The 144,179-nt window shown below is 33.7% G+C and overlaps 7 protein-coding genes across 8 annotated transcripts in view; 4 read left to right on the top strand and 3 right to left on the bottom strand.

Annotated features, from left to right (window-relative positions):
* The window catches only part of LOC134245180 (exportin-6-like), a 13,396-nt gene extending 3,480 nt beyond the window's left edge, over nt 1–9,916 (top strand). The window contains exons 3-24 of the mRNA XM_062727438.1: nt 708–820; nt 1,101–1,298; nt 1,660–1,819; nt 1,945–2,091; nt 2,332–2,764; nt 2,863–2,989; nt 3,116–3,225; nt 3,576–3,684; nt 3,924–4,016; nt 4,237–4,466; nt 4,952–5,044; nt 5,134–5,284; nt 5,624–5,770; nt 6,026–6,215; nt 6,571–6,726; nt 6,835–6,949; nt 7,159–7,218; nt 7,306–7,417; nt 7,972–8,145; nt 8,646–8,744; nt 9,205–9,435; nt 9,621–9,916. Of these exons, the coding sequence (XP_062583422.1) occupies nt 708–820; nt 1,101–1,298; nt 1,660–1,819; nt 1,945–2,091; nt 2,332–2,764; nt 2,863–2,989; nt 3,116–3,225; nt 3,576–3,684; nt 3,924–4,016; nt 4,237–4,466; nt 4,952–5,044; nt 5,134–5,284; nt 5,624–5,770; nt 6,026–6,215; nt 6,571–6,726; nt 6,835–6,949; nt 7,159–7,218; nt 7,306–7,417; nt 7,972–8,145; nt 8,646–8,744; nt 9,205–9,435; nt 9,621–9,722 (3,350 nt within the window). The 3' untranslated portion in view covers nt 9,723–9,916. The remainder of the gene's footprint in view (nt 1–707; nt 821–1,100; nt 1,299–1,659; nt 1,820–1,944; nt 2,092–2,331; nt 2,765–2,862; nt 2,990–3,115; nt 3,226–3,575; nt 3,685–3,923; nt 4,017–4,236; nt 4,467–4,951; nt 5,045–5,133; nt 5,285–5,623; nt 5,771–6,025; nt 6,216–6,570; nt 6,727–6,834; nt 6,950–7,158; nt 7,219–7,305; nt 7,418–7,971; nt 8,146–8,645; nt 8,745–9,204; nt 9,436–9,620) is intronic.
* A 10,123-nt stretch (nt 9,917–20,039) lies between these two features.
* LOC134245166 (uncharacterized) lies at nt 20,040–37,963 on the bottom strand. Of its 2 annotated transcripts, none has more exons than XM_062727424.1 (2): nt 37,683–37,963; nt 20,040–20,807 (listed from the first exon to the last, which is right to left on the bottom strand). In XM_062727424.1, exons 1-2 carry the CDS (start codon nt 37,695–37,697, stop codon nt 20,208–20,210), a joined length of 615 nt encoding a protein of 204 aa, XP_062583408.1. In that variant the 5' UTR covers nt 37,698–37,963; the 3' UTR covers nt 20,040–20,207. The 2 variants fall into 2 exon arrangements, with proteins under 2 accessions (XP_062583408.1, XP_062583407.1); XM_062727423.1 differs by lacking the exon at nt 37,683–37,963 and adding an exon at nt 22,350–22,617 and having other exon boundaries at nt 20,041–20,807.
* A 9,771-nt stretch (nt 37,964–47,734) lies between these two features.
* On the top strand, nt 47,735–50,465 carry LOC134245179 (beta-1,3-galactosyltransferase 5-like). The gene is made up of 2 exons (XM_062727437.1): nt 47,735–47,949; nt 48,608–50,465. The coding sequence occupies exon 2, from the start codon at nt 48,626–48,628 to the stop codon at nt 49,877–49,879; it is 1,254 nt and encodes a 417-aa protein (XP_062583421.1). The 5' UTR covers nt 47,735–47,949; nt 48,608–48,625; the 3' UTR covers nt 49,880–50,465.
* Nucleotides 50,466–53,650: 3,185 nt separating this feature from the next.
* On the top strand, nt 53,651–64,010 carry LOC134245177 (cell division cycle protein 20 homolog). Its single transcript, XM_062727435.1, has 10 exons — nt 53,651–53,751; nt 54,239–54,589; nt 54,989–55,252; nt 55,530–55,661; nt 55,877–56,073; nt 56,319–56,413; nt 61,205–61,439; nt 61,674–61,799; nt 62,688–62,805; nt 62,937–64,010. Exons 2-10 carry the CDS (start codon nt 54,367–54,369, stop codon nt 63,119–63,121), a joined length of 1,575 nt encoding a protein of 524 aa, XP_062583419.1. The 5' UTR covers nt 53,651–53,751; nt 54,239–54,366; the 3' UTR covers nt 63,122–64,010.
* On the bottom strand, nt 63,938–73,953 carry LOC134245178 (trafficking protein particle complex subunit 5-like). The gene is made up of 7 exons (XM_062727436.1): nt 73,872–73,953; nt 70,964–71,052; nt 69,420–69,546; nt 69,029–69,086; nt 66,194–66,253; nt 64,313–64,377; nt 63,938–64,227 (listed from the first exon to the last, which is right to left on the bottom strand). Exons 1-7 carry the CDS (start codon nt 73,938–73,940, stop codon nt 64,138–64,140), a joined length of 558 nt encoding a protein of 185 aa, XP_062583420.1. The 5' UTR covers nt 73,941–73,953; the 3' UTR covers nt 63,938–64,137.
* A 3,311-nt stretch (nt 73,954–77,264) lies between these two features.
* Nucleotides 77,265–109,572, top strand: LOC134245162 (A disintegrin and metalloproteinase with thrombospondin motifs 6-like). Its single transcript, XM_062727419.1, has 24 exons — nt 77,265–77,376; nt 78,510–78,874; nt 81,331–81,481; nt 84,497–84,714; nt 84,859–84,942; nt 85,290–85,417; nt 85,642–85,685; nt 91,244–91,349; nt 91,776–91,925; nt 95,643–95,784; nt 96,040–96,150; nt 96,912–97,057; nt 97,338–97,401; nt 97,537–97,639; nt 97,884–98,017; nt 99,538–99,661; nt 99,752–99,832; nt 99,947–100,110; nt 100,409–100,541; nt 100,662–100,791; nt 101,106–101,310; nt 101,520–101,696; nt 102,029–102,182; nt 108,236–109,572. Exons 1-24 carry the CDS (start codon nt 77,265–77,267, stop codon nt 108,355–108,357), a joined length of 3,348 nt encoding a protein of 1,115 aa, XP_062583403.1. The 3' UTR covers nt 108,358–109,572.
* Nucleotides 109,573–109,953: 381 nt separating this feature from the next.
* LOC134245176 (FRAS1-related extracellular matrix protein 1-like) lies at nt 109,954–139,570 on the bottom strand. The gene is made up of 11 exons (XM_062727434.1): nt 138,622–139,570; nt 133,695–134,055; nt 117,250–119,471; nt 114,542–117,142; nt 114,173–114,375; nt 113,921–114,070; nt 113,525–113,634; nt 112,778–113,071; nt 112,398–112,560; nt 111,898–112,071; nt 109,954–111,364 (listed from the first exon to the last, which is right to left on the bottom strand). Exons 2-11 carry the CDS (start codon nt 133,908–133,910, stop codon nt 111,057–111,059), a joined length of 6,441 nt encoding a protein of 2,146 aa, XP_062583418.1. The 5' UTR covers nt 133,911–134,055; nt 138,622–139,570; the 3' UTR covers nt 109,954–111,056.
* Between the last annotated feature and the right edge of the window lie 4,609 nt (nt 139,571–144,179).

Raw genomic sequence — 144,179 nt, 5'->3', positions numbered from 1 at the left:
GTCACGAAAATCAAAGATCTAGGGTCAAACTAAAATTTTACTACTCGATATCATGAATACCCAGTTCTGAATTTGACAGACAACAAATTTGATACACTAACAGTGGTAAGATATAGATGACCCCTATTAATTTTGAGGTCATAGATCAAAGATGAATTTAGGGATTACTCACTGTACACCAGCTATTATTCACATCATCTTTAATTTTTAAGAAATCAATAATCCATGACGATTAATTTTTGCAGTTGAGGAAATATTTTCTTAAAATACAAAGCCAAATAGATGGTTCACAGTGATTAATTTTTGCGAGGTCAAGTAGGTCATGAAACTCAAGGATGTTTCTGGCACAAAAATAAAAGTTGGTTTACAGTGGTTAACTGGACATTAGAAGATACTGACCACTTAGTATCTTTACAAACCTTTTCTTGACAACCCATATTGATTTTGAAGTCATGATATCAAAGTTCAAGGGTAGAACTGGACAAAGGAAGATATTGTCCTCTGAATATCTTGAGAATTCTTTATTTGACATACATCGAGCTTGGTACGCACTTAAATAAGGAAAGTGTGACCCCTCTTGATTATGAAGTAACATTGGGCAAGAGTCAAATGATACAGACACATGAAAGATGATAATGTCAGCTCAGTTTCTTGAAGAGAGTTTTCTTTACAGGCATGTTTACAGTTTAATCTTTAATTTGTTGTAGAGGAAATTCTAAATAATTTCACACAAACCAGAGATGCCTGGCAGCATTGTTTATATTACCTGGCAAACACTCAGAATGAGTACGTCATGATGTTCTGTATGACAGCAATAGAGGTAGGTTCAACCTAATGGCAAAATTTAAAAAAGAAGAAAAAAATACTCTTAAGGATGTACAACACACCTACCCCCAAAAATTCAAATTTTCGTTATCAACCTAATGGCAAAATTTAAAAAAGAAGAAAAAAATACTCTTAATTCTTATTTGCAGCTTAGTAAAACTCATTTTAGAGCCTACTTAAAACAAATATCAAATAAAATTTTATTGAAGCTCACAATACTTATTGTTTAATTGGAGGAAGGAAATTATAATGTGGTCATTGCTTCCCTTTTATAGAGTTTGATCAATAAACAGTGGGTCAGCTTCAATGGTCAGCACAAGTTAGAAATCCGCTCGACCTTAAACCACTTCCTGCTGGACCACCACAACAGGGTTCCGACGTACATCAGGAACAAACTAGTCAAACTGGTGGTGGACATCGGCAGAATAGACTGGCCTCACTTCTATCCAGACTTCTTCTCCAGTATTCTACAGGTAGATGCAAACTGAGGTCTTAATGTTGATGTACATGATATGTCTTAATGTTGATGTGCATAATTTTTTTTACCTCTAAGTTTATAGCTTTTTGCCCAATGCTCATTTCTTTCTTTTTTTGAAATTGATTTTGATATTGCATTGCTTATGTTTGCAGAAAATTTGTTCCTTACAGCATCTACATCTTAGATACTTAAAAATGACACTGGATTTTATAGAATCTCTCCAATCAGCAGCCCACTGCATGTATTCTGCCTGTAATATCATTATTTACCTTACTGATGAAGCTGTATGAATCAGCTGCATCCTTCAAATAAGCAGGTCATTAATTATGAACTAACCTATGCTTTTCTATATACAGCTTGCTCAGCAGCCAGAGACTGCAGTTCTAGGGCTGATTCTCCTGCACACAGCCTCAGAGGAGCTGGCTTCACCAAGGGAAGATCTCAGCATGGCCAGAAAAGAAGAACTGCATCGTCTTTTGCTTGAACAAGTCCCAACAATTCTCAGCTTGATCAACAGTATGCTTCTATAACTGCTTATTAATTCTCAAAACAGTTAAAAGTTGCATATTAAAATAGTGTGTAACTTAATAGGCTGTGTATATTTTTTTTCATTTTTCTTAAACAATTTTTTTCTTCTTCAGATATTCTGGAATCAGTGCTAGAGAAGCATCGACACTTGGTGGCGGCCACACCACCACCCTCCCCCACCTCGGGAGAAGATGGATCCACCCGTCGGCGGTCCTCATCAGTCATGTTGTTTAGTTCTCCCCTGGAATCTAATGACACTGGTCAGTGTAATGGAAAGACACAATAATAAAAAAAGAAAATTTTAGAGAGATATTAGTTTTAATCAGTATTTTGGTCTACTTTGTAAATATTAAGATATTGAATTGATGTTAAGTGCATGATGTAGTTTTTTATTCTTTATCTCTTACACAAGGTGCCTTGTTTTATGTTGGTCAAATCATATATACACAAATCGGAGTTTAATTTTAATACTTTAGAGGCACTTTTTTTTCTTTGAGCAGGTAATGTGCTCAGCAACATGTTTAAATCCCCCAGCAGTCGGATTCCCCTGGAAGCATTACCTCCCTTGGACGTTGAATCCCAGAATCTCTGTAGTCTAGCTTTGAAATGTTTAGCTCAATACTTCAGTTGGATTCCTCTATCATCAATGATTACACCATCCTTATTAAGTACTGTATTTCATTTTGCTGGATTTGGATGTGAGGTGCGGAAATCCAGTTCAAATGTCAGTGCAAACTTCAGCACTAATACGTATGTTTTAGGAAATCTAGCCATGAACTGTATCAATGAACTGCTATCCAAAAATTGTGTTCCTGTAGAATTTGAAGACTATCTCCTTCAAATGTTTCAACAGACATTTTACCTGCTTCAAAAAATGACCAAAGAAAGTAGAACAAATTCAACAGGAAATAGGTTGTCAGAAATAGACGAAAGGTATGTTAAGTTGATATTTAAAAACATATTTTGTATTACAGTGTATAATATTTAAGTCATATAAATGCTATCATTCATCTACATGTATTTTTTTACAGCTATGTGGAAAAGTTTACTGACTTTCTAAAATTGTTTGTTGGTATCCATTTAAAGAGATTTGAGTCAAATCCACATTTCCCGGTGCTAGAATTCTTGGCTCTGTTGTTAAAGTATACTTTCAGACAGGTATTGTTTAAATTTTTGTCAAAAGCCTCTCTCAGAGCGGTTTGAAATTTTATTTTGAGGTCATTATAGACCATTGGTTTAAAAGAAAAGATCTGTCATTTAATTTGATTCTTCATATATAAACAGCCCACAAATGAGGGATTTTATAACTGTCTGGATACGTGGAACACATTCCTGGATTATCTGGATGACAAATTAAAAGAGAGATCCACGGACAGCTCAGCCATTGTTACAAGGTACTGTTAATCACTTTATATTTGTGAGAATTTTATTTTCGCATAATTACGTGAGACAAGGTACTCACGTAAATTTTATTCTTGTTTATATTAGTATTTCTTTAGATTATATAGAGCAATAAGCACAATTTCGTGAAAATTTTGTGGCGTTTATGAAGAGTTAATGAGTTAATGACTATCTTGCGAAAATAAAGTGTCGTGAAAATCGAGTGATCTACAGTAAATAAGACACAGAAGCTCTACAATGTAAAACTTATTTCTTACAGATAGCTTGGATATACCAGTACTTTGTTGTAATTCAATAATGAGTGAATTTATTGGAGAGTGTTTTTGGTTTATTGATGTTACAGGTACCAAGAAGCCCTCTTATCCCTGGTGTCAAACATGCTACATAAACTACAGTTCCGATATAACCAGTCACAACTGGAGGAACTAGACGATGAAGTTCTAGATGATGATGTAAGTTTTTTTTATAATTATTGATTAAATGTTCTTATTTAACTTTGTGATTTTATGCTGTAGAAGAAATTATAGTGGAAAACTATCAAAAGTTATTGTTATCATTGATACTTTAATAATTCACTCTATATTAAGACTCTGGAGGAACAATCTTTGTCATCAATTTTATCAGGCACATTGGTACACATGTACTTAAATATCAAACTTAATATAATAGCTGAGGCTTTTTTTCCCAACAGAATGAAACAGAGTGGCAGAGTTTCTTGTGTCAGAGTTTAGAAATTGTTGCCAAAGTAGCAGAAATCTACACAGCAGAGACATTCAGAATATTGGTATGTGTGAATCATATTTCCTTCTGTATTACATGTATTGATAAAAATCATTTTAGTATTCCAGTAAATTATAATTTTTTGCTCTCCTTATTTTTAATTGAAAATTTGCCTCTCTTTTGATTCTATACAGATTTCAATGCAAAATATATTAGAAATATATTTACCTTGTTAAAATGCTGGTTAGTTTAGTTATTTTGTAAATTTATTATTTTTTCTTTAGTATGAACCATTTCGTGAGCATCTAGATATTTATCTTGGTCTCGATCAGTTTGTGAGGAATAATGCACAAGGCAGACATCTAACAATAACAGCAGAAAATGAATGTCGAAAACTTCACTGCTCTCTACGAGATCTATCCTCACTGCTGCAAGCTCTGGGAAGATTGGCTGAACATTTTATAGGAGAAAAATTCTTAGAGCGATTCAATGATGGCACAATGCTCTTAGAAAGGTAAAAAAAAAATGCTATTGCTGCTGTACGACAAAACAAAAGTAAATGGTATGGTTATTAATATCAGGATCAGCTTTACACTATACTATAACTCTATTATTCTTAGTTAAATGCTGTTGTCAATAAAGTAGGCAATATCATCTGCAAATAACAAAGCACCACAGTCGATAATATATAGATTAAGAAAGCCTGATTTTAACTACATTCCCCATTTTTAAGGAGTAAGAATTCCCTATATTAAGCACAAAATAGGGAAAAACCAACCATACACACAAAAAAGCAAAAACAGACAAAAGCAAGGTTTTAAAGTGGGTCAGTCTGGTTACTTGGAAAACTACATGATGTTTTTGATCTAAATTGAACTTTTTTGGTTTAAACCGTATGTCAGGAGATGTACACTTTAAGACATAAAATTCAAAACCTGGATGCTACAATTTAAAATGTTTACAAAATTAAATGAGCAGTTTTTTCTTTAATTTTTGTAGATTAGTGAATACAGTTGTTTATGGCTCCAAGTCACAGCTGTTCAGTGTTACATCAACAATACAGAATGTTCTTCATACAGATTTTGTTGGAGTGTAAGTAAAAATGCACCAATCAGATTCAATAAAACCAGTATTGAAAAGTTTTTTGAAAATTTTTACTATAACTGCTTGGTTATTTACAGACACGCCCAGGCCATTGCGTCAGTGAAGGCCTTTGCTCATTGGTTGTGCCAGTTTTACAGTGAAACACAGAAAGTCAACTTGGACAGGGATAAATTTGTATCTTTGATATCCACGCTTCTGGATTCTATTGTTCCAATGTTCTCAAAAGAGGTAAAGTTGAGGATATCAATGAAATAAAAAAAAATATTTTGTTGCATTTAGCTAGTACAGTAGTCTTGCTATTAAAACAAAGAAAATAACTACAGAAATGATTCTTTAATACAGAAGCAAATAATTCTTATCATTCATTCTTTGGGAGGCCAAAGTATTTAATAAGGATTCAGTGAAATTGATGGCAAAGCTTGTTTGTAATAATTACTGTATCCATGATTCTGTTCTCTAAAACTAAAAAAAATCTTAAGATCAGGTTCACTTTTCAAAGTATGAGGACAAAGAGAAGTCTTTAATATCTGTAGAATTTTCTCTACTGCATTGTTTGATTTATGTTAGATACCAGAGAAGATAGTTCATTCCAGTGCTCACTTATTACTGTCCATCACCACGACTGTCCGGCCAAAGTTCCTCTTACACCTGTCCAGTACACAGACTCTGTGTAAACGTGCTAGTCAAGGAGCTTATGACGGACTCACTGTTGAAGTATGCACATGTACACAATGATTGGGATGTAAACAATAGATAGCAAATATTTCTTTCTAAAAAAGAAAAATACAATGTATAAGTGTGTTTTTAGATTCCATTAGCTTAAGTGAGTTCTGATGATCAAATTTTGTCTAATTTTTCCAAATTTTTTAAAGAATTTATTTGATTAAAATTTAAATGAAAACCAACTTTCCTTCAAAAAAGAGATAAAAATTATATATCTGTAAATTCCTTTCATCTGGTTTCTTCCAGGTGCAGTTGTTGGTGTACCGAGCCTTGTCACACAGTCTGATCCTCCCCTGGCCAATCGAGAGTGACGCTGACCAGAACTGGGCCAGTAGAGCTGCAGATCACCAGGCCTTCGTTAGACAGCTGGCCAGACATTTCCTACAGCTTAAAGATACCAGGGCCCTCACAGCAAACAAAGGCTTGCAGGAAGAAGGTGTGGTATTTCAAAAATACATTGTAAATTCTAGTTTGCCAGGTACCATAGTAAATGGTTAAAAATTTAAAGTCATCTAAAGAAGAGAAGGACCAAAAGTTGTCCAATAATCAATCATCCCATGCTGAGTAGATTCAAGTTTATTCAAATCAAAGTACATATTAGGTTAATTCAATGAACTGATAGTTGACAAAGTTGACTTGTAGTTTCTGGGGAATCCAGTGTAAATTTGTTAATAAAGGTAATCCAAGGAAACATGATGATTCTATATTATGATGTCAAAAGTTGGCTGTAGGTTAAATTGCATGTGCATGTACTTGTATAAATGAAATTTGAAATTTAGCCCTACTTTCAGGTAAATCTGTGATAAAGAGGACCTTGCAGATCTTTGAGGATTGGATTGAGAATGTTGCTGGGGAGGTTGTGAAAAGTAAACAGATCTGTTACCAGTCGTTACAGGGGGTTATAGATGTGGCTCTCTCTGTGTTCCCCATCTATCTACACCAACCAGGTGAGAATTACCTGCCAAAAATTCACAGGTCAAAGGTCGTTATTTTTATGTAGATTATTTCATCTTGTTTGATGTCTCATATAATTTTTTTTTCTTATTTATAATTAGATGTGGTAGACTCCTTAATGAGCTTCTTCTTATCCTTGTTCCAAGGACTTAGGGTTCAGATGGGTGTGGTCTTTGCAGAACAAACTATACAGACGTTTATGACCCTCTTTACACAGTATGTGTCCATATCATATCCAAATATATTGTAAGATAATTAAAAGCTAGTTAATATTATCACATCTTCTATTCAGAGATATTTTGTTTAGTGTGTATTTATGTATTTTTGAATGCATAGCATCTTTATTTAACATGTAATTTTATTTGAACGTTTCTTGTTGATGCACTTTACTTAAGGTCATCTTGAATTTTGAAAAAATCTTTCAGAGAGCAGATAGCAGAAAGTATCTGTCACGAAAGCACTGCTGCCCACAGAGTTGTAGAGAAGTAAGAACATATTTTTGTGTTGAAGTTTATAATCTCTAAAAAACTAATCACAGGATGAGGTCTTACATAAGAATTCTTGTTTTGCAGGTTTCTTAAGATTTTAGAACTTATTGTACAAGAGCCTGGGTCAGCTTTCAAAGCATTCTTACCAAATGTGATATCTATATGTATGGATCAGATTTATCCAATAATAGCACAGGTAAACTATCTGTTTAATGGGAGAAAAAAGGGGATAAAATTTGTAATACCCCCAAATGTTTTATATTCAGAGGAATCACAATACTTTTGCTCATGTCTTTTCGAAGTCAACATTTGTAATACATATACATGTAATTTTTAGGTGTCATTGTATCTTTGTCAACAATGTCATGTTTCATTGTTGCTGTCCAAGTTAAATTTCAAAATTTGACTCTCAAAAATAGGCAATTTTGGTTCATTTATTTTTGCATATTTTTTTCAAGTAATACGAGTTTATCGTATAAGTAGAATTTTTAGCAAGGATTTAATTTTGGCATTATTAGCGAGGGTGCCGAGTCGCTAAAATTGAATATAGCTAAAAATTAATGGCAATTTATTTGTTATGACTTCTTTAACATTCATTTCAAAATTGCTAAAATAACATCTTGCTAAAAATAAATTACCAGTTTTTCAGGGCAAATCGCTAAAATTGCATCTCGCTAAAATTTCCACTTATATGGTATTTTATTCTATAGAAAATTCCATTGATATATATATTTACATTTCTTATTATAGCGTCCATCACCTGACATTAAAATTAGTCTGTATAGATTAGTCCATGAGTTAATGATGAACAACTGGAGATATTTCTTCAAGGGAAGTGTACTGAAGACATTGAATGTACAGCACACTCCTCAGAATGGAAACGGAGAGATTCAGAATGCACAGGAGTTTACTGCCATTATGCAGGTGAAGGAATTACAGGGCTTCTTCTTTTTCTGTAGATTTTGGTGAGATGATATGTGTTCTTAAAATAGTGGGCTTCATATTTTAGAGGCTTTGGCACAGACAATGATGCACTAATTCATGAATATTGCTAAGAAATTGTTTACAAATACGATAAACAGCACGGACATGTGTAGCGCTAATTTATGATTACGCCAACAGCTCCATATCCATTGATTGAGCTAAATTTTGAATACACGTACAGTATTTGACATTTAGTTTGTTTTTAGGACGTGCACATTTTAAAATAATTTTTGCAGATGATGAGCTGATTCTTATGGTCTACATTAATGAGATAGAAATCAAGTTTGAATTTCTTACATGTGTAATTCAGTTTTCTTGATTTTTATATGAAATCACAGCCTTTTTAGTTTTTACGGGGAACAAGCTTGCACTTGTTAGCAGGGGACTTTGATTACATGCAGTACTCTCAATTTTTTTTAAATGTCAATTTCAATTTTCAGTCATATGGCCAGTCATTCCTACAACCAGACCTTGCTGTCTTTAAACAGAATTTGGAATCTTTAGAAACTCTCAACACAAAATGGAAACTCTACCACAAAGTAAGTGTGTGAAAGTGTGTGAAAGAAAAATCTGTTTTGAAATAATATTAGTATATATTCACATTTTTTTTACAGTTGTTTTCTAAATAAACACCTTGCAGCACATTTTACTTTTGATTTACTGTTTAAGAAAAGCAATCACAAATATAACCTCTGGAATGTAAAGTAGGAAAAGAATCTTTAAAATGGCATAAAATTTTGGGTGTGTGTGTGTGAATTGGTATTTTAAATAACAGTTATACTTGAAAATGAAACTGTTGCACTGATGTGTGTTTTAATTTTCATGAATATTCACAAAATAGTTATTAAAACACTACTTATTCAGTTCATACAGATTATTTGTGTGTTTTACATTTTCATGAATATTCACAAAAAAGTTATTAAAACACAAAATAGTTATTAAAACACTACTTATTCAGTTCATATAGATTATTTAAGCAGCTAATTGCTCTCTTTTCAGCCAATATTCAGAGAAGGAATGCTTCTACAGTTTTTACATGTTCTTATGCAAGTGTTGGTGCAAAAATCCCACGATTTACTCCATGAGGAGATAGTTGTGACTGTGTACAATATGGCTTCCGTAGACTTTGAACGCTTCTATGCCGAATTTTTACCCCAATTTCTGTCCTCCTGTGAAGGATTGGATGCCAACCAAAAACGTATACTAGTGACCAATTTCAAAGCAGAGAAGGTAAGTAGTGTTACACTATTATTTTAGTAATATTCTTGTGAACAACATTATTTTTTGGGGGGGGGGGAAGCATGCAATCACAAAGTTTAGTACTTTACTGCATGTATTTTAAATAAAAATTATTACAGCAACAGTTTATAATAATTGTATAAATTAAATTAATTTAGAACATTTGTTTGTTCCAGGATTTGCCGTCCTTTACTCAGAGTGTTCATCGGTTTGTGAATGACTTGAGATATTACCGACTCGTTAACAGCAGTCTCCCTGCAGGGTCCGTGACATTCTGATTGTGCTGTAGATCTTGTTTGGACCACAGGCCTTGAGTTTTTACCAGTGAATAAGTCAATGAAAAAAAATTTATTTATAAACAGAAAGTGTTTTGATTGTGAAAGGACATTGCATCCTATAATTCAAAACCAGCCATCAAAAGAATGGTAAAAGATTGAGGATATTTTGAAGAATAAAGATGTTATGTTATTTATTCTTTGTGTTTTTAAAACATTTCTTATAGTATAAAATTTAAATATTATGAAAGAAAAACTAAATTTTATGAGAGATATGAAGAAAATTGCCATAGGTGATATTGACTAAGCAAAGGTTGCTAAATTTGAAAACTTTTAAAGCAAAAAGTAGCACTTAAGGACTGTTTTGAATTAGCTGAAGAAAATTCATTTCTTATTTCAAGGTACACCCCTGCACTTGTGGATATGTGGTCAATACCATGAAAAACATGGTCATCAAAAATCTTTACTCATTGATAAAAATGTTGGTATGATTAAGTAACTAATGATCCTTTTACCATTTAAACTGAAATTTTAGACTCATACTCAAGGCTGGCACAGTTTGGTTTTTAGGTCACATGAGTAAACTCAGACAACCTATTGCTATGCGTTTTCGTCTGTCGTGTGTTAACATTTGAACATTTTCAGTTCTTTTCTGCAGCCGCTCAACCAATTTCAACGAATTCTGGCATAAAGTATCTATGGGTGAAGGGGAACAAAATTATGAATTTCATGGTCCCTGCTCCCTTAGGGCTTGAGGGATGGGGCCAAAACCACTAAAATTAATACAATATTTAAAAATATTCTTCTTTACTCCTGGACATCAAGCAGTGAAACTGTTGGCATGATTGTAATCAACATTGAGTTCTCTACCAAAATTGTGAAATTCAAGGCCCCAGAGTCGGGGGTTCTATTACTAGGGCGGGGCTAAATAGATTATATAGTGAAAATGCATTAATTCTTTGAAAGTCTTCTTCTCTGCTCCTAGGTATCAAATAGACTAACTAGGTACATAGTTATGATGAGCAAGAGTGCCTCTTTCAAAATTGTGAATTTTATGGCCCCAGGATCAGGGTTTCTGGTGTTAGGGCAGGGCTCTGTTGATTATATACTGTAGTTAAAATGCATTAATTCTTTGAAAATCTTCTTCTCTGCTCATGGACATTAAATAACTAATTAAGTACATAGTTATGATGAGCAAGAATGCCTCATTCAAAATTGTGAATTTTATGGCCCCAGGATCAGGGTTTCTGGAGTTAGGGTGGGGCTCTATTGATTATATAGTGAAAATTCATTGTTTCTTTGATAGGCTTCTTCTCTGCTCCTATAGGTATTAAATAGACTAACCAAGTGCATAGTTATGACGGGCAAGAATGCCTCTTTTAAAATTGTGAATTTTATGGCTTTACGGTCAGGGTTTCTGGTGTTAGGACGGGGCTCTATTGATTATATAGTGAAAATGCATTAATTTTGGGATTTAATGTTGTCATTTATTAACGAGGGTGGCGAGATTGCTAAAATTGAATATCGCTAAAAATCTTTCGTGTTTTTTAAAAGTTGTGATAGTTTCGTTAGTGAGCATTTCAAAATCGATAATATCCTCGCTAAAAGTAAAATACCAAATTTTAAAGACAAATCGCTAAATTTGCGTCTCGCTAAAATTTCCACTTATACGGTAAGCAAATGAACTACCTGTTTAGTTATGATGAGCAATGACCCTTCTTCCAGAATTGTGAATTTCAAGACCCAAGGGTCAGGGGTACCATAGAGGGGGCTCTACTTATATACTGAAAATGAATTAATCAGGGGCGGATCCAGGAATTGAAGTTAGGGGGGCGCAAGATTTAGGCAGGGGATCTGGGGGCTGCCTTGAGGCCCCCCAGTGGGTCCAGGGTGAACCCCTGGTGGGGGCACAGGGGGGCGAAGCCCCCGGAAGCTTATGGATTCTAGAGGTTTTGTACGGTAAAAATGAGGTCTACCGAGTAGACATTTTAAACATTTTCTCGACAAAACTGTTTTATGCTAACTATTACAATTTTAGGGGGGCGGGTGCGCCCCCCCCCCTCAATCCGCCACTGTTAATTGTTTGAAATCTGCTCTTTGGTGTTAATCAAACAATAATTTGATAAGCAAGGATGCCTTTTAAAAAGTTGTGCAATGTGTGGACCAAGGGTCAGGGGTTTATGTGTGGTAGGGGCACTACTGGTTATTGCTGAATATTACTGATTAGTTGAAATGCATTTTTGTTCCCCTACCCTGCCTATGTGTATTATTAAAGTAACCAAACTATGCAATTGCTTAAAGTATAGTTATGATGAGCAATGGTCCCTCTTTCAAAATTGTGAATGCCATAGTATCTAGCTTAAAACATGACCCAAATTCAATCACTGGAAAGTTGTTGCATGATGACTAGGTGACCTATAAGGCCCATGGGCCTCTTGTTTTGAAAATACATTATATTTTAGAAAATTTTATTTGTATCTAAACATTAAGGCTATGATTACACAATACCAAAACTGCAAAATATATCCTCCCAGCAATGGCATAAGTTGGTCATTTATTTAAATAAATAAAGCATAATACGGAATTTTTTTATGACAAGAAATTTATTCAAATGAATATAAAAATGATAAACTGTTTGCACTCCTAGCTTGTGGGGCCATAAAACTTGGACAGATCACTTTTGATTCTCAGCTTCACTTTTGCACTTAATATTCCTTTTGCAGTTAAATTGTGTTTAATCATGAGAATTGTCGTATCCATTTGTAGAACGTCTAATAAAGTCGCATTTTGCTGAAGGAATTCCAACCGATCAAATTTTGCGAAATTGGGGTCACATTTCCTTATTCTGTCTATTAGATAATTCCCCTTTATGCTGAAAAAAAGAAAACTTCTTATGTTATTGACACAATGCCATGAAACATAAGGATTAAAAATAAAAACGGGGGTAATTTTAGCCTCCTTAAAATAGGAACATTTCCTGTAACTCTCTGCCACAAATGTCGGTCAAAGTAGTTTTTAGGGTACTTAAGTTACAAACGAAGTGCGTAGTCATGTCCATTGGAATATCGGCGAAAAAAGAGCGACGATATGATGTAATTTTATTCTTCTTTCAATTTCTCATAAGTGAGTAAACACTCTTCTATAGACCCCTACACCAAAGAAGAAACATTTCTGTTTATATGTACAAAAAAAGCATAATACGGAATTTTTTTTATGACAAGAAATTTATTCAAATGAATATAAAAATGATAAACTGTTTGCACTCCTAGCTTGTGGGGCCATAAAACTTGGACAGATCACTTTTGATTCTCAGCTTCACTTTTGCACTTAATATTCCTTTTGCAGGTCCATTGGAATATAGGCGAAAAAAGAGCGACGATATGATGTAATTTTATTCTTCTTTCAATTTCTCATAAGTGAGTAAACACTCTTCTATAGACCCCTACACCAAAGACGAAACATTCCTGTTTATATGTACAAAATATATTTCATATACATGAATATAGTAGATCGGGGGGGGGGGGTATCGATTTTTAAGTAAAGGTTGATTTACTGATTTATATACATGTTTTCATTAAGTACATGAACGCTTATAATTTTTTTTTAAAATCAAGATTGAATTTCATTGACTGATGTTAATAGTTTTAAATACTGCAGTATGTATATATATTGAATTCTCCAGAAAGTACCCCAGTGTTTGAGGTATTAGTTTACACATCTTATAGTAATCCAAGTATTCAAGAATCCAGATATTGTATTAAGCAAAAAGTTCAACACACTACAGGCATTCGCAGAATTCATAATCTCTGAAGAATACTATCATAATCATAGTTATACTGTTTGACAGTTGAGAATACTTGATTTAGAAAAGGTTCTCACAACCCAGTTCAGTCGAAAAAACAATCTTGAGAATTCATCATAATCTTCAGAGGATTCAAGATCTTCTCCTTTCTTAAAATGTTTATCGTGAGAAATCAATGTACACGATATTGAAATTATCGCGAGAAATCAATGTACACGAATAACACGAAATCCAAACAAATTTATACAGATTTTTTTTTTAGTGTAACGGCGCCAAAATGGATGGTAAGCAATGGTTAAATTAACTGATTAAGGCGAAAGCGCGAAGGCGAAAATGCAAAGAGCGATTCTTTATATATCTTTCCTAGCTTCACCCTCATATTCTCGCCTCGCACTTCGCTGTTGTATCTCCGCACTTTCGCTCTGTCTTCTTTGCAATTTCGCACTTTTGCAGTTTCAAAAGCGAAATTGTGCAGATGCGAGTATATGCCAATGGAAACCATAGTTCAAATAATCTGGGAATCGGTAGCCTGGCTTATATAGTTTTGGGGGAGAAAATGAATGTATTCAACTTAATGAATGAACGAATTACGACATCGAATTGTCTTTAGGTAGGATTCTTCTCTGGTTTCTGACTAGATGAAACATTCAAAGTATATTTGCTGTATTATATATTTAGGTATAAGGGATTTAAAAGACCATATTTTTCTTTCCTCATCACAATTATACAACTTTGAATAGAAGTGGTAAACTGCGTTTGAAAACTAGCGGGGACTATATTTTTTGCGGAATGGTGGCGTATGAAAATATCTTCTTTTCTGCCTCTCAAAATTATGAATTAAGGGGGCCGACTATAGTTTCCATTGCGCAATATTTCGCGCATCATAGTAAAACGAAGGATATTTACTGTTTTAATGCAACTTTTTTCGCTTAATTATTAAAATTAAACAAAATTAAGAAATTATAGGTATAAAAATGTAATTACAATTTGATATAACTGATTTTTAACCGATTTTGCATTTGATAGGTAGGTTGATGTCGTTGCAGTGTGTTTTTGACGTTATGATAATCTGTAGCTCTTAAAGAAAGGGGTAATAAAAATATTATTAAAGAAAAAGTAAAAAACAGCGCTCTTGAAATTTAAAACATAGAAATTTAAGAATATCTCCAATATTTTTATTATGTTTTCATGTAAATCCATTGTGTACGTCATATTTTGTAATACTCTATAAAAATAGTAAAATTTGCTTATTTTTTGCATTTTGAGATGCCCCCTCTGGTAACCAGACGGTAGAATTTTGTGTTTCTTACAGATATTGTATAATATAGTATTACTCATCAAATATTATAGTTTGAACAAAATGTCTATTTTATAGTATTTTTATAATTTGCTTTAAAGTGCTAAAAATTGGCATTTTTCTATATAATCCTATAGTAAATGTAAGACGGTCCCTCAAAAATACCTGGACGGTAGATTTCCCCCAAACTTTGCATGAACACTGAAGTTAATGTAAGTTATATATGGTATAAAAATGAAGAGTTTCGCTATTGTAGTTTTCACACAATAAAACTATAGTCGGCCCCCTTAAATTATAATTTTTACACAACCGAAGACTTGGAGAATTTTTTCAAATGTAAGTTGAATTAATAATAAGGGACTAAACTTTCAAAATATATCAAATAAATATGATTTTTTAAACAAAATAGAACTATGTTAACTTTTTAACGCTTCCTATCAAAGTGCAGATTTGAGCCAAAAATCCATTAAAAGTATTTTTTCTCTCTTAGTAAACGATCAAAACTTTTTGATTTTGTATCATTCTGTACATTTATAAGACTACTTTATTATATGTGAAAATAAGAAAAAGTTAAAAATAGGAAGGATATGTAAATAGCTAATATATCCTAAAAAATTAAGAAAAACAGAGAAAATTCGGATTAGCCAATATCCAGTGTAGTTAAATTATTTATGTTTATTTGGTAATATCATGCTATAGACCCAATATAGTAATATCTTTTTATGCAAAAAGAACAATCTTTAAACTTTTGAAATAGTAGTAGGCATCACATGATTGGCAATAACAGTATTTTTTTTATTCTTAATGTCAAGGAAAAAGATAATGACCTTGACCTAACCCTGCCTCTAGATAAAACAGTCAATTTAATCTCACTGATACTATCACTTACTGATATTGTCTTCTTGGTTCTGTGAAAATTTCACTAATTTTTAAATGATACAAGAAATATGAGAAGAATCCTACCTTAAATAGAAATTGGTTACCTGAGCGACCCAGATGACCTAATAACGAATCATTTGTGAATATTTTATATTGCCGTCAAATCAGATAAAAACGTGGTTTCCTTAATCATAAATCGGCAAATATCAAATCAGGTTTAATTCTCATATCAGACAGACAAGGGCAGTCTAAGGTTTTAATATATTCTTAAATCAAACTTATTTTTTAAATCGAAATAAATTTCAAATGCTGAAAAGCCCAATTTATGAAAATCTAGGGATAAATAAGTTGTAATTATATACTTCAGAATGTCATCAGCATACTACAATCTGATTTAAATCGAGATATTGTTAAAAGCTGAGAGAGACTGCTTTATGCACAGTCAACTATGCAGGTACTGTTTTGTCCTGAACTTCTATATCATTCAATGCTAAGTGTCCTAGCTACATGTTGACACAACGTAAATAGTTTATTACAGGTACCTGCTGAGATATGTCATATCTGCAGGTGCGACTGGATCCTAAATTCGATATATCTGTTGCTCCTACATGTACATAATGTTTGCGGGGTAGAACATGAAATGTAAATCAATCCAAACGGCTGGCACCTGGTGAGACGTTAACCAATTATTATTGCTTTTCATAAAATCTAAAAACTTTATCAAAGGCCGATCTTCTCAGTAGGGTTAACTACTTCCACGCTGGAATAGAGCAGCCGCCATGACTTAATTACAGTCTAAGACTCTTCTTACGTTCTGAATTAGAATATACATGTACCTGGACTTTCAGACTATAGATTGCAATCAACTTAATATGTGTATGATACTTAATTGATTTAAACTATCTCTTAAGAAGTTTAGCTCACCTGGACTTTGGTTTGTATATGCATGTAATTTATGTCTTCAGTTTATTGGTAATGAGTCTGCTGAAGGTCGGAAATGGCACAAAAGTCGCCAATAAAGTCACACACGCACACGCCCAGCCTCACACACACATATGGTGAATGAAATTCATTACTTCATGCAAATTTTAAATACTTTTCTTAAAATTAAATACAGGATAAATGACTGCATATGAATTAAAAGAAATAAATCTGATATCCTCCAAACTAGATCGACACATTTGAATTATATCTTGCAAGTTAGCTTAGTATTTCACTTAACAAGTGATATTACATATTTCAAGATTTGTCAACTTGCACTTAGTTTACTTTATCACGAAAAGTCTTGGTAACCCATCTCGGCTTGATGTTACAATACTATCTCGACAAGTGTTAATTGTATTGACCCCAAAACAGTGTGATACCGATAACTTATAGTCAAGATAGCCATAAATAGCTTTATTCAAATAATGACACTTTTGCAAGTGTTTGTTCATTACATACAGAAATGCTCTTTTTTACAAAAAAGGTAAAACAAAGGCTCAGAAGTATTGGGTCGTTGGGGTCAAAGGTTATAAATAAGGCTTTCTTTCTTTAAGGTCAAGGTCAAACGACGCGATGCACATCAATATATATTTTTCCCTAAAATTGTTCGATTGGAGGATTGCAACTGTAAGTTTTAAGTTTCCAAACCTTTTCCTAAACAAAAAAGTTGAGGTGCTTATTCCACAGACATTTATGGATGATTCCAATGGATGACATTTCTAAAGTACAGTCCAGTCATATTGGAAAATTTATATAACCTGGATTGCTAAAATAACATTTTCGGACATTTTGAAAACAATTGAGAAATCAACATCGCCATTTGTTTGTATATATTACAAAGAAATACAAAACAAATTCTATGAAAATTTTATCAACTCACCGGTCTTTAAATTACAAACAATTACAATCATCTCTTTAATTAATATATTTTAAAATGATAGATCTAATACACTTTGTTTTTCCTAGATACATCAGGTATCATTCCTAATGTATCTGTAAAAAGCCATTTTTTGTTTGATAAACGTATAAAGAATCCGGTAGAAACGAGATTTTTTCCCTTTATCTTTTTTTTTTTCTTGATTTTTCATTTTTTTTAAACAACTCTTAAGAACAGTCACTTGCTATCTCCCACCTTGTCTACACATTGCAAGACTAGTCGCCAGAATTATCTCAACAGCCACATAAATTTGAGCCAGCCAACTCAAGTCAATAAAAGTGACAATCTCAACTGCTAGAGTCTTTTCAAAGGTTTAATTAATTAACCTTTACTGCCATCAACATCTACATTTTTTTCAAGGTGTTTCAGGATTTCTGTATTAGACTAAAAGTCTTGGCGAGATAAAGATTTGTACACTGACCAAAAGCTTCATATGGGTTCTAGACAACTATTCGCTGTCAGACCAAATGCTATATACCGTAGATTTCAGGTGAGTTGGCGATATATTCACATATGTACACTGACCAAAAGCCCAGATATATTTATAGAAATAACTGTATATGGGTATGGCGTCTTGGCATGATACCTCGTTTACTTGACCAAAATCTTATTGTATTGAAGATTCAATGTCAGTTTGATCCAAACGACTGTGAACGATTTTAAAAAAATTAAATTAAAGGTAATAATTAAGAGGCCCATAGGCCACATCGCTCACCTTAGCAACTTTGGCTATGTTTTTCTTAAGCAGATACTCCCCTTGTAATACCTATTGTGACCCTAACCTACCAAAAGGGTCAAGATTTGACATTTTAGAATCTACACTACCCCAGGATGCTTCCACATAAGTTTTACCTTTTCTAGCCCAGTTGTTCTTAAGAAGAAGAATTTTAAATGCACGATTTTCCCTATTTATTTCAATGTAAAACTTGGATTCTCTATTGCAGCCCCACCCTACCCCTGGGGGTTCTGATTTAAATGATTTAGAATGTACACTACTCCAGGATGTTTTCATATACGTTTCAGCTTTTCTGGCCCAGTGGTTCTTGATAAGAAGATGTTTTATGACCTCACCCTATTTTTGTCTTTTCTTGATTATCTCCCCTTGCAAGGAATCTTAGCCCTTCATTTTTAGCCGGGCTTATTGCTCAAAGAGCAATTGCCGGCTTATGTGATCCTGTTCAAGGCAGGATGTTGACCCCATAGTCGCCATTTTAAAGTTACGTGCAAAAATATAGTTCTTACTTTCAACCGCTTTTGAGATAATACAAACGCTAAATAAAGCAACAAAAATAAAACGAAGTTATATATATATAAACATTAGTAGTAATGACTTTGAAAACTTCTAAGTCAAAGAACATAGTTCATTAGCGTAAGGATTTTTGATAATCAGTGTTACCGTAGTTCTCTACACATACGAGGTAAAGCAGGAGAGGGAACCAGACTGGCCTGTTTGTTTACATTCAGCTGCTCCAGATTAATTCTGATTCTGACAAAATCGGACCGTGGTATTAGGGAAAAACTCACTGTCAGTGTCCATTTATATTGATAGTTTTAAAATAATTTTTTCATCAGAATATAAACGTGATTCATGTAAGAAATCCATTTTTACAATTTAAAGTCCCTTCACCCATGGATGCGCTGTACCAAGTGTGGTTAAAACTGGCCCAGTGGTTCTTGAGAAGAAGTTGAAAATGTGAAAAGTTTACAGACAGACAGAAACACAGAGTGACAGACATACAGACAACATGTGATCCGAAAAGCTCACTTGAGCTTTCAGCTCAGATGAGCCAAAAACTGTACAAGTCTGAGCAATATTGAGTGAAAAACTTCATCTAACCCCTTTAGATATGTATTTTAAAATGCAATGGCCTCCTGAAGCAAATGTTATTTTTTTAGTGACACCATATGTGCAAAGAAGCAAAATATTATATCTCGTCCATTAGGCTGATTTAATGTATTAAATAATTATTGAAATAATTAAATTATGAATTGTTTGAAAGTTTTTATATTCAATAGAAAAATATTAAAATAGTCTTTAAAATATTTTTGACATACACGTCAATTTTTATTAGCGTACGATGAAAAGAAAGGGCTGCCCCCCCCCCCTTTTCCCCAACATTACCTTTACTATTGAAAATGTTCATTGAAAGGTTAGTTGCCCCCCCCCCCCCATTTTTTACCACATTAAAGTGATATCAAGGAAATGTAGTATTGTATGCAAGAAAAAATGGAAGTGAAAGAAAGTTGGCATTGAAACAAATTGGCCTCACCCCCCCCCCCCCCCTCTTTTGCTTGTCAACTTTTACAGGCAAGTAAAGAAATAATTCTCTGGCTGCCCCCCCCCCCTTTTCAAAAACGATGCTACGTGCCTGATTCTTTATATAAAATATGTTGCATTAAAGCCATCAACTACTTCAAAGTTTACTCATTATAATACTGAAAATGTAAAAATATATATATTTATATCAAAAACAACTTTAACAGGCAACACACGAATAAACTGTATATAAAATCCAAAAACAACAAGTTTAAAATCTTGAGGTATTTGTTTGAGACAAAACTCCTTAATTAATGCTTTGATTTAGCTGCTCATCCCCAGTCTTTAGTATGTGTCAATCTACACGTACAGGCCACCGGGTATTGTTCATAGACTACTGTATACACTTTATTTCTTCTTCTTCCTCTTCGTTTTCGTTTCCCTCGTCTTCTGCGGTCTTTTTCGGGTTTCTCAGGTTTACACTCTCTAAGAACCTGACGATACATCATCACTTCTTGACACACTCCGTCAGGATGCAATTTTAACGTATTATCGTAATGTTTCGTGATACAATTATCACAGTTACACTTGACTTGAGCTATGGATCGAGGTATTCTATACTTATCGTAGTTTATCTGAACATGATGGGGACAACTTTCCGTGCTCCGTCCGTCATTTGGAGGAGTCAGAGAACAGGTCTTATCGCCATAGAGATAATGAACTTTAGTATCCGTTAAGTTTTCACACTTGCTACAGTTGTCAGGGATGTTTATACCGGGTATCATGTAGAAAGACGTGTCCAGATTTTCATTACAAGATCCTAGAATAGTCATCTTTCTTCGATATCCTTTAACTTTTGCTCTGATTGGGTCGGAGCATTGAGACATGGAAAGATCCACAAACACAGTACCGAGAATTAATAGCGGTGGAATCTAAAATAAAAAAATAAAAATAAAACTTTGTATCATTTAAAAACATGGGAAAATAGTAACGTTTTACTGTAATAATAACGCTACGAAAGCCCAATGAGCTCATTTTCATAGGTAAAAAAAATACAAATTTTTGGCGTTATAACGCGAAACTTTCGCGAATAAACGCGTAACTTTCGCGAATTAACGCGAAACTTTCACGATATAACGCGTAACTTTCGCGAATTAACGCGTAACTTTCGCGAATAAACGCGTAACTTTCGCTTTCGCGTCTGATTAGTCATCAGAATATTAATTTTATTTTAAAACCTTACTATTGAATTAATAAAATGAATTTTACTTTCTTGTACATGTTTTTCAATTGTTAAATTCTTTAGGCTGATTATTTCTTAATGAAAATCTCCACTTGACATTTTTTTCTAGCTGTTTTTTAATCAGTAACATTTACTAAAACTTTACCACTAGTAAATTAAGCAATCAATCATTTTGGAATGACAACGTGGTGCAACCTCAAAATAGGATATCGAATTTCCACAGTGAATCCAACGGAGACAGATGAAAATCTGCTATCCAATTTTCACAAATGCGGTGGGACACAATTGAAAAATTTACCTCATTTTGTCAATTTTCTGAGATCTTCATCTCTATAAAATAAGATTATTTCAAATTCTCTAGAGATTGCATAAAAAAACCGGAAAGGGGTGATTTTCCCCGAAATTAATAATCTTGAAGTTTAACTTTTGGACATTCGCATAAACTTTGAATTGTTTGAACAACGTTGAGAAAGACAAATTGTGACGGTAAAGATGGATTCAATAGCAAGAAAGCTTAAAATTTAACTTGACTGTGATAGTCCAAGATTAAAATAGCCTTTTGCTTATCATTGTAATGAATAAAATTGATGACAAAATCAGAACAACGTTGAGACTAAAGCAAATGTCTGGTTAAACAGCAAAGGTCTCGCGTTATAACGCGAAAGTTTCGCGTTTATTCGCGAAAGTTTCGTGTTTATTCGCTAAAGTTTCGCGTTATAACTTTATATTTTTCTTTCTTTCCTACGAAAATGAGCTCATTGGGCTTTCCTATAACGCCATCTCCTTTTTGCAATTCTCAAAAAAAAAAAAAAAAAAAAAAAATCCGAGTGGCATACATTTTTGCCGCTTAAGCTGATTATGAACAGAAATATGTCTTCCACATGGAATTGAACTGAGTGAACTGAGAGGTCACAAGATAAGATAAAATGCGTGACAGGCTGAGTCGAAATATTGATGAATTTAATAAATGCACAAGTTTCTCAAGTTAAAAAAAAATATTTAAAAAATAAGATAATCTAAGAATTTTCAGGGGAAAATATAAAATCTGAAAATAAAGCGATTAGAATTCGATATACTTTTCTTTTTTTTTTCAATTAAAAAAAGTCTTCTGGGGTAAGAAAAATTGCAATGCTACAAAATCGATTTTCGAGGCATCTTTACAGAATATGTCAGTTATGAGATTTAAATGTTTTGCATGATTTATTAAGTATGAGCATATTCAAAAACTTACGTATGCATTTATCATCTCTTTGCCATGTGATATTTCCAAGGCTATAATTTCAAGAGAATAAAAACACTTTTAGATATTTTCCTATGTAATTCTCACATTTCCTCATTGTTTTTGTTTCACAGATTAATAATGCAGATTTCGGACCTGAACTAATGCGGCGGTTTCCCATACTGGTGCGGTAATATTCCAGGTATAGTGATTTTAACTTCCTGGTATAGAACTCTATTTTCTCAATGGAAAAAAATTTCAACAACAGAGTCATTCATACCCGACCTAAAGTGCGCATTTATTATGCAGGTAATTCACAAGGTGCTATATTACTTAGGAATCTTCGTTATTTTTTCCCACTTTACTGTTATTACTTCTAGTCTGGATTTTGAGCCTAATTGGTTTCTAAATTTCTAGCTCACCTGAGCCAATTAAGGTATATAGGTCAATTTATCAACCCGACTTTTATCAAAGGGAGTTAATCAAGAAGCCAAGGAATCGTTATCATAGGCGTTGTGATGAATTCCATCTCTGAATAGTAACAAATAATTTTACCGTATGATCATTTTTTAAGGATCAGATGAGTCTATGATTTTTTTACGAACTCATAAAAATGAATCGTCATCATTTTATGTTACCTAGAAATGGACGTGTTTTTAATTAAAAGGTGACCCCTGTTCCTGCGCAGATCACTCGTGTAAATACGATGTATCTCCATTGTAATTTTTGACTAGGTATGGATGAAAGCAAGATTAAAGGTGTATAATAATATTGCAGATACATATTATTATATTAAAAAAAGCTACTTTATAAATGTGTCCGCCAAATATCTTGTTTGATGACATTTTTAAGTACCTACGTAAACTGCAATGTGCCCCGACTCTCACTGAAACTGCGTCCCACGGGCCTGTTAAGTATTAGAGGATGGGTTACTTGCACACATGGACCGGATCAAGTGTGGTCCCCCGCACATCTTTTTCAGTTTTTTAACTGATACAACGTGAGGTCACTAATTTTCGTGGAACATTTATTTTCAAACTTTGAAGAGACCCAGGAACTCCTGTCAAGCATGAAAAGTAAAATATATTTAGAACAACTCAGTCCTTGTTCATTCATGAGACACTCGAGCCCATAAATCTTTTCCTCAAACCACGAACATTTGATCCCACCAAAATTCATGATTTCAGAGTTGTAAAGACGGTGACAAATCAAAAACCTAAGGCACCAATCTCACATTTAGGAAACTATTGGAAATGTTCATTGAAAGGCTGGTTGCCCCCCCCCCCCCCACTTTATAGTACACTAAGTTAATATCATGGAAAATGTAGTATAAAAAGCAGGAAAATTGGTACCGGAAGAAGTTGGCATTGAAAAAAGCCCCCCCCCCCCCCCCCCCCCGAAATAAAATTTTCGAGTTTGGGCAATTTCCCTTTTTTTTGCTTGTCAATTTTTTTCAGGTAACTTTTTCTTGTAAGTCAAAAAATTTTTTTCTCTGGGCTGCCCCCCTTTCAAAAACGATGCTACGTGGCTGAAACACCCCTACCCTACCCTACTTTTCTGGAAAATTTTCGACAATTGCGCTGCGTGACTTGGAAAATTTGATTTCATCGCTGCAAAATCGAAAATAAGTTATTTTATAAGACCTTTTAAATTGGAATTTTAGTTATAAATACAATACACATACATTATTTTCTTTTGAAATCTCTAAGAGTTCAAGAACAAGACGCGCAGCGAGCTTCGTAGTCCACAACCTTGCTTGAATATCTTACCACAATAATTTCAATTTTACATATAGAGCACACTTATCATGCAACACTTTTCAGCGATTGCGTTTGAATCCCATTTTCTCCACGTCTTTTACAATTCTTTCTGACTGATTTAAAACCCAATCTGGAGACTGAATGTTTAACCCATTCATGGAGAAAATATGATTATCAAGTCTCAATAATTGACCCATTTTTCGACCGAGGGTATATATCTTAAAAAGGAAAATAAATTTTTATGCAACTGTAAATTGAACATATTAAACAATGGGAGGAAATGATCTGCAAGATTATCACAGACATCGGAAATATATCAAACATGGCACAAATGTAGATTTGATAAAATTCGTCATCGTTTTCAATTGTAATTTCCAGCAAAGAAGACTGAGTACGTAATACATACGTAGGTTGTTTTCCCCGTTATACTTGAAGAACAAGAGAGAACTACAGAGCTAAACTACGGTCTATATACTGGCAAGTAAACCCTTTAATGAAATGTATTGCAACGTTTTTGTGTTCAAAATCCTATCTATTCAGATGGACAACAATGGTACATTTGTTTTTTACAGTTCTTGTTAGCCGAAGATGAACCTAGGTGCACAGCGGGTGTATACACATAAGTTGATAAACAATCCTTAACTTTTTCCAAATTTGTGCGATAAATCTGAAAACAATGATTGATAAAACACTTTTTGATATTCAACTTAAAAAACAAGATAGGCGAGGTTTTCCTGTGATTTAAGATTGTATAAAGCTTGTTAAATATCATGTTTTATTTAAAAACTTTTCACTCAGACAACAAGGACGGATTAATAATTTTACGAGTTAGGGCCTGTATAGGTGTACAAAGGAGTAAAATATTTTAAAATAAATAGCTAAATTAAATTCAGTTGAAACATAAGGAGATAACGAACAGTATTCAAGATCAAAACATAAAACAATACAAAATAGGAGCAGAGCAAACACGGACCTCCAAAACATTGGAGGTGGGATCAGGTGCCATGGAGGAGTGAGCATCCCCTGCCGACCAGTCACACCCGCCGTGAGATAACTACTTCTGATGGGTTACCAATTATTAAAGTATCGATCTTTTTCAAATATTTATTGTAAGAGTTTGTTTTTTGGAAAAATCCGTTGTTTAAGTTTAGGGACTAGGAAGAGTTCATTTTTGGGAATGGTCTGTTTTTCAAAGTTTAAGGATCAGGAAGAGTTTATTTTCTGGAATAGTCCTGGGTCATAGTTTAGGGACTAGGAAGAGTTTATTTTCTGGAATAGTTGGTCATTTTCTGGAATAGTCCGTTGTTCAATGCTAAGGGACTAGGAGGAGTTTATTTTTCTGGAATAGTTGGTTATTTTCTGGAATAGTCCGTTGTTCAAAGTTAAGAAACTAGGAGGAGTTTATTTTTCAGGAAAAGGCCGTTGCTTAAAGAAGATATTATTTTCGGGATAGTCCTGGGAGATGGGAAGGCTGGGGATGGTGAGTCTCAATTCAAGCTGCCAAAGGAAACATCAAAGTTTTGTTGTCCGGAACATCAGAATCCAGTATTAAACCTAGTTCACAAGCACACACTTTCCGAAGTTCTACTTGTAGTATATGTTTTTTTTTGTTGATATACTTGCAGTCAAAACATGACCTTTACTGCATCGGAGATATGCAAGATAATCTATTTATGAACATGTTTTCTTCTCTCTAAATTAAATGCACAAATTCGTCTTATCGTTAATATTTTCACGTAAATCTTACTGCCTTTGTCACACCTTGGTGCAAGGTCTGCAAAATTCAAATGATAAAATGAAATTTTAAAAAGGCTATATTTCAGTTCATTATTAAATATTTCCTTCAAAACAACTACTGTAAAATCAAATTAAAATGGAAAGTGTATGAACAGCGATAATCTAGAAAAAAAAATCCTTTTCCTGAATGTACGCGGTATTCGTCACAACCTGCACGATATTCAAACGGCGGAAAGTGGAGTGCGACTATAGGCCTGATAAGATCTTAATGCATTCAATGAAAGATTATCATTCAATGATAGATTATCATGAATAAACTATAATTGTTCGAACGTGTGATCTTATCAAGCATTTCATGCAATTGTTTAAATAGAGTTGTAGGGTTTAAATCCCATGATAGTTCACTTTGAACTCACCTGTGTCACACTTAAAATAAAACTTGTTTCACCTGAGTTTTGTTTGCTTTATATTAACATGTACAATAAGACTTTTACCGTATAGGGGCAGGCCTATAATTGAAAACAAAGCTACTGATTCTAAAATGATCCACATTTGGAATGGGAAAACTTAACAAAGGAATTCAACAGTATGGAAATATCCTTAAAATTTGTCACCCAATAATATTCCGTCCAAAAATATTTTTCAAAAATTCTGCGGGGTGCTGCCTGGCCAATGAAATTACTTGTGATCACATATAGTTCAATTCATGAACAAACCAGGTTTAGGGTTTTCTATCTCAGAGAATTTTTTAAAAGGCGAATGTTTGGTAAAATTACGACAAAAACAATTTTACTCGTAAAATACTTCCATTCAGTAAGTCTCGTTTTTTATATTTGTTTATGAGCGAAAAAATTCCAAGACTTTATGACATTTAATAACTGAAATGCAGTTCTTATTCATCCCTAGCAGGTGCCCGATTCTGTGTTTATAACGTACGTTGGTGTTGTTTAACATTGCGTCAGCTTTGAATCGTATCGGAAACTCAAACATCTCTGTGTACTATAAGCAGTCTGTGCGTTTTTTTTTTCTTTTTAACATTGAATTTATCATATCTATTTATCATTTTGAAAATCAAGAAACACATTTGCAGAGATTCCAAAACATGCTAATTTGTCATGGTCTAATTCTTGCGTCAATTAAACTGTTTTGCAATTTTCTGATTTTTTAGCTCACCTGACCTTATGGATAAAGTGGGCTTGTCTGATCATTAGTCAGTCGTCTGAGTGTTGACAGCTGTCTTTCTAACACTTTCGGCATTTTTTCTATATATCCAGGGATCCACTTTGATCGAAATAATGAACAGAGCACCTTTGGTCAATTTAACACAGGTTTATCCAAATTAAGAGCCATGACTCTTTTTAAGAGAAAGATAAATCGAGGAATTCGAGAAAGACTATAGTGGAATCAGTCCCAGGAACCACAGAACCACAAAAGTTGAAACTTTCGTGAAAGTTTTTATTTATGGATACAAATTTGTTTAAGGTTTCGTCAAAGGTCAACATGTCTAATAAATTATTATTACAATAGCTCCAAAACTATGTGTGGTATAAAGTCAAAATGTTTACAGTTTATAAATATATCATTGATTCATAGATAGAAAGTATCACTTGATAGCAAATATTTTAAAAAAGATATTTTTTGAGAAAAATTGTATCAGAAAATGTGCATATTTAAGAAAAATGCACCTGCTTAATTCTGTCCTTTTTATAAAAAACAATCATTGCAGAAGTAATATATGTTTATCATTGAAGGGCAAGTTGGACGTGAATGGTCTCTGAAAGGTTGTTATTGAAAGCATGACATGTATGAAGACAAGACCCCTATAGAACCCGCCATTTGTAATGTATACTTTCACTTTCAAGTCTTAACATTTGAACAAAATAAACAAGGGAAACAACTTTCCAGAGGCTATATCCAAGTCCAACTTGCCCTTCATTGATAAACATATTTTGTTTCTGCAATAATAGTTTTCACTAAGAGCACGGAATTAAATAAATTTTTGGACATATTGACCTTTGACGAAACCTTAACTCAAAGCCACGATTGTAGTATGGGACATTTATTGGGGATCAAATTATAACAAATACATGGCAAAGATTTTCTCAGTATACCAGGAACATGTTTAAGTAATATTTTAAAAAAGCCTCAAGGACTAATGCAGATTTGGTCAGGGTGAAATCACAATACATGATCAAGTTGGCAGAGTTTGAAGTTGATCATGTTTCATTATGTCAGCATCTACAAATAGTTACACTTGTTTCAGACCATCCATCGAAATATGTCAGATTGACAAGACTTATAGAAATCAAGGCGTATTTGGTATTCTAAATAAAAAGTAACAATGTTTTATCTATGTGTACCAAATTTCTTGAGATTCAATATAACCCGCTTTGAACACAGGCACTTGGGGACTAGACACACCTTTAATTTTTTTTTTTTTTTTTTTTGAAATTTGAGGTCGGCACACCTTTTCCCTAATTTTCTGTACTACATGATGTACACAATTTATCTCTGTCTCTGTAAGCGTTTTTCATATATCCTTTTTGACTTGGGGTAAAGAAAAAAGCTCCATATGTTTGTGATCATCCTTCATTGTGTAAATTTATATGACCAAAGAGGTCAAGTCTTCAATTGATAAAAGAAATACGACAAACCTTGATTAATTGATGGGAAAGACTGCAATATTGCGAATTAAAAGAGTTCTTCATCTAAAATGGGTTCGCAAAAACACATAAAGAGAGTATCCAATCTATAGGTAGCAGCGATGTCAATAATGCCTCTATAACCTTATCCTTATTCGATTTTATAACACTTATTTAATTATTTATCACTGGCTGGTTTAATGAAAATATTGTATAAAGTCTTTATTCAGTGTACTCTTTTTGTTTCTAATAGCAAGGTGTAACAATAATTCATTAAATGAAAACATGCTTTTCATTTTTTCTTAGATTCACACTTCTACTATGTCAAATCATTCAATAAAAAACATATCCCAAACAATGTACTTGAAAATGCTTAAGATACTCAGAAAGAAGACATGTTTGCTGCACCTATAAATCTGTTGAAATGTCCACAAGTGGAAACCTACTAACATGCACGGATTAAGAGCGGTGGCAAAAAAAATGAAAGCAATTGATTTTGTCCTTAAATTTATTTTTATTTATATTTTACCATTATAAGACATTTAAGTTTGAGTTCAACACTTCAAAATACACTAGACAAGACTGATTACAAAGATATACGTACTATATTCATTTAAAATGAAAACAAAAAGATTACAACCTCTTCATTTATCAAACATCTTTTTGAGAGCAGACCGCCCCCCCCCCCTCCCCCCAATCTGTTGATTGCATGTTTAATCAAAATAAAGCAGGTTAATTTGTACGGATTCATATACAAGATCAAGGTGTAAATTGAGCTTCTTCAATTACACATGATAATTCTAAGGAAAGTTTAGGTTTAATAATATCCATTGTATTGTTATCCTATACCGTGCGTCGTCCTTTTTTCTCTTATTACTGTTTCATAGGGTTTAATGTGTCCTTCACAAATTGTAATTTTTCTAATATGTACAAGTCAGCACTGCTTCATCCACGAAATTATAACCCTAGGAACCAAGTTTTTAAACCTCAACCACCGAAATCTGATCCCCACGAAAACATGTGATTTTACAGTACATGTATATTTTAAACATAATTCAATTCAGCTTTTGGAATTATCAATATGATGATGGTATCGTGTTCATGTGAATAATATTCTGCATTTTCATTTCCATCTTCTGATAAAAAGAAAGTTTTCCAATAAAAATTGGTTCACAGAGAATCTCATGCATCATATGCAGTAATCCAGTCAACTCTTGGAATTTGATTGTTGTGTCCACGTTTTCTGAATTTCCATTGACAGAAGGGATTCGAAAGCGACATATTTCTACCAAAAATGGTTTTAAGAATTCCTCTTACATTTTACGCAGTAGAAAGATCATCTTTTGAAATAATCGTTTGATTAGTGGCATTCTATATTGGGTCATAATGTTTCGTGAGTTTTCATTTTCTCCCTTCGTGATAAAACCTCATTTTTCTACAAAAAAAAACAGTATATTCTCAAGTACAACTGTAACAATTTGCACAGTAGTAAAATATTTTTGTGAGTATTTGAAAGATATGTTTATATTTAGCAATACAAGTAGTAATTGTTAAGTATTGTCAATTTTCGATATTTTGTATTTTGGGGAAATATAATGGTACAATACATGTATTTGTCAAGTATCATTTTATTTTTTGCGTTTAGCATTTTTCCTCTTTGGGCATATTTTGCAAAGTAAATTGGTGGTTATTGTATAAGCTCTTATTTTTCTTAGGAAAAAAAATAAAATGAAATTTATAAAAAAGGATCTAGATGGCTAAATTTCAGTTCACTGTTAAATATCTCCTTCAAAATAACTACTGTAATATTCAGTCAAAATGGAACGTGTATGAACAGAGGCAATTTAGAGGAAAAAAAATTCTGAATGGACGCGGTATATTCGTCATGACCAGCACGACATTCAGTGAAAGTGCGATTTTTAGTTTGATAAGATCTACATGCATTCAATGATAGATAATCATGAATAAACTATAATTGTTTGAATGTATGATCTTATCAAGCATTTTATGCAAGTGTTTATAGTTGTAGCTGGTACGGTCACCGGGAGCACATTAATACTTCCATATAAGGCATTTTGTTGGACATTCCTTTGTTAAAAAATATTTAGTTCCAATTTTATAGGAACAATTCGGGTTAGGGTTTCTCTATCCCAGAGACTTTTAGGGACAATGCTAAACAAAACAATTAAACTCTGAAAACTATTTTTGCGTATCTTATTAACGAATGTCTTATTTCTTAATGAGCGAAAGAAATTCCAAGATTTCATGATAAAATAACTGAATAACTGACATACATGTATTTATTTTTTATCCCGAACAGGTGCCCAATTCTGTGTATATAATGTACGTTGATGTTGTTTAACATTATGTCAGTTTTGAATCTTATCCAAAACTCAAACATCTCTGTGTACTAACAGCAGATTTTTTTCTTTCTACATTGGGTGTTTATTCATATCTATTTATCATTTTAAAAATCAACAAACACACTTGTAGTGATTCCAAAAAATGTCAATTTGTCATGGTCTAATTCTTACGTCAGTTAAACTCTTTAGCAGTTTTCTGATTTTTTAGCTCACCTGACCCTATGACTATTTAAATTGAATACATACAATTATATTTGTATGTAGTAGACCATATGTATATATGTTTTTATTTCGGCAATTTTACAAAATGTTGTATTAGGAGAGAGGACTATCTAAGTAACTGAACTTGTGTCCTATCCTTTTGACTTTGTTCAATAAAATATGTTCAATTCAATTCAATTTAAAGTGGGCTTGTCTGACCAATTGCCTGTTGTCTGACTGTTAACAGCTGTATTTTTAACACTTTCGGCTTTTTCCTTCAGATTCAAGGATCCACTTTAATCCAAATAATAACAGAGCATCGTTGGTCAATTTATAACAAGTTATTTTTAAATTAAATCAAGAGGCACAACCTTTTTCGAGAGGAAAAATAAATCGAGGAGAACAAAGAAAAATGTTGGTGTCAGTTTTAGACGGATCTTCTTCCCGAAACTACAGGACCACAAAAGTTCCCGACCATCCATCGAAATATGTAAGGTTGATTGATTGATTGTATATTGTTTAACGCCCCTCTCGAGAAAATTCACTCATATGGAGACGCCACTACTTGCCGGTGGAGAGCTGCAAATTTTGTCCTGTACTCGGCACTTAGGGCCATTGTGCAGGGAGAGATCTTTTTCGGGCCAGCACCTCTACGACACGGGACCTCGGTTTATACGGTCTCATCCGAAGGACCGGTCTCCACGTCCCACAGTGGGATTCGAACCCGCGACGTAAGGATCAACTCTTTACTTCGCGACTCTAGAGCAGACGCCCTAACCACTGCGTCACGCGGGTGATTGTCAGGTTGAAAAAACTTGTAGAAGGCGTGGTATTTTAAATGACGAAAGACAATGTTTCATTTATGTGCACTGAATTTCTGGAGCTTCAGTATAACCCGCTTTGAACACAAGTACTTAGGGAATGGACCCACCCCTTTTAATTTTTTTTAAATCTGAGATCCACAAAGCTTTTCCCTATTTTTATATTCCAATATACATTAATTTATCTCTGTCTGTATAAGCTGTTACAATATATCGTTTTGGACTGATACAAAAAAGCCTCTAAGTATCTGTGATCACTTTTTTGAAATGATCTAGTTCTATACCTCCAACGTGTAAAATTCATAATATTTAAGAGGTTAAGTTTTCAATTGATGATAAAAGAAAACGTCATTTGATTTATTGACGGGAAAGATTGCAATATTGCGAATTTAGAAGTGTTATTCATCTAAAATGTGTTCGCCAAAACACAAGACGCTATCCAATCTACACGTAGCAGTGATGTCAAAAATACCTCTCTTACCTTATCCTTATTCGATTTTATAACACTTATCTACTGAGTAATTATCACGATTTAATGAAAATATTACCAGTATATCATGTCTTTACTCAGTTTACTTTTTATGTTTCCAATAGCAAGGTATAGCAATAATTCATTATTAAAACACATATATTTTCATCTTTTCTTAGAATCCAGTTAATTTCTCCCATGTCAACTGATATCAGAAACACAAAGCCCAAACAATGTACTTGAAAAAGCTTAAGGTACTCAGAAAGAAGACATGTTTGCGGCACTAAATTCTGTTGAAATACTGACAAAACTCCATCATCAAGTTGAAATCTACTAACACGGATTAACAGCGATGGCAAAAGGATGAAAGCAATTGGTTTTGTCCTTAAATTCATTTTGTATTGATAATGTAGCTTTATGAGACATTTAAATTTAAGTTCAATCGTACTGTCCTTAAAACACTTCAAAACCCACCAGACAACACCGATTACAAAGAGATGCATGTTCACTTAAAATGAAAAGAAAAGGATTAGAGGATTAGAGCTATCGAACGTCTTTTTGAGGCCAGAACCCCCCTCCCCCTTCCCCCCATGTCAGTTGATAGCATATTCATTATAAATAAAGCATGTTATTTTTTTTACGAATTTGTATACTACTAGTAAATCAAGTTGTTCATTGAGGTTCTAAAATTACACCTGTTTATTCTAAAGAAAATTTGGGTATATTGACTATATTTTTATCCTATACCGTAAATCGATCTTTTTTTCTCATTATTTTGCAATAAAAACTGATTTTCATCGAGTTTAATGTGTCCTTCACAAATTTTAAATTTTGTAATTTTAAACAACTCAGGACTGCTTCATCTAAAACATGAAAACCCAATGTAACTAAGATTTTTCTTCCATCTCAACCACCAGAATCTGACTCCCATGAAAATATGTGATTTTACAGTTATATTTTAAGCATAAATCAGTCCAGCTTTTGGAATGTGATTATGATGTCTTGTTCATGTGCAATAATCATCTTTATTTTATCAAAATCTTCTAGTAAAAAAAATCAATAAAAATATGGTTCACAGAACTTCATTTACATTTTATGGAATAGTCAAATCAACTCTTGGAATTTGATTGTTGTGCTCACATTTTCGGAATTTTCATTGACAGAAGGGTTTCGAAAGCGACATATTTCTTCCCAAAAATGCTTTTAAGAATTCCTCTTACATTTACGAAGTAGAAAGATCAATATTTTGAAATAAGTCTAAAGGTATCCCATATTGGGTCATGATATTACATGAATTTTCATTTTCTCCCTTCGTGATAAAACCTAATTAACAAAACAAAAACAAAAAAAAACAAAAAAAATTGTAACACGTACAACTGTTACGTTTTGCACAGTAGCTAAAATATTTCTGTGAGTCAGTTGTGACCTAGTTCGATAACAAAGTCAGTTTCTTTAAGTACCATAAACTGGTCTAAATAATTGTCCTAGTTTTTAAAAGAATTTTTTTCCGAAAATGCAAGCCTCATAATGTTCCCAAGGTATTGGTTTGGATAACTATTCAATAGATTTAATAGATAAAGTCTTGCTACCTATTAAATAGATCTTAATTTATTGGTATACATTTTTTCATTTTCCTCTTCAAGAGTCAATCTGCGACAAGGCCCGAAATCGAGAATAGTTTTTAATATTCAAATGCTGAAGAATATCTTTAACGGCACTAAAAGTGTAGTTCCTATGCCGATAAATGGTGGGAGACTGATGGACAAACATGGAATACCCCCCACCCTAATCTCTCCCACTTTTAGGTAGAAAATGACAAAATGTAAATACTTTTAAAGAAACAACATACTATACGACATGGCTTTGATTTAAGACAAGTGCAATAACAAATCCTGAAAGCAATCATGATTTTGACCTTTTAGAGGTTCTCAAGTGCAATTAAAAAGGATATTTATTGCATGTGATGTAATTTATTTAAGCAAGTACCTAAACTGTAACACAGAAAATAGGTTAAACAAATACTGCAAACACAATTCTCAGACTTTCCTTTTTTCATACCCCCTGAATCAAAGATTCAGGTGCATGTTTTGTCTGATCGTCTTTTTATCTGTTAATTTAAATTAAAGAATAATAACTTTTTAAAGATATGCGTAATACACTGTCAAAAAAATAAACAAATACAAGTTATAAAAATGAAGTTTACTGTGTTATAAGAGATCGACAGTATGAGAATGAAAACAAGATCGAGGACCATTGGAACCGTTTCAGAAGACCCTGGGTGTTACCTAGAATAGATCAGAAGACTCTGATGATAAAGACAGTATTAAAAGGAGTGAAGCAAGGAACGAAAGAGTGGACTTAATTTTCCAGATAAGTGACAAGGTTCAAGTTTTGGGAGCAGGTTCATTCAAAAATAATTATATGTCGTACCATGACCAAACTAGCTTGTATAATACATACTGTGCAACAATATATTCAAGAAGTGGTGTGAATCAGATGTGGATACTCAAAAATTCCAAAGAACTCTTGGACAGTTTGAAATCACAAGATTTTACCAAAATCAACAGCTTAAAAACTTACGATTTTCAACTTTATACACAACCATCCCCCACGATAAATTAAAGTCCAGGCTTTTTTATATCATTGACAGCTGTTTCAATAAAAATGGAACTCGTAAATTTTCTTACCTGGTCATTAATTATTTGCAAAATTATTTTGTTAAAACACATTCTGATTGCACACACAAGTACTTTGAAGTTTACATCAAAAAGATGCTTGAGTTTTTGGTTGACAATATCTATGTGGTTTTTGGAGACCAGGTCTTCCAACAATCTATTGGAATTCCAATGGGTACCAATTGGGCTCCGTTATTAGCAGACCTATTTTGTATTCATATGAAGCAGAATTTGTGCACAATCTTATGCGTGAAAAGAAGAAAACACTTGCTGTGGCCTTCAACTCTACATTTAGATATATCGATGCCGTATTGTCAATTAACAATGGTTATTTCCACTCCCATGTTGATACGATATATCCCGGTGAACTTGAAATAAAAGATACCACAGAATCTGACACATCTGTTTCATACTTGGATATTTTACTTGAAAAAGACGTTAATGGTAATCTAACAACCAAGCTCTATCATAAACGGTATGACTTTAACTTTTCTTTCGTCAACTTCCCTTACTTTTTCATCACCTGCATACGGCGTTTATAATCTCAGTTGATTCGATACGCAAGAGCATACTCTACGTATGAATAGTTTCCTAAACGGGGTATATTACTGACAAACAAGTTGATGAAACAAGAATAGCAGCAATCTCGTTTAAAGGCATCATTTTGTAAGTTCGATACAATGACCTTGTCAGCAAATACAATTTATCATTGAGTCAAATGCTGACTGAAGTTTTTCATACTCATTGTTAGTCCATTATTCACACCTGAATTGACGACAGATTTTCCCGTTATTTCTCGACAAAGAGCACACGGCGGGTGTGACCGGTCAGCAGGGGATGCTCACTCCATGCCGTTCATGGCACCTGATCCCACCTCCGATATTTTTCAGGTCCGTGTTTGCTCTGCTCCTATTTTGTATTGTTTTATGGACTTTGATACTGAATGCTGTTCGCTTTCTCCATATCCTTCATCTTAGGATGCACACTTCTGGACTTAATTTGGATGCTGGATTTGACCTTTATTTTCCAGATGAATGACAGATTGACGTTTTAGGCGTATGTCCATTAGCTAGAAACTATAGAGTGCTATTGAACCAAACTTGTATGGATGATGCATCAAAGGATGAACAATTTTAAACCTTTCTGGATGAGTGGCTTGTTTCAAGTTTTAGAATAAATCCATTCCCAAGTAACTGCAAGTCTTATCAGATCAAAATTACATCTATTGCATCTTGGAATGTACACTACTAAATTATTATTTTAGTGTGGGACTTTGCTATAAAGACAAAAGTTCTGTAATCTCTGATTATCTAAGTTTTGATAAAATTATATCCATTTATATTTTTCCCGATAGGGGACTAAAACTGTTTATCAAATAATACTCTCAGAATGCTTAAAATATGTGATATTTGATTTGAGCCTCTCAGAAGGCGTTCACGGAACAAAAGTTCCGTGTTGAACCCACCCCCCTCCCCCACCCCCCGTCTTACAATATTTTCTATGAAATGGAAATTTTTCACGTATACAAAGATAATTCCTTTGTATTTGTCGAAAAATAAAGTAGGAGTCCTTGAATATATTGCTTCAAACACGGGGATAGATAAAATCATCATACAGGTTACCGATATAATGAATGTTTGCAAATATCGCAATACTCCCTTAGATACTTGTAGTTTTGCTTCATGTGTACCAATAAAAAGGAAAACTACCTTTAAGCTAGTTTGTTTGGCAGGTTAATTGGGCAATATACAGGTAATTAATTACAATTGCATCACCTTCTATATTTGTACAGCTCTTATTTAAACCACACATGAATATAAGGGTCTGGTAATTTTGAAGTTAACACACTTATTTCATATCATTTGTACACAAACTTAATCTTAATTCCATTTTAAGCATGTCAATTAAAATGCAGCCAACTCGAAGTTGATATTACCTCTCGGAGAAGCAAACAAACTGTATTGATTTAAAAGTACAGTAAAAGAAGTCAGACATAAGAACACCCATGAAATGTCAGAACTGTTTTGTTTGAGAGAGCAGTTTATACCAAATAAACCTAGCATTATTACATCATAAAATGAGGACGATGGTGGAAACACTAAGATTGTTAAATTGCAGATTTTGTTATTTACTTTCTGGAATTAAAACATTTTGACCGATATTTTAAAAAGATATTTCAAGTTGCACAAATGTTAAGATTAAAGCAATATGAGCTGCATTTTTGAGAACTTTATTTTGCTGGTAAAATGTGTTATTATGATTAATTTTTAAGTAATTTAAACCCATATGATCAATAAGACCAAAATAAAGTTTAAAAATGGTTCAGAAGAAATATTTCTGTACGATGGAATATACAGTATTATATATGAAACAATTACTAGTATTGTACAAGACGACAATAATGCAATTTTGCTTCAATCAAAGCTCATAAAAAGATTTTTTTCCCATCGCAAATATGAACAACAGAAGTTCATAAATGTTCTATTTTTCTGTCATTGAAATAGTTAATTACAAATTTGCAACAAAAATTTCCGATGTCAAGCATGCAGCTCATATTGCTTTAAATTGAAGAGAAACATATATAAATTTAAGGAAAGGAAAAACAACCACTGTTCCATATGTATGATATTTGCATGGCAGCGTGTGAATTAAGCAATTTTTTTTTAATCCGTCTTACCTTCAAGTACTGCATTATTCTATTTGGAGGCTGCAATCTGGAGTATTTGGTCAGCAATCAATCGCTTGAAATCTTTCCTTTCTTCGGGACCATGAGCACACTTTTCTCTCTCCAGACAAATATAATACATATTGCGTAACATATCTTTGGTTTTCCCATACATAGCGGATATTACCCTGATAACCAAATTCTTGACCCTGCATAAAATGTGTTTGTTTCATTAAAAACGCAATAGATGACACGGTTTAATTTTTCTGACTTTGTGAAATATTTATGAATAAAATTTGCTGACAAGTAAACGCGCCAAAAATTATGATTCCGTTTACAACGACACTGTAGGGTTGTCGTTGCTCCTAGGTTAGCCCGAGTACCACTTCACCTGTGCCTATATATGATTACCGGATACCTGTTCTCGAGTTACCAGAGCATACCTCTCCGATGACCTAGCTTCTGCAGCACGATCTAAAATGAAGGTGACCTACAATTTAACTTCCGGGTAGCTTAAGGACAATATTACTAGATTAAAAAAAAAAGAAAAGAAATGTATATCGTATAGAGGTGAAAGTTTTAAGTTAATTACATGTCACTTGGTATCTTCCCCCAGGAAATATATTCAAACACTACCAAGACTTTATGACTAAAATGTGGGGAAGTATGCAATCAAAGCATTAAATTACTTTATTTGATATAATGCTTGAGTTTATTACAAACTAATACTTCGTAGTTTCTGGAAGAATACACTGTAGTGTTATCAAATATCTTGAACGTACAGTTTGTATTAGTATATCCATGCATCTTGATATAAACATACATGTATATATATGTGCTCCCTCTCTGGTTGTTTCTAAATTTAAAACATTGATTCTTCTTATCTCTGGTTCTGACTAGATGAAGTATTCAAAGTACATGTATATTTGCTTATATGTCTTAAAGTATATATTTAGGTGTAAGAGATTTAAAAGACCATATTTTTCTTTCCTCATCACAATTGTACAACTTTGAATAGAAATGGTAAACCGCGTTTGAAAACTAGCAGGGACTAGATTTTTGGCGGAATGGTGGCATATGAAAATATCTTCTTTTCTGTCTCTCAAAATTATTATAGAACAATAAATCTAGTAATAATTTTTACATAATCAAAGACTTGAAGAAATCTTCAAATGCAAGTTGAATTAATGATAAGGGACTAAATTTCCTAAATATATCAAATAAATATGATTTTTCAAACAAACTAGAACTATCGTACTGTGTACAAATTTGAGCCAAAAAATCCGTAAAAAGTATTTTTTTTTCTTATTAAACGATCAAAACTTTTTGTTTTTGTATCATTTTGTATCTTTATGTGACAACTTTTCCACATGTGAAAATGAGAAAAAATTAAATATAGGAAGCATATAAAAATAACTTGTATATCCTAAAAATTTAAGAAAAGTAGAGAAAATATTCATTTTAGTTAAATTATTTATGTCAGTTTTGTAATATCATCTTATAGGCCCTTAATGGTAGTATCTTTTTATGCAAAAAGAAAAACATTCAATCTTTTGATATATAAGTAGGGATCGCATAGTTGGTAACAATAATAGTTTATTGTTACATGTAATGTTCAGGAAAAAGGTAATGACCTTGACCTGACTTTGCCTCTGATATGAAACAGTCATTTTTCATCTCACCGATACCATCACTTAGTTATATTGTCTTCTTGATTCTGTAAAAATTTCATTAACTTTTAAATACAAGAAATTTGAGAAGAATCCTTCCTTAAAAATCTTAATAAATAAAAACATATCTGACAAGTGTTACTTATTCAAATTACATCTAATTGTGAAATATATGGAGATAACAAACAATATTCAAGCTCAAAAGTCCATAAAACAATACAAAATAGGATCAGAGCAAATATGGACCTCCTAAAATTCAAAGGTAGGATCAGGTGACATGAAGGAGTGAGCATCCCCTGCCGACCGGTCACACCTGTCGTGTGCTCCTTGTCATGATCGGAAAATAACGGAAAAATCCTTTGTTAATTCAGTGTGTAAATAATGAACTAAAAATTAGTATGAAAAACATCAGTCAGCATTAAAAAAATTTACTCTATGATAAATTGTATTTGCTGACAAGGTCATTGTATCGATCATAAAACTTACGAAATTATTACTTTAAACATGACCGCTAATTTTCTTGTTTCATCAACTTGTTTGTGAGTAAACTACCTCATTTTAGAAATTGTACATACGCAGAGCATGCTCTTGCGTATCGAATCAATTGAAAGACATAAACTCCGTTTGGAGGTGATGAAGGTCTATTGCTGCATAATTTAAGTAGGGCAAGTTGACGATTAAAATTCTGCTTCATATGAATACAAAAATAGATCTGCTAATAACGGGCCCGGGGCGCAATTGGTTCCCTTGGAAATTCCAAAAGATCGTTGGAAGACCTTGTCTCCAAAAACCATATAGATATTGTCAATCAGATATACAATAGATATTGTAATTTATTTGTTTGACAATCATTATATTCTTTGTATATATTACAAAGAAAAAGATTTACAATTGAAGTTGGAAGAACACACAACCCTTTGGTATGTATAATACAATAAAATATGTGAAAAATATAATCGAACACCGTTGAAACTCTTTATTAAGTAATATATGGAGGTCCTCAACAAGTTTAAATGTTGTTTTCCTCCTTCGATTCACGTGAAGATATATTAGGACTAGGACAAAGCGACAGCATGTTCTCAATATTTATCATAGGAAAGAGGAAAAATCTATAAAGAGGGTTATAAAACTTTTTAAAATAAGAGTGACACCAGGATAAATTCAGATTTAGTCATGGTTATAATGATTCTTCTGGTAGAAAAATGTATGGAATATCAAAAGTAAACGTTGCAATGTTCCACCTTTTCAAATTGCATTGAATAACTTTCTAACTGTATTGTATTTTTTTTATTTGTACGATGGTGGATCCTATTTTGACATTTGACCTAATTTTCCTTTAGATATATGCATTCCTTTAAAAAAATTCAAATATACACGATCTTAGTGCCTTCCATCTCCGCGCATCAAGAATGTGTCACATTGTTTTGACATGTTTTTTTTTCGACACTTCTTTGAAATCGAATGAAATTTTAAGCAAAAATAAAAATAGATAGAATATTTGAATGTGATATTTTCGTTGATGAAATTTGGAGATAACAAACAGTATTCAAACTCAGAAGTCCACTCAAACAATACCAATCAGACGCAGAGCAAACATGATTCTGTAAAACATCTGAGATGGGATCAGGTGCCATGGAGGAATGAGCAATCTCTGCCGACCGGTCACACCCGCTGTGTGCTTCATTTCATGATTGTGAAAACGGAAAAAATTTAGAGACAATTGGCAGTGGGTCAATAATGGACAACAATAAGTATGAAAAACATCAGTCAGCAATTGACCTTATAATAGATTGTATTTGCTGACAAGGTCATTGTGTCGACCATAGAACTTGCAAAATGGTGACTTTAAAGGAAACTGTTGATAAACTTGTATCATCATCTTCTTTACCAGTAGTTTGCGTTGTTTTAGAAATTGTTCGTATATAGAGCATCTCTTGCATATTGAATGAACAGAGAGACATAAGCCAGGTACGCTGGCAATAAGGGTATTCTGCTACATAATTGAGGTAGACGATTGAAAAGCTGGTCTTCACATTTATCATAAAATCCTGTTGTTACGTTACCATTAACGTCTATTTTCAAGTTAAATGTCCAGATATATGAAACAGGTGTGTCAGACTCTGTGGTATCTTTAATTTTAAGCTCACTAGGATATATATCGAGTCCATCTATGAATGGATGTAACTGGTTTTAATTGATAACACGGATACATCAAATACGCACATGTATCTATTTCTTAGAATGGCAGTAAATATCCAAAACATTTTGATTTGGTAGAAAAAAAGAAAAGAAAAGATAGAGTACAAAACCTACCTTTCATTGTTCAGGCGTTAAGAAATGTTAATATGCCCTAATTTTTCATTTGGACTACATTTTATCTTTAATCATTGCAAGGTTCATGTCCGTCTCTTAAGAGGTTGAGAATTTTATGATTTAAATCAACAAATTTCAGAATAAATTACATCGCCTTTTTAACTCTTTTGACAATTTTAAGAGTTTTAAGATGTTAATGTAACTACAATTTGCTTGGAACACAAAGGAAATGAACTGACATCCGTCTTTATTTATTGCCTCGACGCCATCGCTAATCCCACCATATTTCTGTCTTTTTCTTCCCTCTTTCGAATTTCGTGTACAAAATTCTACTTTGATTGTCCTCGTGTCTGTTTATTACATAAATTACGTGTAGGGCATTGAAAATGAAAGAATAAATGGATGCGTTTGAGACCAGTACATGTATACTTTGGCATAAAACACGTTTGCAATGAAAAATTCCTAGTACTATTTAATAAATAAGAAAACATCCCCTAAACTGTCAGCGAGTACTGGACTGGTAGTAAATAAAGAATAAAAAAGCATTATGAGGCCAAAATAAACATACCTTTGTTTCCCCTAACGCGACCGACCCAACTAAAACGCGCCGACTGAAAAGATTTTTTAAATAATATGATTCAAAAATTTTTTTTTATTGTCAACCAAGTTTTATAAAATACAATTTCATCAAAATCAGTTTTTAATTTTTTATCAGAACGGCCGACATTGTTCTACTGTGATTTTTACGAAAGCCGGATAGGCTCATTTCTGAGAAGATAAAAAAAAATTTAACTCGTTATAACGAGTTACTTATCTCGTTTTAACGAGTTAGTATCTCGTTATAACGAGTTAGTATCTCGTTATAACGAGTTAATTATCTCGTTATAACGAGTTAGTTTTCTCGTTATAACGAGTTAGTATCACGTTATAACGACTTAATTATCTCGTTATAACGAGTTAGTTTTCTCGTTATAACGAGTTAGTATCTCGTTATAACGAGTTAGTTATCTCGTTATAACGAGTTAATTATCTCGTTATAACGAGTTAGTTATCTCGTTATAACGAGTTAGTTATCTCGTTATAACGATTTAGTTATCTCGTTATAACGAATTAATTATCTCGTTATAACGAGTTAATATCTCGTTGTAACGACTTAGTTATCACGTTATAACGACTTAGTTATCTCGTTATAACGAGTTAATTTTTCTCGTTATAACGAGTTGATTTTCTCGTAATAACGAGTTAAACACTGGTCTAAAGTTGATATATCTAAATGATAGGAAGTATAGCATGTAAAACCGAGTCGATCAAGGTTGTTTAATAAAGTGTGTATGATAAAGATTTTGTTGAAAAACAGCAAACTAGTTTTTTTTTTTTTTTTTCGAGGGGTTGTTCCTTTGATTGTAGTTCGTTTATGTATAAACGATGCAGTTGATTTGTATTGTTTACTTAAAAGACCGAAGACAAATACATGTATACGGAAACTTATGACTGCCTCGTGATATTGTGTTGGCGGTACCCCTAGAATTTTACGCCCATGACCTAACTGCTGATGTCTCCATATCCCCCTTCTTCAAAACAATTTTGTGTATATAATATATGTTGCATTAATGCCTGCGTTAGGTTGCTATCATAATGTATTAATTTAGGTTCTTAGACATTGATTAGAAAGAGAGAGATATTTAAAAAATAGTGTCTTTTATCGGAGAAAGTTGTCATAGATAAACTGCCAAACTTTGAAGCAAGTACATTTGGCAATATATATATTTTTTAATATTATGTCCTTTGACACGTTCACGAACAAATGTGTAAATGTTTTCAAATAAAGATTGCTATACTTATCAAACTGTGATTATTGACAGCCAGATAGTTCAGAATTAATATTATTCAAATCATATCGCAAATTAAATTTGCAACTTTATATCAATTTTAAAGTTACGTACGACTGATAATTATCAATTAAACTTCAATGGCATTAAAACTACATCCATTTTTAATTCCTATACTGCTATTAAATTTGGAAATAAAGAGAAAACTTATCATTTCGTTATAACGAGATAATTATCTCGTTATAACGAGATAACTAATTCGTTATAACGAGTTAATTAACTCGTTATAACGAGATAACTAAGTCGTTATAACGAGATAATTAACTCGTTATAACGAGATAATTAACTCGTTATAACGAGATAACTAACTCGTTATAACGAGTTAATTAACTCGTTATAACGAGATAACTAAGTCGTTATAACGAGATAATTAACTCGTTATAACGAGATAACTAAGTCGTTATATCGAGATAATTAACTCGTTATAACGAGATAACTAACTCGTTATAACGAGATAACTAAGTCGTTATAACGAATTAACTAACTCGTTATAACGAGTTAAAACTCGTTATAACGAGATTAAATCGTTATAACGAGATAAAACTAAGTATATATTTACTCGTTATAACGAGATACTAACTCGTTATAACGAGATACTAACTCGTTATAACGAGATAACTGACTCGTTATAACGAGATTACTTACTCGTTATAACGAATTAAATTTTTTTTTTCTTTTCAAAAATGAGCCTATCCGGCTTTCGTAGATTTTCAAGCATTTGTTGGAAACAAAATAGCGTCCAGATGTGATTATAGAGAAGTAGTTCTTTATAAAACAATGGCGATGTCTCAGTCTTATGCCTTTAGCTAACTAGAATTCTTCACTCTTGAAACAATTTGATAATAAAATTTACCAGGGACCTATATACCTATATATAGTATATAGGTCCCTGAATTTACCATGACTAATTAAGATCATTTGATAATAAAATTTACCATGACTAATTAAGATCATTTGATAATAAAATTTACCATGACTAATTAAGATCAGTTCGGGGGTGTCTTGGCGTCTCCATGTGAGTGAATAAATTTTCAAAAAGGACGGTAAACAACGAACAAACAAATCTGTCTGTTGAACTTCAGGTACGTAATACATGGAAAGGCCAGCCTCATGAGCAGATGAGGGGCTCACCTAATGAACACATCATTCAATTTCAATGCATTTTATTTCATTTGAGTTTTGATCTAATAAACAATTGATCTGTGTTCCTATGTTAACTATATGCCATTATGTAATCATAGGAGTTGTGATAACTATGTGTGCATATTCATCCTGAGAAATATAATTCAGTTGTACTTTTTCATGCCTTCATTTACGGGTTAAACTTCGTGACTATGACATCGTTTTATATAGCATTTTAATCATTTGTAGATTCGGTTTGGTTCATTTAAATATTGTTTAAATACTCTTTCCAAATAGTTTTGAAATAATAATTCAGCTTCCTGAGACGTCCAGTGTCATTTTCTTTAATTAGGCCCTTAAAGATTGGTTTTTTCTTTGCTTTTAATCCCTTTGAGATTTGTTGGGACGACTTTTCAGCATTTCCCCATTACTCCAAAATTTAAACGTAGTACGCACATTTTTGCCATTAAGCAGGGCCAAAATAAAAAATACGTTTGTTTCCCCTAACGCGACCGATAAATCGCACCGACTGAAAAGATTTTTTAAATAAGATGATTCAAAAAAAATTTTTATTGCCAACCAAGTTTTATAAAATATAATTTCATCAAAACCAGTTTTTATCAGAGCGGCCGACAATGTTCTACTGTGATTTTCAAGCATTTGATGGCAACAAAATAGCGCCCATATATGATTACAGAGAAGTAGTTCTTAATACCGGTAGAACAACGGCAATGTCTCAATCTTATGCTTTTAGCTAACTAGAATTCTTCACTCTTGAAAGAATTTGATAATAAAATTTACCATGACTAATTACGAGTGTTTCGGAGGTGTCTTGGCGTCATCATGTGAGTGAATAAATTTTCGAAATTTCGAAAGGGACGGTAAACAACGAACAAACAAATCTGTCTATTGAATTTCAGGTACTCAGTACGTAATACACGAAAAGGCCAGCCTCATGAGCCCACCTAGTGAACACATCATTCAGTTTCACTGCATTTTATTTGAGTTTTGATCTAATAAACAATTTATTTATGTTCCTATGTTAACTATATGCCATTATGTAATCATAGGAGTTGTGATAACTATGTGTGCATATTCATCCTGATAAATATAATTCAGTTGCACTTTTTCAAGCTTTATTTACGGGTTAAACTTCATGACTATCATATGACATTGTTTTATATAGCATTTTTATCATTTGTAGATTCGGTTTGGTTCATTTAAATATTGTTGAAATACTCTTTCCAAATAGTTTTGAAATCATAATTCAGCTTCCTGGGACGTCCAGTGTATTTTTCTTTAATAAGGTCCTTGCAGAATGGTTGTTTCTTTGCTTTTAATCCCTTCGAGATTTGTTGGGACGACATTTGAACATTTCCCCATTGCTCCAAATTTAGACGTACTACGCACTTTTTTGCCATGAAGCAGTGGGGATCATTTTTGAGCCAGCATCTTCTGCGACACTGGACATATGATTTTATGGTCCCTCGTGAAGGACGGTTTTCAACGTTCCTCATTGGTATTTGAACCTGCGACTTAAAATTAGCCACTTACGTCTTAACTCCAAAGCAAAATGTTCTAGAACTACTACAAATCTCATGGCTCTCAAAAAGGTACATTGGCTGTCTATAAGCCCTGGAGGCTGATTGAAGGTTTGAAAAAAATATACTCGGATGTCCAGTCTTTGCGTATTTGAGAATCTTGTCTTTTTTATTCGATTTATACATGTATAATGTACTCTGGCGTGAGATATTTCACAAGTTCATCTAAATTACAGTTGTGAATTAATTAATCATGAATTTTGCTTTTAAACGGCATATGTATGATACTTAGCATTTTGTTAACAAATCACTTTCTTTTGTACTTTTCTTATTTATAAATGTAATTTTCCATCAAATTTTAGAATGTATCAGTTTTCAAAGCTGCTGTCAGAAAATAAAATTGTTTACCTACCTACCGACCCAACTTGAGAATTTAGGGTCGGGTTAGGGGAAACAAAGATATTTTTAATTCCGGCCCAGTGGGATCTTTATGAGCCAGCATCTTCTGCGACACTGGACAAGTTTTTATGGTCCCTTTTGAAGGACCGTTCTCAACGTTCCTCATTGGTATTTAAACCTGCGACTTAAAAATAGCTACTTACGTCTAATGCTCTAGAACCACTGTAAATCTCATGACCCTCAAAAAAGTACACTGACTGTCTATAAGCACTGGAGGATGATTGAAGGTTTGAAAAAATATACTCGGATGTCCAGTCTTTGCGTATTTGAGAATCTTGTCTTTTGTCATTCGATTTATATAAACGTTCTCTGGCGTGAGATATTTCACAAGTTCATCTAAATTACAGTTGTGAATTATGCTTTAAACGGCATATGTATGATACTTAGCATTTTCTTTACAGATCACTCTTTCGTACTTTTCTTATTTATAAATGTAATTTTCCATTGAATTTTAGAATGCATTTTCAAAGCTGCTGTACTACTAGTAACCATTTTTGACACAGGTAATACACTTGTCGAATATGTACGTCCTGTCATCGAGATCATTCCAAATTTAATGCGAATGCTATATTTTTTAATTAGGTCAAATCTCAAGAGTAAAGGCCATGGGGGTTTAATATAATCGCACATTCCAAATATTTCGGAAACATCTGTTACAGTTAATGCACATGACAAAAGTGAGTGTTCTATCTTCTCTCATTCAAGACATATAACAAAATGTGCCCGCGCTCGTTTGCTGTTTTATTTTAAATCTTTTGTGTGTTTCACAGGATGATGGTGTTATGCATTGCAAATGATTAAATGAACCATGAAACAAGAACCACAAACTGTATTGCCATACAAGTATAAAAGTAGTGGTGTTAGTACATGTGCTATATATCTATTATCAAGAGCTGAGATTGACATGTAAACCTTTGAAAGTAATCCGAATATCATGCAGATATAAGATCTGTGCTTTTATGGATTAGTTTATGGCTGCGAGCATAGTTACTAATCTTAAGGGGAAATCTGATAACAGGAAATTTTATTTTGCACCGAAAAAATATGTTCATATTTTACATAAAATAATTATATTGAGAGAAATTTCTGCTCTAGATTAAAACTTCCTGCTTCTAACAGCATTTAACATTCGAAAAAGACATACTGCTGCTGGATCAATATGAACCGCTGCCTCCCCCAATGTCTAAACGAAAGTTGTCTTTAATTGAAGTAAGTCAAGGCAAAGTCTCCTTCTCCTGATCGACGCTGAATCGGTTTTACTCACTAGGAAAATTGCTGAATAAGGGTACGTACAAATAACATTGTATTTATTAATTCTTTTAAACATGTCTAGCATAGTGCCTAATATGTTCGGTAAATTGTCAATGTATACATGTATGTATGGATAATATGATATTTTAATAAAATATTAATATATGATCTTCATACATATTATCTTTATATCGACCACTTTTGTGAGTTACAGAACTAGTATTTTTCTCACGTTAAGTGGCTTAATTTCTTTCACATAAAGTGCATTCAAAACTTTCAATGCATTAATGATGAATAAATATTTAATTGGTATGCTTTACTTAAAATCCATTTGGCATGTTTGAACGGCCCTTGCTAGTGACTAACAATTAAAGAAAATCGAAATTCGAACTTTTTTTATCCATGTGTGTCTGTACAACAATCCTTCCTGTGTTGAAATGAAATCAATTTTTTAAAGTAAAAAAAATCAAATGAACAAATAAATAAAATGTAACATACATGTAGATCGATCTAATTTTAGCCGTCGGAACCACGTTTCAATCCATATTTTAATAGTCTTTAGAGAGGATATCTTCCAGGAAACTTTGAACAACTAACATGTACAAATTGATATGGTATTGGCATTGGCTTATAAGCTGAAAACTCTCTTTGGTCTCTCATGAAATAACTATATTTTCCTGTTTGATTTTTAGATTGCTGTTTTGTTGAGAATGCCATCATGTGTCCGATTTCTGGCAAGGCGAAGAATCAGAAATTGCTATCACAGTCCATATCTCCTTTTTACTATACCACTGTTCTTCTGGATTTTCTTTTGTCAGCAAAGGGCACCTGTTATTACAGTTTTTGCTCATATTTCCATCAGAGAGACAGAAAATATCTATAAATATTCATATTCCAACAACTTTCCACGGAAGGGCTGCCCCCTTTCTTCCAATTCTAGTTATTTACAAAATAATAACTTAAAGGACAATAGTGGCTATGCTTTAAATGGTGTTTTATTCCCATGTGCACCACCACTGAACATTTCTAATATTCGAAAGAAGAAGCTGGCTTTTATGTCTCTGCTTTATCCTCTAGAACTGGATGTTGTACAAGTGGTAAAATCACAACTCGAGGGCAAGAAAATCGTCAACGAACCCATCAATAGACATGATTTTAACTATATTCACAAAGGACAAAATATATGCACAGAATCCAACATCTTCTTCATTTTAGTTGTAAAATCTAGAGTCGAGAATTTCTCAAACCGGCACGTCATTAGGAAGACTTGGGGCAATATTAGCAATTACGAAGCTGTCAAAATTGTATTTCTTCTTGGTTTTAACCAAAGTGTGCAAACAGAAGTCGATAGCGAGGCTTTGAAATATGGAGATGTTGTACAGGAAGATTTTTTGGACAATTACTCGAACAACACATTAAAAACTATTATGGGGCTAAATTGGGTTTCCCAACACTGTCCAAATGCCAAGTTAAGCTTTTACGTAGATGATGATGTTTTCCTTATCGTAAATAATTTAAGAAAATTCAGGAAGTCTCGGAACCAAGGTCCTGATATGATGTTAGGTAAGCTTCTGTCTCATTCTGTACCGTACCGGGACAATACGTCTAAATGGTTTGTGTCGTGGGAGGACTATCCATTTGACAAGTATCCTAAGTATCTTGCCGGGTACGCCTATCTCATGTCTGCAGATCTTGTAAAGAAATTTGCTCTAGCTGTACCTTACATCCAACCTATTTCAATCGATGACACCTATCTTGGTATTGTAGCAGAAAAACTGAAAATTGTGCGTAAAAACCAGCCTGGTTTCATCATGAAGAAACCTGGACTAGTGTCAAACGATGCTGTAACGATGAATTTTCGAAATACGTTAGCGTATCATCAAATATCGTCTCCTGAGTCCATGTTACAGACATGGATAGCATATTGTAAAGAAACTAAATTCTGTTCACCGAAGCTTGATTGACGGGATGCTCGTGCAATATTATCAGGATAAAGTCTCCGTGTCCGGGAAGGAAATACGCCTGATCTTTGTTGGATAAACTACTTGAAACTGATTTGTTTGATTAAACGCCACTCTTTTATTCCATGGCTCTGTACAATAATGCTGTAAAAGTATTATCATAATGTACAAATATACAATAACGGACACATGGAAAGCAATAGGTAAAATAAAGCATTTTAAGCCCCTGAAGAAGTAAGTTTTTAAGCTGTGTTTGACAATATCAATCGATTTTGATTGCTATAAATTAATAATATACAGGGGCAGTTCATTCCACAATTTTGGTCCAATGGTGCTAAAACTTCTATTGCTGAAACTTTTCCTTATATTAAATGAGACTATATGAATAACAGTTTTCGGAACTTCGAGAAGTTTGAATGTCAGAATTTTGAATGATATTGTATATCTAATCGGTATCAAAATGGAGATTTTGAACTGTCAAATTTCCTCAAATTTAACATTAATTTAGCACTCATATTTGGAATTCTTTGTCTTTTATTAATTTTGCATCGTGTTGTACAAAATAAAATAACAATTGCAATGGTCTAAATGTGAAATAACTAGTGATAAAACCACTATTTTCGTAGCTTCCTTTATTTTATTTTATCCACCTCCCAACCCTTTAAAGTTGTCTATACAGGCAATAAACTCGCTTGAAGTGAATTTACAACAATCTAATAAATAATTTAAATCAGGCGAGTTTATCAATTGTTGAGACAACTATAAAGGATTGGGAGGTGGATAAAATATACATATTGGCTACAGAATGTGTCTAGAATTAGGAAGTGAAAGGTGGTTGATGGACCGGTGCTGGAAAGTGGAGAAATTCTCCCCAAAAATGCGCAAAAAATCTTGCGCCGTAAATTGCACATTTTTTGTATTACGGGATCTGCAGCGTTATGTTCAAATACTCATATATAAAACCGTAACGTTGCAGAACTGCAGCTTTGGCGTCGGAAGCTAATTGAAAGTGGGGGGGCCTAAGTGTAAGACAATTTTTTTTTAACTTCAAAAATACCTGACAATAATTTATTAGATTGTTGTAAATTCACTTCAAGCGAGTTTTTGCCTGTAGAGAAACTTTAAAGGGTTGGGAGGTGGATAAAATAAAATAAAGGAAGCTACGAAAATACCTGACAAGCAAAGAAAGTTATATGCATTGTCCAACACGAAAATCCTATTTCCTGTGTGTGTTTGGGTTTTGGGGGGGATGAGGTTCGAACTTCTTTCAGTACGAATTTTTTTTTCCAAAACACCACCACTTTCCCTATTTTTAACCTATATTGCAACGTGTCTGTGGAAAGGGGGGGGGGGCTTATGGCAACGCACTTTGAAAATTGGGACAAATTCAACGCACTTTGAAAATTCTTGAAAATTCTTTTCAAAGTGCGTTAAATTTGGGACACACTCAACGAACTTTGAAAAAATATTTCAAAGTGCGTTAAGAGTGTACATTTTTACCAATATGGGGACATATAACACCTTTGGAAAACACTTGTGTGTCTACCAGGCTCTTTTCCCGGTACCTGCTACACCCAAATATATGTATTTGCATTACCGGTATAACGTGTGGTATATTGGATGCGTATCATTGCCGCTACATTTTCAACATTTTCATTACCGCTACGTACATAGTCATTATCGCTACAAAAAACCTTACATTACCGCTACATAAAAAAGTATACATTACCGCTACATTGCTTCTGTCGTTAGCCAGCCACATATGCGTGTACAGTACAACCTATAAATGCATAAGACCCGTTCCCCTGCTCACCACGGGGAGATGAAAGTAGGACTTTGAGCAGGATGGATTTTTTTATTATTACAATCAATTTTATTTCATAAAACACAACAAAATTAAAATCAAGCACTGTTCAGAGATAAAATTCTAAGTTTTGTCAAATGTTTTTTACAATATCGCTAAAGCATTTGCTTGACATATTGTTTTTTTTTCTGAATTTATAACCATCGATAAGTAAGCCGGCATTCCCTCGATTTGTATAAACTTCTCAATTGTGGTCATAATGTTTAGATGACGCTAAATAATTAAATTTCGATTGTAGAGTTATTTATATAAATATACTCATGGTGATTAGATAGTGAGTGAATTCTGCTGATTAGAACTCATATACCGAACCATACCTGGCTAAATCGATATGTACCGGTAATGAGTTGTTTTTGGCTGACTCAATATGTAGCGGTTATGAGTTGATTTTGGCAAGAAAAATGTAGCGGTAATGATCGGTCGAAAATCTGAAAAAATGTAGCGGTAATGAGTTGAAATTTTTGGCAATGTAGCGGTAATGTTGACCTCCCGGTATATTGTGTGCGTTGTTACAACGCACTTTGAAATTTTTTTTCAAAGTGCGTTAATATCGACCATATTAACGCACTTTGAAATAAAAATTATGGCTTGGTCAATATTCCTGCAAATCTTAGGTATGATAAATAATTGAACCTGTTTGATAACTCTTCGATGATGAGGTCACTTCAGGATATGAAAGTGAGCGATTTTGATTTGTCCATACTTTGAAAATTCTTTCTCTCTTAAATGTTTTACTGTACTTAATTTTTTTCCATTTTGAATGCATTATAAATGTAAACTAAAATTTATTGAAAGTTTTCAACGTTATACCAGTTATGCAAATACATATAATTGGGTGTAGCATATGCATCGGTACCGGGAAGAGGGCCTTAGACACACAAATGTTTTGCAAAGATATATAGGCATTGAAAACTGGGGCTTACCTTTAGGGGGTCCACTTTCAATTTGCTACCGACGGCTATGTACAATGTATAAGAAAATAAAGTTGGACTGAGAGACCTTCTACTCGTTTTCTCCTTGTTCCCAATGAGGATAAATGAGTACGTGTAAATTAAAACGTTTTTCGAAAGATATAACTAATACAAATTAGTTCTCTCAATTACTAAAATCTGAGTCTAGAATCTTTTTGTTTTGAAGATATTTTTTCAAAGTGCGTTAAATGTCCCCATGGTAAAAATGTTTATGTACACGCTTAACGCGCACTTTGAAATATGTTTTTAAAGTGCGTTGAGTGTGTCCCAAATTTAACGCACTTTGAAAAATTTTTTCAAAGTGCGTTGCCACAGTGCGTTCAAGTGGAAAGTGATTTCCTGTTACGTAGTTGATGTATACTTCACAGTTGTACAAACAAAGGATTCATGTTTACTATAGTCTTATCAATGCAAAAAAATGATAAAATGACACTTGTAAAAAAAAAATTCAATGAGCGGGAGGGGGGGGGGGGAGAGTGGTTTCCGACCCCCACCCCCCCCTGAATCCGCCACTGGTTTGTTTTTGCTCAATTAAAAACAGGAAAGAAAAGATTAATGAAAACCATAATGATTGTATACATAACATATAAAGCAATTCTAACTTAATTATGTAAACTACTAAAATGTATCTTTTTAAAAAAATTATCAAGATTTTGTTACACATTTCATTGTATCAAATTAGCCATCTGATAATTATTTTACTTGAATTTTAACACTCAATAAATATTTGGAATACAGTTCCATGATATGTTGGTCTTGTAATTAATAGCGGACTAAAATATGACCGAACTAGCTAGTGAGTTCCGGATTATAAAACCCAACCAATCAAAATGAATATGACATGATATGTTTGTTATGGGAACAATGAACCAATCAAATGTTCATAACTTTTCATGATTAGCCAATCACCCAGCGGCAAACTTGAATTATCAAGCAATCCAAAATCCTGTCGAGACTTGTCTTGTTGCTATTTTTGACATTTTCTTTACTGACAGATGTATATTCAACCAGCCAAATACGTTATATGAGAAAGGATAAAGGTAAGTTTCAAACTTTTTCTTTAATAATAGTGATCTTTTTTATTTTAATCACAAACAGCCCACATTTTGGGTGCTGTAACGAACGTTTGCTTTAGCGTGGTTAGTAAGGCCACAGGCCCTGTGACAGGGGCATGTCACGAAATATTTACCTTCTTTTAGTATAGTTACCCCTACTATAAAAATACACTGTATTTTTATAGTAGGGGTATCTATATTAAAAGAAGACATGCCCCTGTGGTTAGGCTAATCTACTGTTTGATCAATTTCAGGTTAATAGTATCCTATCCTTATTTCAATTTAAGAAATGGGATATTAATCGGCTATTTTTAACCTATGTTTAGTTTCCTACATTGATTTGAATAATTGCTGCAAATTGTGGTGTTGCTGATTTGCTGGATAAAGCAAGTTTAGCAACTGAATTGAAGAATGTATGATATATTAGTAATTTAGTATAATTATTTTAAGCACATAACATTTTTTTGCGTAGAGTGTACCTCAAAAGAATACATCAGTTCCTGTGTCACTGGGAAAACAATATGTTGACATGATTCCTAAACCAAATCCAAAGATCAACAAAGGGTAAAGAGGAGAGGGCTGTGTCTACACTGAAGCAACATGTCACATTTTAACTTTGAGAATGAACTGAACAGTGTCTTAAGGATGGATGGACCCATAACAAAAGGACCCAGTATGAGGTTTGAGAGGAAGACAGATTGTAATCAGTCTGTGAACAGCTCGCTCAACATCAGCACAACAGCGAAAACTCCCATGAAGAATCTCAACCGATCCACCAATAATCCAAAGACACCATCTAATGCAAAAACACCAAAATCTTCAAGTAATTTTATTTTTATTTCTTAATGATTTATAGGGCTGCAGTTTTTGAGTTAAGTATTTTTTTCTTGATAAAACATGCTTGTATACAGTAAAACACTTTAAACGCCAACATGCTTATAACGAATTGTCTGATGCTTACAGCAAAGGGATTTCATTCCCTTTAGCTATAAAATGTATGGTAACTTAACAGATATACAGAGATGGACATAAACATCTGTTGGTGTCCCTGGTACTTCATTCTAAGCCTTTTTAACAATGCAGCTTTTCAGCTCAAAGATTGCCATTTACATGTATTTGACATATTGCATGTTAACTTAAAGCAAATTCAATTTGGATGGATGGCTGTATTGTAGAACCTTAATATCTGATATAGTGTATAAAGTTACAATTCTATTCACAGGTAAAGCAAGGACACCTGGAGGATCCAAAGCTCCCAAAACTCCCAGTGGTGGAGACAGATTTATACCAAATCGCAGTGCTACCCAATTTGAATTGGGACACTTTAAATTAACTTCAGACAGTGTTAGTGCAAGTGAAGCAGACAATCTGTTGAGCCCTTCACAGAAGGAGTATCAGAAAATAATGAGTGAAAACCTGAATGGAGCAGACATCTCTAACAACAAAATCATATCATATAAAACTAAGGCTCCAGGTGCACCAGAAGGTAACTTGTCATTTTTTGAAAAGAGGGAGGAAAAATAAAGTTGTAGTAGAAATGCTTATTTTGATACTAAGAAAAAAAAGTAGTTTCATAAATGAAAACACTCTCTTTTACTTAGAACATGTATTTATGATCATGATTTACTTCTGATTAAATTTTTAACAAAACAAAAATACTGAATACCAGGGTTATCATGCCACTCAAGGTTATTATTGTCTTTCAATTTGCCCCATTTTAAATTCGCCCCCCAAATATTAATCACAAATAAAATATGTTACAGGATATCACAACAACCTTCGAGTCCTGTATAGTTCATGCAAAACACCTGCTGGTTCCATGAAGAAAACCATGCGTCATATTCCTCAAGTGCCAGAGCGCATCCTTGATGCTCCAGACATCCTTGATGATTATTGTAAGTACAAAGAACAATATTCACCCTTGAATCTTATGGTGATTATTGGCCTAATCTGGTAAAACAATGATTGCAGTGTATTTATAAATAGGTATATGATTAACATGATTAAAAAAAAAAAAGTCCTGTTTAAAAGAATGAAGTTCAACTCAGGTATGGGAAAGTTTGTATGCTTGCATCCCCTTATAACTGTAAAGTTGTGTACTTGTTTGTAGACCTGAACCTGCTGGACTGGTCATGTAACAATCTCCTGGCTGTGTGTTTGGGGGGGAGTGTGTACCTCTGGAATGCGGCCACAGGAGAGATTGACCAGCTGTTACAGATGGAGAGCTCGGACCAGTATGTAGGAGCTGTGTCCTGGATCAAGGAAGGAAACTACCTGGCTGTTGGAACCAGCAATGGGGAAGTGCAAGTGAGTGAATGTTAGGGAACCAGGAGGACTAGGGTATGTCTGAAGGGATAAACAAAGAACTCTTAATCCATAAGTTAGGTGCAAAAGGTATCCTATAATGCTAGAGTCGTAGTCATTTTACTGTTTATACATTTGTGATTGTTAGGTATGTACAATTGAATACATGTATTTTTAAGGAAAAAAAATCTCCAGATTAAATTAATATTACTCATTTTAAAAAAGAAAATAATTCACAATTTTCTCAGTTGTGGGATGTGGCAGCAAAGAAAAGGCTACGCAACATGGCAGGCCATGCCAACAGAGTTGGAGCTCTGTCATGGAATTCCTATATTCTGAGCAGGTATGCTTAAAGTCATGCGAGTTGTGCATACAGTCATATTGACTTATGAGCAATTTCAATTTGTATGCACACTTTGTTTCATTTGAAATGTAGTGCATATCACCTTATTTTGCATTAAATAATCTTATTGAGATGACAAAGAAAGAGTATGAAATTTATATAAACCTGGTAATTTTTAGCTCTACTGGTCTCTGACCAGAAGAGCTTATGCAATAGTAATGCGTCCGGCGTCCGTCCGTCTGTCTGTCTAACCGTCTGTCTGTAAACAATTTTTCAAAACGCTACTCCTCCTACAATTTTAGTCTGATTTCAATATTACTTGGCACACAAGTAGACTACACTAGGATACATAGAATAGTGCATCGGTTTTTATATGCCCGTCTTAAGACGGGACGTATTATGTTATAGGCTTCATGTCCGTCCGTCCGTCTGAAAGTTTCGTGTCCGGCTCATAACTTGAATACTATTAGACCTAGGATTATCAAACTTTGACAGTTGATACTTCTTGGGTAGACGGTGTGTCGCGCACAAAAAGTAGGTCGCTGTGACCTTTAATAAAGATGCTATGGCCAAATATGGAAAAATCCTGTCCGGCTCATAACTAGAAAACTATTAGACCTGAGCTGTGTGTTATACATCTAAGGTAGAAGTGTGTCGCGGCCTATTTCAAGGTCACTGTGACCTTAAATTTAAGTGAATTTTTTAAAAAAACCAGTCTTTAAAATTTTAAATTTCATAATCCTAAAAAATGTAAAAATATAGTTGTATCCTCATTTAAAAATGTTAAATCAAGTAAAAACTTATTTTTTCATTATATACTTTACAGCAATCTGTAACAAATGTTAATGTTTTGAGAGGAATTCAGTTTGTCCCGTGGGCATAATTATCAAACACTGGTCAAGAAGAATTTTGATAGCAGAAATTCGCATGTCAAATTAGAGAGAATTAATGAGTTTATTGTCAGGAGCAAACTGGTAGTGCAGATCTCTTATAATGCAGCTTTTATCTTTATCTTTAATCTCTTGGGAAAAAGAAATGGCCTCATAGTAAGTTAATTAAGAATTCTTGATGGCTAGTTCAGAAAAAGATCTTTCAATTGGTGTATTGTAATTGAAACAAATTGATGCTTTAAAATACAGTGTATAATAAAAACTAAATTAATATTGAAATATAATTAAAACTAAGCCTTATTAAAAAATGTTAAATTAAGTAAAAACTTATTTTTTTCATCATTATAATATACTTTTACAGCAAACTGTAGCAAATGTTAATGTTTTGAGAGGAATTCATTTGTTACATGGGCATAATTATCAAGCACTGGTCCAGAATTTTGATAGCAGAAATTGCATGTCAAATTAGAGAGAAATTAATGAGTTTATTGTCAGGAGTTAACTGGTTGTCTAAAGAGCATCTCTGTTAATTCAGCTGTTATCTCTTGGGACACAAATGGCCTCATAGTTGCTTGTGTTAATTAAGAGTTCATGGCAATAGCCCAGATAAAGATCTTTCAATTAGTGTAATGTAATTAAAACAAATTGATGTTTTAGTGTATGATTGAAAACTAAATTAGTATTGTATAATATAATTAAAATTAATTATACATGTGTTCATTGAAAAAAAATTACATTTCAATTTTTATATATTTGCAACAAATTGCAGTCATGTCTCACTTAGAATTTTATAGTCTTCATAATGTATTTTTGATTTTTTTGTTAGACTGTAGCATTTCCATTATTCCAGAAAATTATGCAATTAACAATTTAAAGCTGCAGATGGATATTTGTTAAGTTCTAACATAGCCAGTTTAGAATTATATGATGTGTTATTTGTTATAATTAATCCCTACACTGTAAGTCTCTTAGAGATGTATGATGATGTATATATGTACAATATTTTAAACATGATAAGAAATTGAAATTAGATCATTGAAATCTGTGTCAATCTGTTAATCAAGGTTATCTGATTTTTTTGCACCTTTACCAATTTATGATTATTGAACAATATATTTGACGGGCGTATCATGCTGTGGCGGGGCACTTTATTAATTTCGATGAAGGGTGTTGCCATGGTTACTAAAAATAGAATTCTCTGTGAAATTCCTTAAAAATGCTACTCCTTCTACAGTTTTGGTCTGATTTCAGTATAACTTGGCACACAAGTAGAATACACTAAGATACATAGAATAGTGCATCGGTTTTTAATTTCGATGAACGGTGTTGCCATGGTTACTAAAAATAGAATTTTCTGTGAAATTCATTTAAAACGCTACTCCTTCTACAGTTTTGGTCTGATTTCAATATAACTTAGCACACAAGTAGACTACACTAAGATACATAGAACAGTGCATCAATTTTTGATTTCGGTGAACGGTGTTGCCATGGTTACTAAAAATAGAATTCTCTGTGAAATTCATTTAAAACGCTACTCCTTCTACAGTTTTGGTCTGATTTCAATATAACTTAGCACACAAGTAGACTACACTAAGATACATAGAACAGTGCATCAATTTTTGATTTCGGTGAACGGTGTTGCCATGGTTACTAAAAATAGAATTCTCTGTGAAATTCTTTTAAAACGCTACTCCTTCTACAGTTTTGGTCTGATTTCAATATAACTTGGCACACAAGTAGACTACACTAAGATACATAGAACAGTGCATCAATTTTTGATTTCGGTGAACGGTGTTGCCATGGTTACTAAAAATAGAATTTTCTGTGAAATTCCTTTAAAACACTACTCCTTCTACAGTTTTGGTCTGATTTCAATATAACTTGGCACACAAGTAGACTACACTAAGATACATAGAATAGTGCATTGGTTTTTAATTTCGATGAACGGTGTTGCCATGGTTACTAAAAATAGAATTTTCTGTGAAATTTCTTTAAAACGCTACTCCTTCTACAGTTTTGGTCTGATTTCAATATAACTTAGCACACAAGTAGACTACACTAAGATACATAGAACAGTGAATCAATTTTTGATTTCGGTGAACGGTGTTGCCATGGTTACTAAAAATAGAATTCTCTGTGAAATTCCTTAAAAACGCTACTCCTTCTACAGTTTTGGTCTGATTTCAATATAACTTGGCACACAAGTAGACTACACTAAGATACATAGAACAGTGCATCAATTTTCGATTTCGGTGAACGGTGTTGCCATGGTTACTAAAAATAGAATTCTCTATGAAATTCCTTTATAACACTACTCCTTCTACAATTTTGTTCTGATTTCAACATAACTTGGCACACAAGTAGACTACACTAAGATACATAGAATAGTGCATCGGTTTTTTAATTTCGATGAACGGTGTTGCCATGGTTACTAAAACACTTAAATTCCTTTAAAACACTACTCCTTCTACAGTTTTGGTCTGATTTCAATATAACTTGGCACACAAGTAGACTACACTAAGATACATAGAATAGTGCATTGGTTTTTAATTTCGATGAACGGTGTTGCCATGGTTACTAAAAATAGAATTTTCTGTGAAATTCCTTTAAAACGCTACTCCTTCTACAGTTTTGGTCTGATTTCAATATAACTTAGCACACAAGTAGACTACACTAAGATACATAGAATAGAGCATCAGTTTTTAATTTCGATGAATGGTGTTACCATGGTTACTAAAAATAGAATTTGTGAAATTCCTTTAAAACGCTACTCCTTTTACAGTTTTAGTTTGATTTCAAAATAAGTTGGCACACAAGTACCGGGTAGACTACACAAAGATACATAAAATAGTGCAATGGTTTTTGATAAGTACAAACCAGTAGAGCTACAGTCTCGACAGAGACTTCTGGTTAAGTATTAAGCAACTGATATTTTATTTGAAATGTTGTCTATTATTAATTAAGGTAAGTCACTCCTGAAATTTCTTATATCAAGGATTTTTTGAGAAGTATATTTTGGATAAGTACTCATAAAGTGTAACTCAAAATCGCAGTGAAAATAGGGGGTCAGTGTGCATCCTACTGATCTACGGTACACTTAAGTTGACCTTTTTGCACTTAAATTTCATCTCTTTGGTTAATTACTTTAACCCTTATTATATTTGTACAGATGTAAGCATGGCGATAAATATAATCTTATTTTACGTAAAATAGTTTGAATAATATTTATCATTAAACAAATCTTGCAAATTAATGCGTGTAAATTATTGAAACCTTTTTGCACTAAAAAATAACATATCTGGGGTCTTGAAAAATTTAATAGGCAATAAAAAATTTTCTTATATCAAACTTTTTACGACTTGAGTGCTGATCAGTCACAAGTATCGAGTAGTTTAAAATAATGAAAGAAAAAGGTGGGGTCAGTGATGCTAATTTTGAAATATTAGTCAAAATATGTGATTTTCAGGCAAAAAATGGTGTAAATTTGACCTTGACTTCTTTAATATATTTTTATTTTTTGGAAAAGTTTGTTGAGGGAAGATATAAAACTTAGTCTAAAAATATAAATTCAGACCTATATTAAATATTTTTAGCAATATCAAAACGGAAAATATTCTCCGTTTAAAAGTATGTGAGGCTAAATTTCCATTACATTAAATTTTATAAATGTGCAGATTTGCAGAATTTTCTGCTAAATATCCTTCCACCAAAAGAAATAGTCCCTCATAGATCTTGCTTCTTTGTAGATTTTTGAGCAGTTTTTTCATTGAATGTTAAAAAATTTACATTGTTAAATTTAAATATGTTATAAAAATTGAAATTTAATAAGTAGTTTTGAAGTAAAAGCTTCTGCGTGAACTTTTCTAAAAAACTGACGAGTGACTTACCTTAAAAATTGTAGTGGTTCACGGAGTGGAGCCATTCACCATCATGATGTGAGGGTGGCAGATCACCATGTAGGCACACTGCTGGGCCACACCCAGGAGCTATGTGGCCTGAAGTGGTCCCCTGATGGGAAGTTCCTTGCCAGTGGAGGGAATGATAACCTCCTAAACATTTGGGGGGCCCAGCAGGGTAGTCCTCTCACTGACTCATCACCCATGTTTACATTTTCACAACATCAGGCTGCAGTCAAGGTGAGTTTACAGTGACCTTATTTGTGTGATTTTGCTGAAACAGGAAATGTTTTAATTTTTTAAGATTTCTGCTCATGTTTTTAATTTAAAAAAAAAAAATTCTCTAGAATTCCATAGCTCTAGATTGGTTGCAAATTTTCTGTCAATTGATTTTCTAAAACACTTAATTTGCAGTTGATACTAAAATGACTCCAGAATGAATCCTCCTAAATATTTACATGTATTTATTTGTAGGCCTTGGCTTGGTGTCCCTGGCAGCCCCATCTATTGGCCAGTGGAGGTGGCACTGCAGATAGACATATCCGATTCTGGAACTGTAGCACAGGGACGTGTGTAGACAGTGTAGACACAAAGTCACAGGTAAGCAAAAACTAATATATATAAAAGGAACTGGGTAAGCACAGGAACATTTGTAGACACAAAGTCACAGGTAAGTAACAAGTATATAAACAAGGAACTGTACATGTATATGCACAGAGACGTTTGTAGACAATAAGTCACAAGGAAGCAACAACTATATATATTATTGTAGCAACAGAACATCTGTAAGCACAAAATCACAAGTAAGCAACAAGTAATACATGTATATACAAGGAACTGTATTAGCACAGGAACATTTGTAGACATAAGTCACAAAGAAGCAACAACTAAATATTATTGTAGCAACAGAACATGTGTTGGCACAAAATCACAAGTAAGCAACATGTAATATATACAAGGAACTGTACAAGCACAGGAACATTTGTAGACAGTGTAGACACATCCGTAATGTTTAATCAGATTGAAGACTCCTGGGTGTCCATGTCAGAGAATAAAAATAAAAATTGACAAAAACTGATGTGCAATTTTAGGCTATTTGTCCTCGGGCAAGTGGCTGTGACAAATATTCTAGCACTAAAGTGAATGAACACTTTAGTAAAATTTGTTGAGAAAAACTTTAATTCTGTGTTGAACAGTTACTAGTAGCCATGATATCATGTCAGTGAACAGTCTTAATCAATTTTAACAGTTCCACTTTAGTAATCATGCAAACAATTTTTAACAGTTTTATAAGAACCATTACATATGGGTATAACACATGAAATTGTGGTTGTAAAAATTATCCATACACCAACTTGTTCCTTCTCTTCACAAATATTTTAAATCATAATTGAAAAAAAGGTTTTTGTGAGATAAGACTTTAGATCTTTTCATATTAAATTTTTATATATCTTTTATACTTTTACTCAATAATTCAATTTTTTACAGGTGTGTGCTCTGCTGTGGTCAAAAAATTACAAAGAGTTGATATCTAGTCATGGCTTCGCTCTGAATCAGCTCACCATCTGGAAATATCCTACAATGACCAAAGTATCCGAGTTATCAGGTAACTCATCATTTTCTTCCCAAGAAAAGGCAAATTTCATTTATGATTACACACTCTGACATCTTCAGAAAATTAATTTTAACATTGGACAATTTCCCATATAAATGACAACTGTTTGTTAATACATCTAGGTCACACGGCTCGCGTTTTACACATGGCTATGTCACCTGACGGACAGACAGTGGTATCTGCTGGAGCCGACGAAACGCTCAGAATCTGGAAGTGTTTCACACTCGATGAACAGAAGAAAGCAGCGCAGAAATCCGCTGTCAGCAAGGACAAAAAGAGTGTGTTCTCCATGACATCCATAAGGTAGCTACGACCCCGGACAAAGAGAAAGGGGGGGGGGGAGGTCGAGAAGGAAGGGATCCCTATGTAGTATCAAAGATCTAACATTGTGTTCAGTATGATACTGTTTTTTGCAATATACATATACATGTATAAATGATATTACTATTCAAGTTTATTCAACTCCGAAACTTTTATTGAACGAAAATTTGTGAAAATTTCATTGCTACCCTGGCAACATACATATATAATCATGACTGATATTGAATAGTTCTTCCATCAATTAACATTTCTACAGTTATCATGACCCATTTATCTTATTCCTTGGGTAAATCTTTTATGAATATGTAAATTGATACTGTTGTGTAGACAGAAGTTATGGCAGATTTCTTTGTTAAATAACATATTTATTTCATGAGAGGGAAAGGGTGTGTGACACAATAAGAAAGGTTTCTTTCTTGTGAAATATATATTTATTTAACAAAGAAACTTTTATTGAATTGTTATTACATTTCATTGTCAATTTTACGTATTTTCAGTGTTCTTTGAATCCAAATCATGTTTCTATTTTAAACTGAGAAAACTGTGTATTTTTATCTTTGTTTTAACTATTTAAGAATTCTTCCTTTCATTTGACTTTGACATGTTTAATATATAACACTGAATGTGTTATTTCCTGAATTGTTTATTTTTGTCTAAGTTAACTTAATTATGGTATCTGTCATTAAGGTATCTCACGTGTGTCTTTTTCTTGCCTCTTGGAAGCCGCCATTGTTCACCTTCCATTTGGCATACTTGGCTGCACGTTTGTCTATTAGAAAGGTTGTTAAAATATTTTACAAAGTTAGATAAACTGTATTTATTGTAATTAAATACTAGCTTTGTTAATTTTGAACAATAAAGTTTAAAAACATTCATTCAGTCTTGTATTCATCTTAATAGCTCCAATGCCATGAGAAGACGATTGTTCACTGCAGAATTGTTTCAAAACACTTCCAGCTGTCTGCACAATAAATCACAAAACTTACACGTTTCATTCCAATTCTACACCATTTTATCCCTGGCTATAACAGTTTCATCGAATTCTATCATAAATGTTGTCCCTTTATGCCAGTGAGCTGTAACTTTGGCAGGCTAAAATAAAGAATACAAAATATATGTTATTCAAGTCAAAGAACCAAGAGAGAAATAAAATTGTTAATATCATAGAAATGCTTACAAAGTTTGCTCCATTGAGTACAGCCTCTATTATACCAGCAGTAAATGCCGCACAATTCAGTTTACCTGTAAAATGAAAACATTGGTTAATATGAAACTTACCCCAATGAATGTCATCTATCAGTTAGGCAAATTCACTATTTGTGTATACCCAGATCAATATCTAGACAAGTTTCATTTCAGCAGAATATATTCAGAATATATTCAACTCATACACAAGTATGAGGCTAGCTGCAGAACTAACTCTCTGATTAAGAAAATTCATACAGAAAACCAGAAAGCTACAGAACCAAGCATTGTTAAAACTTTAAGCTTTGATATGCGAAGGCATTTTTTATCGGATCGATAGATCCAGGGCGTATATTGTTTTTGTCCTATCTGTCTGTCTGTCTGTTTGTTTGTCTGGTTGGTTGTTTGTCTCGAAATTTAACCTTCACCATAACTTTTGAACCATGAAAGATAGAGACTTCATATTTGGTATGCATAATCCACTAATTAACTTCTTACAAATGACACCAAGGTCAATGACCTTATGACCTTTACTGTGGCCTATATGCTAAAAATAGCTTTTTTTCTGCCAACTTTAACCTTCGCCATAACTTTTGAACCATGAAAGATAGAGACATCATATTTGGTATTCATACTTCACTAATCAGGTTCTTCCAAACGACACCAAGATCAATGACCTTGTGACCTTGACTGTGACCTATATGCTAAAAATAGCTTTTTTGACCCCTCACTTTAACTTTTGAACCATGAGAGATTGAGATTTCATATTTGGTAAGCATACTCCACTAATCAAGCTCTTTCAAAATGACACCAAGGTCAATGACCTTGTGACCTTGTTTGTATCTCACTTTAGGCATACTTACTTGTTTTTAATTTAAGAAATAACATTTTTACTAAAAAGTAAAATGTATTTTGGAAAATACCTGTTTAGTTAATAAATCCTATTGATTATATTTAAGTGAGTTTCCTATTCCTCTCATATTACCTTTCAATCAGATTGCTGCTGTATAACAACTAGCAAGAACAAAATACAACTAGCATATTCAAAATGTATAAAGTTAACGTTCAGAATCTTTAAAGGATGAAACATAAGTACATGAAGTTTTATAAATTGTGTAAATCGGTAGTCATCTTTAAATGCATTACTCTTCTCTGAAGTAGGGCTGTCACGGTTCCAAAAATTTTCGGGTCGGGTCGGTTCTGAATTTTTTAGGTTCGGTTTCGGGTTTTTCGGTTCGGGTAGGTAATGGCATAAAAGCTCATGATTTGTATTATTTTCAACAACAAAGAGAAAATTTTCATTTAATCTTAGAAATAGAAACATTGTAACTAGTTTAAAGTTTCCTGAGTAGAAAACAATTGTACCAAATTATTTAAATCACCTTATAATGGCAATGTACTAACAAATCTCTCGTTTTTGACGCCATTTTTATGGTAAAACCTACTCTACTATACAAATGGGAACCGAACCGAATTTCGTAAAAATGGAACCGTACCTGACCCGAATTAAATGTTCCGCGGTTCCGGGTCATTTTGGGTACCCGTGACAGCCCTAGTCTGAAGCATTATACTATTAATGAAGCTAGTATGAAACAAACTGTTCGATTGTCAACTGTCATCAAAATTATGGTCATAGACATGTATTGAAATATATTAACCCTTTGAAAATTTCTTACTCATGGACATCTGGCATAAATGACACTTCCTTTTTCAAAATTGAAAAATCTTTGAATTTTGGAGCCTAACAATGATCATATTGTCTGCCAATCAAATCTTTATCCCAAGTCAGGACAGGGCAAACAAAAAAGTGGTCATGTTCTTTTCAAGCAAAATACATGTACAATGTTAATGGAGTAAGCTTAAACTTGCCTACCTTTGTCTTTAGGGACAGATATATATTTGTTGACTAGGTGTTCTGTTTCTATAATATAATCTGTGGTATTATAAGGAAATTATTCTTAGACTGCATATTCAAGTATATTTTCTGTGTACATGATCAACATGCCACAGGTTTATTAACAACAGACAATTTTATAACCTGAATTTATTACCGGTAGTTATTTTTCAAGAAGTACATACTTGCAATATGTCTGACTGATCATCAATCAACATGATGCTAATTATAACTAGTCATCTGCCATCCTCAATGCAACTTCAATGACTTAAATTTTCAAAAATTATTACGTCATTCGATTATTTTCCAGAAAAAAGAGCTTGGGACTTTAAATTCCTGTTCATGCATTTAAACATTTTTTGTTTTCAAAGCATTCAACAATAGTAGAGGGAAAGAAGCTGAAAATCAGTTTTTATGGATGAGGTAATGTCACCATTCTTTCAGTTGATAATGATTGAACTATACATGTTTGACTGTACAAGGAATTTTGGGACAACCCTCGTAAGAGGTATTTCAAGGATATTTATTTTAGCTTGGCATTATTAGCTCAGCAACAGCACATTTAAAAATGGATTTAAAAATGCTTGGTTTCTAGAAATTACACTAAAAAATAACAGTTGATGCTTCCTGCTACTTTCAATGGGAGAAAAAAATTAACGCTGAAGCAATGAGAAAACTCTAATAATTATTACAATGGAGCACAGTTACCTGATGTTACTTATAAGCTGAAACATAGGTAATCAGAGATTACAGAGCTCACCTCAACGAATGTTGTCTTTAAGTAAGGCAAAGTCACACAATTAACCAACAAAAAGTATACATTCCAAAAATGAAAATATCTTTAAAAGCAATTTTGATCTGATACTTTGAAATAGACCTACATAAAAAATTTAAACTACTTGTTGCTTCATGAAATGTGATGAAAATCCAGCATCTGAAAAATTTGAGAGTTTTCATCTCTTGATGCAGCATTTGTGCAAGTTTGGTTTATACAATGTTATATAAGCCTTATAGTTTTTGGTAATAGACTGCAACCATAACTTTTACCTTGTCTATTATCTGAAAAATGTATGTCCAATTCAGCATGCAAGTCCATTAGTGTGCATCCTTAGATGTATCATCCATGCAAGTTTGCTCATTATAGACTCAAAGTTTATTGGAAATGAAACATGCATCAAAACTAACATTTTCACTCATCCACAAAAAGTAGGTCAGATTCAGCATCCGAAGCAAGCCTGGAAGTATGCGTCCTTAGATGTATCATCTGTGCAAGACTGGTCATTAAAGAACTCATAGTTCCTTGGAAATGAAACCTGCACCAAAAACTTTTAACTATTCACTCAACAGGAAAAATAGGGCAGATTCAGCAACAGAAGCAAGCCAGGTAGAGTGCATCCTTAGTTGTATCATCCATGCAAGTTTGGTCAACATAGGGCTTAAAGTTACTTGCAAATGAAACCTGCACCAAAAACATTAACCTGTTCGCTCAACTGGAAAATGTAGGTCAGATTCAGCATCAAACAAGCCCGGTAGTATGCATCCTTAGATGTATCATCCATGCAAGTTTGGTCAACATAGGGCTTATAGTTACTTGGAAATGAAACCTGCACCAAAAACTTTAACCTGTTCACTCAACTGGAAAATGTAGGTCAGATTCAGCATCCGAAGCAAGCCCGGTATATGCATCCTTATGTATCATCCATGCAAGTTTGGTCAACATAGGGCTTATAGTTACTTGGAAATGAAACCTGCACCAAAAACTTTAACCTGTTCACTCAAAAAATGTAGGTCAGATTCAGCATCCGAAGCAAGCCCGGTATTGCATCCTAAAAAATCATCCATGCAAGTTTGGTCAACATAGGGCTTATAGTTACTTTCAAATGAACCTACACCAAAAACTTTAACCTGTTCACTCAACTGCAAAATGTAGGTCAGTATCAGCATCCGAAGAATTTTAGATGTATCATCCATGCAAGTTTGGTCAACATAGGGCTTATAGTTACTTGGAAATGAAACCTGCACCAAAAACTTTAACCTGTTCACTCAAAGGAAAATGTATAAATTTCCGAAGCAAGCCCGGTAGTATGCATCCTTAGATGTATCATACATGCAAGTTTGGTCAACATAGGCCTTATAGTTACTTGGAAATGAAACCTACACCGAAAACTTTAACCTGTTCACTCAACCTGAAAATGTAGGTCAGATTCTGCATCCGAAGCAAGCCCGGTAAATTTTTAGATGTATCATCCATGCAAGTTTGGTCAACATAGGGCTTATAGTTACTTTTTGAAACCCACACCAAAAACTGCACCAAAAATGTTAACCTGCTCCAAAAACATTAACCTGGTAATTCCTTTGCTGAAATTGCAGCATCTGAAACTTTGTCTGGTACAATAAAACACACTAAAACCATCTTCCATGCATATCTAATCAATATAGGACACAGAAGTAATTAAAAAGAAAACTGCTCCAAAAAACTTAACCTTAACCTGTTGAGATGGTCTAAGGTTGAGGTGAGCTAAAAATCTATCGAAGCTATCAGCAAAGAAAATTATAAATTTGTATTATTTAGCTCTTCTTGATAAAATTCTGTCATTTTTCATGAACTGATCTTTTTCTTCTATTACTGTATGGAGTAAAAGCAAAAATTTTTAATTTATTTCCAAACAGCCCTTCTATATAGATTTATTCATTTTTAAAGGTATGAAGAGAGTTATCTAAGGTTGAAATGATCTAAGGTTGAAATGATCTAAGGTTGAGATGATCTAAGGTTGAAATGATCTAAGGTTGAGATGGTCTAAGCTAAAAGGATACAAGTTTTCTCGTCATCATTGGAATGCTCTAATCTGTCTGCTTCCTTTCCAAACAAAGTCTACAAAAAATAAACCACATCATTTTTATTGCATTTTGTTAAACCATATGATTGCCAACCATTTGCATGAATATGAATTTATAAGACACCTTTATTTTTAATTTCATTTGTAGACATAGCTCACAATTGTTCATCTAAAGAGATAAGTGTTTTTAATTCTAGGTATTTAAAAATCAACCATGGATAAAATCCCTGACTCAGCAGAAAATTTAAATCTGCACCTGAGGCTTCAGTTCAGGATTTCACAACCCATGAATACCCCGCCAATCTTAATAATCCAAACTCTAATTATAGGCAACTAAAAATAACTCTGTCAACATTGGGAAATTTTACCTTCCAGAAATTGTTCTTTATAAATAAGAGCATATTGAGGAGCTTTGTTTCCCTTTTATATCCCTTCTCTCTGACAAACAGTAGGTCCAGCATATGAGAACCAACGTGTTGGCCTAACTCTGATAATCTGAAAAAATATAATTCAATGATAGGGTATACTTACAAAAACTAGCTCATAATCTGACCAATTATTACAATAAAAAAAATTATTTTTATGAGTTTTTTTTTTTTTTTTTTTTGACAAAAAACTACTGGTTCATCGATAAGCATGATTTAAAAAAAAATCAAGTGAGCAGGGGAGAAAAGAGATGAGTAGAAAATGTAGGTGGGGCTTACAGCACATGAATTTACAGAACCACGTGAAGAACATGTATATGTAAGGAATAACAGGTTTTTTTTTTTTTTGGATGGAATCAAGCAATTGGCATGTGTGATAATTTGCATAAAATTAATGCTGAAAGCATTTATGCATTAAAATTATCATGCAGCCAATTGCATGATCACATCATAAAACCCAAATATCTGACAGTTATTCCTCTAATATGTATCTAAAACTAATTAGATAATCTGACACTAGTGGTTTAAATTGTAATCTGGAAGAATTAACTAATTATTTTGTGAGAAAATACAAAGTTAACTTTACCAAAATGCATGTACAGGCTTAGTGACCATAAAACTATTCTCAAATTTTCATTTAGTAACCATGGCAACACAATTCATCAAAACCAATAGTAGCCCCCATCATACCAAGAACCATGTGGACCATGACTTGGATTTACTTGATTCTGCACTGAGAATGCTTTGTCTAAATTTTCACATGACAAAGTTAATCCCATTAAAAGAGATAACTGCATGACTTTTAATTGAAAAAGATTGAATCCCCGATATCCAAGTACCAGGTATATTTTGTAGCAGGATTCATTGAGATTTGCTCAGTGGTTCTAGAGAGTAAGATTAAAAATAAGAAAATATCACAGATGATAGACCCAACAGTAACTCAACACTGACTCAGGTGAGAGGAAATCACCTCTCCAGTCATTACCTAAAAAAGTGATATAAAAACTCGCATCTAAAATTAAAGCATACAAAATGCATTCATTTCACCTGTATTCAGGCATAAATTAATTAAGAATTCCTGGCATCTTAAACATTTTCACATGTGGTATTATACACTTATCCACTGGTTGTGAGTGGGATAGCTCTTTTATCAAACCCGCGACAGGGAACTATTCCCCGAGGGCTTGCTTGGAAATCCCGATGACGTCACAATGCTACTGAAATCATTATGACATCATCAGTCAATAGATTATCGCTGGAAATCAAAATTGGAGGCAAAAATTGCATGAAAATTTTCCGAGGGTGGACAGCAAAAACTATACCCCAGGGTATAGCTTTGCTATGCCTGAACTATAAAAGATAGCTATTTTACCTTCTGAACTTTATATAGGAAACATTCTAACAGAAGTACAATAAATTTAATATGTGTATTCAAACTTTGAAACTTTCTAAAATCTTATTAATTAAACAAACAGAGATTTACTCACTTTGTTTGAAGCTCAGACACACTGTATACTCTGTTTTGGCAGTATTGTACCATCTCCGAGAACAAGAGGGCAAAAGTAGCAACATTAACCTAAAATGATAAAAAAAATTATAATAAATTGCATAAATATACATGTATTGACAAGAGGACCATGAGTTAATTTGGCTCTGGTGTTCTTTATCAGCAATCTGCTTAGTCCATTAAAAATTTCTTCTCATAGCCTAAGTGTTTGAATCTCAATGTAAAATAAGTTAAACATGCAGGACTGACTGTTGGTAAAAGTTGTCAGCCCTGCCAAAAATCAAGAACTGTATAGCAGGTTAAAATCGCCGTCGGGAAAGATCGCGATTTGTTCAATTTTCAGCAAATCGCGGTCGTTTGAATTCGCGGAAAAGGAAAAACCAAAAATTTCTTAAACAGTACTTGCAAGCATTTTTCTGTAGGTATATATTGTGTGAACTGCTATTTCCCGTCTCTATAGTATATTACGAAAATCTGTAATCATGTATATCGCGCATATCAGACAGAAAAGTAGTCTATATATTGTGTCGATTTTGATCCCGATTGAATAATAACGAAACACCAGACTGATCCCGCATTGAAGTTAAAATAATGCTACGCATTTTATTTTTTTTATAACCGGGTCCAAATCAGAAAAAAAATTGTACCGTAGTAAAAATGTTGAACTTTTAATCATGTAATTGATATTAATTAATTGTCGTTACCCTGTTTACTAAGTAAATGCCTTGATTAAAGGTAATGACTGAGTGATAGGCACGGGTGAAATTAAACAAGCATGTTTTATTAAATAATTACATCGCACGTCTACTAGATGGCAAAATTAATCGTTAGCTATAAAAATGAATTGAAAAATTAATAAGCTTTAAAAACAGCAACAACTGCGTGTTTGTAATTGATCCAGACACTCGCATAATTAATAAAGACAGACTACATCTAATCACAGAAACTAATAAAATTTCAATTTATCCTTATAAAACTTTTTAAGGAATTATTCACTGTATGCTGAATTCGCAGAATTTCTTTTTGTGCGAATATAGCGAAAATTAACTCCGCGAGTTAATTTCCTGCTGTACAGTAGTCTGAGAAAATATTTGTTTTCGAAGATTTGTTTTAGCAATAACGTGAATGGGGTGGAAGCTGGAGGAGAGAAAGTAACGCACTTGTATGTGTGTGGGTGGGTTAGTTTGTCCATACATGTATCACAAAAGTGTCCACTCCTTGTGTGCATTATGGAAGTCTTGTAATTTGCATTGGGTTCAATGTCAAATGTATGCTACATTGCTTCTAATCTAGCCCTGTTTGTCTCATAAATTTAAATTCAAAACTAAAGTAATAAATATATATAAAAAGGTAAAAATTCTAAAACTTTGAAATGAGAACGATTTTGAAACGATGTCAGTCTCCTGTCTTTTCATGCAGAAGTGAGTGTCTGGAAGCTTGTTCTCAGTTTTACACTAATTACAGTGTAAAGGCCGTGTCACACTGTCACGATTTATGCTACGATTACCCACGAATTAAGAAAAGTTGAAAATCGCCGTTCATCGCCAGGTTTGTTTTGCGATTTTTCTACAGCGTGTGGAATATTTTGCTGCTAGAGTGGTGTGTCTGCGATGTCTGTGCGACAAAGTACGAGGTTTCTACGATTTAAGTACGAACTGATGCGACAGCGTTACGAACTGGTTACGATATTTCTACGATTATGAAGGATTAAACGCGGTTACATACGATACTCGTATGAAGAACTACGATATGCCACGTTACATACACGATAATCCCACGACTAATGGCGACTTCTTACGAATATACATGTAATGGAATGCATATATAGAGTAAAGGAAGATTTGTATGATATCATTCATCATCATAGTTATGTTATTTGATAATGGTAAAAACTACAGTGTGGAACTTTTGATTATGTTCAATCTCTTCATGTGATCATTGTACACGGTGTTTATAGTTTCTGTTACACATGTATATTGAATTTATTTCACTTTTCTAAGCTTCTTTCCTTTTATTTTAGGCAGTATTTTGATTTCGACAGTGTTAACATCAGGCACCGTCTGCCTACGTCGTATTAACTCGTAGTTCAATCGCACAGTGTTCGTACAGCACTTGCCATCAATCGTCCTTTTGCGTATCATATTCGCGGGAAAGTCGTACTATGTTCTTATCAATTCGAAGAACACTCGCAGTATCTCGTAGGACACTCGCAGAAACTAACTCGAATGACACTCGCACAAACTCGAAGGACACTCGAAATAACTCGTAGGCTCTCGTAGTGTCGCAAGTACTACGAAGTTCCGCGAATGTCGCACGAACTTCGAAGATTTACTACGAATATGAGTACGAGTGCAGTGCGGTGCTGTGCGATTGTCTACGAATAATTAAAAATCGTACTGTGTGTGCACGATTGTTTTGAACATGCTCAAAACAATCGCCAGGTTTGGCAATTTGCTGCGATCCAACACGACTAAGGAAGATATATATACGAGTACTTCTGCGATAAATCCCGATTTGCTGCGAATTTTGAATTCGCAATGAATCGTAGCTATAAATCGTGACAGTGTGACACGGGCTTAACAGAGGAAATGCCAGCAAAATTTTTCTGCTGGATTTTTAAAAGCACAAAATAAATTCTTGTTTATTTTAAAGGCTAAAATATAACAATAAAACACCTGTTTATTGCTATGTTTATTCATCCACGAAAGAGGGATAATCGCGCTTTAAATAGCATGATAATTTCATTATAGGGGAATTTTTCTCCCAACCTGGTGAAAGCATCACAGGTGAAAATAAAAGCTATTTGTTAAGTGTGAATTCTGGATTCGGACTCTCAGAGCAAAGTGGGGCTGATAATTTTCGATTCAGTTATATATATAATGGAATACCTCTGGTTTTCCTTTCCCTAGAGGTTTATCCAAAATGGTACTTGTTTTCTGCTTGTTTATCGTCGCCATATTCCTTCTGCAAATCAGGACTTCCGGTTTTACTTTCACTTTATTATTGTCGATGATCCAGGAGTGGACCTAGGTTTTCTCATTCTACTAATATTGGTAAAAAGTATTGGAGATCAGAACCCCATGATCATAAAGCAGTCTTAAATCTTATGTCAAAATTCGTCACTTTTTTAAATAAATGACGAAAGAAACCAAATAAATTTTTAGGTATTTCTTATTTTAAAAAATTGTTTTCCTTTCACGCTGTGTATTTTAATTTGAAGTGACGATTAAGAATTAGTTTCTAATAAATGTTCAATTTACATGTTTAAGGAATGACCAGAATCATCGTCGCAAACATGCACCCACAAGTGACTCTCCTTTCATAATTCTAAGACAGATGGACTATTTACAGAATTACATGTACATAAAAGTATATGGTTCTGGTACAATCCTCTTTAATTTATTCCAGAGACATATATGTCTCTGTTTATTCTCAATTCCATGGGTAGGAGAGAGCCGGACCGTAGCTCAGTTGAAATGATGAGTCTAAAGCTGTTTCATGATATCCGACAATCTCAGACTGTTGGAATTGCGATGGGCACCTAATGTGCTTATTTCAAGACGACCTGTCGATATTCCTTGGAAGTAGCTAGGATTTTTTGAAAATAAATTTTATTTTTAAAAAATCCTACTGAAAAGATGAAATCTCTTTCTGTGGCTTTCATCTTGGCATTTAGATATATCGACGACGTTTATATCTTATAACAATATATTTACATGTATTTTCTTTCAGTTTTTCCAGCGCCGTCACCTTTCCCCCCCCCCCCCCCCTTTTTTTTAGAATTTGTACATAACCTGTGTGTGTATGGTAAATTATGTCTCCCAACTGATTTTAATTAATAGAATTTTTTTGCGATTGACAAAGAAATAGTTAATAAAATTTGCTGTTTGTAACGATGGGCAATGCCATTGTATTATTTTTTTTTTTACATGTTTGAAAACTTGATTTTTAAAACGTGACTATATATATGGTGTCTGCACGCTAATCGTCGTGTACAGTTAATAATTCAGAAATCTTGAAAAAAGGACAAAAATAGCTGAGGTTAGGTTAGGTAGGGTCTGTAGGGTTTCATGGAACATTTTTCGACTAACTTTAGCTGTATACCTTTTTACAAGAGATGTAATATCCCATAACCAAAAAAAAAAAAAAAAATGACCAACGCAAAGAAATTTAATAGGCCACCAATAAATATAGTTCAGCAAAAAAGAAGTATACCTATGCTGGTGCTTTCAATAAGAAAATCAACGGTAACTTGGAATTTTCTGATTCTAATGAGGCGCTGTGTAATGGTCTTGATTTCCCATTATCACCCTCTGGGTTCATGTAATGTTTGTTTGAAGAAGGGGGAACACGCTGAATAATGGAGGGGGATAAGTAACCAGGTGATGCCTCGCTCTACCTGATCGCCACGGTAAACGGAGGCAGGAATTGTACGCAACCAGCAGGACCCCGGGCACAAATTTGTTATATAGGTTACTAAACCTGAAATCAGGCAATCCAGCGCTTAACTCTATTCCTTTATCCAGCTAATGGTTAATGATAACTAAAATATTAAATTTCCAGAATGCAAGGAAATTTTTAGCACGATTAACCAAAAAACGCGACAGTCAACTGGTACATTTTTGGATCCTATATAAAATAATTTAGAAGAGAGATTGAAGAATTGGCGAATTCTTAAGAATAAACAAAAATTTAATCATCTTTCAAATTTTCAAACGTAAATAATTGTTAACCTTATTACTTTGTTCAACACAGTAAACATTTCTTGTAGCATATAATTAATTTCTCAGACGAAATCTGAAACTTAAATAAGCGTGAGCTAGAAACATTTAAGATCTCGATTTGTGTGGCATTTGTAGACATTTTCATTAAAGTGGTACGTACCTGTGTTTGGTACCAAAACTCTACTAGAACAATTCGATTTTTTCCCAATCTAAAGGAGTATTTCTAACAATTATTTTTCCTTTATTTGAAAATTATGACTATTAATACGACAGAAGCATTAAAATTAGATTTACAATTTATTCAACTTTTACAACAATATTGCTGAAACATGCACATTATAACTGATACAAGTGTACACTATGACTTTTCTCGAAAAAGGTAAAAGAAAGTAAAAGAACAAAATATATTAATAAAGTACCATCTTTTTAAAGCTTTCACATAATTTTGTATACTTCTCTAGTACAATTTGACGTTAAACAAAACCATGCACAATGCCCGTCCGAGTATTGACTCCGACATAAGTCGTTTTTGCCTATTTCGCATATATTCTTTATTTTTTACTGGCTGTTGAAACACTTGTGCCATATCAATGGATTACCACACAGGCTTGTTAAATTGTGCATAGAAGATCTGCACCTTTCGTACAAAATCGTCATCCATCCACGCTTACTTCGGGTCTGTGCAAGGTTACCGACAGAATACCACACAGCGCCATATGCCAATTAAACGTTAGCTCAATCAATTTGTGGTTTAAAGCCTCAGCCTCTCTTACAATGGGGAGATTTTCTCCAATCTACACTGTGTCATTGTACTGTTAATCCGTCCATTTTCCTTTGCATTCGGTTGCTTTGACCTCAACAGGGTGTCGCAATTACTGAAAAAGACCCCTCGGGTACCTCTGGGCTTTAATTTAAGGAGGTACAGTAATTACTGACCAGGTTAAAGATACTGTGTGAAAATCTGTGTCCAAGAATCTAAGATGTATGATTAGTCTCAGTGACTACAAAGTAGGTTTTGTTTGAAAGAGGTTCTCCGTGAAATGTTCTAAAGACAGGGTCCGCCACTTTCGCCCGCCTTAAATATCAATTCAAATCATTAAAACACAAAATTTATTCTGAAGCCGAAACGGCATTGGAACAGATTTTTCATGTTCTAATCACATGCAAATTAAATTTGGTGAGCTTGCTTTGAAAAATTGAAAGCAAATTATGGTGATGGACACGGTTAAGTGATTGATGATTGAGAAAGAAAAGTCTATATTGCAAACAGCAATGCAACCGAGTTAGTGTGGACATTAACCCTGGAAACGAGGAAGTTTGCTGAATCAGGGCCTGAGCTTGAATGGAATTACTCTTATTTACTCACACCATAGTAAACGCTCGGCTCGGGACATTTCATCTCTAACTCAAAGTTTACAGTAGATAGCATTAAAGGAAAAGTGTTAGAACAAAAAATTTTTTTTTTCACTTTCGTTAATTTATGGAAAGTTTGCTACGAAGTATACCTGTGAGTTTGGACTTCAGCCATTATTGGTGTCAAAGTTCGAAAATCTTACTATGAAAGTTCTGGGATTCGTTTGTATCTGTGCTTTAGAATTTATCTTTGCAAGTGCGAGTCAAAATCAGAAAGACGAGAATGAGCATCTAAGGATACAAAATAGGAAAACAGGTAAATTGTATAGATATAGAAAATGTTCTCCATTCATTTAGTAGATGCGTGTTAAAAAGCCGTGTTTCGTAAAAAGGTTGTATTATGGTGGCATATTTCTGCCCCTTGTGTGCAAGTTATTCTTCTATCAAATATGTCGACATGCAAGATAGATATGTTGACATGCAACAAAGTTTGACATGCAAGAAAATTGCAATAAAATAAACATCATAAAAAATCTTCATAAATCTCAAATATTGCCCACAAGTGACATCCAACATGCTAAATGCTACTTATTTATGTTAACATGCAAGATAAATATGTTGACATGCAACTTATTTATGTTGACATGCAACTTATTTATGTCGACATGCAACTTATATATGTTAACATGCAACTTATTTATGTTAACATGCAACTTATTTATGTCAACAACTTGGTTATTTTGACATGCGAGATAAATATGTTGACATGCAACTTAAAAGTTGCATGTCGACAAAATATGTCGCATGTTTACATAAATAAGTTGCATGTCAACATATTTATCTCGCATGTCAACATAGCTAAGTTGCATAACATAAATAAGTTGCATGTCATATGTCGCAAAATAAGTTGCTTGTCGAATACTTATCTTGCATGTCATAACTTTGCATGTCAGCATAAATAAGTTGCATGTCAACATAAATAAGTTGCATGTCAACATATTTATCTTGCACGTTAACATAGATAAGTAGCATCTAGCATTTTAGAAGTCACATGTGGGCGATATTTGAGATTTTTGAAGATTTTTTTATAATACTTATTTGATTGCAATTTTCTTGCATGTCAACATATTTATGTTGCATGTTGACATAACTATCTTGCGTGTCAACATATTTATCTTGCATGTCGACATATTTGATAGAAAAATAACTTGCACACAAGGGGCAGAAATATGCCACCATATTGTATAACTAAAAGTTGTTACAAAACAAGAGATCTTATTTCAAAACAACTCGGAGTAGAAGGTGTAATTATTGAAAAATTGTCAATTTTCTATACACAAGAGTTTCTATACACTTTTCATATATACACTTGTCCTTTCATATATTTCATAATGATTTTTTTTCATATTGTCAAGTATAGAATAATTCGCTTGCTTCGAATTCTTTCAGCAACTTTATTAAAAAGAATAGGACATTATGAAATGGTAATTCCGACATTAGTGGATGAGAAGGGAAGGTTCCTGAGCTACAATGTGTTCCATGAAAGCAGACAGAATCAAACGGGACGATCGCGGAGAGATCTTAGCAGGGGAGCCAACCCATCACCGGTCTTCTACAGAATATCAGCTTTTGGACAAGAATTCCATTTTAAACTAGAAATAAATCGGGATCTGTTTTCCAGAACATTTTATGTTGGCGCCCTCGGAGACCAAGGGGAGGAACTCGCGATGGATACAAAGCTTAACTGCCATTACGTGGGCTACAGTAGTGAACCACACGTCTCTACAGCAGCCATGAGCAACTGCTTTGGTTTGGTAATAACTAATAAGACAAGCATTAGTATATAATCTTGTGTAAAGATTGATCGATTTACATATGATGTTAATGAATGTCCTTCTTGTTCCAACAAAGAAGACTATTTTAGTTCATTGAAAGTTCGCCCAACTTTGTGTTGTAGTACCCTGTATATACTCAAATAAGGGTAATGTAGTTTTTAGTAAGAAAAAATGGTACCGAAAGGAGTTGGAAACACTCACTCGTCCCCAATAGGATCTTCGAGTTTGGACAACTTTACTTAATCCTTTATTTTTTAGCTCACCTGAACCGAAGGCTCAAGTAAGTTTTTCTGATCAAAAATTGTCCGTTGTCTGTCGTTGTCGTCTATGGCGTTGTCGTCGTTGTCTTAAACTTGTCACATTTTCATCTTCTTCTCAAAAACCACTGGGCCAATGTCAACCAAATTTGCCACAAAGTATCCTTGGGTGAAAGGGATTCAAGTTGGGCCACGCACTCATCAAATGGGAGGTAATTATGAATAAGTGAAAAATTAATGGCATTAAAAAACACTTCTTCTCAAGAAACACTGGACCAGGTGAGATGAAATTCATGTGGAATCAACTTTAGGTAGTGTAGATTCAAGTTTGTTCAATTCATGACCCTTAGAGGTGGGGGTAGGAGTACAATGACTGATCAAAATTTTACATAGGAATGTAAAGGAATTAAAAAAAATCTTCTCAAGAACAGAAAAGCTGTGATAGGTGATATTAATATGGAAACATCCCTAGGTAGTACAAATTCAGTTTTGTTCATATCATGACTCCTAGGGTGGGGTGGGCCATAATTGGCAATCAAAGTTTTTTTTACATAGAAATATATAGGAAACATTTTGAAAAAATCTTCTTCTAAAGAACAGCAAAGCCATGATTGGCGATACATGTATTTATACCGGTATGGTTCCACGCATCCTCGGGCTCAGGTAGTCAGGTATTGTTCAAATTAGAACGGGACACAATGAGGGATCATTTTTTACATAGGAATATATACTAAAATATCTTTAAAAATTTTGTGGGTAGCAGGTGGTTTAGGCTTCAGGTTTGTTCAAATTATGACCCCCGGGTTTGGATGTGGCCAGAATGAGGGCATAAGAATATATAGGAAGAAATCTCAAGAACATAAAAGTTGAGCTAGCGCTGATTTGTGTTTTTTTACTTAGGCCAGGTGAGCAATGTGGCCCATGGACCTCTTGTTTTCCTTTTTTAAAAGTTGATATTTTCAGTGCCTGTCCCTTTTTAAAAACGATCCTACGTCACTGTATAACATGTAGTTCAGTATAACGTGAGCCTAATCGAGGAATTTGAGACTGAGAATTTTCAGGAGCTAACATGGGAATCTAATGTAGGCTAAGTATGATATTGAATCTAACAATGATCCAAGATTTCCTGTTTATTATTGAAAAGTGTTATTTCTTTTCCTTTCTTCTATTTTTTTAAATGGAGGGGATTATAATTATTTCCTCCTATTTAAGGAATCCTTTTTACTCTTACGTTATAAAGAAGGTTTTCCAGACACCTCTTCCAACAGTGCAACTGACCTAGAGCCCGAGTCTTGTTTACAAATGGTTCTGAAGGGGATACTTAATTTTTATATAAAGTATACATAAAACTTAAAGTTAAAGCTAAGTAGCATACTTTTCATTGAAAAATTATTGACCTTCTATTTTTTCTATTTCAAAGCATTCTCAACATTTTCCGGAAAATTACAAATCGCGTACTCGATTTCAATTTTACTGTGCTAAGCCTATTTCCCGTTTGTCCAGACAAAAGCGCGGTAAAATCAGAGAGGACTGCCGATTGGTATTCTGTTCTTACAGGGATTTTCCACCCCATTTTGGGAATGGGGCCCAGGCCCTTCCAGTTGGGATTTTTACGACATTTTACAACTTTTTGGGAAATTTTATAGTAAGATGCATTTCAATAAATAAACACTTATCATGACTTGTGATAGTTAAAATTGACTTTTTACTTCATATTTTCAGAACTTTTCTTCAAAAAACAGATCTATTATCATAAAGTTTTAGCAAAGTCTTCAAAATTATGTTCATTTCAGTAAGAGTTCAAACCTGACCATGTTTCTTTTACATGAATTTTTCAAAAATTAAACACAGACTGTTCATTTTTGGGAAAAATGGAGTGATTTTGCAATTGGGAATGGGGCCCATATTCGGCCCTACACGGGCCAGTGGAAAATTCCTGTCTTAGTAAAGATTTTGCTTTGATTTTCAAGGCATGGGAAATGAAAATATGAGAAACATTTCAAGACAATCGATTCAAAGCTTTATTATTTTTTTTTCTCACTGAAGACAAGTCCAGTATCAACACGATCACGTTAAATCAAACTCGCAACAAAACCCTCGAACCTTAAATTTGTAGTAATTGGATTTAATCAATCCATAGTTAATTTTTCATTCATAGTTTATCAATTTTTTTTACAGCATGGTATTTTTCAAACAGAAGATGAGGATTATTTTGTTGAACCCCTCTGGAATGATACAACCAGTGAGAGTGGCAAAGGACATCCACATGTGGTCTACAAGCGCTCTTCAATACAGTTTCCTAAAGATAACGTCCATTGTGGTGTCACAGGTTGTAGTTTAAAAGTTTTGTCTTAAGTAATGATGGTTGGGGCAAGTGCATTTGTATTTACTTATGGCTGCTCACTATTACCAGGTTGGGCACACACCGCCAAATGGTCATTTAACCCCCGTTTGGTGGTCATTCGCCCATATCGGCGTCTTTATTAACCACCAAATGGGAGAGAAAAATCGTTCTGTTCAGTTCTCTGGAATGACGTGAAATGGCGCATAATTTCAACTCACGGGGAATAAAATATAGATATTTATCTGTACTCTGAACGAAAAAAATTAAAATTTCAACGCGGACTTTTTTGCGCAGTGTCGTTCAAATAATTGACAAAATCGTCACCTATGTAAACAAGTGTAACGTTTCTCTGTTTTAACTTTAAAAGAAAAATTCCCTCCATCTTGCGCGTAGTTGAGCCTATCAATCGTGTTGATCACTTCATATTTCTGTCATCTGGGCAACCGATCAATTATCTAAACCAATCAAAAATGACGATCTTTTCCAAACTGAATTAACTACGGAGGCCCATAAGTGTTAATTTTCAAAAAGTAAAATAAGAGGAATGGTAAGAATTCACTTTTATTTAGTTTATTTCGTAAGCAATGACTTTATTCTTTATAAAAATGCGATATGCAGTGAATTCATGTTAAAATAATCACTCGAAAACCATAATCTTGGAATAAAAACAGGAATAATTGCAAATGTCACTTTGTAAATCTTTTATTAAAAAATATTTAATAAATATAGTAGATACAACATAGATATGCATACTAAACCACAAAGGGTCGCACAGAAGTCGTAACTTCATCCTAAAAGAAAACAAAGAATAAATGTTACATTCAAATGTAGGAAAAATGAATATTATAGCACTAAGTGCCCACCATACGAATAAGATTCGAGGAGCTTGTGTTTAACGGGATTTTATGAAGATTTATATAGACGCAGATCGAAAAATCGTTTTAAAAGTTACTTTTCTAGACTAACACCTCATGCTTAAATGTATTTTTTACCGAACTATACACAACAAAATAATTTTTTGTATTGTTTGAGTTAATAGTTCTGCCGTCACGAACAGCTGTGGGTTACGTTTTTACGAAGTTCCACAGAAATTCCACATGGAAAATTGACTAAATTGTATTAAATGTGCGATGAATATGTTAATTGAAATTCCCCAATGCCTAAGTAAATGCGCTTTTGCTTTATTTCAATGAAAATTGGATTTGAGTAAAAAAGACCATAGTGATGGAACGATTGTCGCCGACAATCGATTGTCGGTCGTTAGAAGCTCTTCGATGCTACTAATCGATTATAAAATAAATGTCGCCGACATCGCTAACAAAAAATAAAATTGTCATACTTTAATTTTATTACCATATCCAAGTGCAAAGAGCATAAAAGTAGTGATGAATGTTGAAAACATGGAAGGATTCCGTATCTTGTTGATACTTTTACCGCCATGATTAAATATGGGGTTAGACTAATACCAGGAAACGGTAATATTGCAATGTTTTACTATGCAAAGGAAAACATAATTAGTCTAGTCAATCTTTAAACGTAATTAAAATCAGACATAAATACAAGTCTAACTTCTGGATAATTACTTTTAAAACTTGCAATTTTAACTAATTAAAACTAATTTTAAGAAATAATGAAAGGTGGGACTAATATCAGAAAAATACCCATTGCATGGACTTTGTAAAAAAAATAATAATAATAAATTCCCATTCTGTTTCAATAGTCCTATATTGTTTTAAAGTAAACAAAATAATATTTTCCACTTTTTAAAAAAGAAATTTCAGTTATCATTTTTGATTGATTGATTGTATACTGTTTAACGTCCCTCTCCAGAATATTTTATGTAAGTGAATGTTTTTTTTTGTAAATGTCTGACAGAAATCTGAATAAGTTTTAACTTTTCTATATTAATTTCCTTGAATATTTTATGTAAGTAAATGTTTTTTTTTGTAAATGTCTGACAGAAATCTGAATAAGTTTTAACTTTTCTATATTAATTTCCTTAAAGTTCAAAATTTCGATTATAATCGATTATTAATCGATTATGCCCAGCCGATTATTACCGATAATCGATTCTGATTTTTTTCCGATTCCCCATCACTAAAAGACCACCATTTGGTAGGTAAAAAAGACGCCGATATGGGCGATTGACCACCAGACGGGGGTTAAATGACCATTTGGGGGTGTGTGCCCAACCTGATTACAGCTTGTATGCTTGTTATTTTCATCTGTCTCTTCAATAAGCACACTACTGAGTCTAGATATTGATATTATAAGATGTATGTTATTAACAATTTTCTAATGGAATATTATAATACAATTTAATATGTTTTTCGGTGTCACCATAAAAACACTTGAAAAATTTATCAGCCACTTCAAACATCAAGTTGCATGAGACATCTCGACTAGCTGTTCACATCTCAACTAGCTGTGACATCACACGATGTCACGGAGCTCCTCTGAGCTTATGGAGACAGCCGAGCATCTGGTTGAAACTATAAAGACCTAGTGCAATTTTGGTCGAAAAACATTGCAGAGTTATTTTTTTGTTTCTTTGAAAGATTTCTACAAACTGACATTTATGCTTTATGTTATTATTTATTTATTTATTAACGCAAAGGACATTGGGTAGTAAAGGAGTTCTGGGAATGTTTCACACAAAAATTTGCCTGATGTATGTACAGATTTCATTCCGAATTTCATCTGTTCTTACGTTAGTCTATTGAGTTCGCTTCACTCGCTGTTAAATAAAAAGCAGTGTAAAGGAATAAAAATTATTGTTTCCTTTAAGCTCCTTATAAAATCTCTTCATATCTAAGGGACTGCTGTATCCACTATCATTAAATGAAACTTAAGTTGTAACTTTTACTCAGTAGTCTATAGAGGTTGTTGCACTCGTATTGCCTAAAGTTAGTTTGCTCTGAAATTAAATTTAATAGAATTATGTAAAGTTCTGATTTTTTTTCCCTTTAAAAATGAGTTAAAAGTACAGATTTATTGTAGATATACTTAAAAACAAACCTGGACAGAGGGATAACATAGCTCCTGGTGATCCTGGGTTAATAAATTCCTGGAATAAATTGAAATTTAGGGATCGTGTTAAAAGGTCAGCGGTCAGCAGGGAGAAAAATGTGGAAACTTTAGTGGTGGCCGATCACAAAATGGTGGAATACCATGGGAAGAAAGTCATACAGTCTTATGTCCTGTCTATTATGAATATTGTGAGTACAATTGCAGTGTACAGTTATACACAATATGTTTGAAGCTCCACCTAAGTGCGCATTGCAATCGGATTTTTTTGTTCAAAAATGATTATTATGATTTAATGTTGATTTTAAGATAAAAGTATTTTCATTTGAGGTCAGGTGGCCAAATTATATCATGATGCCAGCATTGGAAATGCAGTCAATATTGTTGTGAGTCGACTGATAGTGTTTGAAAAACCTCAGGTGAGAACAATACATGTTCATTAATCAGGCTTTTAATGAGATAATATATATGCATACGTACATGTTTGTCTTTATTTGATTCCTTTAACAAATATATCTTTTTTCAGCAAGTCTTGTTCATATAAAATGTCAAGAATTTTTGGTGATGAGTTGCTATCACTTTGAACAAATTTCCTTATCACAGGTCAAGGTCAAAACACTTAAAGAATTTTGCAAATAGTAATTGTTTATCTTCCTGATAAGTTTTTGCATCTTGCTTGATTTTTGCAGCTTTTAATCCATAAGTATTTTAGATGCTTTTTATCTGCATTCATCTTCTGATTATAAATTTTTCTTTAATATTTCAGAAAAACTTGACATTGAATCATGATGCTGACCATTCTCTGGACAAGTTTTGTAAATGGCAGCACCTTTTAAATCTCTCCTCTCCAGATAATGGTGCAATGCATCATGATAATGCTATCCTACTGACAGGGTAAGAAATGGTTGTTTAAAAAGTGAAGTAATATTTTTACCTGTTTCAGTGCTTGCTTTTATTATTATGCTTTCAAAACCTTGTGTCAAACTGGATGGAACCGAGAAAAAACTTTGAGATCTGAGATATGGAGAGGAAAATATAAAAATAAATGTTAAGGTCGACATTTTTTCATGATACAGTACCATTGTCTCTTGAATTAAAGATTGTTGTATTTTCTCTAGGTTTGACATTTGTTCATATAAGAATGAACCTTGTGGTACTTTAGGTGAGTGTTACTTTTTTAATGTCATATTAAAGTTCATAAAAATCCATAACAAAGATCTATATAAATGAAAAATTTTACAAGCATATATTGTACATTTGAAAATGAGATAAATATGATTTACCAACAAATTTCACAGAAAAAAGTTTCTTGAAAAAAAAAATTAAGCCAAATGCCTCCATCACTGTATGAGATTTATTTACAGCACAAGGTCACTTGGACTTATGAAATTACTTTGCTATATCCGTAATTTGTTATAACCGTACAGTACAGGCAACGCGGATCCCGTATTAGACCGCGTCCCCTCCGCGGTGTATTAATCCTTTCCGCGTTACACCGTCGCGGGTTTTGATCACGGTGCTACCTGAGACCGTGTTTACACCGCGGCGGGGCCCGCTACCGTTATTCTTCAGCTTAGATGTTCTTACCTGTAAAGTATTGTCGATTTTTAATCGTGTCGAAATGAGGGGGGAGGATTACGACCACATTAATATTAATAGATTTATACCATTACATAGATTCTTTAAAAAATCATTTTTAAGTTTTATCAAATTGTTTAATAAAAAACATCTTTCTTTTTTTTTTTTTTTACCAATGGTCACTCAAAATTAATTAATTCTCAATAACGTCTGTTAAAAGTAATACATGTACAGTATAGGATGAAATAAAGTCGAATAATTTATCGAATATGTTACTTAAAGTTTATTTTCAAAATCAATAATGCCACCCCAAATGATCTTCAAATTGCTAAAAAGGTATAATTAAAATTTAAAGAATGTTATGATATCGCTTCTCTTTATATGCACTGTAATCCGCTGTTCGTAATTAGCCCGTGCAGTTGCAGTTACATGTAGCTATGTGTTTATTTATCTGCGAGATTATATCAGTCATTTGGTTTCATTTAGAAAAGTAGCGTTACTTCTGTATACATGTCTGTTATAAATAATGGCATGAAAAACGATGATAGATAGTGATACATAATTACAATTAAATTTTAACAAAACACGCGTAAGTGTAGGAATACCGTTGCTCCATTATTATGCGCTACACTGTAACACTATGAACTAAATATCGACCTTTTTTTTTGGGGGGGGGGGGGGGGGTCTTGTTAATAAAATAATCACAGGTATTTCTATTCAGAATATCAATAATATCATAGCTAGTATTTGAATGTATTTCTATTTTCTGCTCTTTTCGAAAATTACTAAAATCATGTTTATGAACATAAACAAATTTCAGATTTCTCCGGTTCAAATAAAAGCAAACACAAATATGGGCCCTTAAAATATTTGAACACACAACACAGAAATTAACTTATTTTAATCAGCAAGTTGCCATGCTTTAAGTTTTCTGTGTAACCGTTCGGTTTTCCTCAGGTAAGTTTGGTGTGGAGTGGAGCTTACTCAAAGCGGATGAGAAGCCCCGAGGGAACGACGCTGTCTAGTGTACATACTACCTATATACACAGGATGTTACCTGAGTGTATTACCTGTATGCGTTTTCCTACGACATTGTAAAACGAAGCCGTTTTTTTTTTTTCATGTGTAGCTCATGAATTGAAATGCAAGAAATAAAGAATGTTTTTGTTGCAGACAGAATCCTTTTTAAATTTTTTGTTTCAAATAAATATTTTCAAGAATTCGACAATTTTAATATACTGTGTTTTCCTTAATCAAATTTTATAGCAAAAATACATTTTATTTTACCACCAAAATCTGTCGTTGTAATCTGGCGACAAAAAGGGAAGTAATTCAAATTACATGTCATGTACATATGCTAAACGAAAGAAGAAAGTGGATCATAAACAAGTCTCTCGATAAATAACAATAAAACTTAGACAAATTCGACAGATGGTCAATAAACTGATAAATCAGCGGTAGTTTTATTCGCTAAACTTAAGAAATTGATATACTGATCAAAAAGGAGGAAAAACGACCATGCACGTGCCTTAATACTGTGATATTTTTCTTCTCTCTATCTCCTCTCTCTCTCTTTCAATCTTCTAACTGGTACAGATATAAACAGACACGAAATAACATAGTAATGGATCATTATTTGATTTAATTGATATCAAATACTTCATTAATTTGCTTTAAAATTTTTTTTTTTTTTTTACTTTTATTCTTTTTATACACTCCGTTTAAAAAAAAGCAACAATAATTTGACACAAATTCCAAGGCTAATATCGCATCTGAAAATGATATCAATGAAATAATAATGAAACAATGAATCAAATGTGTTGTTGAATGGCTAGACAACGACGTGCACATCCAGCAAGCGTTACCCAAGGTATACTATAAGACAGGTGTGAAACCCCCAGGGCATATCGTTTCCTGCTCAGGCACTGCTAATCCCTATACACAGGAAATGATCGCGGCTAATACTTAATACACAAAGAAACAGAATTTGTCAAAGAAAACAAAAATATATGAATTTTTGCATTGAATATTTATTAATATAAACTATAATTTCGTCTGTGAAGTTTAACATTACACCTGCACATCCTATCTTATCTATTGAACAATATTAAAATTAAAAAGAAAGACATTATATTAAAAAGTAAAACATGATAATGTGAAGGTGAAAAACGATATTTTTTCTTGATCTCTTGTATAAAGTTCACGTGCTCAAAGTTAACTCTCGTCATCGAATGCTTTCCGGTCATTTGACAATTTGAGAAAAATGCCTGCACATTTATATAAAAGAGGGAAATACATTAAAGAAAATTAATTAATTAAATTAACTTAATTTGGGAACAGAACATAAACGATGAGAAATAAAGAAGAATAGAACTTTTTCTTGATATCTTGGATAAAGAAAATTTAAGTTCACGTGCCCACTACATGTAACTGCAAATGCTCGTCATCGGATGTTTTCCGGTAATTTGACACTTTAAGAAAAAGCCTGTACATTTTATATACAATAAATCGAAATTAATTAATAAACAATATGAAGATGTACATTTTTTAAAAGATGTACATTTTTTTTTTTCAAATGAATGCTGAAAATCGTTCATCGAAACTTAAACAGTCTGAGTTCAACATTTTTTACAGTTTGCATATAATATTAAGATTAAAAAAAAAAAAACTAATTAAAATTTCTAGTATTTAATTTTGTTTCTTGATAGATTCTTAATAACACAAAATAATTAACCAATTGCAAAGACGTAACAATTTAATAAAATTTTCTATTCAATTTCAAAGATTGATATGTAATTTTAGAAACAAAAATAAACTTATTTTTTCTTAGTTTAAATTCTATTCATAGCAAAATTTATTAATAAATACACGTTTTTTTTTTTTTGTTTGTTTGTTTGTTTGTTTGTTTGTTTTTAGCTCTACTGGTCAGAGACCAGAAGAGCTTATGCGATAGTAATGCGTCCGGCGTCCGTCCGTCTGTCCGTCTGTCTGTCTGTCTGTCCGTCTGTCCGTCTGTCTGTAAACAATTTTTCAAAATGCTACTCCTCCTACAGTTTTGGTCTGATTTCAGTATAACTTGGCACACAAGTAGACTATACTAAGATACGTAATTCTGTGTATCGGTTTTTGATTTCGATGAACGGTGTTGCCGTGGTTTCTAAAAATAGAAATTTCTGTGAAATTCTTTCAAAATGCTACTCCTCCTACAGTTTTGGTCTGATTTCAGTATAACTTGGCACACAAGTAGACTACACTTAGATACATAATTCTATGTATCGGTTTTTGATATCGATGAACAGTGTTGCCGTGGTTACTAAAAATAGAAATTTCTGTGAAATTCTTTCAAAATGCTACTCCTCCTACAGTTTTGGTCTGATTTCAGTATAACTTGGCACACAAGTAGACTACACTTAGATACATAATTCTATATATCGGTTTTTGATATCGATGAACGGTGTTGCCGTGGTTACTAAAAATAGAAATTTCTGTGAAATTCTTTCAAAATGCTACTCCTCCTACAGTTTTGATCTGATTTCAGTATAAGTTGGGAAACAAGTAGAATACACTAAGATACATAATTCTGTGTATCGGTTTTTTATTTCGATGAACGGTGTTGCCGTGGTTACTAAAAATAGAAATTTCTGTGAAATTCTTTCAAAATGCTACTCCTCCTACAGTTTTGGTCTGATTTCAGTATAAGTTGGCAAACAAGTAGAATACACTAAGATACATAATTCTGTATATAGGTTTTTATTTTCGATGAACGGTGTTGCCGTGGTTACTAAAAATAGAAATTTCTGTGAAATTCTTTCAAAATGCTACTCCTCCTACAGTTTTGGTCTGATTTCAGTATAACTTGGCACACAAGTAGACTACACTAAGATACATAATTCTGTGCATCGGTTTTTGATTTCGATGAACGGTGTTGCCGTGGTTACTAAAAATAGGACTTTCTGTGAAATTCTTTCAAAATGCTACTCCTCCTACAGTTTTGGTCTGATTTCAGTATTACTTGGCAAACAAGTAGAATACACTAAGATACATAATTCTGTGTATCGGTTTTTGATTTCGATGAATGGTGTTGTCGTGGTTACTAAAAATAGAAATATCTGTAAAATTGTTTCAAAATGCTACTCCTCCTACAGTTTTGGTCTGATTTCAGTATAACTTGGCACACAAGTAGACTATACTAAGATACATAATTCTGTGCATCGGTTTTTGATTTCGATGAACGGTGTTGCCGTGGTTACTAAAAATAGGAATTTCTGTGAAATTCTTTCAAAATGCTACTCCTCCTACAGTTTTGATCTGATTTCAGTATTACTTGGCAAACAAGTAGAATACACTAAGATACATAATTCTGTGTATCGGTTTTTGATTTCGATGAATGGTGTTGTTGTGGTTACTAAAAATAGAAATATCTGTAAAATTGTTTCAAAATGCTACTCCTCCTACAGTTTTGGTCTGATATTAGTATTACTTGGCAAACAAGTAGAATACACTATGATACATAATTCTGTGTATCGGTTTTTGATTTCGATGAATGGTGTTGTCGTGGTTACTAAAAATAGAAATGTCTGTAAAATTGTTTCAAAATGCTACTCCTCCTACAGTTTTGGTCTGATTTCAGTATAACTTTGCACACAAGTAGACTACACTAAGAACAAAAAGAGACTTTATCACCGATCATTATTCTATTTAATGCTGTTTATAAAGTTTCAAATCCCAGTTGCTTAAGTACTTTCTCTTCCTTTGCTATAAGTTCAAACCAGTAGAGCTTCAGTCTCGACAGAGACTTCTGGTTTTTTTTGTGACAGGGAAAATTCGCAAATTACAATTCGGGGAGATAACTCCCGTTTGTATACGATACTAATTGTCAGTAATTGATCGATGATTTAACCGCGGCGGGGACAGATAAGTGATGAATTTCCCGCGGAGGGAACGCGGTTTACCTGTCTACCTGGCCAAATACCGCGTTGTGATTATACCGCGGCGGGGACGCGGTAAATACAGGATCCGCGTTGCCTGTACTGTATAAGGAATTCATTAAATTTATATAACAGGGGATCCAAGATGACTTCGCTATATCCGTGAATTCGCAATATCCATGTTCTTACTAAATGAGTTTTATTGTACATACAGGCTTGGCCCCTGTGAATGGTATGTGTGGAGGAGACAGAAGCTGTAGCATTAATGAGGATATTGGTCTAGCCTCTGCATTTACCATCGCCCATGAAATTGGACACAAGTAATTCTGTTTGTTTTCTTAAAATATATTTTTTGATTCTTAAATCTGATTTCTTATCAGTAAAAATGCACTTATACATTATGATTTTAAAGTATTGACCAAAAAAAAAACACCAAGAAAAACATGAATTCATATACTATGTTTAAAGAGGCTGGGTGGTCATGGCCATTTTTAGACTTTTTTGATCTCCTTTAGAAGAAGAGCTCCATATAAAGATATAATAAAATGATCAAATTTCACAACTAAAGTTTATGAAATTTTTCTTTGCCAAATGACAGTTGACAGCTCAAGATATCATATCTAAAAAAATAAGTTATATCTGGTGGTTAATAAAAAAATAATCTGTTGACCCCCAGCCTCCTTAAATATGTACATTGCAAATTATGAAAATTGTGATTATTTCCCAATCTTCATATATCTGAACAGCTTTGGAATGCAGCATGATGGATCTGGGAACCTGTGTGGAGTACCAGGGTCTAACCTGACGGCAGGACTAATGGCAGCCCAGCTGTCTAAGGAGACCAGACCATTTAACTGGTCCTCGTGTAGCCGTGACGCTATAACAGAGTTTATAGAGTGAGTCTGGTCATGAGGGGTCTACTTATTAAAAGGGGTCACAGACATCTGAGAATTATAATATTGCCAAATTATTTTCTTCAGCAGAAAATTAATGTGAAAACCAAATTACACTTTTTTATGTGCCTGGATTGATAGATCGGGGGCATATATTGTTTTTATCCTGTCTATTTATCTGTTTGTTTGTCTGTTTGTCTGTCGTAAACTTTAACCTTCGCAATAACCTATGAACTGTGAGAAATTCATATTTGGTATGCATACTCCACTAATTCAGCTCTTCCAAATTGCACCAAGGTCAATGACCTTGTGACCTTGACTGTGACCTATATGCTGAAAATAGCCTTTTTGATCCTTTGTCATAAATTTTGAACCATAACAGATAGAGACTTCATATTTGGTATGCATACTCCACTTATTGTGTTGTATCGCATAAGTAGAATTTTTAGCAAGGATTCAATTTTGGCATTATTAGCGAGGGTGCTGACATCGCTAAAATTATATATCGCTAAAAATTAAATGCGTATTATTTGCAATAGCTTCTTTAGTTAGCATTTTGAAATCGCTAAATTTACTTCTCACTAAAAATAAAATACCAAACCTTAGGTAGAAATCGCTAAATTTGTGTCTCGCTAAAATTTCCACTCATACGGTATGAAGTGACACCAGGTCAATGACTTTGTTAGCTTTACTGTGACCTATATGCTAAAAATAGTTTTTTAGAATTGTGTATTTTGTTCCCGCAGAGTGCATAGTGTTTCATTAACTCGTTTTGTTTTATATGCACTTTTATGCTGCGAGATAAATTTGACAGGGGTATATAGTGTTTTTAAAGTATGTCTTCAATCTTTTCAACCTTTTATTAGCTCACCTGAGCCGAAGGCTCAAGTGAGCTTTTCTGATCACATTTTGTCTGTAGTCCGTCTGTCTGTCTGTAAACTTTTCACATTTTCGACTTCTTCTCAAGAACCACTGGGCCAGTTTCAACCAAACTTGCCGCAAAGCATCCTTGGGTGTAGGGGATTCAAGTTTGTTCAAATGAAGGGCCATGCCCTCATTCAAGGGGAGATAATTGGGAATTAATAAAAATTTGGTGGTATGTTTTAAAAATCTTTTTCTCAAGAACCACTGTGCCAGAAAAGCTGAAACTTATATGGAAGCATCCTCAGGTAGTGTAGATTCAAGTTTGTTCAAATCATGACCCCCGGGGGTAGGGCAGGGCCACAATGGCCGACCAAACTTTTACATAGAAATATATAGGAAAATTCTTTAAAAATCTTCTTCTCAAGAACCACTGTGCCAGGAAAGCTGAAACTTATATGAAAGCATCCTGGGGTAGCGTAGATATTATATTGTTAAATCATGACCCCCGTGGGTAGGGCGGGGCCACAATGGCCGATCAAAGTTTTACATAGAAAGATATAGGAAAATTCTTTAAAAATCTTCCTCTCAAGAACCACTGTGCCAGGAAAGCTGAAACTTATATGGAAGCATCCTCAGGTAGTGTAGATTCAAGTTTGTTCAAATCATGACCCCCGGGGTTAAGGCGGGGCCAAAATGGCCGACCAAAATTTTACATAGAAAGATATAGGAAAATTCTTTAAAAATCTTCTTCTCAAGAACCACTGTGCCAGGAAAGCTGAAACTTATATGGAAGCATCCTCAGGTAGTGTAGATTCAAGTTTTTTCAAATCATGACCCCTCGGGGGTAGGGCGGGGCCACAATGGCCGACCAAAGTTTTACATAGAAAGATATAGGAAAATTCTTTAAAAATCTTCTCAAGAACCACTGTGCCAGGAAAGCTGAAACTTATATGGAAGCATCCTCAGGTAGTGTAGATTCAAGTTTGTTCAAATCATGACCCCTCGGGGGTAGGGCGGGGCCACAATGGCCGACCAAAGTTTTACATAGAAAGATATAGGAAAATTCTTTAAAAATCTTCTTCTCAAGAACCACTGTGCCAGGAAAGCTGAAACTTATATGGAAGCATCCTCAGGTAGTGTAGATTCAAGATTGTTGAAATCATGATCCCAGGGGTAGGGGGGGGGAGCAAAATGACCAAGCAAAGTTGTACATAGAACTATATAGGAAAATTCTTTAAAAATCTTCTTCTCAAGAAAAGCAAAGCTAAAATTGATCTTATTAATATGGAAGCATCCTCAGGTAGTGTAGATTCATGTTTGTTCAAATCATGACCCCCAGGGGTAGGGCGGGGCCAAAATGGCCAGCCAAATTTTTGCATAGAAATATATAGGAACATTTTTAAAAATTTCTTCTCAAGAATAGCAAAGCCATGATTGGTCATGGGACTAATTTCTACTTTTTTCATAGCCACAGTGCTTAGGTGAGCGATGTGGCCCATGGGCCTCTTGTTCTTCTATTTGTTCTTAACATGTTTAGCTCAGTTCCAAAGAAAGGGTTCAGCATATTAACTAGAAATTATACACTGATGCATACAGGGTTCGACGCTAACTTTTTTACCTTGGTGGACCGCAGGTCCACTTGTCAAAAATTATTGGTGGACCTTCTCAATATCTGGTGGACCTTTATAAATGTTTGAATTAATCTAGGAATCATAATGCAAGGCATTAATTAAAACTAACCTTTAATATATGCCGATTCCAGTCAGACTAATAAAGCTTTTATAAATCTAACCAGTCAACAGAATCAAATCAATTAGGGAGTAGTCAGATATTTTTTTCAGAAATATTGTAAAACAAAATAAAAAAGGTATTCATCTTCAAACCAGGGACCTATATCCTGATACATGTACTAGTATATAGGTCCCTGTAAAAACCGAATCTTTTTTTTTTTAATAATTATAATTAAGTTACAATGGTGAAAACCTGCATTTATTTCACTTGCAAAGGTAGATTTAATTTAAAATTCCAATTATTAATTAATTTGTTAAAATATTAAACAAGTGAATTTTTCAGGTATCTACATGTATGGCTAGATCATTGTTATTTACTAAGATGCAAAACTGACATAGGTATATGTATGTGTATTATTTCATTTTTTTTCTTAATTTATTATTTATTCAATATAAGTTAATTGATACAATGTATATCAAGAAAAAATATTAAACTGCAGATAATACTTTATAAAATGTAAAATGCATCTATAAAAAAGACAACAATGCAGTCTTGACAACACTTCCCTACAATGCGCTTCAATATCATTGTTAATATTGGAGTTATCAATTTTACATGTAACAGATTTCAATTTAAAGAAAAAAAACCTTGGAATTTCACTGTATTTAAATACGGTGTTTAAAATTTTAAGTGGACCGACAGTCCACCTAGTCCAGAACATTTGGTGGACCTACCAATTTTTTGGTGGACTCGGGCTGCCAGTCCAACTTTAGTGTCAAACCCTGGCATACTTGTGAAAGTTGTTCAACTGTAGCAGAACTTTATTACATTGACCTTCCTGTAGTCTTGACAACACTTCCCTACAATGTGTTTTGCTCTCAATGTATAGATTCAAGTTATATATTGTGTTGTTGCTTTGAAGCTGAATGGGGATACAGTATATGGTATAAATTTTTCATGTGAAAAAAGTATAGATATCTTTTAAAAATCTGTGGTTGAAAGACACAAAAGGGCTAAGGGATTTGAATGTAAGTAAGCATTGTGGCCCATGAGTCTCTAGTTTGGTAATGAAGCAGGGACATTAAGTTCATTCATTATTCATGATTGACTATATTTTGTTCCTAGTTCAGAGAAGAGTTCGTGTCTAGACAACAGTCCTGTAGTGAGAGTGAAGCATACTGACCACGGAGTACAGAAGGATAAGAGAGATAGCACAGAGCAGTGTAAAATACAGTACGGCAGCCAGTCTACAAACTGTAAACCCGAGGTACTTCTCTATGTTATCTGCTTTAAACTTTAAGTCTTCCCCATTGGTTTAATAAGAACCTTACATATTCAAGGTTCTAGTATTGCAAAAAAGCTCTTTTAAGCTCACCTGAATGAAGTTGAGATTATACATTAATATTTAGTTATTGATTCTTATGTATTTCAGGATATTTATTGTTTTTCTTTCTAACTACCTTATACATGTTCATAGTGTAATTCACATGCATTACAAAGTAGCCTTCCTCATGTATTACAGTTGGTTTGTAGTGGACTGTGGTGTTTGAATGACAAGGGTGAATGTAAAACCAAGGGAATTCCTGCCGCAGAGGGGACTGGGTGTTTTATCATGAACACAAAGGAGAAAGGAGTAAGTTCATTCAATGAAGTACATTGCATGATTTTACCTGTATATGTCTTACAGTTGTCAACAACACCCCCCCCCCCCCCCCCCCAAAAAAAATTAAAATAATATGGTAGTAATATGAAAAATGTTTGCATTGTAGGTTGAATATGTTTTCACTCATGTCATTGATGGACCTAATAAAGAGGGCATAAATAAAGACAACCTGCATTTGACTTGTATTTTAGAAAAAAAAGTTTTGTGCTCTGATACTTTAGGCTACATAAAATTGAAATTCTGGTTCTCAGGCCGGCGCGCATTCGTTTTGAGGTAGCCGCATTGCTAATATTATTGTATTTTTGATAAAATAAAAAGTGGTATTGCGGAGACCAATCTGGAAAAAAAAGTTCCGTCCTGATTTTTTTGTAGTTTAGTACTTAAATATCACTTCCGGTAGCCATTTGCAAAGAGAATTTGGCTACTTTGTTTGAAGATACATTCGAAGACATTGCCTACAATGTTCACACGCTGATAAGCAATGGATAAAGCAAACCTTATGATCAGATATGGAAAGTATATGAGTGAATAAAAAAAATAATCTTTATTTTTAAAAAAAAATCAAAATTGAAATTAAAAAATTACCTCCCACATCTACTTTTCTGCCAATAAAATGAAAAATAAAATGCCTCCCTCCTGCATCTGTTTTGGAGAAAATTGGCCTGATAACTAGAGAATTAAATTTAGATAGCCTTACCTATTGGTTTGTAAGATATGACTATTTATTCTAGTGGTGCTATCTGGGGGAGTGTCGGGCCTTGGACTACAAACCTCAGCCTGTGGATGGCTCCTGGGGTCAGTGGTCTGAGTGGGACATGTGTACCAGAACTTGTGGTGGGGGCATTGAGTCCAGCTTCAGGAGATGTAATGATCCAGAGTAAGTAGCTACTGGTAGAAAGTATCCATTGCAACTGTAGGAAACACAATAAAACAATGATCTATAAGAATATCTTACACTTTAGTTGGGGCAAAAGTTCAGCCTCAAGTGGGATGATTATCCATACTTTGGCTGGAAGGGGAATGAGTGAATATGTTGGGACATATACTCTTTTTAGGGGGATTGACGATCAAGTCAATGAGAGTATCGCATGTAAGTGTGAATTTTAGAGCAAGTTAGATGGTAGGCAGAACTTTAAAATTCTGGGTTTTTTTTTCAGGCCAAGGCATGGAGGAAAATACTGTGTTGGACAAAGAAAAAGATACAGGTCTTGTAATATTGAGGTAAAGTTATTGTGGGGGGTATACATACAGTAATACAAAATATATTGGAATGTACTTAACATGGAACTTAATCTATAAGATTGTAGTTAGTTTATCTGCTTAAATAAATGCTATAAACTGATTCACATTTTACAGACATGTCTAAACATTGACAAAGATTTCCGTGAACTACAGTGTGCAGACTTCAATAAGAAACCTTTCAGAGGGAGATACTATAATTGGAAAACCTTTTCTGGTGGTGAGTAGTGGTATGGTAGAATTTACTCAGTGAAACTTTTATTATTGGTGACAGAATTAATATGAAGATTTACAGATTTTGTCTAGTTATTCAGTATAACTTATACGTGTAGTGTAACGTCATAATTTACTTGTGCTTGTACATTAGATTAATACATCATTTGCAAAACATTCAGAAATGAAATTCTGTTTTCCTTGTTGTCAGAATAATCATATGTAAGTTATTATTATTTTATTAATTGCAGCCCATGACAAGCCCTGTGCTCTGCATTGTATCGCTGATGGCTTCAACTTCTACACAGAACAGGCTCGTAAGGTGATTGACGGAACTCGTTGTTACCCTGACAAAATGGACATGTGTATTAATGGCAAGTGTTTGGTATGTATTGTGATACATATGTATTGTGTATATTGAAATGAAATTTGGTATACAGTTTTATCCTAAGAATATCCAAGACAAGTTCTGTTTTGGGTACAATTGAGCAATTTTTAGCTCACCTCAACAAAGTTGGGGGAGCTTATGTAATACCCTCGGCGTCGGTGTCGGCGTCCCAGGTTAAGGTTAAGTTTTTTGGAGCAGTTTTCTTTTTAGGTACTTCTATGTCCTATATTGATTAGACATGCATGGAAGATGCTTCTAGTGTGTTTCATTGTAACAGTCAAAGTTTCAGATGCTGCAATTTCAGCAAAGGAATGACCAGGTTAATGTTTTTGGAGCAGGTTAACATTTTTGGTGCAGTTTTTGGTGTAGGTTTCATTTCCAAGTAACTATAAGCCCTATGTTGACCAAACTTGCATGGATGATACATTTAGGGATGTACACTACCAGACTTGATTCGGATGCTGAATCTGACCTACATTTTCTGGTTGAGTGGACAGGTTAATGGTTTTGGTGCAGGTCTTATTTCCAAGTAACTATAAGCCCTATTTTGACCAAACTTGCATGGATGATACATCTAAGGATGCACATTACCAGGCTTGCTTCTGATGCTGAATCTGACCTACATTTTCCGGTTGAGTGAACATGTTTAAGTTTTTGGTGCAGGTTTCATTTTCAAGATACAATAAGCCCTATAATGAAGAAACTTGCATGGATGGTACATCTTAGGATGCATACTACCAGACTTGCTTCAGATGCTGAATCTGACCTACATTTTCTGGATGAGAGAACAGGTTTAAGTTTTTGACAGGATTCATTTCCAAGTAACTATGAGCTCTTTAATGACCAAACTTGCATGGATGATACTTCTAAGGTTGCATTCTACTAGGCTGGCTTTGGATGCTGAATCTGACCTACATTTTTGTCTGGATGAGTGAAGAGGTTAAATTTTTATGCAGGTTTCATTTCTAAGTAACTATTAGCCCTATGTTGTGCAAACTCGCATGGATGATACATCTTAGGATGCACACTAATGGATTTGCTCCGGATGCTGAATTCAACATACATTTTCCAGATAATGGACCAGGTAAAAGTTATGGGTGCAGGTCTATTACCAAGAAACTATAAGGCTTATATAAACCAAACTTGCCCAAATGATGCATCAAGCGATGAAAACTCTCAAACTTTCTTCAGATGCTGGATTCTAATTACATTTTCATGAAAAAGGACTATTTGAAGGTTTTATATAGGTCTATTCCAAAGTATCAGATCAAAATTGCATAAATTTTGCATTTTTGGATGTACACTTTTTGTTGGGTAATTGTGTGACTTTGCCTTACTGAAAGACAACATTTGTTGAGGTGAGCTCTGTAATCTCTGATTACCTATGTTTTGACAGAGTTATGTCCCTTGGACTTAGAAAAATTCCAATTTATTCGGGGGAGGGGGGCATAAGTGTTTTACAAACATTTCTTGTTTGATAACAGTATTGTATAGCTGATTTAGTTACTTCATTACAGCCGGTAGGATGTGATGGAATTCTGGGATCTACCGCGGTGGAGGACAAATGCCGAGTCTGTAACGGAGACAACTCTTCATGTTACACTGTCTCTGGCACATTTAATAAAGCTCTATCTCCAGGAAGTAAGGAATTCATCAACCAATAAGAAATGATTTTCACTGAATGAAAAATTATTGTATTATCCTTTGTTATATTTTTTACTCCTTTTTCAGCATATTATGAAATAATAACCATTCCAAAAGGAGCTATGCTTATACGTGTGTCAGAAATAGTACAGTCTCAGAGCTATCTTGGTATGTATGTGTGTATAGTTGCTCTCTTCAAAATATATGGTGATGGTTATTGCAAAAACTGAATCAGGATACTTGAGTGTTGTATGAGTATTCAAGTCTACAAATCCATTTTAGCACTGAAGAACACTTCTGACATTTACTACATTAATGGTGATTGGACAGTAGATTGGCCCCGGAAATTCTCCGCTGCTGGAACTGTCTTTCATTATGAGCGACTAGATGGACAACCAGAAGTCATACATTCACTAGGACCCACAACTGAGGATTTAGTTTTCATGGTAGGTAGAATGGTTTTTTGCATCTTACATGTAACAGATTTAGATCTATGGACTTATCATTTTATTTGATGCACCCTTTTTCACCATAAATCATGTATCAGGCAGTTTATACTTTTGACATAAGCTTGTCTGCTTATCCTTACAGAGATTGAGCACCAGGGTAAAGTTTTGAATGTGAGCTGTAATACATGTGACTTAACATTCAATAGCAGAAAAACCAAAAAAATCAAATTTTTACTTCTTAACTTTAGCAAATATTTCAAATTGCAGAATAATTTCTATTTTCCTGATTTTTCAGGTTTTATTACAAGAAGACAATAAAGGAATCTCTTACACATACAACCTGCCTAGAAATGTGACAGGATCTGTAGAGAACTCTTCCTTTACCTGGCACCAGTCCTGGTCAGCCTGCTCCAGTAGCTGTGGGAAAGGTAAGAAAGCTGACATTCAGAAGAGAATTAATTCACTTGGAATCAGAGGACTGAGTCATGTTAGTGTTTCACTTATGTTTATGAAATCAATGTCAGAATCATTGCTTAACTTTTGGTCAGGAAGAAGGACCTCCATTCCAGTTTGTATCAACGTCCAGAACAAAACAAGAGTTTTAGAGACCATGTGTGATTCTGCAGCTAAGCCAGGCAGTGTAGAAGAGGCGTGTAACCAGAATGCATGCCCACCAGAGTAAGTTTACATGTGAATGAAAGATTATGCATAAAAAATGCCAAAGTGCATTTCTATGGAAATGTTTTCATATTCATTTTTTGAATCTCCATTTTGGGATCAAAAAAAAATTTAAGTATATCTATTTTCATTTTAGAATATGAAGAAATTTATAAGGGTATAGTCAATAGCAAGTCTTTGTGCAATAAAATTAGTAGGTACAACAGCCTATTAAGAGTACTCACAGATCTTTATATATATTTGTGGCAAGAAAGAATAAAATAACTGTGGAAAATGCAAAATAAAAATTTAAATCTGTACCTATGTTTCTTTAGGTGGTCGGTGGGTGACTGGTCTCACTGCAGTGTTACCTGTGGGGGAGGAAGGAAAATGAGGACCGTTATCTGTGTACAGGTGCTTAGCCTTAACGAGAAAACAATCCTCCTAGACAGCAGCTGTAGTCTCCCCAAACCCAGAACACACCGTCACTGTAGGAGGCTGGACTGTCCCCCTGTCTGGATCTCCGGGGAGTGGGGAAAGGTAGGTTTTCAGTGGGCTTTAACACCAAGTGGGTAACGAATGTGGTTCTTTTGCACCAAGCAAAGAGGAAAATGCTCAAGGATATGGAAATTTTTTAGCAAATTTTTTTTTAAAGATTTTTTTTTCTCGGAAATATGACAATTCATTCAATATGCATTTCATTTTCTGTCTTGGAAAATGTCTCACAACTGAGTGTTTTCTTTTTTTAGTGTTCAACAACATGTGGCAAGGGAGAACAGAAAAGAGACGTTATGTGTATGACGAGTGATAGAAACAAGTACCTGACGGGAGAGAGGTGTGGCTTGTCTGTAAAGCCGGCCATTGTACAGAAGTGTAATCGGGAGTTGTGTCCAGGACCAAAGTGGACGTCAGGCAAGTGGGACAAGGTGAGTGATGGACAAGTCAGAACATTTGTACAATACTCAATCAATCAAAGGGCATTCAGCAGAGTTTTATACAACAGTAAGGTGCATAGTATTCATTTCATTCATCTGATTTCTGTACAACTAGGAGATGTTTATTTTTACAGTACTTTTGAGATTTTCAAGGGAGCAATCTTTGTAAGTTAAATCAGCTTCATTGTCTGAATGCTTTTAATTGTTTTGCTTTTTGAAAATTCATGAGGTAAGCATTAAGTTCAGTTTCATTTGATGAATGGTAATTGAATTAAAATAACATTTGATGATTGGCATTTAAGAGCATATTGAAAATATTATAGTGTTCAGCAAAATGTGGTAGAGGGAGACAGTCCAGAGTTGTCCTTTGTCGGGATCACAGTGGTAAACTGGCCAGCGGCTGTGATCCTAAAACCCGCCCAATACTTGTCAGGGAGTGTCAGTCCTACTGTGAGAGCAAGCACTCCCCTCAGCTGGGTATGTACATATTATTAATTTTAATCTTGTTTGAATAAACAAGAATGTATATATAAAAAAGAAAGAAAAGTCATCCATAAGTTTGTCAAAAGTATAGTTTTGTTCTTTAAATAAAACATAAAAATATTAATAACAATTTCTTCTCTTTAAATGAATGTCAAATAACTACTTTGCACAATTATGATTAAGCTATGGTCTTTTTCATACAAATTCTGTAGCACATAAGTAAGAGTTATTACACTTTGCACACTTGTTGAAAACCTGATTTCAGAATTTCGACAAGTTTTGGCTGATCTTGGAATTTCAAAAGTTTTTTCAATGACAAGCAAAGAGCTAAGTTCACGTGGCCCTGTCCATATTTCAATTAACTCACTACAGTCAAAACATCAAAATAAAGTAAAAAAGAATGCTTTTATTCTCTATAAAAAATGTTTCTTTTAGGAGTCCAGGTTTTGAAACACAGGCTTTTTGAAAATGCAATGTTGCTAAATTTTGATTTAAATGGATGTATTTGAGCACCTTCAGCAAAGAATTAAAATAAGATCCCACCCCAAAATCCCAAAATTGACCTTGATCTCACTTATCTAAATGGTATAAAGCAAAATTTCAAAGAAAGTATTATAGGTATTTTAATCAAACTTTGTATGCTGATGCATATTGGTTAGAGCTTTTCAATTGCAGCAACATTTTTGACTTTGAACTTTCATTCAACCTTGAATTATAATAGGTGTTTAGCTAGATTTTAGAGAAGATAACCTGAGAAATTTTTATTCAAATAAGTAAGCCATATTTCTTCTCAATTAAAAATTACAAGGAAAGATAACCTTTTTGAAAAGTAGGTTAAATGTCAAGGTCAAGGCCACACAGTCAAAAGTCATGTTATATTTAGAAAGGTAATATATTTGTTACAGGTTATATACTTGTTTAATATGAAATCCTCATCTTTCTCTTTCAAAAATTTTGACCAATTTAAAATAATATTAAAAATTTTTAAAAGTAGGTCAAACTTTAAGGTCAAGGTCACAGGGTCAAAAATCTTAAGTTTTGGAAAGGTCTTATCACAGTTAACATATGTGTGAAATATGAAAACCCTGTTTCTTCTCATTCAAAAGTTATGACTAAGGCTAATATTTTGTGACAGACAATTAGACAGACTGACAGATGAATGAGACTTAATGTCCCCTTGTTTTAGTGAAAGGGGGGGGGGCGAAAAAGCTATTCAAGATATTTTAATCTAACTTCATACACTAGACAAATTTTAATGTGGCATTTCTAATAAACCAGGAATGGGACAGTCATGTACTTTGGAGTTATTACTGGTTGGTTCCTGAGATGTGGGTTTGTTAAGTTGAAAAAATTCAAGATATTTTTATCAAACTTCAGAAACAGCTAAGATTTAAATTTTCAGCCCTCGATCCAACTTTCTAAAACCCTATAAAATTTTTAGACCTTGCCCTTATATATAACTTCCATTTCAATTCTTTTTATTATGCTTCAGCTCACGAAAACTGGTCAAGAAATCTCTTTCTGACCTGCTACCTTAAATTATCAACTCAGGTCTCTGTATATATTTTGACCTTAACTGTGCATTTTAAGTTTACATTACTTTTGCTGATATTATTTCTTTGGAACTAGACCACAAAATGGGACGTTCATACCCTGCAGACTTATTTCTAGTTTGCATTTTTTCATAGGAAGTAGATCATTATGGAAAAAGTTTGATTCTCCTTTAGCTGTTTTATGAAATTAGTGCACAGATTCTGGCAATGCAGATAAAATTTGAACATTTAACAAGCATACAGATTGCCTGCTGGTATCTTTGACTTGGATGAGCTACCATAATAATGACTAGTCATTGTAATTGCCCCAAGCAATATTGCCTTCATTAGTCAACTCTAAACTCTATCTTGTCAAATGATGTATCTTGAAAGTGAATTATACCAATGTTTGACTTCTCAAGGAAAATTCCCATTTCTCCAAAAAGATAAAATGTAGTAGTATAAGAATAGAGGTAAAATTAATTTGGCTGTTCATTTATATGACAACCATGGCCATAGTTCCTGTAGTAGTTTTTGACACTTTCATTCTTTTCTGAACAGCTGAAGTGTAAACATTTTAAAAAAGAAATAAATTTTCTGCAGAGACATCATTCAGTATTTACTGTCTCTTTGTCCTTGCTGCCATGCCACATTTATCCTGTGAAATGTTGGTTGATATGAAAAATAAGGTGACCAGGAAACTGTCTAACCACAAGGATTGAGATGCAGTGAACTGATCATAGCAACTTTGTATGTTTTTATCAAATACTGTATAGGGGGGAAATAACTCGCGGTGTTAATATTCGCTATATTCACGGTGTTAATAAATCCGTGAATTCAAGAAACAGTGAATAAATTTTCAATAATCTCCATGATTTATTTGGAAATTTAAGAATAGACTACGATAGGTTGACTACGACAGGTTGATATACATGTACATGCAGTACATGGTCGTTTCAGTTTACGAGTAGTACTCGTCATTCAATTATTTTAATTATCACGCTTTACTTTAATTCAAATCGGCAGATAATAACTCGTGTTTGTTCAAAAGCTGTTTTAATAGCCAACACTACATGTTTCATCAATCAAAACACGTGGGCCATGGGTTTTGATTACCCGTGCGTAACTAATTTTACCACGTGTATTTGTTACCTGCATTATCATGCATATTAGTTTTTATCAACATTTTGGTTTTAAAAAATAATTCAAATAACCATCGAACTTACTGAAGATGTGGAAGGATATTATTTCGGCGAACTTAATAAACACATTTACTTCCGTCCAGTGGTTTTTCGCCACGTTGTATTGAAGATCTGGGGTGCACATGCACTCATCGTAATAGCTTATAGGAAAGTCATTTGACGTTTAAATAACTGCACTTGTTTTAATTAATTATTAATTAATTCTATCAATTTTGTATAAACCTACCCTGTTGTTTGTGAAATAAAAACAACGCTGAAGAATGTCGTTTACATGTAGCTATTCCGCGAATTTAAGAAACCGCGATCGTGTCAGATGAGAGAAAAACGTGAAAATTACAACCCGTGAAATTAATCCCCTATACAGTAAGATATTTTGCCTACTTTGTAAAAGAGAAAAATTAAATCATATATCTTGCATAAGTAGTTTGGGGAATGTTGAAATTCTTGTGAATTAGAAAAAAATAATGTTAAATGCTCTTCATATGCTATTTGTTGGGCATTAAAAATTTCAAACCAAAATGCAATCAATTTATCACAGGATGAAACATTTTGCAACTTCAAACTGATTTTTGGCTCATTAACTTAGTTTTGATTCTTAAGCATATTTTAAGAGGATTTTTGCTCACAAATATGTTAAAAACAAATAGGTTTGTATCAGTTAATGAATAATAAATTCTGCTTTGTATTGCTGATAAAACAAATTTTAATAATTGAAAGCATGTGGAACAAAGTTTGCTTTTAGGTGTAGATTGTATTCAGTTAGCTAATAATTAGCACCAAAATATTCTGATTAATGGTTTAAAAACAGAAATTCATGTAGATTGAACTTGTTTTAGGGTAACAGAGCTCTTAGTTTGTTTATTATGAAAATTTTGGTGCTGTAAACCCTATGCCATTATAAAGGCCACAAGTTTTACTTCTGAATATTTCACTACCTTGTAAAAGAATTTCTTTTCCATGAATTTGTTCATTGTTAGAATACGGGTAAACAAATGACATTGATGAATAAAGGAAATATTCAAAAATATTTTAGCCGTGGCAACATTTATATTGAATTTAAAGCAATCCCCTGTTTTAAACAGACCCCAAAGGCTAGGGTGGGGTCGGGGTGGGGGGCAGGGAACATAAAAAGTTAACAAAAATGTAGAATACCCTTGAAAAATCATCTTTAATTGATATAATTTTTAACTATGTCCAGAAGAAAAGATTGAAAAAAAGCTTCTTTGATCGATTTATATATTTGTAAAAAAAATATTTTCTTTTCAAAACCGTCAAAAAGATGCAATTAAAAAAAAAATTAAAAAAAATCTTCGTGTAGTGAGATATGAAATTTTACAAGGTCTTTTCCTTTTTACATTGTTATTATATGACAAGCAGTTTATAATATTTTCTTAATTAACATTAACACCCTGACTTTCTTTAATATTAATTTAAAGAACTAAATTTGATTTAACGTTTCTGACTTAGTAGTGAGAGCATTATGACTAGACTCCGGGGGCCATAATCTGAGACAAGCTCTTTTTTTGGTTTATCTCAGTCTTGCTTTTTCAAAAGGGGTTAATAATGGAATAGTGAAACTTGGATAAAAATGAGCTCACCTCAGTTTCAGGTTAGCATCGTGAATTTGATAAGCATTGTGATTCAAAGTGAGCATTGTGACTCAGGTTAGCATTGTAAATTTGGTTAGCATTGTGACTCAGTTAAGCATTGTGAATTTGATAAGCATTGTGACTCTGGAAAGCATTGTGACTCAGGCAAGCAATATGACTCAGTTGGGCATTGTGACTCAGGTTAGCATTGTGACTTTGGTTAGCATTGTGACTCAGGTGAACATTGTGTCTTTGGTTAGCATTGTCATTCAGGTGAATATTGTGACTCAGGTGAACACTGTGACTTTGGTTAGCATTGTGACTCAGGTTAGCATTATGTCTCAGGTGAGCAATGTGACTCAGCATTGTGACTCCATTGGATATTGTGACTAAGGTTAGCAATGAGAGTCAGGTGAGCATTTTAACTCAGGTGAACATTGTGACTTAGTTGAACATTGTTACTTAGGTTAGCATTGTGACTCAGGTTAGCATTGTGACTTTGGTTAACAGTGTGACTCAGGTGAGCAGTATGACCCATGTGAACATTGTGACTCAGGTGAGCATTGTGACTTTGATTGGGATTGTGACTTAGGTGAGCATCATGACTCAGATAAGCATTATGTCTTTGAATAGTTTTGTGACTCAAAACATTGTGACTCAGGTAAGCATTGTGACTCAGGTGAACATTGTGACATAGGTGAGCATTGTGACTCAGGTGAGCATTGTTACTTTGGTTCACATTGTGAGTCAGGTTAGCATTGTGACTCAGGTGAACATTGTGACTTTGGTTAGCATTGTGACTCAGGTGCACATTGTGACTTAGGTGAGCCTTGTGACTCAGGTGAACATTGTGAATTTGGTTTGCATTGTGACTCATGTGCACATTATGACCCAGGTGAACATTGTGACTTTGATTAGCATTGTGACTCAGGTGAACTGGCTTTGGTAAGCATTGGGGCTTTGGTGAGCATCGTGACTCAGGTTAGCGTTATATCTCAGGTGAACATTGTGACTCAGGTTAGCATTGTGAGTCAGGTGAACATTGTGACTCAGGTTAGCATTGTGACTCAGGTGAACATTGTGACTCAGGTGAACATTGTGACTCAGGTGAACATTGTGACTCAGGTGAACATTGTGACTCAAATGACTCAGATGAACATTGCGACTCAGGTGAGCAAGTGTGACTTTGGTTAGCATTGTGACTCAGGTGAACATTGTGACTTGGGTTAGCATTGTGACTTTGGTTAGCATTGTGACTCAGGTGAACATTGTGACTTGGGTTAGCATTGTGAATTTGGTTAGCATTGAGACTCAGGTGAACATTGTGACTTTGGTTAGCATTGTGACTTAGGTTAGCATTGTGACTCAGGTGAACATTGTGACTTAGGTTAGCACTGTGACTTAGGTTAGCATTGTGACTCAGGTGAGCATTGTTACTTTGGTTCACATTGTGACTCAGGTGAGCATTGTTACTTTGGTTCACATTGTGAGTCAGGTGAGCATTGTGGGTCAGGTGATTATTGTGACATAGGTGAGCTTTTGAAGTCAGATGAGGCTTATGGCCCATTGGCTTTTCCAAAGTAAGATGCATCATTTCTTGAATTCTTTCTGCAGTAAAATAAATTCAACCAAGAAGTTTGAGCCTTATAAATAGTAATATATAAAGGATATTTTATTTGTTGTAAAAAATAACCAAAGTGAGAATTTTTTTTCTACATTTTTAGAATGCCTTGACCGAGATCGGGCCCACTTCTGTCCCCTTGTTGTAAAACACAAGGTCTGTAACCGTGGTTACTTCTTCAGGATGTGTTGTAAGTCCTGTCGAGATGCTAATCAAATGCCGTGAAACCAAGACAATGGAATCCAGTCATTGTAATGAAAACAAGCAGCATCAAAAAAAGTTTACAATGAAATATTTGGATTTTATTAAAAAAAAATCATGAAATAAGAATTTAAGTTTAATAACAGTATTCCAAGAATTTTCAATGATCTGTTACACACTATAATATCAAGCTGTTTAGTTTTTGGTAATTAGTGTATATCTAAGTGGTTACATTTATATTATACAAAATGGAAATTCTGAGAATACTTTGTGTGAGATGTATGAAAAAGAGAACACAATGGAAAAAATTCAAAGAATAGTTGTGTATTTAACTTTGCTACAACATGATTGACATATCACCTTTATGATCAATGTCAGACCTCTCCAATTTCTATGAAAACCATATCTCAAAGTCGACAAAAATTGATTATATTTATTCCAAAGTCAACAACAATTTGATTATATTTAGCTTACCTTCAACCCAATAATAAATGTATGTTTGTGGAAATTCAAGTTCGAGGTATATTAAGTGATGTAGCTGTTGTGTACTTGTTACATTTAAATGTTGGGTAAATTTTAAGTATGATTTTCCAATCTGCACTAAGAAATATGAACATAATTATCATGTCTTGGCATCCAGTAGAATGCAATGCATAAACACAGTGACCTTAGCTTATTAAAATTATATCTTTTATTTTTTTTTTATCAATTACATCTTATTCCAAGAAACTACAGACCCAGATATATATAATTGATGTTTGTAAAATGCCTTTATACAATGCAGTATGCATATTTAACTTTCTTATCTTTTTCTTATTGGGATGGTATATAAAGTTTTTGGTGTAATTTGATATAAGGATTCATTTTACTATTCATAAAAACATGCCTAGGTTCTTTTTGAGCAATTTAAAGAAAAAGGTACATTTTAAAAACATTCTTTACTTATGAAATCCCCTACATTTGAGTCACACATCAGTCAAGTTGGAAGTTTGGAATGAGAGATAAACTGTGTAAAATATTTATTTCAGTAGTTTAATTTTCAGTAGATTAGCTAATATATATCACAAAGATGAATGGTAACAGTATGTATATCAGGGTTACAGTATGTATCAAAGTCATTACTGTATAAAAGCATGTATCAAAAAACATAAATGACAATGTGTAAAGTAGCATTCATGCATGTCTAGCTGCAGAGTTTTGTATGTTTCAGAGAAGATTAAAAGAATAAAACTTTTAAAATTGTTTTTGTGATTAAGATTCTGTGAGACATATCATTTCTTGTTTGATTAATCATCACAAAATTGAAATTGCACCTCTCTTAATTTTATTTTGGTGTACCTTAATTTGTGAGGTAATTGACATATGAAGATAGTACTGTAAACATATACATGTATACATGCAGTTTGATGTACATGTAACATGAACTGATTTTAACTCTTTTTATTGCCCCCAGATTCAAACACAAGTTAATATTATATTAAGACAAATACATGTAGAAGCATTGATTTATGATTATGCTTATCAGTTGATAAAAAAAAAATAATGCTAAATTTTTAGTATGGTTTATTTATATTTACTTTTTAAAAAATATGGGATATCAAAGCAAAAATGAGAATTAAGTTGTTGTTTCTAAATATTTAATTTCTACTAGTAGCATGTCATGACAAAGTAGATGATAAGAAATGTAAACCACAGCCATAACATCACAATACTAGTATTTCAACAGTAAGGAATTCAGGATTAAGTTAACAATTCATTTACCCCATAATTTTTAATATTTAAAATATACATATAAACAAACAAGCATGTAATCTGATTCCAGACCAATGGATTTCTACATGTTAAAACATGCTGCTAAAGAATAAAAAATATATATTTAATATACAGCAATTAATATATACAACAAAAACAAATGTTATAAAATAGCACAGTTTCTATATGAGTGGAACTATATATTGTATTAAAATGCATTGTCTGGTTTGGTGGTACATAAATATATAAATCATGTCATTTCATTTAAAATAGGCTTATGTCAAAACATAAGGGCAGAATATGTTTATATATATATAAAAATAAACAAATTAAAGCTGTGGAAATCAGGTAATTTTTTCTTAACACTACATCATGAGTGGACTATTACTACTAAATTATGGTATATTTATACCAGCACAAGTTTTAAAGTACAAGAATCTGCTATCACTGAAACAATATGCTAGCAGTACATAGTACCAACTATTTATAACTAAAACTATATTTTCTAATTAATTACTATAACAATGATACAAATTCAAACATAACAACAAAGCAGATAGTTTCAGTGTTAATAGTTCACACCATTATTATTGCCCCAGATTGCACAATTTATGTGGTGGTCATTTGACCTAGCTTATTATGCTTAGTAGGTATGCTATCCATTTCATTATCTATGTTTTTGAAATGAAAGGTAAACATAAGGCAATAAATCTGCTTGAAATGACATCTGCCAATGTAGCTGATTACAAACTCATGAAAAAGTTATTATAATTTCCCCACTGCTACTCAGAGTGGCAGACGTCTGAATATTATCATTCGGGTAACGTGCCTCATCATTATTGTTTTAAGATACAATAGCCTCTTGCCCTGACAGATACTGGGTCAGAATAAAGGGCATTCTCTACACTATAAGAGACAAGCCCCAGTGTTTTTTAATCTCATTTAGTGTTCCTTTAAACTGGTTCTTGGACTCAATTACTCCACCGGAAGCGCCGCCGTCGTCTGCCTCGTTGTCGTCTAGGCTGGTCCGAAACTGAAAACTGCTGGGATGGAAATTTTTGGTGAGGAATTCCTTCGCAAATGAATCTTTTACTGTTTTTAGTACAAGATTTGTTCTTCCATTTTCGGCGTTTATTAACTAGAACACAGTTTCTTCTGTCACGTTTGCCCCGTACTTGAGGCTGGTTCTTGCCCCAGTTGGTGTAACTTAAGAGAGGTATACTAGATGATCCATCCCTGAGATACTCCCAGTCTCGGGGGGCCTGTTTATTATTCAAACCTAGACAGGAAAGTAATTAGAAAATAATGAAGTACACTGAGTAGAAATTCCACACTACCGTCAAGGTTATGTATGCTTCATATTCTCACGATTTACAATTTAAGGAGGAGTGAACATTGGCAAATCTTGCGAAATAAATTGTTTTGTAACATCTCATGAGATAAATATTATCATATCGTACGGATTACGAACATGTATTCCTAAAAACATAGCCTCTGATTAGATTTTTTTTACAGAGTTTATCCACTCCTTTTGCTTCACCGAACCCTGCCAACTTTCTTGCATTTCATTCACCGTATGTACGCTGTAATTTTGCTTTTTAAATCAAAAACATATATTCAAATATATTGTTTGTTTTATTTGAGGCTGATAGGCTAAAAGAATCTTAACCGTGAATTGGTGTTATATATAATATCTGTTGGTGCATTAATGTACTGAAACTTTAGAGTAATTTCTATATTGTTTTGATTATAGTTTTATTCCTAAACACGCATTTTTTTCCACTAAATTTTAAAATTAAAAATTATACTTACCGATCCAGAAAGACGTTTTTCCGGCTAATTTAACCAGGAATTGATAGTGCGCTCTAGATCGCACCGGTGTAAGGGTTGAGGGGATGGCATTTATGGAATTACAGTGTCTCTTTGCTTCTTCCCAGGTTTTTCTTTCCTTGAAAAACTTGTAGCAACGGCCCTCAAAGAATTCCCCTAATATAAAAATAAGTTGAATCATCAGTTACAATTTTTATTTGCTGATCGATGTACACGAAATATGTATCGTAATGTCATGTATTTTTTTTTTAAATCATAAAATTCTAATCTGCATCATATGTCGTATTTGAGATGAATGCTCCTATGCCGGAGAAATAAATCTTCAAAAATGAGCAGGCTAAAAATGGTCTCGTTTGATAAACCAAATTTCATTTTTATTTCGATCAATATGCTGTTAAAAATAATCATTTATGAAACAAAATGATCTATGTTAGAGAGCAGATAGTCGCCTGAGCCCGGAAAAAGAATGTTTTGTTCCTTACCAATGAGACAGACAGAAGGGGCAGGGATAGAACTGATTGCAGACTCATCAGGGCTCCCAGAATCCCACACCCTCCAAATATAACCGTCACATTTATACATTCTTTGTGTAAACGAATCAAAATGTAACAGATTTTTTGTTGTTCTGGTACAATTTTGTGGAGCCTAAAAAAAAGAAAATGCATGGTTAACAATAATTTTAAAACATATACAAAAAGCTCAGATCATAAATCATGAGTAAGCACGAGTCATAACTGTGTTGTAGCCGTAATAAGCAGAAAACTAGTTAATGAGGACAATTTAAATCCGTCCAGAATTAATGACATGCTATATTAATCCAATACACGCGAGTAGGAATGTTTGATGTCTTCTGCCATCTTACCTGAATTCTTAGAGACGAAGATGACAGAGGAAATATGGAATCCGCTTTCTGACTCAGTGAATTGGACTTCTTGATCTTTCCGTTCCTTTTCTTCTTCCGCTTTCGACCTTTTCTCTTTCTTTTCTTTTGTTTTCTTTTAGTTGGTAATACTTCATTTAATTCGGAATTTTTGATTGTCTTTGATTTTTTTGATGATGAAAGAGATGATTTGGACGGTGTTGAGTCGGGATCAGTGTTGTAGGCGTTATCCAGGGGATTTTCTTTGATTGTTCCAAGCCCCGAAAAGGTATTGAACTGTAAAGTAGGAGCACACAAATCTGTCAATTAAGCTAGAAGTCTTGCATTCTTTATGTATAATACTGAAATAATTAACTTTGAAATACAATATAAACTTTCTTATACAATTAAGCCTGTATCATTGGCTTAGTTAAAAAATGGAGGCGTACAAGGCGAGGACAATCCTCTTTTTATTCTATAATTTATATCATCTTTTACACATCAAATTCTGAAAAATTGACTTTGAAATACAATATGAACTTTCCTATAGGCTATACATAATGTCATTCTGCACTATATAAAGTACACTGTAAAAGTTTGGCTTAGTTAAATTCATGGAAGGACAGTTTATTAAATCGTATGGATTCAGTGCAAAAGAAAAAAAATTCCCCTTATTTTAATTGCAATGATCAGTTCTTCTACCATCAATGATTTTCATCAGTTAATGGTTGAGTAATGACAGATACTTACGGATAATTTTGTATCTATCTTTTTATTAGAAATGGGTGTTATTGTCTCTTCAAGGTCAACCACATCTTTATTGTTTTTGCTGATCATCCCAAGGTATTGTGGACATTCACCTAAACCCAAAAGATGAATACCCAGTAGTTAATATAAAAAACAGGAAAACAAATAAAGCAAAACAGCCAATAAATAAACAATCAAAATAAAACAAACTAATAAATGAGACTGGTTCTGTCGAAGTTTTCTAAAAGCTTATTTGTAATATTCAACTAGAATTTCAATTTGACAGATTGACTTAGTTAGACTTTGTAAAATGGAGGCAATTTAAGTTCTATTAGTCTGTTATTCAACGAGCCTGTTGATCTCTAGAATTGGTATAAACCTTATTAATATTTTGTTTACCGTTTTCTGCATTGATTAAATGAATGTTCATTTTAGTTCTTCTTCCAAGTACAGCGTTGATAGGTTCTTCCAAGTAGATTTGGAATTTCTCGCTATTCTCCATTAAACTATCTGCAGCTATTCTTATGTCCCACGTGGCTTGGTTCATTCCTGAAATGACATGCATTTGAAATGTAATTTATATATTTGTTACAATAAATGAACGTTAAGCATTTCAAATGATGCAAAATACTAAAAAAATTCTATCCCTACCTGGATTGAACTGGACTTGTTTGGCCGAGCTTGGGAAGAAGTCGAGTCCACTTTTTGCAGACATATCCCTTATCTTAATTCCAACAAAAGAGATTTGTTGCAAGTCACCAGTCCGTTTCAAAGTAATTGTGAGTGTACCTATATCTTCGCATGATATTATCTGTTTTCTTAAGAATTCAATCCTCGACCACTTCATTTCGAACCTGAAAAATCCAAAAAAGATATTCCATTTACAAAAGACATTCAATCCAAAGCTTAGATGCATTATGAGTTTTATCACATTTTTTCACGACCTTCGAGAATTTGATAATTTTTGAAAATTTTAAGAACAAATGCATTCATTCACTTAATTAGAATCCTAAAACTTACCTCTGATTGTTAAGAATGTTTCCCCTGCTGTCCGTCACACTGAAGGTAAAGCTGTCATTGGTGTGTGCTTTCCTCTGGTTGACTATATAGTGAAGACTACTCTCGTCCACGTCCTTCTGCGTGAACCTTCGCCTTACGTATCTTTTTGTTTTGACATTCTCAACATGACCATATTGTGGCTTCTTAATCATGTTGTATGTTAACTGGGAACTGGTTGAATCGGAGTCGATAGCTTTTAGGTTTCTGTTGGTTATTCGGAAACCGTAACGGTCGTTCCCAAAGAATTCTAATGTGTCCGGCTGTTTCAGAATGAGTAATTTTGGAGCATCGTTGACAAGAGGTTTGATAAAGATGCTGCAGATAACAGGCTTTGTCTGAAGTGTTCCATTCACCAAGAAACCCGCGTGTTTACCATCAGATATGTTGAAAAGGAAGTTGTCCAAACCGGCATGAGATCCATCTGTTTCGTAAGTAATGAACCCAAAATTGATATCGCTCTGAGTAAAGGACCTGGTAATAACGATTCCTCTGTTATACAGACGGCCGTATGTCGGTGGTTTAGCGATAATGAATGTTACGTTCGTGCTGGCAGTGTCGGGATCTTGGGCTTTAAGCAACAAGGGAGATAACTCAACCTCACCTCCTTGTGTTACTTCAATTAGACTGTTCACCCTGAGTGAAGGAAGGACACGGTCAAGAGGTTCGATTGTTATCCTAAATTCGCCATCTTTGGCTTGGCTTAGTCCGTTGGTTACGGTGAACTTGAATACGTCCTCTGTGTTATCGCCTTTGTTTAAATTATTATATACAACCTTTCGGGAAGCTAAATCTAACTGTGTGAAGCTATTTATACTTGTGAGGTGTCTATCGATGAATTCAATTTGTCCCAATCTTGGTCTTTGTGTTATTGCAAAAACTATTTCATCAGCCTTTGTGCTTTCATCAGATGCGCTTAAGTTATTTGTGGAAATTGAGGTTCTTTCCCCTTCTCTGACTTGTAACCCTTTATTGAAAACTGCCAAGTTGCTTTTCTTTGAATTTCTTATTCTGATTTCAAATGTTTCTACATGTCGTCTGTTGGTTCCATCCGTCAACAAAAACAGAAAACTATCTGTCTCTGTATTGCCCATACTTGTCGTGTGGATGTATCGCACTCTGTTCATGTCCACGTCATGTTGGGTAAAGTTTTGACCGACCATCATATCCCTGCATTCCGAGATACGTGTTGGTGAAAATGGATCTGTGCAAAATTGCAGTGAACCTTTCTTTGGAACAGACATCAAAATGTATATCACTTCATTATCGCTGTTGTCTGGATCAGAGGATTGTAGTGATGCGCTCGATATCATCGCAAAGTCTCCATATTCTAACTGCAGTCCAGCGTTCTTTGTAATTTCTGGTCCTTCATCATTCAAAGCTCTAATCGAAATATTGCAAAGCTTTTTAACTTCGTGTCTTCCATCGGATACTGTTAAAGCAAATTTGTCTCTAAAGTGTTCACTATTGTCGTGTTTGTACTTGAGCCTCATGCCTTTGTGAAGTTCCTCAACTGTGAAATCATGAACTGCAACTTCCATATCTCCGTTCTTGGTCTGTATCATTAAAACGATATCACCATGATCTGGTGCTTGAGAAATGGATAACGTCAACTGTTCTTTTGGAACATCCATATCAATTGCATCCACAATGATCTGGTCGATAATCTTGAAAGATCCTTCATCTACCGAAAAGTCCTGAAGCATAACATCAGGTTCTTCATCATTTTGTGGCGTTATTCTGAAACCAAGTGGTACGTCATCAGACCTCTGTTTCCCATCAGTTGCATAAAATTCAACCTCGTCATAAATTGGTTCCACTCCTTTATGATTGGCTTGAACGTAGTTGATTGTTTTATCAATAATATCTTGGAGTTTGAATGTTGTAATTCGAATTCCCGATCTTGACTTTTGAGACCCTTTCAATGGTTTTGAATTTTCAAGGTATCCCCATTGTGGTTGTTTTGTGATGACGAAACTTATCTCTTCGGGATCAGTGTCAGGATCTTTGGCAGTAACAGCATCGGGTGTCAAAGTGACTGATCCACCTTCGTTAACTACCAACTCCAGTCCTTTAATGATGGCTGGTTTCGAGTTGTCCACAGGAGTAATTGTAATATTCAGATCGTATACAGGCAAATCACCCGTCGCCATGAAGTTCTGATCAGAGACAATAAAAGTTACCGTGTCTCGTAATATGTTGTTTCCAACTTCGCCCCCTGTATGAATGTACTTAACTTTGTTGCCATTGACATCTTTTTGGGTAAATTTTGTCACCGGCTGATCCACTAGTTGCATGATTCCATACTTAGGCTGCTTCACTATTAAGAATATTAGTTGGCTATCATCCGTGTCGTCATCAGTTGCCGCCAAAACTGATGACGTTACAATTGCATCACCACCTTCTGATACAATAAGACGCGGTCGAAGATTGCTTTTTAGTAAAGGGGCTTTATCGTCTATTGGAACTATATCTATCGGTACAACCTTTGTCGCTCTGTTTACTCCATCACTGACAGTAAGAGTGATCGAATCTAAAAGCACTTCTGCGCCATCGTGTACGTACCTACAAGAAGAATTCAAGTTATGTAGTCAGGGTAATAAATTGTAATTTGATTGTTATACTTACTAAATGTATTAAACGACTTATGAACATGAAAAAAATCGTTATACCTTATGTCGTTTCGCCTCAGATCGTCAATCTTGAACTCGCCTTTCTGTGCTAGAGCCATACCATTTTTCTGGACGACACCATACTTTGGAGTCTCATCTAGAATGAAGACAAGATCTTCAAGAAGTGTGTCTTCATCTAAAGCTGATAACTGAAGATTAGAAATCCCAAGAATGCCTCCTTCCTCTACCAGCAGTTTACTTACTAGCAAAGAAGGAGGTTTATCATTGACTGGTTGAACGTCTATTTCAAAATACTGTCCAAGAACCTGATTTCCACTTGAATCTTGCACTGTGTAGACAAACCTTACAAGGCGTGATTCGGGACCTATGTCGGCTAATGGTGGCATGTAAGCAATTTTCATGTGGTTGATGTCCTCCTGTTTAAAAGTAGATATAGCAGGAATTGAGTCATTCTTTGTAACTGATGAAAAATTGTGAGTAGCGATAATTCTTCCAGCTTCCTCAAACCCGGCATTGTAAACGAAATATGGTGGAGATGTAATTATGTACGTTAACTTATTGTCGTCTGTTTCAATGTCTGTGTATTGGAGTTCATCTTTCGTTATATACGTTATATCAGTTTCTGGTACGTGGACTAGTCTTGTTGCTTTAGGTGCCAACTGTGGTGGATTTTCGTATACAGGGTTTATGATGATATGGAATGTTTCGTCTTCCGATTTATTAGGAGGGTCTTGGTGATCTCGGAGCTTAAATACAAATGAATCTTTAAAAACTTCATTCCCAAAATGTCTGTAGAAAATCTGTCCCTTTTTAATGTTTCTTTGGTTAAACTTACTAATACGCGTCCCGGTATCTCCCTGTGATGTTTTCTTTATTATTTCCCCAGCTGATGGAGGTTGTGTAATAATATACATTATATTATCATCAAGGGAATCTGTGTCATGTGCAAGAAGCATGTTAGTGGATATCCTTCTTGTCTCTCCTTCATTGACCTCTAACCCAATACTGTTCACAAGGTATGGCGCCGAATCATCCTTTGGAATTATTATGATGGGGAAAGTAATCATAATTGTGTTCACTCCATCACTGATTCGGAATTTGATGTGATCTTTTGTTGACTCGCTGTCATCGTGTTGGTAGGATATTCGACCTTTACGAAGATCTTCTAGGGTCATTGCAATTGTAGATCTTTTGTTTTTCATTAGTTGACCATATCTAAGGCCACCAAGTACGTAAAGACTAACAGAATTTGCATTATCAGGGTCCAGTATATTTAGTTCAGCAATTGTTATCGGCCTTGATTGACCTTCAAGGAGAACAAGACCTTTGTTAGTCGCTATTCTTGGTGCATTTGTAGCAGACGGACGAACTGCAATGTGTAGTACAATCGGTAGACTTGATGCAAAATGGCTGTCGGAAACTGTAAATTGTGCTTGGAAGACACGGCGTTCTGACAGACTTGTACTCGGAGGTTGATAGGCAATTCTGTGATGTTCAAGGTCATCTTGTACGAAAGAGTCTATGGGGATTGTGTGATCGTCTAAATGTACGAAATACCCACCATTGCCACCTGGCAGACTGGTTATATTGTAAACCAAATCCTTGGAGTCCGTTTCATAATCCTCAGCCGATATAACACCAGGCAGAAGTGTTGAAAGCACGAACTGGTTTACATCCATCATGTATATGCTCAAAAAGGATGATCTCGGGGGTGAGTTGGGTAGAGCACCCTTAATGTGAATGGGGAGGTAGAAACGTTCAATAGAAACGTCATCACTGACGTCGGGGTCTTTCAGCTCGATTGTCAAAGGAAGATAATCCACGTCAGGATTTGGAGACTGCACATGCTGGTAATATAATTTACTATACAGGAAGTCTCGACAGGATTTCCTCATTGTTTCAACCCTAGTCTTTCTCTCTCCCACAACGATCTGTCCAGCGATTGGCCAAAGTGACCGATATGTGGAAAAACCAACAGTACAAGAGACATTGTTCTTACCACTAAAGTAAAATCGTATCACAGATGAATCAATTAGATTGGATAACCCGTTGAATTCTGGAACAACAATGGGGCGCAAGCCTCGTGTTACCACGATATCATGGGACTTGTTGGCAATTTGAACATCCAAATGGAAAGTTTGGGAAGTCGTGGAGTTATTGGTGAATTTATAAACACGTAATTTAACTTTGTCACTATTTAGTAAAGGTGATCCACTGTGTATGTACTGAACGGTATTGGGTTGGAATGAGCAGTCAAACATCTGTAAAGAAATAGGGAAGTTATTTCATACATGTGAATGCTAGATTTCAAAATAGTGGTATAATTGGTGTCTTTGTAATGATATAAAACAGTTTATAAGTCACATAGAAAGATAATGCAGTAACACAGATGTACAGTTGCAGCAAACGCGCGTTTGATGAATTATTGCTTTCAGCAAAATGATTTTTTTTAGTTCTTTTTGAGTAAAACTTTAACTTATGTTATTTCGAAAGGTTTATGAAAACTAAAGCGTTCCTCCCTAGCATTTCTAAAGTGTATTTCCCTGTACCTCGACAAAAAATATTAAGAACACAGTATAGGATTCGAATCTGGACCAAGTCTGTTTATAGAGAAACAAGAAAAGCTCGTTTATGATATAAAGGTGGAGAACATCGGTAGTTTGTCTGAAAGGAAGGATACTCGGGTGACCATGAAAGCCCACGGCTATAAATTTTCTGATATTACAATATATAGAGGACGAAATTCAGTAGGTTATTTCCACAGAAGTCGTAAATGATTCCGTAAATTGTAGGGTGTTCCCAGTTTTCAACAAAACAAACTACACGGCAAATCCCGTAATCCCTATCTCAACAAAATTTCAAACATCCGTTCCATTCATAATTGTAATGACACCTACATAATAGATAAAAATAAATGTAATTACTTTTGTTAACATTCGTTATTTCATCTATCGAAAAGTCATTCACAGTTTACTGTTACCTTTTTCCGTCCTAAAAATACACTTCGTTCTTTTGAATATTTGTCTACATTAGTAAAGCATAAGTTTAGTACATAGAATGCTTTTGATTTCTGGAATATTACATAACATAAACACTCAGTCAGGCATTAATCTTTGAACAGTGAAGCCTTTTTCTAACACTTCAGAAGTGAGAGGCTTTCAAAGTGCTCATTAGTGTTGAAGATGCAAAAAAATAAGAACCCTTTGTTTTTAATAAGCATATGCATATTTCGCAACGTTCAGGATCTATGCCGTTTAACGACCGTTTCGGTTCTGAAGAATAGCATGATTTTATTTACTGCACCTGCGACAGAATTCTTTTTTCATCAAAAAACGTACTTCAGATTGCACTCTTCTGACAGCAAATCGTCACTCCTAGTCTCCTATACAAAGTTTGCGGAAAACAACAACTTATCAAATGTCAAAGTCTACAGATCAGTTGATAATAAAGTTTGTCTATCTGTAACTTACAGCTCTTCAGTTACAGTGACATGGAACCGGTAGCAGGAGAAAATGATCAGTTTTCAGTGTGTTCGTGGTGCCATGTATTACTACGTGTAAGAATGGCGCTGATAATGAGGTAGATGTTGTGTTGCCTGAATGAAAACACAGGAACCAAACAGCTCCATGTGCTGTTGCAAATTGCTAATCTTTGCCAAACAGACTCCATTGTTTTATCCAGACAGTCGCTTACGATACCCTTCTCGCAATCTTTGAACTGGCAATCATATCAAAAACAAGGGAAAAACTCTTCTTTTCCGGCATTTTTTAAACCATCGATTGCAATACACTTTTTTCTTATTTTTAGAAGTTTTAATATATCATTTTTGATTTTCAATAAAGAGTCAAGTTATTTAATTAAATATTTAACTGGAAAAACTTAAACTTAATTTGAAAAGAGAATTGTTTAAAGGAAAATTGTTCTACATGATGTTCGTTTTAATACCACTCATGCCCCTTTAAAATTAGTTCGCACAGGTACAATAATGATGTTAAAGCTGGCTTATCATTATCTGAACTACAATTATGCGGTTAAAATGCAGTTTGTAAGACTGCAATTATTGTCTGCAAATCAGAAATACGGACTTAGCGTGCCAGGTGAAATAAAGTACAGAAAAATCGACCTGGGTAACAACAGGTGTCCCTCATTTTTAGAGCAATTCGGACTCGCAGATCGCCTCAGCTTTGAATGTATCAAATTATTGTATGATTTATCTATAGATAATATGCAATGATAAATACTTTTATACATCTGTACACTTCTGTATCCCCATGCAGGGGTTCTAGTTTCAACCAAAACTATGTGAAATATGGGTATTGATTTTACGGTAAAGAAACTCAAAGGATATAATTAAACAACAACAAAGGATGCTATGTGTGGAGGATTTCTCCCTTCTTTTATAGCCATGGATAGTTTAATAAATATTTCTTGATAAAATATGGACAGTTCAAGCGTAGAAAATATTTTTTGTGACAGACTTTTTGGTGTTGATTTTGAAGAAAAAAATTCTTTCATGGTCTCGTCTTTTTCTACAGTCGTCTTATTTACCATCCTAACGTACGTGGATAGACACATAAATATTTAAAAAATGGGAGAATGTAAATTTATAGGTTTTTATTGCATCAGTCTTTCAATAACCCATGTCATAAATGAAATGCTCCCCGTTCAAATCCCTGTAACCATATCGCGATCAAACAGTTTTCATTTCTATCTGATAGAAATAAATTATTCACTAAATTAATTTCTATTCTTAACAGTTTTCATGTTTATTCAATGAATTGGTATGGGTCCTTTTTATTAAAAGTTTAAGTGATTTTTTTTTCATAGATAGAAACCACGATGCTGAAGGAACTCTTTGCGACCAGCGTAGTAATACCGGTATTATCAAAGACGTTGTACAGTATAAATGATGTAAGGCGGTCCACGCATAAGAGTGCGCGCCCAGTTACTTTTTAAAAGAACGTTATAAATTACAATGTAGACTTTCTTCCTAACAGGTATATCTACATTCCAAATTTTTGAATTCCCCAGGTGAAACATTTCTGACAAACTAAACTTCGAGGTGGTCACCTTCAAGTCTTGTCTATGAACCGTCGTAACACAATGTGATAAGCAATATTTATTATTTGAACATGGATTATATTTTATCTATTGACTGAGAAATAACAACATGTAGTAATTTTTTGACTCTGAAATACACAAATTTATATATACCAAAGTGCTGGTAAACGCATCAGATACGTGAAAATTTACATCTTTGAACTTGACAATTTATATACACTATCGTCATGGACGTGCAAAAGATACAGAACAGATATTATCATCATAAATTTTAAAATAAATTCTTCATTGGTTTATAGGTCCTTTGGAGTAAATTGTACCGAAATATTTTATTTTTATTAACAAATCACCGATATGAATTGAAGTAATAATCTTTTAGAAAATTTGATATATCTGATATATATGATATTTTAATTTCCTTGCCAATTTAGTGAATTTAATACATTGTAATAATATAAAACATATTTCAAATATATGGCATGTTTCGTCATTAAAAAGCACCAAGTAATTAACGGAACAAAAGTTTGGATTCAATTATTGCAAGTTGTCTGTCAATGCCCTTAACAATTATACATCCATTGATATTATTATACAGGTACATGTAATGTGCATATCACTGAGGCAGTAAGGCAGATTTGGATTCCCCAAGATCAGACTTATTTCCCGAGGTGATGTAAAACAAATACTGAGAGATCTCAACAATTTCAGGAGAATCCATATTTTGCTAATTCGCGAAATGATATATCGACACAAAATTTAACTTTGGGGAACAATGGTCAATTTGCTACAATGTAATTCTTTGGCAATTGGCGATTTTAATTTTTGTCTTCTGGTGAATTTTGTTTGATTACGTTCATAATGTTACGCTAATCATTGAAGGAGGAAAGTGGAAGGCTATAAATTTAGCATAAACGGTAATTGAGCCATGAGGGATTGTTATTTCATTTCAACAAGGGATATGACCCAAAAAGTGATAGGTCATTATGAAACATAATATTATTCAAAGTTGTTTTAAGAGAGAGAATATTTTGAACTGGAAAGAATTTTAAGATGTTTAGTGAAAATGATTTAATTTTAATTTTTTGTCAATCAGTAGTTACATAGTTTAAACAGAGAATAAAGGAAAATCTTCATTTACATTAATGTATATTGGATAAGAACGAAATAACCCAGAGTACAAGATATGGTCCATTCTTTCCTGACTTCCATCACTCGAATAATGGCCCACTATCAGGAAATTTCAATGTCTTATTGTTCTTTAAAATGATATTTTTTAAAAGTAGGTGTAGACGTATAAATTCATTTCAATTGTTTAGAAACTTTATGCTTCTTTATAACCACAAATACACGTTATTATCTGAATTCTGCCTACAGATATGTTTAATTGTATTTAAATCTAAAATACAAATGTAATTTCGTCAAATACAGGTATTTGTGGTTTTCCACAAGTACGTTTAAAGGAAATATATACTAGGCTTGCATCTTATCCGAGAAATTAAAAGCCTTAATAATGCTTGATAAGATTCTCAAATTTCGATGTAAATGTGGATTCATTGAATGAAGATATTCAAATCTCAGTGAAGATATACTTATAAGGAGCCGACACACAGAAATTCCACACATGTACGTCTATCAATAACCATAATGAAAGCCAGGCTGTTGGCTGAAGTGGTCTTTGGGGCGAGTTTTTGTGTGGTCCTCTCTTCTATGGATTTAATAGTAAACATTTACTGAATGATTAACAATTTCCAAGTTAAATATTTCTCGATAAAGATCGACAATTCCTGTTTCTTAGATTCGGAATATAATTGGTAATGTATACTATTAAAGGTGCGAAGAATAAATAGTTGCTTTAACTTCAGTCGGTGGAAGACGTAATCCCCACAGCTCGTGGCTTCTACACGAAAATTAAACAAGGGGTTGTTGATTATTAAATTACGGCATTGAACATTTAAATTTCAATTTGATGTGAAGAATTAACAAGCTTGATAAGTACCCGGCCGCCGAGACCCACTTAGCTTAAATCCAGGTCTATACAAGGTTGACACAGCGAAACGAAGACATTCGACCTAGTGAGAAGAGATTGTCTCATTAACGGCCCAAACCCAGTTGCAACAATAGACGCTCAAACAGACCAGGTGTTCAGAATTAAGTGTAAATTTACACTGAATAAGAATGTATTAAATTTTGAAAACAGAGGGATCTTTGATAAAATGCGTGCTTCACAATTGTGGTTGGTGGAAAAGCCGATGGATTCTGGTTCTATGATCTAATACGACATAGAAATGTAAAATGTGTGGATGTTCAAAGGTTGATAAAACCATTGTACTGAAGCACCTTGATTTTGAGTTATGCATTCATTTCTTCTTTCAGTTTTTATAATATTTTCGAAAGTTTTTTTTTCCCCTTGTTTGGTAGCTAATGATAGGGATGCCTAAAAGTGTAGCTTTTAATGTTGCTGATAAGTATTCAGTCGTTAAGCTGCAGAATTGTAGCTCTCTGTTTGAGAAAATTCGGACAGATACAGCAGAGAGCAACAGATCCAAGCGTTGTAAAAACCGACGATTTTCGGCGACGATTTTTTGTCGATCACAATGGGTATTTTTGTGTATTTTTTACTTTCCCAGGTTTGAAATTCATTCTAAATGGTATTTGATAATTAATCATACATTCAACTTCAATTCCTGATCATTTACTAACCTTTCAACAGCTTACAAATGGATGTTTGTGGTTACGGACGTCGAAATGGAACTCTTTTGAACCGACATTATAAAACTATAAACAGGACTGTTTCGGATCGTTAAAAGGTAGACAAAGTATCAAATATAAGAGTTAAATATATGAATTATTATTAGGATACCATTCCAAAAGCCAGAGAAAGCTTAAACTACACGAAATAAATACCTAAAGTAGCGACAAAAAATCGTCGGCGTAAATCGAAGGTTTTTACAACGCTTGGATCTGTAGCTCTCTGCTTTATCTGTCCAAATTTTCTCAAGCAGAGAGCTACAGTTCTGCAGCTATCAGTCATTAAACTTCAAGTATTGGTCATGTTTTTACTTTTGCAATATCTAATCATCATTATGTCTTGCAATTCTAATTGTAAAAAGTAATAATATTGTTAATTAAAAAATTTTATTTTTATAACTGTGACTTTAAACCAAAACATATGTTCAACTTGAGAATTGAAGACCTGAAGGCAAACATAGTTCCTAACATGTTTCAGAAGTGACTCTCGTGATAACGGCAAATTCTTCTTGTTTTCTTTATAAGGTTAATTTAAAATGCCATGGTCTATGTAATTACACGTATAACACCGTTTGCTGGTTTTGCTCACATCACGTGCAACCAAACATTAGTGCATGTGGAGCTTTAATAGGTACATACTGAGTTACCAAATAAACACTTCACGTTATTCAAAATAGAACAGCTATTGTAAATGTTTGAAAATTATTTACAAAACTTCACCGACCCTTGAAATGGAGTAAAACCCGTGCGTGTCCATCAAAAATAGTAAAATTCTCCTCAATTTTCCTATGACCCATTCATCTAACTCCATTTCTAAAAAACCCATTGACACTTAGTCTCTTTTTCTAGAATGAAAAGAATTTTAAGCAAATGTTAAGCGTTTCTTTGCCATCAAATTCTAATAAAGGGTAAATAGCAATAAGACGAGACGAAATGAAAGGATGTTTATGATCAAATAGTGTTAAAGTCGGCTCGGTGGTCAGGGAATGTATAACAGTATTCAAAACACTTGTAACAGAAAATTCAGTTAGAAATTTATATGATGACACTGGAAAAATCATTGAGAAATGTTGAATGACACTGGGAAAAAAAAATCTCAAAACAGATGTTTCTTTTTCCGAATTTTCAAATGAGAATTGTGACGGCTGTTTTCTTTCCCTTGAATCTATTTTATTTGGGGCTTTAGCTTTGGTACTAGGCACGGGCAAAACTAAAACTACACGTATTTTTAAAAGTTATATATGAATGAGAAATTAACACACATATATTGATATATGACGACATATAATTAATATTCTGAAAATAAATACAGAAAGATCGCGTTTTGATATTTCTGTGGGTTAATTCTTTTAAACTGATTATCAGATTTACCCCGTAAAGAATGAAAAAAAACATCCACATGTAAATTGTATACAAAATCTATAATAGAAGCAAAGATTAAATATGGTTAACTTATTTGACGTAAAACAGGCTTCAGATACACATGCAAATTAATAATTCAGGGCTGTGCTTCTTTCATTTGCTTATGTAGTACTAATTACACGTTTTTATTCATTGTATTATGGATAAGTATATCTACGAATTATTCCCCGCGTATGAAATATAGTTTTTTTTAATTTAGCCTTTTCTTTTTTAATACCTTGAAGATTTTTGTCTGATTTACTAAGGGTTAACAACAAATGCTAGCATTGTGAAGGACCAGGTGTTGCTCTTTAACAATATTATGTTTGTATTTCCGCATGAATAACAAAAAGATAACAAACGAAAAGTGATGAAAATAATTACACTTTGAAAAAAAAATCTTCAAATATTTTCCTGGGGGAATGTTTGGAATTTGGAAAAACATGGATTTAAGAACACTTGAAACGAATGAGATAATTTATAGATGACACGGAACATGTTGAAATGATAAGAAATGCGTTTTACAAAAGCAAAAAATCTTCTTTTGCAGTAGCAGAGAGAGAGAGAGAGAGAGAGAGAGAGAGAGAGAGAGAGAGAGAGAGAGTCTCAAGAAATGTTGAAAACGCATGTTAAACGACTTGGAATATTGAACAGACATATTTGTGATAGTTGGTAGGTGTCTTTTTTCACAATTGCTAATGGGGCATTTCTGATAAGCACTGCGTCTGTCGATAATGACCATTCGAACGCCCCCTTTTAGTTTTCCAAATGCTTTCTCTGACATTCTAAACGGCGTAGCACTCAAATAGGTGAGATACATCGTTTGTTAACGCTGGGTGATGACGAAGTGCATGTTGCAGAAGTTGGAACAAGCACGATCTGTACCCTTGTGTGAATTGCAGCTCTCTTAATTAATATCAAATTTTCCATTTCATTAACAGACTAAATAAATATTACAAACTTAGTAGAGGTATAGATCGCAATTATCTTGAGAACAATCTCCTACTCAAAGACAACGAATTGGGGAAGGGGAATTTTTTTTTATTGGGTTTTATTTCGTTGCTGTGTAAAGATATGAAAAGCATAGAACGTGTATAGCAGTGAAGGAAGACAGCAATCCGACAGGATATATCTGGTTCCCAGCGTCCCCTGGTTTTGAAATTGACCACCCCGATTGGCAGCCACCGAGGCGTACTTGATTCGTGTCATCTACTGACACAAGTATCTGAACCGCCATATTGAAAAACGGATTAACGTGTCATTCAAACGCCAAGAATTTATAAAAATGCCTCTCTGTCATCCTATAAATTTAGATGTAAGGAATGTTCTCATTTGTCGTTCAAATTTGTTTTCCTTTGAAGTTTGGAAGTAAAATAGGCGTTAATCTTGGCAATGAACTCGTGCCTGTCGATCTTATAACTGAGTGGACCGTTAATGACGTCGCAGACGCCGTACTTGTTGGCGCGAGCGTTACAAGAGCTCTTCCACAAGAAAAATTCATATCCTCAAGATCTGCATTTTCCTTTGAAATCTGGTGCTACGTACAGTGAAGAGTCAATCAAAATATTTGTAGTTAGGAGCATGCGGTTTTTAACACGCATTGAAGGGGGCTTGTATCATTCCAACAATGAAGGGTGCCTATATCATCCCTACAGTTAATATGAAGGCTTGAACAAAAATACTATGTAATGACTTTCTAATAATAATTTTTAAATTTAAAATTAGTTTCCTGTCCTTGTCAAACTTATCACGGCGAATACTCACTTAAACATGTATGTATGTCGTTGGGGATTTGAATAATATCATTCATGGCTCATTTCTTTCTCACAAAGAATTCACTTTCCCTGTTAAATTCCATCTTTTAAATACTAATATCTAGCTTTATAACGACAAAACTCATAAAAATATTGCCAAACCCCTTTTTATTGATCGAGAATCACCTTTTTTATATATTAATATCGTCACAGTTATTTGGATACCGTCATATTTTGATGCATCGCTACTTTTCAATTACACAAGAATATGAAAAGATCATTTAGCTTGATATATTAGTGTTTTTTTTTTTTACTATGCTTATCTGGTGAAAAATATAATTTACACTTAACTGTTAGACTATTAGTTATAAGAAGTCTTCAAAATAGACGGTTAGACAAACGCTACCAACTTTTTTATATCCCAATATATAACTTTAGCATATAAAGAAAATGCATTCCTGTATCATTGAAAGATACAATTTGACCGACTTTAAATTAGGGAATTCCAAAATTTAAAAAAAAATAAATTAAATATTTATAAAGCATTGTGAAAAACTAGATTTGAATGAAAATACTTATCGCCCTTTCCTTTTTCTCGGGTATTGTTCGTTAGATTTTTTTTACTAACTATTCCCTAAGCTGCTTAAGCAATCGGAAGTCAAAAGTCATTGAATAGCGTGTCCCTCTCTAAGTCGAGCCAGAAGAAGGAAGATTATTTGAAGTCTCTAGGAATAAGAAATCAATGTAAAATCGTCTTTTTCCGCTGAGAAAATGATACATATTGATTAGAGCGCTCATTTTTCTAATTATTCGTCAAGCATACAATATTTGATGGGTTCTTCAAATGTTTTATCGATATTTGCATCAACAGAGCGCCGATTTGCCCCTCATCAATACGTAACAGGAGAGAGCGCGACAGATACCCCCGTGAAGGGCTCTACTCATTAACTTCACAAGACTCCTTATTGCAGAAATTCTACTCAAAAAATATTATGTTTGCTTTTAATTGAGCATTTTGCACCATTTAATTATTATAGCTCCTACAATTAGAGAGAAAATAGACTAATTGCACAAAAAGCATAAATTTTTAGACCAGCATCTTTCATAGACATGCTATTTAACGGTTCCTGTTTGCGCCTATCAATGTTGATAATATCTCTGAAATACGGCTCTATCGATATAGAAAAACTGTTCAGCAATTTCTTTTTAGATTTTGTTAGATATTTTATACTTGGTGAGAACATTCAATTTTAGTGCAAATCTACAGTCTTTGAATCTTAGGCATTCATTGGTCCATACTAAATTCTTTTCTCATTAATACAACTTCACATTTAAAAAAAAATCTGTATATCAGATAACATCCACTTGAATGAAAAAATTGAAGAATATCATCCAAACCGTTGTCCAAGAAATAAATTGATAAATTGACAGACGTTTATGTAATCCGTACTGTTGATTTATCCAGGTTGGAGTGTTGTTATTAGATTTCATTTTCTAGCAAGAGGCCAAGGGGCCACAACGTTCACCCGAATCAATATTGAATAACTGTTGAATCCATACTCTATGCTAAGTAGGAATTACAAGTATCCCAGACTTCCCAGTGGTTCTGGAGTGTTCAGACTGTACGTCGACAATAGCAGAAAACAGTCATTTTTTTTTTATCAGAAAAGCTCACCTTAGCCCAAAGATGAGCTAAAAATGGGTTTATATGGATTTTGCCAAAAAAGCAAAGAAACACGGTAGAACAATAATTTTAAAAAAATAGATAAAACCAATTAAAGCATTTAGAAATCTTGCTAAAAAGTACAGTGTCAGTGGGTGGAGTTATTGTTACATTGCTATACTCTAGAAGGAGAGAGATAAAAAATGGTTCATCTACTCTACGGCCACGGGGTTGGTCTGTATACCTTATGTCCGAGAATGATGACTTACAAAAATAAAAGAAAGCAGGGTCATTGTCTTATTTATTTTTCTACCTGGTCGTAAATCAAGTTGCCGTGTAGAAAGAAGCTAGAGTGACAGTGATAATTAGTTTACAGATGTAGAGCTACCGAGGAGAGTCCTTCAATGACAGACTCCCCTAGACCAGGAACACATGCACCAAGCCAGGTGTGCAGTCTATTCATTGATGACACTAATTGAAAAAAGCGTCATTTTGGCTTTGAAATGTTTCCAGAATTAATGTTCGCTTTAGCTTTAATTTTAGCAATTTTTAGTGAGAAGTAATGTATGTGTTAGGTATAGTGAATATGGTTTCCGTCATTGCAGATAAACAACGTTAAGTTGCGAGATTATTAGAAAAGATATGTACAATCAAAAATAAAACTAGAACGTAAACATTCAGTAATCAATTGTTGTATTAACCTACAACGAATTATAAAAATAATTAGTTATAATTATAAATTATAAAACTGATATTAGGAAATACAACAACTAGCAGGTATAAGAGTTTTGGCACAAAAAGAATCCAGCTCATGCAGTTTCTCTGCATGGCGACCAGCGCAAGTGCTTAAATTGCATATAAATTTCACAATTAAAAGTTTATAAGGTTGGACAGTGTGACAAAGCAATTCGCAAAATTTATCACCCTTTAAAGAACATAAACAATCACACAAAAGCCGATGCAGAATCAAATCGCTCAAGGAATTACTTTACTCGGGGATAATAATACGGATTTGACCCAAAGAATACATTACTTATTGTATATCCGTCGGAAGAAGCGCTGCTTTGTGGTCCTACGGATCACTTTATCCTGTAAATTTGATGTGATAATCGTCTTACGTCTATCATGTCTATATCACGACTTGCATTTTGAAAATTTATTGCAGTTTTATTGCCTTTTAAGCAATGGTCTGGGTAAACGCTATATTTTCAGACTGGTTCAACACTATCATTTCTTGCAATTTAAATGCTAAATAATTCATATATACTTGATATGAAAGCGGGTAACTGTGTTTTACTTTAAGACTTCATGTGTAAGAAATGACAGAATAAATCACAGAAGAGGTTAACATGCAAATAAATGCATTAAGTTATTTGCACACAAGTTTATCTTTCTTTTCAAATTTTTTTTAAACATAATATGAAGTTTCAAATGTATATTTGACAAGGATCCTTGACCGAACACACGGCGGATATGTCCGGTCCGCAAGGGATGCTGCTGTTTTTTAGAGGTCCGTGTTTGCTCTGCTCCTGATTTGTATTGTTTAATGACTTTGAGCTTGATACATATTTCATTGTAAAACATATCAAAAATGCCACCAAGCTCAGAAATATTTTTCCCTGCCATAACTTTACATAAACATTAACATTGCCTTAGTAAAAGACTTGGCTTTATGGCCTTTCAAGAATATTTCACTAATACTGGGATGTCACCGATTGCAAGTGGAAGACTAACAATCTGCTTCAACACACAAGACTTTGGTATATACAGGCAAATCTAAAGGGCTCTTAAAATCGAAATTCTGACTAATGCAATTACATTGCTAAATATGCAGTTCTAATGATTTTAATGAATAGTGGTTTAATTAATGATGTAATTTTCACAGAAAGCTTTTTGCGTTATTGTTATCCAATATCACTGCATTATCATTACAATTATAAGACAATAGATCAATCCATTACGGAATGTCACCAATAAAGCACGCTTTGAATCGGTAAACATGGCTGGCTTTTTATTTTATAAAACATTGGTCTCTACACATGAAAATTCTATTACAGCTCTGTCGACAACCTATCTAGTCGGAAAATCTGAAAATTGGAAAAATCTGCAAACTTCTGAAATATCTTAATTAAAAGGTTCACTATTCTTCTGTATGATTGAAAATCTCTGCCGAGGAGAGAAAGCCTCTTCTCCAAACAAGAGCGTGAATTCTCAAATAAATTGGATCCTTCGTTTCAACTATTGGTGGACTTGAAAGAGATTGGATTTTTTCTCTTGTCTGACCGGTATGAGATGTCTTACTTTTTTGTCTAGCGATGGAACAACACCTGTGGCTGCTACAAGCTTCCAGCAATGTAAGACGGTAACGAGATGTCCAACAAAAAAACGTTAACGAGATTGCAACAAGACTCGGAGAATTTTCTTCTATAAGAGGATTAAGACATATGCCCATGTGTAAAAAATATAATTGCATTGGCTTGCACCAATTTAATTCTGGCTATTGTTCATTTCTTTTTCTAATAAACGCGATCAAGGTTGATACACTGCAAGGGTGTAAACTTCTGGTATAAGCTATTCGATAATTCTCTAACAGTGCAAAGTCATTTTGAAGTATTTATTTTGATAACATTAAAAATATTGAAAGTCATATCTGATGTAAATTAGAGTTATTAACCGATTTGGATGCTCCAGGGTATATTTGAAAAATAAACAAAGACCGACTTTGAATACTGGGTTTTAATTTTCAACCTCGGAATATAAAACACAATTTAGACGACATTTACGTGCGTGTGAAGAAAACGACCAAGAGAATTCTAGACATGAATCGGACGACCTGCTCCAGAGAGAGACAAACGCTACCCTGTATCTCTGTCTCAATAACTCACAAAAACTAGGCACGGTGATTAACAACGGATACCAGAAAGGCAATTTACAGACAATTACAGAAAATGATACAAAGTATGAAAGAAATGACCCAAAAAAGGAAATTTAATATATCCCTTCTAAAGTGACATTCTGTAAGTAAGACTGTCTATCAGAGATGATGAAAGGGAAGAAGAGCTCATTATTATAACTGTGGAACTGGTTTACTTTTGCGTACATTGAGTTGGGTCACAACAACCCTTAATGTCGCAGATGTCTGACAATTATTGTGAATCTTCTGTCAACTTTATTGGGTTCTTTATGTTCTCTGTCTTATTACACTGTCTTCAATATCATTAGGAACGTCATCAAGTTAGAATGATGTAAATCGGGATCGAAGTCCCCATTGTACTACTGTATACGGGATCGGTTTTCTATCCAGGTGATAACCTTTGCATCTGGTGTACAATACACGTGCATGATATCGGCAGATTTTGGGTTGATAAAATCAAAATTATCACACGTCTTACAGAGATTAGGATCAAAATTACGGTATTCGTAATAGATAACCCTCGAGTCGCTAGAATTGATCCCTAACACATTAGTGAATCGAGTAAAAGGTGGTATGTGTTTCATTTAAAAAGCTTCAAATTGAGTTATTGCAATCATTAATCAAATCTTTGAAATTTTTATGCGACACTTTGGCTTAAGTGAACGATTGTTCTGTTTGTATCTTTGTCAATATACTGTCTTTTACATTAGATTTTGACCTTTCTAAACGCAAAAAAATATTCAAACCTTCCCGGCTTCCATTTCCTCGAAATCTCAAAAATTTAAGAAGAATTGTGCCTTTGCAGCCTTTATTTTTTTTTAAAAAAGCTGCAATGAGTTATCTTAAACTTGATTTTTTCCCTTAGATGTTTAAATTAATAATAACTGTAGTTTTTCAATTAAATATTAACACAGTCATTGAAAACAAAAAGGTAAAAACTCACAATGGGCCGGACTTGTCCGACTCGCTGGGTGATGGGGTCGTTTTGGACCACCTCCACTCGGCACTCGCTCTTCTTTGCGGTGTCCACAAACACTAAGTCGTCCTTCCTTAAGAAAACATTTCGTCCTATGTTCACTGATAATTCTTTTTTACTTACAAGAATCTGAGCATTTGATGTTAGGAAAAACAACAGTAAAATCCAAACTTCGAAATCCATCTTGCTTTGCTTTCAAATGAATCAAAGATGAACGAAATTAAGGGTATTCTATCCTCCACATTGTCACACTGGGTTCTTCATCTATAGGTCATGTCAAATAGTCCTGTCGATCATTGCTCTCTAAACGCTCACTCTTAAAGACAGCCTGTAGAAATGAAAGGATATATTGTAATGGAATTAAGAAATCCAGAAGTCACCCGAAGCAGGCCTAGGCTTTGCCAACGTCTCGAGTAAAAATGTGTTCGTCTAATTGGTTTGGTTTTAATCCGGAATTAACGAAAAGAGGGGCAGTTTTTTCAGTCTCTCTTTTATGCGGTGTAAACTCTTGAATGAGTTTGAAATTTTTGCTTGATCCCGTCAACACCTTACTGTTGGTATTACATTACAAATATTGGTGTTTGGATAAACAATGGTTTGCCCAGGGTTTAACAAGAAGGCTGTACCCTGGACTTCAGTAAACACTCATACAACGGGAAAAGTGTGAAGCTAGCAAAACACAACCAACGGAGTGAAAAAAGTTCATTAAGATAAAATACATTACACGAGACATGGCCAAAGGCTATTTTCTTATTTTCTTGTAAAATATTTGGAAAACGCAACTTGAATGGAAAAATTGCAGCAGAAACTCTAGAAATGTACGTCTAATATTTATATCCCATTCCCTAAATTGATTTGCATATTTTCTGTTGGAATATTCGGTGTACATCACAGTTGCAGATTTTATCAATAAATGTCGTGAGTTTAAAGTTTCAAGAAAAAAGTTAAATTCAGAGATAAACTAAATTCTTATAATTAACACCGGTTATTTATTGATGACGTGATAACATTTTTACCCGCTGGTTCAAAGCAAATATAATTATAAAATCAAAGGAATTTTTATTTACCGTTGTGCAATCCAGATTATGCAACGGACAAGAGACGGTGATCATCATATTCAATTTACAACCTTTAGAATTTGATTTTGATGAACTAGACGCTGTTTCCGTGCAATGCATAAATCTTCCCGTTCATGAATAACTTAATAAAATTCAAATAGAAGTACAAAAATGTCAATAAAACAAACAAATAACTAGTGTATGACACTCAGATTGAAAAACACATTTTTAAACCCATTGATAGACACTTAGGAACGAGAAGCACGCGGAGGAATATCGGGAGTAATTAGCGGAGATTGGGGATTTAGAGATTTATCCGCCAAGGCGTAAGAAATGACACCCAGAGGTGACTAAGTCTGGACTTGACCGGGATTCTGTCGGCAAGAACTGGAATTTGGGCCGCTCGGTTATACATATATATTATATGTATTTTAAAATTATCTTAATATCTTCAGTAATATTTATCAGTGCTTTGGGGGATTGTTTTAGTCCACTGTGTTCTGTATAATTTTTTTTAAAATGGGAGAAAACTATTAAACAAATAAAAATACCCATTTTAAACTTTGTTTAATGTACATGTATATATTAAGCAATTTAAGTGTAACTATGTTATCAACAATTTATAAGCAATAAATTATTCAGATATCAGGAAGACTATAACTTTTTGAATATTATTAATTCAGATATTATCTCAGAACGCACAGTAGGCCTTCTAACCAGACTGAAAACAGACTCCTAGATGTTTAAAGTTGTAACAATTATATAGCTGAGTTTATCAGGAGACAGTATCGGGAAAATCGTATCGTATTTACACTTCGCACCTTTCTGCTGAAAGAAAAAAAATCCCACATACGAAATCGGGTAAAAGGCGCCGTAAATTTTAGGTTTTCCATTGCTAGACTCGACTTATGGCATCGTCAACTGCACAATAAATCTACAAAGTACAGTCAAGGTGGTTCAACTGCGTTAAGTTGATGTCAACTCGTTATCTTTGATAACAAAATCTGTTTTAATGCGTACTAGGTGTCCCGTTTCTCTCCTAAATAAAAAATAAAATTTATTTGCAGAAAAACAATTGCACTGAGTAGGATTACTGACTGGGTCTTTCTTTTGTCCTTCGGATTTAAGATTATCTTTCCTTGTGTTATTCCGAGCCTAGGTCGGGTGAAGTTTTTGATAGGTTATCTGCGGATTTCTCAAAAAGATATGGGCGATTTACGCCTTAAGCCCTCCCTTCCTGCTCATCAATAAGATAAATGCTACAAAACTATTTATAAAGCAGTGTTACTGTTCCTAATTGATACTCTGTAAACAAAAAAAAACCCTTTGGCCTTTTATGGTCAGTTAAAACCGATTGAATGAAATTAATCATTGTTTATTGTTAAATTTTGGCTCCAGATTAGAAAGCAGACGTGTTAACTGTTATAAAAATGCCATGCAGATCATAACCCACACAAATATTGCTTCCGACAATTTTACATGTATTTCAAGACTTAAAAGTTTTCGAGGCATTGTGACGAGTTTGTCTATGTAGAATACCTTAAAGGACTAAAATTTTGGTTATACAAGAAACTAATATATATTGACTCATTGCTTACATAAAAATGTCAAAGCATCATAACTAAATTAAATATAAATTGCTTTAGACATATTCACCGATATATATTAAGGGTTATATTTCATATTTTTGAAAAGTTTTCTAAAGTACATACACTTGTCTTTTCAAACACTTCTAAAGCACATACGCAGTCACAAAGCACTTTTATATTGTATTAGAAACTTAGGTATACATATCTTCATCTACCCATTTGATCATAGCATTCATTTTGAAATACATGTGTACCTTTAATGTTTGCCATGTGTGAATAAAATGATATATCATACGTACTTTGAATTCTTTAAGACTAGGTCAATATTCAAATGATATTCTTTCATGAAAATTAATTTTTTGAGGACCAGGGTTTAAGCATGGGTGTCAATTAATTAACTGCAGTGTCGGACTAAAGCACTTTCACACCCGCATGGTACATAGTCACTCCAAGTTACCAGGAAATTTGAACGAATTTTAAAAGCAAGGTAACTAATTGTGCCCCTGTCTTAAGATTACGTAAACTTGAGATATTTCAATTATTTTGAAACCCCAAATCAGCTGAGATGAAGCTTATAAAAAATAGTAATGTTTGCATAAAAAAATACGAAAAATGATACATTGTCCTGGGAATACCTTGTTTGACCCTGTAATCTCCCTTAATACTTACAGCAAGTGACAAATGAAGTCTTCTTGTAATTAATTTGTCTAGGTGGTATTCCTTACGGTATGATTACGTCTCTATAAAAGGTTGGAGCCGATGGACTATCATTAGGAGTTACATGGAGATAAGTACAAATATCATATTATTGGTTTCAAGATTCGAGGACACGCAAATTCGGACACGCACAGGTGTGCGAATTATTGAAGAGTACATCTAGTAACCCTCAGTTTAAGTTATGTCACGAATCCAATGTTGTCGTCTTCCTATGTTTTTGTACCCCCTTGTCAGAAGAATGTGGGAAAACTAGAATTAATCGGTTATTTACCCCAAGACATATCCCCACCTGTGACAATAGGGTGTTCAAAATAACATTAAATAAATGCTAAATTAGAAACTAATCGTCAAATAAAACGTCATTGCTTACAGAAACTATGTGAAAACTTTGCTGAGCTGTTTTGAGCGTATGTACATTGTAACATTAAACATTCTTTCTAACTGTTTTTCAGGATGTGGAAAAGTATGTAAGAATATGGTAACTTAATTTAATCACTTATAAACTTCATTAGTAATGCCTGAGAGTGTGATAGTGTGATATGCGATATTTATTGTAGAAATAATATCAACATTACATAATAAATTTCACAACTTACTATATATATGAGAACCTACAGAAAATAAACCTAGTGCACTTTGATATAACGCCATGCCATTTTGCAAGCAATTTTTCTTAAATTAAATCTTTTGAGTCAAGCTGAGGGTTTGTGTGGCCTGTAGCTTATAATTTGTCTTAAACGTCAGAAACATTAGGGCTCCTATACATTTCCATTAGTTAGACAGGCCACACTCCTACTATGTAACAAAAAAACTAGTATACAAAGCTTCAGAAGAGAAATACTGTCTTTTTTGTTGCCTCTTTTGTTGACAAAGTAGTATTCTAATGCGCCATATATTGTTAATTAATGAACAATGGAATGCATCTTGCATTGTCTCCCCTTGATAATATATCTAACAACGTCCGTGTCCCTCTAAATGTAGCTTAGACACGTTGATAACTGTTACAACTGTAAATAGTCCATGAAAAATATGCAAAAAAAGTGCTTACAACCAAAATGATAAAAGCTGATCAATAAATAGCTAAAAAGCAGATATAGTTCATTATAAATGCAGAGAAATACGATAGGTGAACATTGTCCTTAGAAAGAGCGTCAAAGATAGAGATCGCAATGAAGACACTCAATTTATATACCACTCCTAAATCTTCAAAATATGACGGGGAACAAGTGATTTTTATCAGAAATATCGTTGGCAACACAACAGAATTGAACGAGCCATGTATATAAATAAAGCAAATAGGGTACCTCTGTTTATGCAAAGGAAGGAAACAGTTGTTTAACGTGCATACAAATTATGCACTAAGTACAAATTATAAGAGATAGTGATCGATGTTTTTCTTTTGTCTGTCTGCATAAAATTTAAGAAAGTTGCTGAGTACAGTCAGACCTGATAAATCTCAACAATATTTTAAGCTCCAAAAACGTTTCTCCGCTTTTAAAAATACATAATTATCTAACTAAAAAGACCTACCTGATCGCAGCTAAATCATAGGCGGGTCCCAAAAATATATTCCGTCTTCAGAAATTTACAACGAATGATCCAAGAAATTGATAGCCACTATTCTCGACATGATAAGTGATTAATTTTCATCATTAAGTAAAAGAAATCCGCACAGAGCACCCTCTTTTCACCAATTCCAGGTAGTTTACTACCACATGCAATAACTCCTGTGTCTTGTAACAAAATGAAATATACACCAGGCGACAGTATTGATTTCTAAATTAGCATTTTATTTCTAGCATTAAAATCCAATCCAGAATTTTAGGTTCGTTTTATCCTATATAGTTAAAGATAACCATTAATTATAATTTTAGAGGAAAACTTTCACTGAGTATAAGATGTTCTCACGTCGCCTTTCGCATTTTAACTGTCCATTGAATGTGGATTCCACCTGAATTTTAATTTAGAATTTATTATTTTCTTTTTTATCTAAATTCCACGCATTAACAGGTATGCTGTTCTTTAGGTGATAAGAAAAAACTCATTCTTTGTTCCTCCCGCTAGACACCACGTGATATGTATAGTACTATATATTATTGTCGTATTATCACTGGGAAGTCACTTATTGGACCAAACGATTGTTAAAGTGAAAATAAAACGACTTCTTGCAGCTCATGCACATTGTAAATCCACCGAATAAGTAAACTTTATGTCAAAGACTTGAGTATTTACACCTATAGACAAGGTGTGCGGCTGATCCTCACCTATGGATGAAAGATACGGGGTGGTTTCCCCCTTTTCCTCAGCAGATAGAGCTATTGTGGATTAAAGATTTTAATCCATCACCGACTAAATTTGCATTTGAAATCCCATTAAAGTTTCAAGTTCGTGGTTTAACATCCGACTGCGAGGGATTTAGATCCAGGCGTTATCTCCCTGCTAAGAAGTGCTCGTGCTCCGTTGTTATACTTTTTCTTATATTAAAGGGGTGTTCTTCCGAAGTAGAGAAACGATACACGTGAAATTAATTTCATTTCAATTGACGATAAAGGGGGCGTAACGATACATTGCTAACAATTAAAACTAAATTACAGCTCTTCGTATTTACTTTGGCCAGGAACATGTATTCCACCTGTAACCAAAGGGAGTCAAGGTTATCTCGTATTTTTTCGTCTTGAATTTATCTTTTAATTATATTGGTATACCCTTTTGTGATTAGGAAATTTTTTGATTGAGTTCAAGTAAATATTTGAAAAAAAAAGAAATTTCCTCAGACCAAATTAAAACAGTATTTACACACAGTACTTTTGCAGCTGTTTCAAATAAAAAAGAGAGTGTTATTATTACTTCATTGAAGCCCTGCTCCATTTGAGCCAATTATAACATTTATTTATTCTGTAAATCAAGTTTCCATTTTTATACAATAGATTATATATATTTAGAGGGAGGAATGATTAGAAGGTGTGCACGTATTCTGATATCAATTTGCGAGACAAAAATGTTGAAACACAAAATATTGTGGGTAAATGAAATATGCATTGTATCAAATAGCACATTTTTAACGAGATTCGTGCAAATACATTACTTCTTTAGCATGCTAATTGTTTATATGATATTTTAATGGAATTCCAAAGATTTTAACCTGGAGATGTAATAAAGGATTATCAAGGATAATGGCTTTACAGAATTTTCTTTTCCCGGTTAAATAGAAAAGAATAATTTTTTTCCTCGAGATGATTTCAATGTGGTTGATTTTTTTTCCCGAAAATCTAAGCAAAACATTGGAATTTTTTAAAATTAAAACTTTAATATAAAAAACTTTCTTATTTCTACACTAAAAAATTATTTCATCAAAATAAGGACTCCTCTTAGTCCTGTAATTTTCGTGGAACAATGTATGAATTTTCAATTGCATATAGCAGTATTTATTTTATCACAATATGCTCTCTTGAAGCAAAGATAAAAAGAAATTTTGAGAAAAATTTTTTAAAGCTATGTTATTGCATAAAATCTTATTGTTAGCTTATCATAAATAAGAAATTTAATATAAACCACAAGTGAAGGGAAACAAGACATAATAATATCTTTGTAAAATCTGAATTAAAACACGAGAGAAAAATGCCTTTGTAAAGTTTGCGACCTTTTGAATATTTTATATATTTTCGTGTCTTAATTTCAAAGAGAATAGGTAGATTCCTTGCAAAATCATAAAAATTATAGCATGTTGAATATAGGATATCAAATTTCAGAAAACCGAAAATAACAAGTCTCTACATCTCATAAAACAGAAGATATAGGATAATGTTTGCCAGTTAAGCATTTTACAGGTAACCCTTAATCATTTCAGAAACGTCTTAATTTGGTGTTTTCATCGACGTTGAAAAGAATTTTTGAAACAAAATAGCTTTGAGAGAAGTTCATAATGTATAATATGATTGTGTATGTCATCAGGAACAGTTTAATCATGATAGGGTTTCACCGTGCGTCTAAAGCTAGATTACAATAGGGCGGGAGGGGACTCTATGATAGCTAACCCCTGAATAATTTGGGGGAATCAGAGTGTCCTCTGAGATTACGCGCCTGCACGTGATGAACATCACTTACACGAGTCTGCCAAGACGTGTAAGCCATCATAAGCTTTATCTGCATCTAAAAAAAGTGAACATAAAAATGCTCCCCTCATTCTACAAGTATCTAAGTTACAAAAATCTTACTTTTCTATAAAATTTAACTAATTATTTAGAAATAAATCATAATGAAATAAAAAAAAATTACAGAGAGGTGAATCGTAAGATTTTTTTGTGAAAAGGGTCTCGGATCCCCTGTTTTTGCTGACAGTCCAGATCAATGAATAATTTGCAACTTCCTTTTCTTGAAATAAAGGAACTTTAATGAGGTATTTAGCTGATATACATTGACGTCGTCTATGCCTACACTGTCTTGAATGTCATTAGACCCCGGGGAATAGGAAACACTTCCTTTCTTATTATCAGTTGAAATATCTTTGTTAAATCTTTCGAAATGTGTTTTAAGAAGATAGACAATCCTAAAATCTGATAAGTGAAACATGCACAGCCATCTTGACCTGTTAATTGCATTTATTTATTTTGTTTTTGGCAAATTAAGAATCTGAAACATTTTATATTTAATTTCTGGTTCACGTTTAAAAAAAAAAATAAATCAATAATATAACTACTTACCCCGGTAGATATTTTTGTCTTTGCTATGTTGAAAATCTGCAGCATGTCAAATTTTGTCCTTGCACCTTTAATTTTGTTTTTGGCATATTAATCATTTTGCATTTTTGTTTCTTTTTATTTGGTTTATGTTTTATAAAAATTCCAATGCTATACCATGCCTACTTGAGCTTTACTACACCTTAACTTTCAAAACCTCTGAAGGGTTGGAACTAGGGTATATTTCAGATGTCGCACTCTTTCCTTAATCCTTCAATCTTGATCTTTGAGTTTGATCTACTTTTGGAACATATCTTCTGAACAATTAATGAGTGCTAGGACTTTCATTATCACAGATGCATTCCTTGTGACAAACCCTCTCTTTAGGTACCAACAAATTAAACATCCTGACCTTGACCATGGAGTTTTGACATACCTGCAAGAAAGGACAAGATAGGTTAAGATCCCTTTCTGGTCCCTGATTCTGTCTTTCAGAACGAAACAACACTTCATCCATAAAAAGCCGTTGTCACCCCTGTCACAAAATGAGTATTGGTTCCAAGTTTTGGAATACACAGAGGTCACAGAGAGGCCAGAAATCGGGTAAATTTTCGAATTCTCTCATTTTTATGCAAATTTTCATCGATTTTGCAGCACATTTTGTTTCGGAAAACATTGAGCACAAGCTTGGCTATCTACCAAATTTATATATTTTATACACTAGTATCAGACGCAGTTTATGTGTAAAAATCTCAGATATAGGCAAGCTTGTGCTGTATGTTTTCCAAAGAGAAAAGTTTCTCAAATATGATGCAGTTCCACCATAATTGAGGAAATTGGGAAAATGTCCTACTTCTGCACCCTCTAGTAGCTTCCATGTATGCTTTGAGTCCAAATTAGTGCTGGTTTTAAAGCATTAGCAAGCATCATTTTACGTTAAGTTTTATTATGTTTCATTGGTTTTTGCTTTTTAAGGTTTTGTTGTTCGTACATGTAATATAAAAATCTGCGACTTTGGTACTTTTTGTCACTGGCAAAATAAAATACTGCAACAAGACTATATATGTATTTGCAAATATTCATTAATTTTAATCAATGAATTAATTTATTAAATTCAATTTATTTATTTTATTTGAAAAAGAAAGATCTGCAGTATATTTACCCGAGATTTCTTAACGTCATTTTTCTTTTGCAAACATACATTCAACGACTTGAATTTTTATTTGGCAAAAAAATTAAATTCCGCAACATGACTTTTAGCATCTTTTTTCAATTTTTTACATTTTATTTGGGCTGAAAACTGTATTTTTGAATGCGATGCTTATGGTTTAGGAAAGTCAAGATCTGTGATAAGCATGTTTTGGTTTGAACAGTCGGCAAAGGATACTTACTCCTCCTAGGCAGCTGAACCAAAGGGGGCCCGTGTTCATGCACTCTCCAAAAATTTGTTTCGGTATTATTTTGAGATCAATCGATGTTTTTTTTTTATTTTCAGCTTTTTTTAAAAAAAAAATTCTAATTTTTTTTTTGTTTGATGTTTTTTTTTTTGCTATTTTTCATCCATAGTACTTTTTAAAATTATAAGAAAATAAAGTAACCAATCTGTTACTGTTGGAATTAAACTCTTTATTTTGTGTAAAGGTATAGGCAGATAGTTCAGGTTTTAGAGTCCAAAACTGCATAACCATATAACTAGAGCTGGGATTCTTAAGTTTCTCTTGTTCGGAGTTACTCGCGTGTGGGCTGGAGAAAATGGCGCTCAAACCCCAGCGTTGACAGAACCAAGTCGCTTCGGTTTGTTCATCTTTGAGAGCCGAATGTTCCACAAATGTAGATGAAGATAAGATTATAAAACAGAGAATGTCAGAACTGTTAATCCATCTGTTTTTCTTTGATATGCATGTTTTGCTAATCCGCACAAGCTAGTATATATGATTCGCCAAGCGCCGGAAATAAAGAATTCACCATGAAGAAATACCCAAAAGTTCCTTGTTTGTGCAGAAATAACTTTAACAGTGACCAAGATACATCGTAATTCAAATAATCAGTTTTAGTTTCTCTCATGGTTTATCATACTCTGGTTTGTAGAAATAAATTGAGTCAAATTCCAGGCGTCATATATCAATAACTTGTATTTTGACTGAAAATAAAAAAACAGCTGTCAGCTGTTTGTATGAAAAAAAAAGTGTCCGATGCAATTTGTGTCCGATGTACGGTGAAATAATTGACTACAGTGACTTTTTTGATGGGTTGGACAAGTCGAATTTAAAAGAACCATAACTCTGAAAATTGCAAAATCATAAATTTCGATTCAATGTAAAATATGCAGCATTTGTGGGGTATTTTTATCATGACAAACACAATCGGTAACAAACTGATTTATATGTGTCCGATGTATGGTGAACTCACCCT

The sequence above is a fragment of the Saccostrea cucullata genome, unplaced genomic scaffold (genome assembly GCF_032062105.1).
Source record: "Saccostrea cucullata isolate Sc308-1 unplaced genomic scaffold, CSIRO_AGI_Scuc_v1 ctg180, whole genome shotgun sequence".
Classification (NCBI taxonomy): Eukaryota; Metazoa; Mollusca; class Bivalvia; order Ostreida; family Ostreidae; genus Saccostrea; species Saccostrea cuccullata.
This window is presented reverse-complemented; position numbering and strand designations above follow the sequence as displayed.

What these genes read in the sequence shown, in the direction of transcription:
- LOC134245179 (XM_062727437.1), top strand. Translation starts at nt 48,626, where the DNA reads ATGCCATCATGTGTCCGATTTCTGGCAAGGCGAAGAATCAGAAATTGC.
- LOC134245177 (XM_062727435.1), top strand. Translation starts at nt 54,367, where the DNA reads ATGTCACATTTTAACTTTGAGAATGAACTGAACAGTGTCTTAAGGATG. An exon ending in AAAAACACCAAAATCTTCAA is followed by an intron (nt 54,590 to 54,988) that starts GTAATTTTATTT and finishes TTCTATTCACAG; the next exon opens with GTAAAGCAAGGACACCTGGA. An exon ending in GTGTAGACACAAAGTCACAG is followed by an intron (nt 61,800 to 62,687) that starts GTAAGCAAAAAC and finishes AATTTTTTACAG; the next exon opens with GTGTGTGCTCTGCTGTGGTC.
- LOC134245178 (XM_062727436.1), bottom strand. Translation starts at nt 73,940, where the DNA reads ATGGCGACGATAAACAAGCAGAAAACAAGTACCATTTTGGATAAACCT. An exon ending in GTGTCTGAGCTTCAAACAAA is followed by an intron (nt 69,547 to 70,963) that starts GTGAGTAAATCT and finishes ATATTTTTTCAG; the next exon opens with ATTATCAGAGTTAGGCCAAC. An exon ending in ATCTGTCCCTAAAGACAAAG is followed by an intron (nt 64,378 to 66,193) that starts GTAGGCAAGTTT and finishes TTCATTTTACAG; the next exon opens with GTAAACTGAATTGTGCGGCA.
- LOC134245162 (XM_062727419.1), top strand. Translation starts at nt 77,265, where the DNA reads ATGAAAGTTCTGGGATTCGTTTGTATCTGTGCTTTAGAATTTATCTTT. An exon ending in AATGCTATCCTACTGACAGG is followed by an intron (nt 85,418 to 85,641) that starts GTAAGAAATGGT and finishes TATTTTCTCTAG; the next exon opens with GTTTGACATTTGTTCATATA. An exon ending in CTGAGGATTTAGTTTTCATG is followed by an intron (nt 100,111 to 100,408) that starts GTAGGTAGAATG and finishes CTGATTTTTCAG; the next exon opens with GTTTTATTACAAGAAGACAA.
- LOC134245176 (XM_062727434.1), bottom strand. Translation starts at nt 133,910, where the DNA reads ATGGATTTCGAAGTTTGGATTTTACTGTTGTTTTTCCTAACATCAAAT. An exon ending in CCCTTCTGTCTGTCTCATTG is followed by an intron (nt 112,072 to 112,397) that starts GTAAGGAACAAA and finishes TTTTTATATTAG; the next exon opens with GGGAATTCTTTGAGGGCCGT. An exon ending in AAAAACGTCTTTCTGGATCG is followed by an intron (nt 111,365 to 111,897) that starts GTAAGTATAATT and finishes TTTCCTGTCTAG; the next exon opens with GTTTGAATAATAAACAGGCC.